Source organism: Equus asinus, chromosome 26 (genome assembly GCF_041296235.1).
Source record: "Equus asinus isolate D_3611 breed Donkey chromosome 26, EquAss-T2T_v2, whole genome shotgun sequence".
Lineage (NCBI taxonomy): Eukaryota > Metazoa > Chordata > Mammalia > Perissodactyla > Equidae > Equus > Equus asinus.
The window spans coordinates 41520810-41664988 of NC_091815.1; the positions used below are offsets into that span (position 1 = coordinate 41520810).

The following is a 144179-nucleotide window of genomic DNA, read 5'->3' on the forward strand; positions in this document are numbered from 1 at the left end:
TGTATGAACCAACTTTGCTTAAAGGAAGTATCTTACATTGTTGTCAGGGTCTCATTGAGACACTTAAAAGAAATGAGAGGTAGGGGCCAGCCCTATGACTGAGTGGTTAAAGTTCTGTGCCCTTTGCTTTAGTGGCCTGGGTTTGCAGGTTCAGATCCCAGGTGCTGACCTACTCCACTCAGCAACCATGCTGTGGATGCATCCCACATACAAAATAGAGGAATATTGGCATAGATGTTAGCTCAGGGCTAATCTGCCTCAAGCATAAAAAGAGGAAGATTGGAGGCTGGTCCTGTGGCTGAGTAGCTAAGTTCGTGCGCTTGACATTGGTGCCCCTGGTGTTCGCCAGTTCGGATCCTGGGCATGGACCTAGCACCACCCATCAAGCCATGCTGAGGCAGCGTCCCACATGGCAAAACTAGGAGGACCTACAACTAGAATATACAACTATGTACTGGGGAGCTTTGGAGAGGAGGAGGAGAAGAAGAAGAAGAAGAAAAGATTGGCAACAGATGTTAGCCCAGGGCCAATCTTTAAAAAAAAAAGGGGGGGAAGATTGGCAATGGATATTAGCTCAGGGTGAATCTTCCTCACCAAAAAAAAAAAAAAAAAAGAAAAAAGAGAAGTTGGTAGCTCATTCTTTTCATAGTGAGCTCCTGGGGGATGAAGACCTTGAGGGTCATGAACTACAACCTGGAGATTTTTTATTTGTTGGAAAAGACACCCGATAGACTTTTTGCAACCCCATTGGAAAGGACCATACTATGTACTTTTAACCAATTCATTGCTGCAGAATCAAAAGGATGGATTCACATTTCTCATTTCAAAAAAAAAAAAAAAAGCCTTCTTCATCTGAGTGGGTTTCAGTTCCTACTTCTGATACTCAACTTCAACTGAGCAATACAAATATTTCCAAGTCAGGATGAGAAGACAGTATCTGTTGTAGAAAGCTGTCCCAAGACTCTGGGTCAGGCCTGTATTCCCAACATTTTATCTCCTCATTTGCACCTTGTAATGCTTAAACGATATACCCATTTTATAATTGTTCTATTTAAGGTTTTCAGAATACTGTCATACTTAAAGAAAGTGATTGATTGGGAACAGAGTGGTCTTGAAGGCCAGGCATTTATTGGGTGGCTTCCAATGGAACTCAGTGGTTATGTGGAACAAACCTCTGTCATTGGCTACCTCCAGGATGGCTAATGAGGCTGCACCCTGGGGTTCCCCTGGATGCCAATGTTCCTCTCCTTAAGGCCAGACGGACTCATTCAGTGTTCTACTGATATGACCAGCTAGAGGCTATATTTGTCCCTTCCTTGGGGCTAGATGTCATATCACATATAGAAGCTCTGACTAAATTTACTTAACAAGCCCTTAATGACAGCCTCCCAAGGTGGTGCATGTGCAGTCATTCAAACTGAATGCTGTATTTTTATACTTGATGAATCTTCCAATGTATCATCTGTGCTAAAGCACATGAAAAAGCAAGCAAATGCCTTAAACGATCCTATACCTAGTTGTGATTTGTTTGATTGGTTCTCTTCAGATGTTGATTCCTTTTTTCGATTAGGATTGCAATTTCTATTACTCTTTGGATTTCTTATATTAGTCATAATATTCAAACTAATTACTATTTCCTTTACTCAGCATTGCAAGACTGCCATACAGGCTACAGTAATGCTTGCTCAGTGACTTGAGATGGTCGATCGATCTTACAACCCTGGACAAATTTTCTTTTTATTTATTTACATTTATTTACTACTTTATTTATTTTACCTGGCACAGAATTTATTTATTTTTATTTTTTATTGAGGTAACATTTGTTTATAATGTTATATAAATTTCAGGTGTACATCATTATATTTTGATTTCTGTGTAGATTACATCATGTTCACCACCCAAAGACTAATTACCATCCATCACCACACACATATGTCTAATCACCCCATTCGCCCTCCCCTCTCTCCCCTTCCCCTCTGGTAACCACCAATCTCCGTCTCTGTGTGTTTGTTGTTTTTATCTTCTATTTATGAGTGAGATCATACAGTATTTGACTTTCTCCATCTGACTTATTTCACTTAGCATAATACCCTCAAGGTCTATCCATGTTGTCACAAATGGCCAGATTTCATAGTTTCTTATGGCTGCATAGTATTCCATTATATATATACCACATCTTCTTTATCCATTTGTCACTTGATGGCCACCTAGGTTACTTCCAAGTCTTGGCTACTGTGAATAATGCCACAATGAATATAGGGGTGCATATATCTTTACACATTCATGTTTTCATGTTCTTTGGATACATACCTAGCAGTGGAATAGCTGGATCCTGTGGTAGTTCTATTCTTAATTTTTTTGAGGAATCTCCATGGTGTTTTCCATAGTGACTGCACCAGTTTGCATGCCCACCAGCAATATATGAGGGTTCCCTTTTCTCTACATCCTCTCCAACACTTGTTATCTCTTGTCTTGTTAATTATAGCCATTCTGATGGACATGACGTGATATCTTATTGTAGTTTTGATTTGCATTTCCCTAATAATTAGTGATGTTGAACATATTTTCATGTGCCTGTTGGCCATCTGTATATCTTCTTTGGAAAAATGTCCGTTCAGATCTTTTACCCATTTTTAAAGTTAGATTGTTTGCTTTCTTGTTGTTGAGTTGTATGAGCTCCTTAAATATTTTGGATATTAACCCCTTATCAGATAGATGGTTTGCAAATATCTTCTAAACAGCTAGGTTGTCTTTTCATTTGTCGATGGTTTCCTTAGTTTGACATAGTCCCATTTGTTTATTTTTTCTATTGTTTCCCTTGCCTGGTCAGACATGGTACTTGAAAATATGCTGCTAAAACAGATGTCAAAGAGTGTACTGCTTACATTTTCTTCTAGATGTTTTATGGTTTCAGGTCTTACATTCAAGTCTTTAATCCATTTTGAGTTAATTTTTGTGTATGGCATAAGATAATGGTCTACTTTCATTCTTTTGCATGTGGCTGTTCAGTTTTCCCATTTATTGAAGAGACTTTCCTTTCTCCATTGTATAGTCTTGGCTCCTTTGTTGAAGATTAGCTGTCCACAGATGTGTGGGCTTATTTCTGGGCTCTCGATTCTGTTCCATTGATCTGTGTGCCTGTTTTTATGCCAGTACCATGCTGTTTTGATTACCATAGCTTTATTGTATATTTTGAAATCAGGGAGTATGATACCTCCAGCTTTGTTCTTTTTTCTAAGGATTGCTTTGGCTATTCAGGGTCTTTGGTTATCCCACATAAATGTTAGGATTCTTTGTTCTATTTCTGTGAAAAATGTCATTGGAACTTTGATAGGGATTGCACTGAATCTGTAGATTGCTTTAGGAAGTATGGACATTTTAACTATGTTAGTTCTTCCGATCCAAGAGCACGGAATATCTTTCCATGTCTTTGTGTCTTTTTCAGTTTCTTTCAACAATGTTTTACAGGTTTCAGTGTACAGGTCTTTCACCTCTTTGGTTAAATTTACCCCTAGGGTATTATGTTAAGTGAAATAAGCCAGATAGAGAAAGACAAACTCTGTATGATTCCACTCATATGTGGGAAATAAACAAACACATGGACAAAGAGAACAGATCAGTGGTTACCAGGGGAAAGGCAGGTGGTGGGTGGGCACAAAGGATGAAGCGGTGTGAAGTGACTCACAAGTAATAACATACAACTGAAATTTCACAAGGTTGTAAACTATCAGAACTTCAATAAAAAAATTTACCCCTAGGTGTTTTATTCTTTTTGTTGCAATTGTAAATGGGATTGTATTAATTTCTCTTTCTGCTACTTCGTTAGTGTATAGAAACGCAACTGATTTTTTTTTTAAAGATTGGCATCTGAACTAACAACTGTTGCCAATCTTCTTTTTTTTCCTTCCCAAAGCCCACCAGTAAATAGTTGTATATTCTTGTTGTGAGTGCCTCTGGTTGCACTATGTGGGACACTGCCTCAGCATGGCCAAATGAGAGGTGCCATGTCTGTGCCCAGGATCCAAACAAACGAAACCCCAGCTGCCCAAGTGGAGCACACGAGCGCTCAGCCATGGGGCCGGACCCACAACTGATTTTTGTGTGTTGATTTTGTATCCTTCAACTTTATGTATTCATTTATTATTTCTAAAGTTTTTTGGTGGATTCTTTAGGGTTTTCTATATATAAAATCATGTCATCTGCAAATAGTGACAATTTCACTTCTTCCTTTCTAATTTGGATCCCTTTTATTTCTTTTTCTTGCCTGATTGCTCTGGCTAGGACTTCCAATACTATGTTAAATAAGAGTGGTGAAAGTGGGCATCCTTGTCAGGTTCCTGTTCTTAGAGGGATAGTTTTCAGCTTTTGTCCACTGAGTATGATATTAGCTGTGAGTTTGTCATATATGGCATTTATTATGTTGAGTTTTAATCATAAATGGATGCTGTATCTTGTCAAATGCTTTCTCTGCATCTATTGAGGTGATCCTGTGGTTTTTATTCTTCTAATGTGGTGTATCACATTGATTTATTTGCAGATATTTAATGTATTGTTTTATTCTATTTGCTAGTATTTTGTTGAGAATTTTTACATCCATGTTCATCAGTGATATTGGCCTGTAATTTTCTTTTGTTGTGCTGTCCTTGTCTGGTTTTGGCATCAGGGTAATGTGGGCTTTGTAGAATGAGTTAGGATGCTTCCCCTCTTCTTCAATTTTTTGGAAGAGTTTGAAAAGAATAGGTATTCAGTCTTCTTTGAATGTTTGGCATAATTCTCCAGGGAAGCCATCTGGTCCTGGACTTGTATTTCTGGGGAGGTTCTTGTTACTGTTTCGATCTCCTTACTAGTGATTGGTCCATTCAAATACTCTATTTCTTCTTGATTCAGTTTTGGAAAGTTGTATGATTCTGAGCATTTATCCATTTCTTCTAGATTATCCAATTTGTTGGTGTATAGCTTTTCATAGTATTCTCTTATAATCTTTTGTATTTCTGAGGTATCCATTGTAATTTCTCCTCTTTCGTTTCTGATTTTATTTATTTGAGCTCTCTCTTTTTTTCTTGGTAATCTAGCTAAAAGTTTGTCAATTTTGTTTATCTTTTCAAAGAACCAGCTCTTAGTTTCATTGACTTTTTCTTTTCTTTTTTTTTTTTAGTCTCTATTTCATTTCTTTCTGCTCTGATTTTTATTATTTTCTTCCTTCTACTGGTCTGGGGCTTTGTTCTTCTTTTTCCAATTCCTTTAGATGCACTGTTAGATTGGTTATTTGTGATTTTTCTCATTTGTTTTACCAGAAATTTCCCTCTTAGGTCTTCTTTTGCTGCATCCCATAAATTTTGGCATGTCATATTTTTATTTTCATTTGTCTCCACGTATTTTTTTATTTCTCCTTTGATTTCTTCATTGACCCAGTAGTGGTTCAGTGGCATTTTGTTTAATCTCCACACATTTGTGGCTCTTCCATTTTTCTTCCTGTAGTAGATTTCTAGTTTCATACTGCTGTGTTCAGAAAAGATGCTTGGTATTATTTCAGCCTAAAGGTTTGTCAATTTTGTTTATCTTTTCAAAGAACCAGCTCTTAGTTTCATTGATTTTCAGATCCCCCGCTCCTCCAGGAAAAGCTTTCTACCTTAAGATTGCTCCCAGCCATCAAGCACTGTGGCTAAAATGTGGCATTTTCCTCTCTAGAAAGGAATTTCTGCCTCTTCTACCTCAGTGAGCATGTCCCTTGTTGTGGGGTTGTTTTTATCCAGTTTTCAGTTGTTTCTCAGGGGTAATTGTTCCAAGAGTAGTTGTAAATTTGTTGTGTCTGTGGGAGGAGGTGAGTTCAGAGTCCTCCTATGCCACCATTTTGACACCCTCAGTTGAATTTTCTTTTCTGGTAAAGACTATGCCTAAGAACTCATTTCAAAACTAACTTGTTTACAATACTGAATTGTCATCATTACTATAACTGTTTTATTTTTGTAAACGATGTAATCATGAGGCATCATGTAAAAGCACATGTACAATGTGCAACAATCTAAAATAAATTGAAAAATTATATAGCTTATGAAATGCTTCCTCTGTTAATATAAATGCTTGTCCAACTATTTGCTCCCAATGTGAATAACTACGCAAACAAATGAGATAAAAGCCTAACAGTGAGGAACACGATGGACCCAGGGCAGGCACCAAGGGACGATATTTTGATTGTCAGTGCTTTTTATTGAAACATCAGAGATCAAAAGGGGGAAAATGAAACAAATGAAATAAACAAAATAAACACATGAAAACAATAGGATATATTAAAGTATATGAGGAAGCCATTTGGGTTAAAAGTAGTTTGTCCTGACCTTGTTATTTGAAAAGGCCTGATGTGGCCTGTTGACCATGGATTGTGCTTCGTCTTTAAACATTTACAATGTCCCAAACATAAGAATGATGCCCTTAAAGATAGGGTTGTAGCTTCCCCCATATTAACATTTCCTTGAAGATAAGCATCTCTTCTTGGAAACTAAGATTTAGTTACCAACCTGCCATGCTCACCTTGTGACAACTGACCTGCTGTATCAGCCAAGCATCTCATGACAGTAGTAAAAGGGACATTCCTATCATATGTGATGTATACTCTTTGTTCCAAGGTGGTAAATAATCACTCTGTACACCCCACTTCTTTGGTGGGCTTCCTTCCTTGTGGGACAAGGCCTCAATGGGCTGTAGTCTTCAAACTTGGCTCATAATAAACTCACCCTAATTTTAATTGATAGATTGGTTATGGCTTATTTGTGTCAACAATACTACTTATGGGTTGTTGTGGTAATTCTGGTGGAGAATTGGCATTCTTTTACAGGCCTCGGCCCCAGGTGATGTTAGCAGAGGAAGGTTGGTCTCCTCAGACACCTGGTAAGAGAGACTCAGAGTGACTTAAGGGTTCTAGATTGTCAGTTTCTTCTGCACCAACCAGATGTCCCCCATTCCAAAATTCAGAATCCCTCTTTATCAATCAATGTCCTATCTTTCACATGAGAAACTGTAATACTGTGTATTCAACTGTAACTTTAATTCAGCAAGCCATGTGTTGAAAGTTTTGGTTTCCAGCAATACGAGCCCTGCAGCTACAGAAATCAGAGTTTCTTTGGGACTTACAACTAGAATATAAAACTATCTACTGGGGCTTTGGGGAGGAAAAAAAGAGAGAGAGGAAGATTGGCAACAGATGTTAGCTCAGGGCAAATCTTTCCCAACCGAAAAAAAAAAAAAAAGAAATCAGAGCTTGGGAGGGGTATCATGGTAATTTTCTGTTTCTTGTACTGGTACTTAAGCTGAGCTTGCTATTTTCTCTTTGTCAGCAAAAATGTGAACTCAAAAGAATCCTTCCCAGACCACGCTCCTTGTACTCACCATCACTGCCTTAATATTCATTGCAGCACCCACTTGGTCTCAAGGCATGTGCTACAGTTGCCCCTTCATCATAATCAATCCCAGGTCATAGATGAATTATGATGCCACTGCATACCATGGGTCACTAGTATCCTACTTCCCATTGGTTAGATGATCAGCACTTCCTTCAAGCCCAAGGGCATGGCCAAACCAATCCCCAAATCCCATCCTTATGGGTTGACCTAATAGGACAACTGCCAGAACCAATTCATGATCAGTTAGAGTCCAATCAGGAGAAAGAGACTCCATAGTCATAATAATAGAGGAAGTTTAATAAAGGAATTATTAACTAAAGGTTTTGTGTGTGTGTGTGTGTGAGGAAGATTGGCCCTGAGTTAACATCTGTTGCCAATCTTCCTCTTTTTACTTGAGGAAGATTGTCACTGAGCTAACATCTGTGCTAATATTCCTCTATTTTATGTGGGATGCTGCCACAGTGTGGCTTGATGAGTGGTGCTAGGTCCATGCCTGGGATCCAAACCCACAAACCCCAGGCTGCCAAAGCATAGAATGTGAACTTAACCACTCTGCCACCAGGCCAGCCCCTAAAACTTTTGAATATTGAGGAATTGCTAGTTATAAGCAAAGACAACTCTGAAAACACTGGAATAACATCTATACATACATGACCTCAAAAATGTTGATTAAAGGAGGAGTGACGTCAGCAACATGGCAGCGTGAGCTCACCAGGGACTCTCTCCCCTCCAAAGTACAACCAAAAAGAGCAACTGAATTCCAACCGAAAAAACAATCCTAATAACAGAAATCATCAGAGACCCACAGCAGCCAAACTACAGAATGTGCAGAGGCTGCAGCCAGCCTCAGAGGAGCTGAAATAGGGTAGAGAGAGCTTCGCTCTCGCCCCTAGAGACTGGGATGCCTGCCGCAGGTGCAGGAAGGAGCTGAGGAGGGGCCATGTGTCGGGGGATCATCCAGGACGCCCACGCCCATGCAGTGGAAACCCTCTAACAGGGGAAAGCTTTCACGTGGGGGAACCCCAGCAAGCCAGGGCCCCAGGAGACCAGAAAGTGAGAGCTGATACAATACGGTCAGCCTGAGTGAAAGTGCCCCTCCTCCTCCAAACCATGCTGCGCCCCGCCATCATGGCTGAAGGCGCAGGGCTCAGAAAACAAGCCTCTCGCCCCCCCATCTAGTGGTGACAGGCTGTAATTGCAGCCGAATAATAGCATCATGCGCAAAAACTGCTCCTCTGCCATCCAGCAATTTATAAAAGCTCCAGTCCAAAAGGAAAACAATAAAAATACAAAAGTAGCTCCTGAGGGCTTGGAAATGGGCAAACTAAGTGAAGAGGAGTTCAAAATAGCTATCCTCAAAATATTCAAGGAGGTAAAGGGAAATATAGAGAAACAAGTCAACGAGTAGTGGAGTTACTTCACAAAAGAGATTGAAATTATAAAGGAAAATCAATTAGAAATACTAGAGATGAAAAATACAATGGGTCAGATAAAACAGAATATGGATTCCCTGAATGCCCGTGTAGACACCATAGAGGAGTAAATTAGCATAATCGAAGATAGACAGGCTGAATGGCTCCAGACAGAGGAAGAAAGAGAACTAAGAATTTAAAAAACTGAAGAAAATCTCAGAGAAATAGCTGACTCAATGAGAAAGTACAACTTAAGAATCATCGGAACACCTGAGGGCATGGAAAAGGAAAATGGCTCAGAAAGTGTGCTCAATCCACATGAAAAGATGCTCATCATCGCTGATCATCAGGGAAATGCAAATCAAAACTACACTGAGATATCACCTTACACCCGTTAGAATGACAAAAATATCTAAAACTAATAGCAACAAATGTTGGAGAGGTTGCGGAGAAAAAGGAACCCTCATACACTGCTGGTGGGAATGCAAACTGGTGCAGCCACTATGGAAAACAGTATGGAGATTCCTCAAAAAACTAAAAATAGAACTACCATATGATCCAGCCATCCCACTACTGGGTATTTATCCAAAGAGCCTGAAGTCAGCAATCCCAAAAGTCCTGTGCACCCCAATGTTTATTGCAGCACTGTTTACAATAGCCAAGACGTGGAAGGAACCTAAGTGCCCATCAACAGACGAATGGATAAAGAAGATGTGGTACATATATACAATGGAATACTACTCAGCTGCAAAACAGAACAGAATCATTCCATTTGCAATAACATGGATGGACCTTGAGAGAATTATGTTAAGTGAAATAAGCCAGCAAGAGAAAGATAATCTGTGTATGACTCCACTCATATGAGGAATTTAAAACTATGGACCAAGAACAGTTTAGTGGATACCAGGGGAAAGGTGGGGTGGGGGGTGGGCACAAAGGGTGAAGTGGTGCACCTACAACATGACTGACAAACATTAATGTGCAATTGAAATTTCACAAGATTGTAACCTATCAATAACTCAATAAAAAAAAAGTGTGCTCAATGAAGTAATAGAACTTCCCAAATCTAGGGATTGGGAGAGAAATGTGTGCAGAGGAAGCTTTCAGATCTCCTAGATTTGTCAATGTAAAAAGACCTACTGCAAGGCACATAGTAGTAAAAATGGCAAAAATGAAGGACAAAGAAAGAATACTCAGGGCAGCAAGGCAGAAGAAAATAACCTACAAAGGAACCCCCATCAGACTTTCAGCAGATTTCTCTACAGAAACCTTACAAGCTAGGAGAGATGGGAGTGACATATTCAAAACCTTAAAGGATAAAAACCTTCAGCCAAGAATACTCTATGCAGCAAAAATATCCTTCAGATATGAGGGAGAAATTAAATCTTTTCCAAACAAACAAAAGCCGAGAGACTTCATAGTCACAAGACCTCCACTACAAGAAATACTCAAGAAGGCTCTCATACCTGAAAAAAGAAGAAAAGGGAGTAAGGGGTCACAAAACACAGAGTAGGGAGACAAATAGATAGAATCTGAATAGGATAGCAAATATTCAACTATAGAATTAGGATAAAGGGAAGGAAATCACAAAAGCAAAGACAATCTTATCACTCTAGCCACAACTCACAACACAAGTTGGAATAAGAGATGAAAATAATAATTTAGGAGGGGAGGAGGAAAGGGACTGAAACAGTCTAGGCTAAGGAAGTAAGACACCACCAGAAAATGGACTATGTTATACACGAGATTCTGAATACAAACTTCAGGGTAACCACTAAACTAAAAAACAGAAGAGAGACACAAAACATAAATAAGGAAAAATCTAAGAAACCCAGCATGAGAAATTGCAGAAGTCAATGGGTAGGCTAAAACACACAGGACGAGAAACAAAGGAAACACAGGAAAACCGGAAAACGAGCAACAGAATGACAGCATTAAGCCCTCATGCATCAATACTCACCCTCAATGTAAACTGATTGAACTCTCCAATAAAAAGACACACAGTGGCAAAATGAATTAAAGAACAAGATCCAATAATTTGTTGCCTCCAGGAAACACACCCCAGCTCCAAAGACAAACACAGTCTCAGAGTGAAGGGGTGGAAGACAATACTCCAAGCTAATAGGAAACAAAAGAAAGCAGGTATCACAATACTTATATCAGACAAAACAGACTTCAAGATAAGGCAGATAAAGAGAGACACAGAGTGCCAATATATAATGATCAAAGGGACACTTCATCAAGAAGAAATAACACTTATAAATATCTATGCACCCAACACAGGAGCACCAAATTTCATGAAGCAACTATTAAGAAACCTAAAAGAAGATATCAAAAATAACACCATAATAGTTGTGGACCTGAACACCCCATTCACATCAATGGACAGATCACCCAGACACAAAATCAACAAGGAAACAGTGGAGCTAAATGAAAAGCTAAAACAGTTGGACTTAATAGACATATATAGAACACTGCATCCAAAAACAGCAGAATACACATTCTTCTCAAGTGTGCATGGAACATTCTGAAGGATAGACCATAGGTTGGGAAACAAGGCAAGCCTCTACAAATTTAAAAAAATTGAAATAATAACAAGCATCTTCTCCAATCATAATGCTGTAAAGCTAGAAATTAATTACAAGAAAAAAGCTGAGAAAGGCACAAGGATGTGGAGACTAAACAATACGCTATTGAACAAGCAATGGATTATTGAAGAAATTAAAGAAGAAATCAAAAAATACCTGGAAACAAATGAAATGATAACATGCCATACGAACTCATATGGGATGCAGCAAAAGCTGTATTTAGAAGAAAATTCATCGCAATTCAGGCACATCTTAACAAACAAGAAAAATCCCAAATCAGCAATCTTAAACTACACCTAACTGAATTAGAGAAAGAAGAACAAACAAAGCCCAAAGTCAGCAGAAGGAGAGAAATAATAAAAATCAGAGCAGAAATAAATGCTACTGAAACGAAAAAGGCAGTAGAAAGGACAAATGAAACAGAGCTGGTTCTTTGACAAGATAAATAAAATTGGGAAACCCCTAGCCAGACTTACAAAGAAAAAAAGGGAGAAAGCTCAAATAAACAAAATCAGAAATGAAAGAGGAGAAATAACAACAGACTCCGCAGAAATACAACGGATTATAAGAGAATACTACGAAAAACTATATGCCAGCAAAATGGATAACCTAGAGGAAATGGATAAATTCTTGGACTCCTACAATCTCCCAAAACTCACTCAAGAAGAAGCAGACAATTTGATCCAACCAATCACAAGGAAAGAGATTGAAACAGCCATCAAAAGCATCCCACAGAATAAAACCCCAGGACCAGATGGCTTTCCTGGGGAATTCTACCAAACTTTCAGAGAGGATTTAATACCTATCCTTTTCAAGCTATTCCAAAAAACTAGGGAGGATAGAACACTTCCTAACACATTCTACGAGGCCAACATCACACTGATACCAAAACCTGACAAGGACAGCACGAAAAAAGAGAACTTCAGGCCAATATCGCTGATGAACATAGATGCAAAAATTCTCAACAGTTAATCTCCATAATATACAAAGAACTCACACAGCTTAACAACAAAAAAAAACAAACAACCCGATCAAAAAATGGGCAGAGGACATGAACAGACATTTCTCGAAAGAAGATATAAGTATGGCCAATAGACACATGAAAAGATGTTCATCATTGCTAATCATCAGGGAAATGCAAATCAAAACTACACTAAGATATCACCTTACACCCATTAGAATGACAAAAATATCTAAAACAAATAGTAACAAATGTTGGAGAGGTTGTGGAGAAAAAGGAACCCTCATACACTGCTGGTGGGAATGCAAACTGGTACAGCCACTATGGAAAACAGTATGGAGATTTCTCAAAAAGTTAAAAATAGAAATACCCTATGACCCAGCCATCCCATGGCTGGGTATCTATCCTAAGAACCTGAAATCAGAAATCCCAAGAGTCCCTTGCACTCCTATGTTCATCACAGCATTATTTACAATAGCCAAGATGTGGAACCAACCTAAATGCCCAGAAACAGATGACTGGATAAAGAAGATATGGTATATATACACAATGGAATACTACTCAGCCATAAAAAAGGACAAAATTGGCCCATTCGCAGCAACATGGATGGACCTCAAGGGTATTATGTTAAGCAAAATAAGCCAGACAAAGATGAACTCTATATGACTCCATTCATAGGTGGAAGTTAACATATTGACAAGGAGATATGATTGGTGGTTACCAGGGAAAAGGGGGGTTGGGGGGAGGGCACAAAGGGGGAAGTGGTGTACCCACAACATGACTAACAATAATGTACATCTGAAATCTCACAAGGTTGGAATCTACCATAATATTAATAAAAAAAATTCTCAACAAAATTTTGGCAACTCAAATACAGCAATTCATCAAAAGGATCTTACATCATGATCAAGTGGGATTTATACCAGGGACACAGGGATGGTTCAACATCTGCAAATCAATCAACGTGATACACCACATCAACAAACTGAGGAATAAAAACCACATGATCATCTCAATAGATGCAGAGAAAGCATTTGACAAGATCCAACAGCCATTTATGATAAAAACTCTGAAGAAAATGGGGATAGAAGGAAACTACCTCAACATAATAAAGGCCATATATGACAAACCCATGGCCAACATCATTCTCAATGGGCAAAAACTGAGCGCCATCCCCCTGAGAACAGGAATGAGACAAGGATGCGCTCTATCACCACTCTTATTTAACATAGTTCTGGAGGTCCCGGCCAGAGCAATCAGGCAAGAAAAAGGAATAAAAGGAATCCAAATCCGGGGGAAGAAGTGAAACTCTCGCTGTTTGCAGACGACATGATCTTATATATAGAAAAACCCGAAGAATCCATTGGAAAACTTTTAGAAGTAATCAACAACTACAGCAAAGTTGCAGGGTATAAAATCAATTTACATAAATCAGTAGCATTTCTATACTCTGATAACAAACTAACAGAAAAAGAACTCAGGAACACAATACCATTCACAATTGCAACAAAAGGAATAAAATACCTCGGGGTGAATTTAACTAAGGAAGTGAAAGACCTATACAATGAAAATTACAAGGCTTTTCTGAAAGAAATGGATGACGACATAAAGAGATGGAAAGACATTCTATGCACATGGATTGGAAGACTAAACATAGTTAAAATGTCCATTGTAGTGCTGGCCCCACGGCCGAGTAGTTAAGTTCGCAGGCTCCATTGCAGGTGGCCCAGTGTTTTGTTGGTTCGAATCCTGGGCGTGGACATGGCACTGCTCATCAAACCACGCTGAGGCAGCGTCCCACATGCCACAACTAGAAGGACCCACAACGAAGAATATACAACTATGTACCGGGGGCTTTGGGGAGAAAAAGGAAAAAATTAAAAATCTTTAAACGAAAACAGTCCATTCTACCTAAAGCAATCTACAGATTCAATGCTATCCCAATCAGAATCCCAATGACATTCTTTACAGAATTAGAACAAAGAATCATAAAATTCATATGGGGCAACAAAAGACCCCAAATTGCTAAAGCAATGCTGAGAAAAAAGAACAAAATAGGAGGTATCACGATCCCTGACTTCAAAACTTACTACAAAGCTACAGTAATCAAAACAGCATGGCACTGGTACAAAAACAGGTGCAAAGATCAATGGAACAGAATTGAATGCCCAGAAATAAAACCACACATCTATGGACAGCTTATCTTCGACAAAGGAGCTGAGGGCATACAATGGAGAAAAGAAAGTCTTTTCAACAAATGGTGCTGGGCAAACTGGAAAGCCACATGTAAAAGAATGAAAATTGACCATTCTTTTTCACCATTCACAAAAATAAACTCAAAATGGATCAAAGACCTAAAGGTGAGACCTGAAACCATAAGGCTTCTAAAAGAAAATGTAAGCAGTACACTCTTTGACATCAGTATTAAAAGGATCTTTTCGGACACCATGTCTTCTCAGACAAGGGAAACAATAGAAAGAATAAACAAATGGGACTTCATCAGACTAAAGGGCTTCTTCAAGGCAAGGGAAAACAGGATTGAAACAGAAAAACAACACACTAACTGGGAAAAAATATTTGCAAGTCATACATCCGACAAAGGCTTAATATCCATAATATATAAAGAACTCACACAACTCAACAACAAAAAATCAAACAACCCGATAAAAAAATGGGCAGGAGACATGAACAGACATTTCTCCAAAGAAGATATATGGATGGCCAATAGGCACATGAAAAGATGTTCATCATCGCTGATCATCAGGGAAATGCAAATCAAAACTACACTAAGATATCACCTTACACCCATTAGAGTGACACAAATGTCTAAAACTAATAGTAACAAATGTTGGAGAGGTTGTGGAGAAAAAGGAACCCTCATACACTGCTGGTGGGAATGCAAACTGGTGCAGCCACTATGGAAAACAGTATGGAGATTACTCAAAAAATTAAAAATAAAACTACCATATGACCCAGCTATCCCACTACTGGGTATCTATCCAGAGAGCTTGAAGTCAGCAATTCCGAAAGTCCGATGCACCCCAATGTTCATTGCAGTGTTATTTACAATTGCTAAGATGTGGAAGCAACCTAAGTGCCCATCAGCAGATGATTGGATAAAGAAGATGTGGTATATATATATATACACAATGGAATACTACTCAGCCGTAAAAAAGAACAAAATCGTCCCATTTGCAACAACATGGATGGACCTTGAGGCAATTATGTTAAGTGAAATTAGCTAGATAGAAAAGGACAATCTCTGTATGACTCCACTCATATGAGGACTTTAAATATGTGCACAAAGAGAACAGATTAGTGGCTACCAGGGGAAAGATGAGGTGGGGGGTGGGCACAAAGGGTGAAGGGTTGCACCTACAACACGACTGACAGACAATAATATACAACTGAAATTCCTCAAGATTGTAACCTATCATTAACTCAATAAAAATTTTTTTAAAAAGTTGTTCTTGACTATCTCAATAGTAAAGTTTAAACAAAATTAAGTTTGGTTTTAAAAACTAAAAAAAAGTTGATTAAAAATTGCTACATAGTGACAAAAACAAATACGAATATTTGCCTAAAGGACTTGCATATTAAAGAAATTCTAGAAATCAATATGAAAAAGACAAAGAATCAAATAGGCAACAAATTTGAGCAGAATCCTCATTAAAGAATGTATATCAGTGGTCATCAGGCCTAGAAAACTTCTTTGCCATGAGTCATTATGAAATTGTAAGTTAAACCTGCCGAGAGAAATCACTACAGATCAACTAGGATGAAACTGGTGAAAAGAATCACAACACAAGCTTAGGCTCAATTTATCTCTGACCTCTTCTCAGACTTCTATATCTTCTGTTAAAAATCATCTGGGGTCTTCACATTTTCACCCTGCAAAGGTGTTTCTCCAGAGCTATTTCTACACTCTCTTTGAATAACTACATGATCATTATTAACAGGTCTCTGTAACTGACATTTCACAACTCTTTTCTGAGATATCATCAATTCATCATGTACAACAGTCCTGGCAATCAGTGCAATAATGATAATCCCTTCCTAGCAAGAAGATGATGGGTGTTCAGATGCCCCCTTTGCACATGTGCTCTGCCTGAGAACGCCGTAGCCACTATCCCATAGAGAATTTATTTTTCAAATTTTTATTTATTTATTTGAGGAAGATAAGCCCTGAGCTAACCGCTGCCAATCCTCCTCTTTTTGCTGAGGAAGACTGGCCCCGAGCTAACATCCGTGCCCATCTTCCTCTATTTTATGTGGGACGCCTACCACAGCATGGCTTGCCAAGTGGTGCCATGTCCGCACCCGGGATCTGAACCGGAGAACCCCGGGCCGCTGAAGGAGAACGTGCACACTTAACCGCTGCACCACCAGGCGGCCCCTGAGAGCAAGTTATTAAATCCTGTTTTAGGGGCGGGCTCCGCGGCGCGGCGGTTAAGTGCGCACCTTCTGCTTCTCAGCGGCCTGGGTTCGCCGGTTCAGATCCCGGGTGCGGACATGGCACCGCTCAGCAAAAGCCATGCTGTGGCAGGCGTCCCACATATAAAGTAGAGGAAGATGAGCAGGATGTTAGCTCAGGGCCAGTCTTCCTCAGCAAAAAGAGGAAGATTGGCAGCGGTTAGCTCAGGGCTAATCTTCAAGAAAAAAAAAAAGTTGCCCTCAGGTTGAAATAGATGTCTGATTCATAAAGGAATTGAACATACCTTCGGATATCGAATAAGAAATATTGAGTAGATAAACAGTGTTGCTGTATGATTTGGACACGATCACTGAGTACAGGCAGGAGAGATGTTCTCTGTGGGAACCAGAGCCAGAGATGAATGCTTTTGACGACATGCATTTGAATAGCAAGAAAATACTACATTCCAGCTAAGAGTAAATGAAGTACGTATCTGAAAGAGAACGTATCCATTTGGATTTGCAGCCTTTGAGAATAATTTAAGTAATATTTTTAGCCTCTGGGGGCGTTCTGAGCTTCAGCGAGTCTAAAATGATGTCTCTATACGCTTAAGTGATGAGTCGCAGATAACACTCCGCAGAAACCTGGGAAACGCCCCTTTAAGTAGTAAGCACTTCCCTTTTTCGTGAAGGCTCAAGTCCTCATTTCCCAGCGCCACTAGCTGTGCCGCCAAACCGTTACTGGCACGGGTCAATGGCTGAGACAGCCGTCCCGCTGTGCAGCTGATGAAACTACACTACCCAGAGAGCAATGCGAAAACGGGGAGGAGTTGAGCCAATGAGAATCCAGGACAGGGGAATTTCCGTGCGTGCGGGTCCGGTGAGGGCGGGGCTTCCGGCATCTTCTTCGTGGCGGTCATTTTGGCTTCTCTGGACTCTGTTCACTGAGGGAGAGGCCCTGTAGCGCTGGGTCGCGACGGAGAAGGCCCTGAAGACGTTGTCCCCGCTGCTCAGAGCGGGTCTGAGGCTTGGCGGCGGCGCGCCCCGGGTGACCCGCACCAGACCGGGAGCTCCGCCCCCGAGGCCGATGGCGGCGGCCGCGCGGAGGGAGCCGGCTCAGGTGAGCGCTCGGCTCCGGCCCGCCCCGCCCGCAGCGCAGCCCGAGCTCCAGCCCTCGGGCGGGCGCTGCTCCCGGGCCTGCAGCCCAGGCCCCGGGGCCGGGCCGGGGAGGCGCTCGTGGGGCCTGTGGCTGCGGGCGGGGGTCCCGGGCGGCGGGGCGCCGGGTCCGCGTTGTGTCCGCAGGGAGCAGTGTGAGGTGGAGTCTCGCCTAGACCGGCAGGGGAGGGGCTGCTCCTTCTGTGCGAGGGCCCCGGGCGGAGGGGACCCCAGGCTCTGTGTCGTGTCCGCAGGCGACAGAGAATGAGACGCAGTTGTGCCCGAGGCGTGTTGCCTTCGTCCTAGGACGCTGGGAGCCAGGCGGGCTGGAACAGGAGGGCCGCTGCCCGGGAGAAGGTTCTGACGGTTTCCAGAAGCCGGTCGAGGGGAGCACAGGGCGTGGACAGACGATGACAGTTGGGCGCAGGGAGGGTGGTCCTGGCACGTGCGGAGCGGGAGGAGCCTGCTCTGAGGACTGAGGCCAGAGGGAGTGCTGTCCTCCGAGGTCACCCGCTCCAGGGCTGGGCGGCGGTGAGAGCGGCGTGAGCCCGTGTTTCCTGGCCGTGGTTACCGGTCTGTCAGAGGACCTCCCTCCTCGCCCAGATTCCCTGGAAGTGCAGCATGGCTTAGGGCTCCTGGTGTGTGGGGCTCATTTCAGGGCCCCCCCGCGTCCTCACCCACCCCACCCACACGGTCTCTCGGATGTTGGTGTCCTGGGACTGTTCTGCCCCTCTTCCAGCCCTCGAGCCTGGGAAACTGGAACAGGCAGCAAGCCCAGGGTTCTAAGTCCAAGTCTAGGGTTCTTTGGAATGGTTCCTGTTGTTGACAACCAGTGGAAAGAGGTGTGGAAGTTCGTCCCAGGCGTGGATCCTAGAGGGTGCACAGGCTTGGAGGGGAGGCTGAACTGGTTCAGGGGCTTGCAGGTATCTTCTCTTTCTCATGGGAACTGGGAGCAGTAGGGCAGGAGTCAGGTGTGGAACAGCTTTGTGAGAAGTTGGGTGTCTCTTCTGGAGGTGTTGGGAGCGATGGGATCTAGGGAGCAGTGAAGGCAGGTGATCTGACCCGGGTCTCATCCTGCTCCCTGTGGCTGCAGCATGGAGAACAGTATGGGTGGGAGGTTGGGGGTAGGAAGATCAGGAGGAGGCTACTGCCATAGTCTGGGTGAGTGTGATGGTAGCTGGACCAGAGTGGTGGTGGTGGATGTGGGAGAATTGATTGGATTCTGGATCAGTGTATTGGGTATAGCTGCCTCAGTTCTCTAATTTTGAGGTTGAGAGAAAGAGAAAGGGAGGAGTCAGGGATAACTTGAAGGTTTTGTTGTAGCAGCTGGAAGGGTGGAAGCTCCCTCAACTGAAATGGGGAAGTCCAACTAAGAGTAATTTTTTTCACTGGGGTTATTAGAAGTTTTATTTGTGGCCTGCTCAGGATGTGAGATGTTTCAGAGACCAGTTTTTGGGCATCTGGAACCTGAGGAGGAGTTCGGGATGGAGACTTCTCCAAAGGGTGATGGAGTGGGTAGACCAGGGAGGAGCTATGGTCACTCTAAGATGGAGGATCCTGGTCAGGATGATAATGGTAATAGTAGGCCAGGAAAAAGAGGGTGACCCCATTGGGCTCCTGGTTGTGGGAGGTGACTGTCACAACACAGGTAGGGAGAGGGTGGGTCGGGGGGCATATGGTTCCACATGTGGCCAAGGCCTTCGAGGAACAAGTGGACATGAGATGGATGCAGAGGCATAGGATTTCAAGTAAGGTGACTCTGAGGCTGAAGCTGGTGCTTATACACTGCTCTACAGCCTCACCAAGATCTTGTTATAAACCTTGGTGTTTCCTGGGTGTTCCAATCAGGCTGACAGATTAACTTAGGGCGACAAGAAATCATCCGTGAGAGTCCCTGGGCATACAGTAGAGGGCCACTGGGGCTGGGCCTTGAATGAGGGTTAGGTGGAGACAGGAAAGCTGACTGGTCAGGGGACATCAAGTGGAGGAGGGTAATGTGTATCTGAAATCTGATGCGGTTCTCAGTAGGTGAGGTTGAAGCAAAGATCAGTCAGAGAGAGAGGCCTTGATAGCAGGACTCAAGGCTGCCTCTGTCAGTGGGGACCATCAAGAGCTGGGTTGGTACTTGATCCTGTTTGAATTTGCCAAGCGTTCTTTGGACCACATGTGCTAAGTGATGAATGGAGAGATCAAGGAGATGACTGTGGTGTAGGGCAGGAGGTGGCCGTAGTTGTGGAAGTGTGGTTGTGAGACAGAGGTGTGGTAGAAAGAGTGATGTCCACGTGGAGAGAGAGTGTGAACTCATGGTCCCAGGGTCCTGGTACTGGCATAAGAGTGAAGGGTGAGCCCATGTTTGGTGGGGTGTAGGAGAAATGAGCGATCTGGGGCCCTCTGGTGGAGTTGCCTGAAAGAGAGTGTTAGGGCTGTACAGGCCAGGCTCAGAGCTTAAATACCATCTACCTGCCCCACTGCCTGTTGTGGTTGAGGACTGACACAGTGGTCAGTAGGATCATGATGAGACAGTGACCATCATTATCACCTGGGCTTGGAAATCTTCCCTGATGTGGGGAAGGGGTGAGGGTAAGCAAGGGATAGATTAGAGAGGTTGTGATATTAGAATCCTGGGAAAGAACGTGATCATGAAACAAACTGTCCCCATCATGCCAGGGTTGTGTGACCTTTGAAACTGTGCATGTGGGAGAGAAGTGTGGGTGAAATAACGATGTGCATGTGAAGAGGTAGGTGATGGCCCCCAGGCCCTTGAATTGGCATCATAAGAGTAAAGGATGATGTTGTGTTTTTTTGTCTTGAAAGGATGACCTGAGAGACTCACAAGTATTGCCTGACAAGACCTGTATCAGGTCATTCACACCCTCCCTGTGGTCAGCATCTCTCCCTCACCTATGTTTGTGACACCCACCACATTGACAAGAGTCAGTGTGGCCTACATGCCAGACCCAGAGCTCAGATACCATCTATCTGCCCATCTGCCTGTTGTTGCTGTGAGAGGACACATTATCAATGGGAATATAGGAGAGAGTGGCCCCCATAGCACTGAGGCCTGGTATCTCCTCTGAGGTGGGGAGTACAGTGAGCAGAGGATGGATGTGGAGGATGGGGGATATGATGAATTTGGAATCCTAGGAGAGAAGCTGATCATGGAATGAACTGTCCCCCTTATGACAGGGTATGAACTTTGAGGATGTGGCCATCAGCTTCTCCCAGGAGGAGTGGAGGCTCCTCGATGAGGCTCAGAGACTCCTGTACTGTGATGTGATGCTGGAGACCTTTGCTCTTGTAGCATCCCTGGGTAAGACCTTTACATCCGTCCTGGTGTCCTGAGGTGATGTCCTGCCTTTCCTTTCTTCCCCAGAGTTAGTTCTGTCTTTCCCATAGGTGGACCGTGGGCTCTGCTGCTTTCCTGCTACTTTCTTGTCATATATGCTGTGGCTCCCAGTGCTGAGCTGTGTGTCATCCCCTGAGCAATGGGCTCCCCAAGCAGCCCTAACACCTGTGGCTTCAAAAAGTGCTGGGAAGGGTCTGGGAGTCAGGAGTCTCACAGTCAGTTTAATGGATCCCTTCTTGCTTGCCCTCTCCCTGGCAGGGTGACCATGTCTGGATCTGTGGCCTCCAGTTTTGCCCCCTTCCTCTAGCTAAGTTTTCTTTGTGATTACCTGTGCCAGGTCATGGTCATTACTGCCATGAACCATGGGCTGTTCTTTTAAGACACTTCTTCTTTTGTTTGTTTTTTTTTTTTTTTGTAGTATTTTCTTTCCTGAATACCATTGTATGGCGAGTGACTCTGGGCCAGTGCTGGCCACTCACCTATGCTGTCTTTCATTAAATCTTGCATCATTCCTGTTCTGAGTATTTGCACAGTGGAGGGTGCAGGGTAAACCCTGGTTGTTTCACATGGTGGACATGACCAGGTGGTCTCAGAGGAAGCCTGGCTCTGGTGAGTGGCAAGTAGGGGTGGACATGACATCAAGTCTATTTTCAGATCATACCAGGAACCTACCACGTGTCCAGTAGTGTTTTTGTTTGTTTAAAAAAGATTTTTTTTTTGAGGAATATTGACCATCTGCTGCTAATCCTCCTCTTTTTACTGAGGAAGATTGGCCCTGAGCTAACATCTGTGCCTATTTTCCTCTATTTTATATGTGGGATGCCTGCCACAGCATGGCTTGATAAGCAGTGCTAGGTCTGCGCCCGGGATCCAAACTGGCGAACCCCTGGCTGCTAAAGTAGCACGTGCGAACTTAACCACTACGCCACCAGGCCGGCCCCTCTAATATTGTGTTGATGCAAGTGCCACTGGCCACACCTCATTTCTACCTGTTCTCCCCATACTTGACACTTTGCTGACTTGTCATTTCATCTGTAACTTTTGGCTCCTGTCTACCTCCACCTTTGTGGCGTGTGTCATCTGTTCCTCTGAAATATTCGCCAACATTTACCTGCACGTGTTTCATGAGGTGTACACATATTTTTAAATAGTCTTTGAATACCATCTACTGAGTTCCAGTTGAGTTTTACTGGGACAGGACTCAACCAGTCTTCCACACAGCATGCCCATGTCACCAGCAGACCAAGTCTTGCTTAAGGCTGTTGGCAGACAAGTGAGGTGGAGACTCTGCTACTCCTCCACATGGTCCACCCCATTTTTGTGTCCTTTGGTGAGGTGGCCCCTATTCTGTGATCTTCAGAGGCCCAGTACAGCCAAGCATCCCCTTTCTCAACCTGCCCCCAAGTCCCTTGTCCTCAGAACAGTCTCTGGACCCAACTTGTGTCCAACACACCTGGGGTTTCCCCCTCCACCAAAGTCAACATGCATTTCCTCAGCATTTTTCTGCTTTCAGGTTGTTGGCATGGAGCAGAAGATGAGGACGCTCCTTCTGAGCAGAATGTATCTGCAGAAGGAGACTTACAAGTCAGAGCTTCCACAACCGGTCCATCCACCCAGAACACCCACTCCTGTGAGATGTGCATCCTAGGCCTGAAAGATATTTTGCATGATGCTGAGCACCAAACAGTACACCCTTTGCAGAAACCATACTTGGGCAGCACATGTGTGAGATGTCTCTGTTTCAGTGGAAATCTTCACCAGCAACAGAGGCAGGACAGTAGAGAGAAGCCCTGGAATAGAGATGTGAACAGGGCCTCGTTTGTGACAAGCTGCAGCTTGTATGTGTCAGGGGAGCCTTTCAGCTGTAGGGAGGTTGGTGAGGACCCTCTGGCCACCTTAAGCCTTCTCCAACACCAGGCCGTTCCCTACAGTGAGACACCACACAGTTACAGTGAGAGTGGGCAGGCCTTTCTCAGTGGAAAAAGTCATGACAAAAGGGGTGAATGTGAAAAAGCTCCCAGCCACAACCATACACTTGTTCAGCATGAGAGTGTCTGCTCTGGAGAACAGCTTTATGAGGGTGGCAAATGTAGGAAAGCCTTCAATTGCAACTACAGATTTGTTCAGCACCAGCAAGTTCCCACTGGACAAAGGCCATATGAGTGTGGTGAATGTGGGAAATTCTTTAGCGAAGTCTCTGACCTTATTAAGCACCGGAGAACTCACACTAGAGAAAAGACTTATGAATGCAGTGAATGTGGAAAAATCTTTATCCACAGATCCAAACTCATTTACCACCAGAGGCAACACACTGGAGGAAAGCATTATGAGTGTGGCGAATGTGGGAAATCCTTTAGCTACAAATCTAACCTCATTGAACACTGGAGAGTTCACACTAGAGAAAGACCTTATGAGTGTATTGAATGTGGGAAGTCCTTTAGACAAAGCTCTAGCCTTTTTCGACACCAGAGAGTTCACACTGGAGAAAGACCTTATGAATGCAATGAATGTGGGAAATCCTTTAGACAGATCTTTAACCTCATTCGACATGGAAGAGTTCACACTGGAGAAATGCCCTATGAGTGTAGTGATTGTGGGAAATCTTTTAGCTGCAAATCTGAACTCATTCAACACCAGAGAATTCACAGTGGTGAAAGGCCTTATAAGTGTAGTGAATGTGCGAAGTCTTTCAGACAGTTCTCTAACCTCATTCGGCACCGGAGTGTTCATACTGGAGAAAGGCCATATGAGTGCAGTGTTTGTGGGAAGTCTTTTAGCCGCAAATTTATCCTCATTCAACATCAGAGAGTTCACACTGGAGAAAGACCTTTTGACTGCAGTGAATGTGGAAAGTGTTTTACCCGCAAATCTGATCTCATTCAACATCAGAGGATTCATACTGGCACAAGACCTTATGAGTGCGGTCAATGTGGGAAATCCTTTAGACAACGCTCTGGCCTTATTCAACACCGCAGAGTTCATTCTGGAGAAAAGCCTTATGGATGTGGGGAATGTGGGAAATCCTTTAGCCAAAGTGCTAGCCTCATTCAACACCAGAGAGTTCACACTGGAGAAAGACCTTATGAATGTAGTGAATGTGGGAAATCCTTTAGTCAAAGCTCTAGCCTCATTCAACACCAGAGAGGTCACACTGGTGAAAGGCCTTATGACTGCAGTGAATGTGGGAAACCCTTTACCCACAAATCTGACCTCATTCAACACCAGAGAGTGCACACTGGAGAAAGACCTTATGAGTGTAGTGTATGTGGCAAATCCTTTAGCCGCAAATCTAACCTCCTTAGACACCGGAGAGTTCACACTGGAGAAAAACTTTAAATGTGCCAGGAATATTTCTTTCTTCACTCTGTAATAATGCTGGAGGAGAGTGTGTGAAAGACATTTTCCTGACTGTAAGCTTCTTTTATCTGAAAATAGACTGTATAAGGTTCCTCATAAGTTTCAGGTATGTGGGAGGCTTTAATGAAATGTAATACACTAACCAACATGCCCAGGGCTATTGCCAGATTTATATCACTGCAGTTTCTGTTGCTAAAGCCATTTCTCCTTTACTCCCTGGCACACCTCAACAGTGTACATCAGTCGGCACCCTGGTGTGGTCAGAGAAGCTGACCTCTCTTGTCCCATTTGCTTGAGGAAATTATGAGCCCTTTGCAGGATCCTCGTTCCTTTCTCTCTGTCTTTAAAGAATAGACCTGACCCAGTTTCAGTCAGGAAGACCCATCCTCAACTTACTAAGAAGGACTACCTTTTTCAAGGACGTGGTTCTCACATCAGGCTTGTGATGAACTCTTCAGGTTCTAATTCATCAACCTAGGAACTGATGACATTGGTCTAGTTTATGTTCTTTTGATAAAGGTCTTTTTTTTTTTTTTTTTGAGGAAGATTAGCCCTGAGCTAACATCTGCTGCCAATCCCCTGAGCTAACATCTGTGCCTGTCTTCCTCTACTTTGTATGTGGGATGCCTACCATAGCATGCCTGTGCTTGCCAAGTGGTGCCATGTCTGCACCTGGGATCCAAACGGGAGAACCCCAGGCCGCTGAAGGAGAACGTGCGCACTTAACTGCTGTGCCACTGGGCCAACCCCAGTAAAGGTCTTTTTGGTTTTGCACCTTTAATAGTTCACTTTGTGGTGTGATTTGAAAGCAGAATTGTGATGTGTTAGCATGTAAGGGTGACCACATTATTTGGGGATCCCAACCTTTTTGTCCTTCAGAAGGGATGGTATGATGACAGAAATAGCTCTTCATCCAATATTGGTCTAATTTGCATTGCTGCCCAAGGCCTTGAAAGAAAGTCTGGAGGGCTTCATGGTCCTAATTTGAGGTTTGGTGCCACAATTTTGTGGGAGGCCAGAGGTCCCCAGGGGGACCTTTGTTATGACAACCTCCTGTGCTTCTGTTAACAACTGGAACACATAGTTCCCAGCATTTTGAGGAGACCTCTTCACCAGGTCCTGCAGAGGAGCCATTTGCCATGATATACAAAATTTTATATGCTAATGTCATTGATTCTAAGATTATAGGGTCTGCTGGAATTGTAATTGGTACAGAAACCCTGGATTAATAAGGAGTGGAGAAGATTGCAGTAAATTAGGGTGGAATGTGTCTCTTCTAAAAGTTCATAGATATTCTGGTACTGTCGCTTGTGTGATCCATGTGTACAGAAATTCTCAGAACCTTTGTAACTATTTCCTATAGCTGAGTTCATTGACAGAGAAAATCATCTAAAGTTTGGTGAATTCCCGTAGCCTCTCTGCTCTGTTCACCTCTTGGCCATTGCTCTACAGGGAAGAAAACAAGGATAGATAGAAGGGTGATCCAGTTTTCCAAGGATGGGTCTTGTGACTCAGCCAGCTTTCTTGTTGATTCAGGTGGCAGCAGTCTTCATTGCTTGCCATTATTTGCTGCCACTGAGGCAAGGCTGCCCCTCCCAAGGTGTGAGGAGAGAGATGGTGAGGTCCATATAGGGTTGCCAACTTTATGTTCTAAGAAAACAGGGACACCTAGGCTTTCATTAGGAACCACTTGAAAGCTTGGTTAAGGTATAATTTGTATGTTTGACAGGCACAAAGTGCACTTATCTAATGTGTACAGTTTGGTAAGCTTTGACATGTATAAAGCTGTGAAACTATTGTCATACTCATAAAAATGAACTTATTTGTCACCCACATATTTACCTTGTGCTTTTATAATCTCTCTGTGCCGGGGTCCCGCCCTGGCTGAGTCCAGGTTCCTGAGGGATGGACGGCGTAGGCGCAATGAGGGGAAAATAAAGGGGACGTGAGACTTGGGTTGGTGTTAGCAAGTCCGACTTTACTGTGCACAAGTGTCATTTATATATTTTTCAGGATTAGTACAGAAATAGTTCTACAAATATTCTCAGAGAGATAAGGAAGTAAAAAACGAGCACAAGAATATTTATTAGCATTCTATTCTATAGAGCATAAGGTTAATGGTAGTCTTATCCACAATTAACTACTGTTTGTTGTCTCTAAGCTAAAAGAGATAGGTACCTAGGCATCTGTTGTAATTCATGGTAAAGTTAAATCAAAGAGAGAAGGTCCAGGCCTCCGGACAGGACAGCAGTCTGTCTGGTTACATCCTGGTGGAGCCATCCCTGCCTCCCTCAGTCATTTACACCATTAGTGTAGATGGTTAATGGGAACAAAAGGCGACTCCAGGGTGTCTTATCCCCAGGGCTATCTGCATTCTCAGCGGACAGTTAAACATCTTTACATTTTTGCGCCCTTTAGGGGGTGAAAGCATTCCTTTGTCTTTTAGATTGTGGAGCTAACAGTCCCTTAAGCACACTGCCGGAGAAAGTATCATTTTGTTAGTAAAGGGCTGAAAAGCTAAGCTAAACTATACATCTTCAAGAATAAAAAACAGAAATAAGTATAGACATAACCTTGATAGAAAGCATGCATATAATTCAGAAAATATCAGGGGTGTCAGCCGGCCATTCTTCACCGAGGGGCATTCTTGCACCCCTCGGCCCTTCTACTCATCAATTGTTATTTATTGCTTTTAGGAGAAAACCTCTATAACATTTTAACAGAAAGCAGAAGGTCAAGAATAATATGTAGATACTTCTTCATCATCCAATTAACAAACTTAGAAGGACGATGCATATATATTTAGACAAAGAACTGGAGGGGGAAGGAAACGTTAACCAGACAGAGGCCATAAACCTAATTCGACATCTTGGCAGGATTCCTTTCTGATTGTCTCAAATGGGACTGTGTGCTCCTCCAATAATTAACTGAAAAATATCTTGAAAGTTACCTGCCGGTGGTCACATTCTCTTACTATATCTAATTTTCCCAGGAGGTAGTGCCTCCCAAGCAGCCACCCAAAGGAGTGAAAACTGGAGGTTAAGAAAGGAAAAGGAATGGAGGGCCATTAGAAGCAGCAAAGGTTTCAGAACTATGTGAGGGGCTGGCCAGTTATTCTTCACCAAGGGGCGACCCTGCACCCCTTGGCGTTAATCGGCTGGACCCTGTCAAACAGCCGATCAAATGATGTAGCCATGGCTCCCAGCATCTCTGCCTTCCCTGGCTTTCCAGGCAATCATTGACTGACTTTCCTTTTCAATAGATTAGTTCATGTTTCTCTGATTTAACATAGGCATCATAAGGTGTATACTTTTTTTTTTTTTTACCAGTTTCCTTCATGCTGCATAATTCTTTGGAGATTCAACAATGATGCTTATGTGAGTAGTTAATTCTTTTATTGCTGTGTAATAGTCTGTTCTACGGATAACCACTTTGTTTACCCATTCATCTGTTTAGGGACCATTGGGTTATTTCCTGGTTTGCAGTATTGCAAATAAAGCTGCTATGAATATTTGCATTCAATTCTTTATATGGATATATGTTTTATTTCTCTAGTGTTAATAAGTCAGACTGTTACAGTGATGGCCAACTTTTAACTTTAAAAAAATATATTTTATTGAGGTCATATTGGCTTATAACATCGTGTAAATTTCACGTGTATATTCTATTTCAGCTCCTGTGTAGACTGAATCATGTTTTCTTCCAAGTCTAGTTTTTATCTGGCACCATACATATGCGCCCCTTTACCCCTTTCACACCCTTCCCACCCCCTTTCTCTCTGGTAAGGACCAATCTGTTTTCCTTATCTGTTTGTTTATCTTCCACATATGAGTGAAATCATGCACATTTGTCTTTCTCTGTCTGACTTATTTTGCTTGACATAGTATCCTTAAGCTCCATCCATTTTGTTCCAAACGGCATGATTTTGTCTTTTTATGGCTGAGTAGTATTCCATTATATATATACCACATCTTCTTTATCTATTCATGAGTCGATGGGCACTCTGGTTGATTCCAAGTCTTAGCTATTGTGAGTAAAGCTGCCATGAACATAGGTGTGCATATATGTTTTCGACTTGGTGTTTTCATGTCCTTTGGATAAATACCCAGCAGTGGAGTAACTGGATCATATAGTATTTCTACTTCTATGTTTTCGAGAACTCTCCATACTGTTTTCTGTAGTGGCTGCAGGACTTTACATTCCCGTCAGTAGTGTATGAGGATTCCCTTTTCTCCACATTGTCTCCATCACTTGTTATTTTTTGTTGTGTCTGGTGTAAGATAATGGTCTATTTTTGTTCTTTTGCCTGTGGCAGTCCAATGTTCCAAGCACCATTCACTGAAGAGACTTTCCTTTCTCCATTGTATGTTCCTGACTCCTTTGTTGAAGATTAGTTGATTTTCTTCGTGACACCTTTTGAATTCTCTGTAAGACTGTAATCTCCTGTGACTTCAAGTTTGACTTCTGGAGAGTTGTTATTTCCTTTCTGTTCTGCTGTGATGCTATAGTTCTTCATGGCCCTTGATCCTCTGGCAGTGCATTTGTGGTATTAACTATCTTTCTTATTTGGGTAAAGCTTTGATTACTTTGGTTGTGAGTTGCTTCTGATTGTATTTGAGAGCCTGCGCTTTCCATCCTCCGCTGCCTCTGCTAGAGGTGTTGTCAGTGCCCTCCTTGTACTGTACCTCTGCAGTTGCTGGTAACTTGCTGCTTATGATGTTGCTGCAGTCTCAGGTGTCACCACCTATTCACCAGGCTGCAAACACTTCTGCTCCTTCTGGGGTTGGCTGGGTCTTATGTTCCCCTGCTGGCTCTCTGTCAGCTCTCCACAGGCTCAGATCCTGCTCCCCTGTGACCATCTGTGCTGCTGCTCTTGGGGTGTCTGGGGGTGCTGGCTGTACTACTATCAGGGCCACTGGGTTCACAGATGTCGCTGTTGCTGTCAGGGTCCCAGGTGGTTGTATGAAGCCCCTGCTGCTAGTAGAATCAACGTCAGAGGTGCTGCCACTGGGGACTGGGTCACTGGTTCTGCTGTGGTCCTGAAGCCTCTGGTTCCACCTGCCACTGCTGAGGAGGTGAGGCAGGGGCTAAGCAGAGAGATGGGTGTTGCTGCTTGCTTTTACAGCCTCTGGTCCTGGCACTAGCTGGTGTGTTTTTATAACTCAGGTCAGGGTGCCCTGTCCCAGCAGGGAAAATCTGAGTTTTGTATAGTCTCCACTGTTGGAAAGGGCCCACCACTGCCGCAGGAAGAGGAGGGGGCTGGGATACTGGCTCTGCTGTGTTCCGAATTCTCAGGGTGTGTGCACACCTGTCTGTGCTGGGTGGTGAAGTCCAGGGCCTATGCCATGCCTCGTGTTTCTACAATAGTGTATGCTCACAGGTGCCCATGATGGAACCCCTGGGGTAGGGACAAGGTCCAAGCAATGCCTGCTGTTTCTGTCTGCACAATGTTTGCTTTTAAAGGCATGTCCTTCAGGTCTGCTACGGGAGGGACAGGGACCAAGCCACACAATGTCTGTCCTTGCAACATCCACTCACAGGTGTGCATACCAGTGTGAGGATCTGTACCCTGGATTGCCATTGCAGGGGAAGGGGGAGGGAGCTGCTCCTCTAATTCCACTGCCTCCTGAGGCCAGTCCACCCACTTTCAGATGTATAGATGCATGCATCTCTTAGGCACCCTGTTTCGCTGTGTAGGGAATCCTCTGTTGGTCATTGGATGTCCGATTGGTTATAACTTAGAGGGCAGAAACAAAGAGAATAACTCACTTTGCCATGATGCTGACATCACCTCCTGTTTAACATTTGAAGAAACGTGAAATTGATTTAAAATGGTTGTTCTCTTTTGCCTTCCCACCAACAGTGTATGAGAATTCCAGTTCCTCCCTGCCAACACGTGATGTGGTCAATCTTGTTTAATTTTAGCCATTGGTATGTGTGTCTGGCAACTCAGTTTGTCTTAAACACCATTTTTGAAAGAATTCATGATGTTGAGTATTTTTCATGCGTTTCTTTGTCCTCTGTTTATCTTTGGTAAAATATCTGCTCATAATCTTTTGCCTGTTTTCTTTTTATGAATTTATTTATTATTTTAATAAATAAAGTGCAACAGCAAAGACATAAGTTGGAATTTCACACATTCATCAATGATGTGAGTGACTTCTTTGCCATATGGAACAGTTGTTTTTGAGTACTGGAAGGAAAGTTCCTTCAGTTTTTTGTCTTATGTACAATTCAAGGCCTAAGTACACCATACAGTTTTTGTTTTTTGGGGTTTTTTTTGTGAGGAAGATTGGCCCTCAGCTTACATCTGTTGCCAGTCTTCCTCTTTTTGCTTGAGGAAGATGGTCCCTGAGTTAACATCTGTGCCAATCTTACTCTATTTTGTATATGGGATGCCACCACAGCATGGCTTGATGAGTGGTGTGTAGGTCTGTGCCTGGGATCTGAACCTGCAAACCCTCGGCCTGCTGAAGCAGAGCACGTGCACTTAACTACTGTGCCACCAAGCCAGCCCCTACACCATACAGTTTTAAGTTTAATCTGCACTGTTAACATATCCTCCACCACTTTCTGAAGTCTAAAACATTCAATAATACATTACGTCAAGCCTAGGTTTTTAGGCTCCATCAGTTTCCCTGGTGTAAATACTCCTGTTGTGGTCACTTTCAACCTAACAAACTGATGTCACTGAGCATGGAATTGGCAAGATATTCCAGTAGTAGACCATTATATTCTCTTTCCAAAGTAGTGATACAGTAGCCACAAATACCCTCCAGAGCATAGATAATAATAAAATAGTAAAATGGTTAGAGTGGCAAGTTTTAAATGTTTTTAAAAAAAACAGTTTCAGCATAATTGACTTAAACTGCACATATTTAAAGTGTACATTTGGATGTTTCCGTACATGTTTGCACCCCTGAAATCAAGTTTCCTCCTGCCCTTTTCACTTCCTCCTTCTCAACACATAAAATTTCTGGCACAAGGACATATTCCACCTTTTGTAATGGCTATTTTCAAATATTTCTATAAAACAAAAAGAATATTATGAAACCCATGAACCCATCCCAATCTTTCATCATCATTATTTCATGGTGGTTCTCGTGTCTATCCCCATACACGTTAGTGGGTTATTTTACCTATAATCCCAGATATGTTCATGCATAACCTCTTCAGAATGCATTTCTAGCCATAAGGACACTTTTATAACTCTGATAACTGGAATACACAAAAATATTTTAAAATATGATAAATATGTTAGTCCTGAATTTTGTTAACTGGATTAGCTGGTTAAGGCAGATTGGTTCCAATCAAGATACAAAATATATTTGGGTGGCTTTTATCAGGTATGTCTTAAGTCTTTTCACCTATATGTACCACTTACCTCTTTTTTTTCACTAAAAAAATTGTTTAAGGTCTTAATGTTTTATGTAATTGATTCAATACTTCTTGTTTAATTTAAAATCCTGAGGTGCCCCTGAATAATCCAGATGTCTAAATCTGTACAGATGTGTATGCACTTTACAGTTCCTGGTACTTAATATAATTAGACTTCTCTAACTTCCATTTGTTCGATAAATAAAACAGCCTTTCAAGGTTATGCATTTAGCAGTTCACAAATTCCAATTTCCCTGCGTTAAAAAAAAAAAATTTAAATCTCAGAAGAGGAAGCCAAAACCCCAAAAGCCTTAATCTGCCTTTCCCAATGTAGACATATGTCAAACCATCATGAAGTACACTTTAAATGTCTTAGAATTTAATTTGTCTTTTGTACCTCAATAAAGCTAGGGGAAAAAAAGACTGAAATCACACCTACCCAGAAAGCCTTAATCTGAACCAACATTGAGAAATAGAGCAAGGGAAGAGGGTCTTTTATTCATCACACAGAGCAAAAATACAGAATATATTAATTTATTTTCCCCTAAAGAGAATATGCTTTGGAGAAATGAAAGATTAATTGTGGGGGTTGCTCTTGAAGAATAATCAGTGTTTCTTATCAATGCCCAGATACTGATATGGGGATCATAGTCCTGGCACACATTAGTTTTTATACCTTCAGCTGTTAACTGTAATTCAGCCTTTTTGGCTTCATTTAAAGGATAAGCATTGTTTTTTCATGATTCTTCTCAGGAACATCAAAGAAAGTACAGGAAGTTCATCTTGATATAGGATGGTTGAAATATTCCCAGTGTCCTGGAACATAGCCTTTTGGAATTTCTGCTAACTCAGCTTCACCAATGAATACATTCACCAGAGGTATGCCAATGCCACTGCAATCCCAGTCAACAAAATATAGAGTTTCACAAAATTCCAAAAAACACTATCACAGAATCCAGAAGATAGGATAAACCGTCCTTTCTTGTGGCCTCCACTGTGTCACATAGGAGCTACAGTCTTCAGAAGGCTGCGGGTGAAGACGTCCCTGAATCTAAGTTGAGTGCCAAGATGGTGGCCACTCTGGCTGCCACAGTGACCAAAGCCCACTGCGATAAACTCATGGCCACCGTGGCTACTAGAGGCAATAAGGAAGCCTCTTACTTCTTATTTGTCTGTTAACGTTGCTAAGCCATTTGTTCATTAGTATTTGCCACATCCTCAGTTTAGCTCATTGAATCTCTGATTCCGTTTAATATGTTCACTTTCCCCCATATTTTCTGTATACTAGATGTCTATGAGGTGGATGCTTAAGGTCTTTTCCAGATGACAATTTTGTGATGGTGACAAACTTGGAAACACAGTGTGTCTGTTGCTTCCACACTACAGACAGCCCTTATGTGCCAGGTGTGCATTAGGGCACTAGGTGTGTGGTGGGACACTGTCACAACCAAAGATGTGTAACACAGCTGTGGAACACAGTGGGACAGGTGTGTGATACATTGGCACAACTTGGGGATTCCTCACATACACCCTAGGGACAAGGGTAACTGGTATGGAATGCTGATGCCCCTTAGCGCAGCCTGGAGCCACGTTTGCATTTAGCACATCCTCAACAAGAGATTTGTGGCACACGTGAACTACACACACTGGCATATGCACAGCACACCAGGGACCTGTGAGGTGGATGGAGGTACTGACACAGCACAGCAGTCTCCATAGAGACTTCTTGGACAGACATGATAGGGACACCCAATGGTCATGTCTGGGCCACACACACAATCACTTAGTCCTCATGGACCAAGTGAGATGAGGCCAGTGCAGCCTGGCATGAAGAGAACACACTTGCACCCCCACCACACTCCTATCACTGCGAGTTTGATGTGCTCATGGTCAGATCAGGGAGCTGGGTGTGCACCTTGGCACAACCTGGGCACTTGGACATGTGAGCAGGGGTTTGACATGAGCAGGAGGGCAAGATGTTGATGAATTTTACAGGAGGGCATCAGCCCACATTTAGCCATTTTCAGGAATGGCTGACTAATTGCAATTCCTTAGGGAGAGGACAAGGGAATGTCCTTGGGGATTAGTAGTCATATCACCAACTAATTGCCCTGAGGAGCTCAAGGGTGGGTTTGGAGGCATTTAACTGTTTAAGAGATGCAATCACCAACTACCCTGCACCAGAACAGGCCCCAGTACAAGAGCAATGCCTGTGACCTTTGCTTTATTTTTAATGCTAAGATCACTCCAGGAGGAGCTTCGGCCTTATTACCATCACCTGCAGTGTATGTGGAAGCATGTTTTCCAAATGAGCCTGTGCAAGGGAATGCTCACCTCTCCCTCTGGAATATTTAGGCCCCATGCCAAATAAAAGGCCCCTGCGTTCCCATGTTCTGGGACAACCACAACTTTGGAAGTGATTGGCATAGCCTCTTCTTTGCTGCAAATAAGTTCTGCTTTGTGTGATGACTACTTCTGGCTGAGAGTCTGATTTTAACTCACCGGGAGGTGAAGTCACTTTTGGTTTGCTAACAGTCATTGGTGTGCAGAAGGGTGAGCATTTTTAACAGTATGAAATAATGAACAATCCAGATCTAGTTTGGGAAAATTGTAGTGGATGATGGCTTAGCAACTTCATCAAGAATAAGAATTAAAAAGTGGAAAGTGGTACATATAGGTTAAAAGACTTGTAGAGCACACCTAATAATTGCCTAAAGGTAAATTTTGCATCTGGATTACAATCAATCTGCATTAAATAATGACTACAACTGACAAGATTCAGCACTTATAACAATTTACCATATTTTAAATATTTTGATTTTATCTGACAAAGTTATTGGAGTTATATAAGAGCCTTTGCATTTAGAAACACATTTTGAAGGGGTTATGTATGAAATGACATGCCTGAGATTACAAATAAAATCAACCACTAAGTGCCTGGGAGAGACAAAACAAGAATGACCAGAAATTGATGGATATTTACAGAGTAATGACTTCCTAACAGTCTTTTCCATTTTCAATAGCCATTACAAAGGTAGCATATGTTGTTATTGTTACCACCCAAGGTGGGGGTCCTCTGCTCGCCGCAAGACGCGCCAATAGTCAGGAGGCAAGGTGGTAGGAGAGAAGGGGTTTCTTTATTACAGTTTGCTAGCAAGTGAGAAGATGGCGGACTCATGTCTGAAAGAACCATCTTACAGAACAAAGACTACAGGCCAGTTATATACGGGACTGGTCTCCAGGTGGGGCAGGTGGCTGGACTCTGTTCCCAGTTCCTGTAGTCTTTTGTTTCACTGGATATGCATCAGAGAATAGAGCAACACCCTGTGCCCTGATCTTTCAATTGTCATTGATGATGGCTATCAGCACAGGCTCTCTGCCCGAAGTCATGACGTTCCTAAGGAACTCAAAAGAACAAAAGTTATCATCTTCAGGCAGCTGGGAGGGGTCACAAAATCTACAGAGCATGTCTGGGCTAGTCAATCAGAGGTCGTTTAAAGATACAATATGGTTTCTTTTCTACAATATGGCTTCCCTTATGTCAACCTTGTGTTGAGCCAGTATCAATACTTGTTACCATGTTATCAATGCTCAGTTTTCTCAGTTGTCTCAAAATGTGTTTTTAAATCAGATTAATTGCAATTAGGATCAAAATGTATTCTGATAGCTTTCAGTAGCTGTGTCTCATAAATCTTAACTTACAGATTCCACTTACCTTTTTCTTTTTTTTTTTTTTTAGGAAGATTAGCCCTGAGCTTACATTCCTTGTAATTTTTCCTGAAAGCTAGGCATGATGTACTGGGTAAAAAGAACTGCTGTAAATAGCCTTTCATTGTGTGGTGTTGAGGCGTGCGGAGAAGGGTAAGTGTTAGCCCTACGATTAGGTCTCAGTCTTTTTTTTTTTTTTTTTTTTTTTTTTTTTTTTGCGTTGTGATGTCCTCTTTAACCTGTGAGGTCTTAGGGGTGTATTTTAAAGTTTCCAAGCTTAGGAAGTTTTGTTTGTTGTTTGAAGCTTTCTTTTATTTAAAAAAAATTTTTTTTTGAGAAACATTAGCCCTGAGCTAACTACTGCCAATCCTCCTCTTTTTGCTGAGGAAGACTGGCCCTGAGCTAAGATTCATGCCCATCTTCCTCTGATTTATACATGGGACACCTACCACAGCTTGGCTCTTGCCAAGCGGTGCCATGTCCACACCCAGGATCCGGGCTGGCGAACCCCGGGCTGCTGAGAAGTGGAACGTGCAAACTTAACCCCTGTGCCACTGGACCGGCCCTAAAAAAATTTTTTATTGCCATATAACACAAGTGTCAGTCTTTAAGTGAGTTTATGCTTCTGCAGTTTGAACTTCATGCATGCCTTTCAGTCCCATCTCCACCTTAGGTGAGACTGGATGGCTAGAGTGGGCTGGAGTTGGATGGGTTTTGTTCCCTTCTTTCATGAATAAGGCTGACTGGAGTTTGGGTACTTCCCTTCCCCCAGGTCACTTGGGCTCTGATAAAACCTGAGCAAGTTAGGCTCTGCTTAAGTAGTTTCTCCTGGGGGCAGACTTGGTACAGAACAGAAGGCTTTGGCATATTTGAAAAAGGTTCCTTTTCCTTTCCCTCTGCTGGAACTATGATTGAGTTTTTCTCTGATAGTCACTGTGAGAAACAGGTCAAACTCTAGGGGATAAAACTCAGTGAAAGTGTGGGGCTCCCCATGATTGGTTCCCCCAGAGTTTTCAGCCCTCAGACTTGTCCTCACTGAGCCTCCAGCAATTTGTCCATTACAGTTCAGGTTTGCCCACCCTGGCTCTGGCTCCTGCCATGGTTTCAATTTGTGGGTTTCTGCTTCAGTAACTTGTGATTCTCTGTATTTGCCTGTCAGTCTCTCCTATCTGGGGACAATGGTTTGCTCTGTGACTGCACTTCTTTTAGGAATCTAAGAGGAGTTATTTATTTTTCCAGGTTGTTCATCTTTTTACTTGTTAGGATGGAGCGGCAACTTCCAACTTCTTACATGCTGGACTGGAAACCAGAAGGACCCTCCTGCCCTTTTTATTTCATCCTTTTCAACAAAGAAAGTTATGATACAGTGACACTGCTGTGGTCTGAATGTTTGTGTTCCCCCCTAATTCACATGTTGAAATCCTTACCCACAAAGGTGATGATATTAAGAGGTGGGGCCTTTTGGAAGTGCTTAAGTCATGAGAGTGGAGCCATCATGAATGATGCCTTATGAAAGAGGCTCCAGAGAGATCCCCAAGCCCTTCCACCATGTTAAGGATGCAACAGGAAGTTAATGACCCTTAAAAATGCCCTGACCTGACCATGCTGGCACCTGAATCTGTGACTTCTGGCCTCGAGTACTGTGAGAAATAAATTTCTTTTGTTTATAAGCTATCCAGTCTGTGGTCTTTTGTTATAGCAGCTCAAACTAAGACAGATACAGTCTATTTTTTGTTACAGCTATTTAAAAATATATGCAAAAATGGAAAACACTGTGTTATGAAGCCAGAGGAAACCTTCCCAGTCTTCCACCATTATTTATCATTTCATAGCTTTCTTGTTTCCTCTGTCATATATACTAGTGGGTTATTTAGTCAGACATGAGATTTAATGCATAGGAATGCATTGAGATTACATGTTTAAAATGTCAGGGCTATTTTGTAACCCAATGGTCATTACACAAAAATATTTTAAATGTAATATATATGTTATCAATGCTCAGTTTTCTCAGTTGTCTCAAAAATGTGTTTTTAAATCAGATTAATTGCAATTAGGATCAAAATGTATTCTGATAGCTTTCAGTAGCTGTGTCTCATAAATCTTAACTTACAGATTCCACTTACCTTTTTCTTTTTTTTTTTTTTAGGAAGATTAGCCCTGAGCTAACATCTGCCGCTAATCCTCCTCTTTTTGCTGAGGAAAACTGGCCCTGAGCTAACATCCGTGCCCGTCTTCCTCTACTTTCTATGTGGGATGCCTACCACAGCATGGCCTGACAAGCGGTGCATAGGTCTGCACTGGCGAAGCCTGGACCACCCAAGCAGAATGTGCAAACTTAACCGCTGCGCCGCCAGCTGGCCCTTCCACTTACCTTTTTAATTCTCATTATTTATTTGTTGAAGTTGCTGCATCATTTGCTCTTTCGAGCTTGTCATATCCTAGTGTCAACATAAATAGTCAATAATAATTCTATACTGGAGAGTTTTATTCAAGCCAAACTGAGGACGATAGCCCAGGAGTGCAAGGGGCCAGCCCGGTGGTGCAGCGGTTAAGTGCGCATGTTCTGCTTTGGCGGCCTGGGGTTCGCCGGTTTGGATCCCAGGTGCGGACATGGCAGTGCTTGGCAAACCATGCTGTGGTAGGTGTCTCACATATAAAATAGAGGAAGATGGGCATGGATGTTAGCTCAGGGCCAGGCTTCCTCAGCAAAAAGAGGAGGATTGGCAGCAGTTAGATCATGGCTAATCTTCCTCAAAAAAAAAAAAAAAAAAGCCCAGGAGTACAGCCTTTGCAAGGGAAGAAAGCACTCTGAAGAAGTGTGGTTTATCGCCCAGTTATATACCATTTCCAAGCAAAGAGATACACATCAAGCATGATGGGGTACATTCTTTCAAGGATTCAAGGAGATATTTTGTTACAGATCAACATGTACAGAGCGAGTCAATGTGGCCATGGCACTGTGGGAAAGGAGGCATTCAGCTTTATCTTTAAAGAGTACTGGTGTCAAATGAAAGGAGGCATGATTTTTTTTTTTTCCTTCAAAGAGTACATTCTTTACTGTGGTGGAATGATTGAGGCAGATGTACAGTGTATGTTTGACAAGCTGTAAGTCAGGCTTCTTTGGTTCACATAAAATTCTGGCCAAATCATGTTCAAACTAGAATGGTTTCCCCATATACTTGAAAATAGAAAGTTTATATCAATAGATCTGGCTTATTAAATCTGTGATACTGTTTAACTAATTGCCCTTTTCCCATAATCCTGTGCCTTAGATATGGATGAAATTAGTGAGATTTGGTCTCAGCAGACAAGTGTGTCATTTTTACTGAGCAAGGGCTCACTGCCTGACATGCATAGAAACCAACACTATGGGACCAGCTTTTGAGAAAAGAAAGAGCTTTATTGTGAGGTCAGCTGGTAAGGACACAGGGAAGGCTCTCTGTCTCCACAATCCAGGGTTCAGGGTGAAATTTATGGAGTTAGGGGCAGAAGCTGATTGGCTAGTCTCAAATCAGTCCATTTATAGTAATGAAGCTGCTGGAAGCCAGATTATCCTTATTCAAAGACTTCTTGCTTTGTAAAAGGCTCCAGTGGCAATATTTCTGAAGATTCTTGGTTCCAGGGTCATCCTGGGGCCATGGGTTCCTGCCTAGCACGTGCACAGTGCCGTTTCTGTTATTGATCAAGGTCTGATTAATCAATAACCTGTTTTAAGGAAGCAAAACTACTGTAAGCTGGTCAATGTTTTATGTGCTGTTTGATCATGGTGACTGTTGGGAAAATAAAAACAACATCTTCTCTCAACCCACAAATCCTCTCCACAAAATTAGCAGACACACAAAACACTTTTATTATTTGCAATGTGTGTGTTTTCCAAGACCAGCAAACAACTCAATTCTGATAGCATTGGATCCTGCAGGTTATAAGGACTCAGTCCCACGAGACTGCACCCCACTTCAGATGCTAATCGCCAGTCCAGGTTATCATCTGTGCTTCTGAAAACTGGCTGTAAATCAGAGATTCTCACAATCTCCTCCTTGTGTTCAATTATTTTGCTAGAGCAGCTCACAGTACGTGCAAACATTTACAGTAGTCGCCCCTGACCTGCAGGTGATATGTCCCGAGACTTCAGTGAATGCCTGAAACCATGGATAGTACAAAATCCTTTATATACTGTGGTTTGTCCTATACATACATCCCTATGATAAAGTTTAATTTATAAACTAGGCACAGTAAGAGATTAACAACAATAACTAATAATAAAATAGAACAATTATAATATACTGTAAAAAAAGTAATGTCAATGTGATCTCTCTCAAATATCTTATTGTACTGTACTCACCCTTCTTGTGATGTGAGATGATACAGTGTCTCCATGATGAGATGAGTGAGGTCAATGACAGGCATTGTGACCCAGAATTAGGCTACTATTGACCTGACAATATGTTAGGAGGATAATCTGCCTCCAGACCGTGATTGAGGCCGAGTAACTGAAACCTCAGAAAGCGAAACCGTGGATAAGGGGGGCTACTGTACGTTTAAGAGGCAGATGAAGAAGTACATAAGGTGAGGTCCAGAAAGGCCCCCAGTGCAGGAGCTTCTGTCCCCATGGAACTGAGGTGTGCCACCCTCCCTGCATGTTTACAGACCTGGAAGCTCCTCACATCTTGTACAAGAATTTTTATAGTGCTTTACTCTCCAGTTCCCCCACTTAATGGAGGTTGTGGTGGAGCTGGAAGTTCCCACCCTCTAATCACTTGGTCTTCCTGATAGCCAGCCCCACCCTAAGGCTATTTAGGGGCCCACCCTACATCACCTCTTTACATAAATTCAAGTATGATCAAAAGGGGGCTTTTCAGGAATGACAAAAAATACTCCTACCACTCAGGAAACTCCAAAGGTTTTAGCAGCTCTGTGCCAGGAACCAGGGATAAACACCAAATATATTTCTTATTATGCCACATTATTGAAAAAATATTAAACCAGAAAGTGATGTACCCCACAAGCAATCTGCTAAGAAATTGCAATCGGGAAAAAAAATCTCACCCCCTTATGCAGACAGGAAAATATAACCCATTATACATGTTTTCAAGATAAATATAATTAGTCCTCGAGTAAGAGGGCTCCTTGGACCACATGTCACACAGAGTTTATCTTAACTTTAGCTGGTAATTGGGGTGACCATCTGTGTTAGCTTATTAGCTTTATTGGGAGGAAAAACAAACTTCTTTTATCTGTATGACAGGAAGTAGTTTCTCAAGTTGGAACAAGGCACCCACCGACGTTAGGCTCCCACCCTCCCATGGGACCCGGGAGATAGACGAGCTGTCTCCCTTGATGTTTGAGTTTCAGAACAATGGCTCAGGATCTTTCCATTTTATAGAGATACTTCCCAGGTGCTTAAGAAAGACATTCTGGGGGCCACCCGGTGGCACAGTGGTTAAGTGCACATGTTCCGCTCCTCAGCAGCCCAGGGTTCGCTGGTTCAGATCCCGGGTGTGGACATGGCACCGCTTGGCACACCACACTGTGGTAGGCGTCCCACATATAAAAAAAAAGTAGAGGAAGATAGGCATGGATGTTAGCTCAGGGCCAGCCTTCCTCAGCGAAAAGAGGAGGATTGGCAGCAGTTAGCTCAGGGTTAATCTTCCTCAAAAAAAAAAAAAAAAAAAGACATTCTGGGTCATGGAGTATTATTTGCACGTTATTATTTGTTAGTCACCATATATATGTGCCCCCTTATGCCTTATGCCCACCCCCGACCCCCTTCCCCTCTGGTAACCACTAATCTGTTCTCTTTGTTGGTGTGTTTGTTTATCTTCCAAATATGAGTGAAATCATACGGGGTTTGTTTGTCTCTGTCTTGCTTATTTTGCTTAAAACAATACCCTCGGGGCTGGCTCTGTGGCTGAGGGGTTAAGTTCGCGCGCTCTGCTGCGATGGCCCAGAGTTCGGATCCTGGGCGTGGACATGGCACCGCTCGTCAGGCCACGTTGAGGCGGTGTCCCACATCCCACAACTAGAAGGACCTGCAACTAAGATATACAACTGAGTACGGGGGGGGGGGGGGGTGGGTGGGTGGGTTGGGGAGATAAAGCAGAAAAACAAAACAAAACAAAACAAACAAAAAAAACCAATACCCTCAGGGTCCATCCATGTTGTCACAAATGGGACGATTTTGTCTTCTTTGATGGCTGAATGGTATTCCATTGTGTATATATATATCTTCTTTATCCATTCATCAGTTGATGGGCAGTTGGGTTGCTTGCACATCTAGGCTATTGTAAATAGTGCTGCAATGAACATACAGGTGCATAAGTCTCTTTGAATTGTTGATTTCAAGTTCTCTGGATAAATACCCAGTAGTGGGATAGCTGGGTCATATGGTATTTCTATATTTAATATTTTGAGAAATCTCCATACTGTTTTCCATAGTGGCTGCACCAGTTTGCATTCCCACCAGCAGTGTATGAGGGTTCTGTTTGCTCCACAACCTCTCCAACATTTGTTATTTTTTGTCTTGGTGATTATAGCCATTCTGACAGGTGTAAGGTGGTATCTAGTGTACTTTTGATTTGCATTTCCCTAGTGATTAGTGATGTTGAACATCTTTTCACGTGCCTCTTGACCATCTGTGTATCTTCTTTGGAAAAATGTTTGTTTATATCCTCTGGCCATTTTGTGATCAGGTTGTTTTGTTGTTGTTGAGTTGTATGAGTTCTTTATCTATTTTGGAGATTAACCCCTTGTGGGATATATGATTTGCAAATAATTTCTCCCAGTTGGTGGGTTGTCTTTTTGTTCTGTTCCTGGTTTCCTTTGCCTTGCAGAAACTCTTTAGGTCTGATGTAGTCTCATTTATTTATTTTTTCCTTTGTTTCCCTTGCTCCAGTAGACATCGTATTCGAAAAGATGCTTCTAAGAGTGATGTCAAAGAGTGGTATATTCTTCTTCTATATATTTTCTTCTCAGAGTTTTATGGTTTCACATCTTACCTTCAAGTCTTTAATCCATTTTGAGTTAATTTTTGTGTATGGCGTAAGGTAATGGTCTCCTTTCATTCTTTTGCATGTGGCTATCCAGTTTTCCCAACACCATTTATTGAAGAGACTTTCCTTTCTCCATTGTATGTTCTTGGCTCCTTTGTAGAAGATTAGCTGTCCGTAGATGTGTGGTTTTATTTCTAGGCTTTCATTTCTGTTCCATTGATCTGTGTGTCTGTTTTTGTACCAGTACCATGCTGTTTTGATTACTATAGCTTTGTAGTATATTTTGAAGTCACGGATTGTGATGCCTCCAGCTTTGTTCTTTTTTCTCAGGATTGCTTTGGCTATTTGGGGTCTTTTGTTGTTCCATATAAATTTTAGGGTTCTGTGTTCTATTTCTGTGAAGAATGTCATTGGATTCTGATTGGGATTGCATTGAATCTGTAGACTGCTTTAGGTAATATGGACATTTTAACTATGTTTATTTTTCCAATCCACGTCCAGAGAATATCTTTCCATTTTTCTATGTCATCATTGCTTTCTTTCATTAATGTCTTATAGATTTCAGTGTATAGGTCTTTCACCTCTTTGGTTAAATTTCTTCCTAGATATTTTATTCTTTTTGTTATAATTGTAAATGGGATTGTGTTATTGAGTTCTCTTTCTCTTAGTTCGTTATTAGAGTATAGAAATGCAACTGATTTTTCTAAGTTGTTTTTGTACCCTGCAACTTTGGTGTAGTTGTTGATTACTTCTAATAATTTTCTGATGGATTCTTTAGGGTTTTCTATATATAGAATCATGTCATCTGCAAGCAGTGAGCGTTTCACTTCTTCCCTGCCAATTTGGATACTTTTTCTTTCTTTTTCTTCCCTAATCACTCTGGCCAAAATCTCCAGCACTACATTGAATAAGAATGACTAGAGTGGGTATCCTTGTCTTGTTTCTGATCTCAGAGGGATGACTTTCAGTTTTTCACCATTGAGTATGATGTTGGCTGTGTGTTTGTCATATATGGCTTTTATTATGTTGAGGTACTTTCCTTCTATATCCATTCTATTGAGCACAGGGATGCATTTTAAAGAGATGAGAAGGTGCTTACACCGTCTCTAAGCTAAATACTCAGACAAAAGGGACGAGGAGAATCTCCCCACTTTCAGCAGGGAAAATTAAGCCTCTTATATTTAATTTGTATTCATGCACCTGGAAACAGTATAATTGACATTCTAGCAACTGATAGGTCTACCTAAGGAGGTATCCTTTGTGAGCACGTCTTTCAAAGAGGCGGTCTTAGAGTCTAAATTGCATTTGGAAGCCTCATTATAACAAGTATAGAAAGAGGACCATTGGTTAAACAAAATTTTACTTCCTTTTTGTCCTGTAAGTAAACTGTACTGCAGGGTCCACTTAGGGGAGCCCGGCATCAGGTAATTTATGAGGAGCTGAAAACTTCCTTGCTGGTGAATCTGTGCAAACCCTGTCCCTCTTTTTTCTATTTGTAGCCCTCCTCTCCTTTCTTTTTCCCTCTCTCTAGTATTCTGAACTGGCTGAAATAACTCAATGTCCCTTGAGTTTGCAGCTTCCTGGTAGAGGAGACACATTTCTAGAAAATGGACGTTCAACCTGGTTGTGTTCAAATCTCTGACGTTGTCAAGGACTTCCCAAATCCAAGGTGGGAAAAGAAAAGTTTCTTAAATCACTCATTCTTGTCCTCTGTACACACAGTCCAAGGATCAGTCTATCTTTTGATTGAGCCAAAGGATGCAAAAACATGGTTGGAAAAATTCTAGTAGGCTTGACTTGAAAAATACTTGAAGGTTAACCAAACTTTAAGGGTTAAAAACAAAACAACTAAAATTTTTTAAACTTTTGAAAAGGACACTCGTTGATAATGTAAGAAAAAAATTAATGTAGCATAAAGATAAATATTAACCTTCTAATGCTTTACAATGGGTTGGGGCTTTACATTGCTAAATATAATCATGCTGAAGGCTATTTTTCAAGAAAAATTTGCTAAACTGATTTTGAATAATGGCCTTGATTTATAGGTTCCTAGATAAGAAGAAACAGGAGACACACAAAATTTTTGCCTACTTTCAAGTCTTTAAACATTTGGTTTATGTACATACTGTTTATAAAATATACTTTTGAAAGTTTATAACTTATCTCTATCAAGATGACTTTTTGAACAATAGACTTATTTAATAATATAATTTAAAAATGGAACTACATTTTCTTGCTGATTTTACCACCATGTAAAAAATGTTATCACAGTATTGTAGTTTATATAAAACCAGGATTTAATTTCTGGTTAAAAATGATTTCAAATTTATAAATTGCATACATCGGGTTCATGGGTCAGCTAAGTTAATATTTCCCCAAATGACTATATACACTCAGTTCAGCATCTTGATGTGAATTATCCTCCATTCCATCTCTGCTCTTTATCTCAGCTTCCTGATTGCTCACCCCCTTCCCAGTACCAGCCCTTCTCACACATTTTTCTCTCTTTATAATGCTCTTCCCAGCACTCAACACTTAGTAAAACACTGAAGAATATTCATTCTAGACATAAAAAGATATATTCTCAGGGAATTTTCCAGAGCCTTCAGACTAGATCAAGTCCACTGGTTGTATTTTCTCATATTCATCCAAACTTGACCTTCTAGCATTTACAGTAATTTAAATTTTGTAATAATTTGTATAGATGTATGCTTATAGAATATGTACTGGCTAAACTATCTTTTTTGGTTAACTAAATTTACGATGCCACCAATTATGAAAGAGACCCTTATAGAAAGTGTCTTCATGATAGTTTTGTATGATGAGGGAATCAGTCACACAGTCTCTTCTTACTTTCAAACTGCTTACATTCCCAGGGAAGTCGGGTAATTTTTCCTACCTCATTTGTCTCACTCAACTAAAGTACTAGGGCTAGGATCAGTCCTGTGCAAGCAGTAAAATCTACTTCACAGCTGCTGCATAGCCAGCAACAATATGTGATGATATGCAGTATATGGTGTCTCCCAATCCCAGAGTTGTCAGAATGAAGAGAAATGTGTGTCCTACTATCACTGAAATATGTCACAACCTCTGGGAGGGCTGGGCTACTGGGTCCATCCAAGTTATTACACCACTGAATTCCCTAAGAGTCCCTGCTCCATAGTGGAGGCTTAGCCTTCCGTAATGGATAAATGGACTTATGAATATTTTTCAGAGAACACAAACCACCAGAACTTGTGACAAATTTAGAGGAAACTACCTTTCCCCCCAGCAGGGAAAATAGAGCTTGTGATACCGAACCTGAAGTGAGTTCACTCACATGTTGTACAGCAAGCCAATCTCTGACACAAGGCATAGTGGAAGAAAGTAGGAATTTTATTATTGCACAGTGCTGAGCAAGGAGAGAGGGCAGCTAACGCTGAAATCCCAAACAACTCACCGAAAAGGTAAAAGGAAGAGTTTTTGCTTGGGGATTCAGGTAGGGGAGGGGGAGCATATGGCCTTGCTGGTCAGCAGCTTTCCCACCAGCCTGTATCTCTTTGCAGGGAGGAGATAATGAGTCTAAGTGCTTGTCCTTGGCTGTGTCTGTCTCCATGGAGGACAGTGGATTCTGGAGCTGGGAAGCCAGGGAGTAAGCAGGGAATAAGCGCTTTGGTTTTAACCCCATATATGCTGGGTTTAATGTAGGGAAACTAACATCAGGGTCGGTATCACTTGGAGACAGAGTTGTTATTACTGATGAGCATGAAGGAGTAAAAGTGAGGGAAAATGTTTCCACAAGAGCAATGGTGTGTATCAGCCAGAACCGATAGCTGCGTATGAAGAACCCAGATGGAAGGAAGCAAGGAGAAAGTGAGAAAGGTGCCCACCAGGATCAGGATGGTTTGGGGAGCTCTGGTCTCAGGGGAGAGTCTGGGGCTGTACAGGATGCTGTGAATATACTATACTTGCCTCTTGTGCCTGTAGAGGATGCTTGCCATGGAGCTGCTAGCCCAGCCCATGAGGCCCAAACACAACATAGATGAAGTGGAGCATGAAAACATACAGTGGAGTTACAATTGTGCCAGAAACAAACTGGAGCAGTACCCAAGATTCATTGTGTCAGTAATGTTTCTGTTGTGACTAGGGCCAGTCACTCTCATGGGAATCATGATGTATATAAGCAAATGCACAAGCCAACTTAGTAAAGAGGAGAGACCAATGTACTTTGTGGCTCTGTGTTTAAGCTCCACCCAACTAGTATTATTGGGGCTGATTGTGATTGCCTGGAAGCAACTCAGGAGGTAGACGGTATACAGGTAGAAGACAAGTTTACATCACTGTCATCTAGGAACTGTTTCAAACTAAATGCTACTATTGTCTCAGGAATTCCTCTGGAGATAATAGCCAAGGAATTGGCTAAAGTCAGATGCTTCAGAATCAGGTCTTTGGGCATCACACCCTTTCCAGTGAACACAGGGAAGATATAATGAAACAAATGAGGAAATGCTCAGCGTTCCCGCTCCAGTCTAGGAGAAGAATGCAATCTCCATTGTCAAGTTCCTGGGCATCATTCTGTCTCCATCTAAGGGAAGATTAATTTATTAAGGTTCAACAGACCCTGGAGAGAAAAATACGTATGTGTTAACTTTTATCAAGGTGGCTTCAGTCCAGTGTTCATCTCTTCATCATATTTATGAATGTTTCCCACAAATAAATATCTTCTATAAGCTTGCTCTTTATATTAATGGATATCTTCTATTAAGCTCTGTAGTTCATATTACATACATTAAGTGAAACTTACTTAATGGTTGAGATATTTAAATATCCTCAATTTTTAAAAATTCTGCCTATTGACTCAAATGTTTCTGTCATATATTTAAAGCACTGTTGATTGTTGTGCTTATTTGTCTCCTTTTATTTTTTTGAAAGTTTTATTTTAAGGCCTAATTTCACTTAGGAATAGAGATGCAGATATCCAAAATATGATATGAACAAACTGATTTCAACATTTCTTTAATGATCCCTCTATAAAAAATGTTCTTATAGAATGCAAGAATTGTTCCATATCAAGATGGTGAAGCAGCAGACTCATTTCCATTAAAGTCAGAAACAAGATTACAATGGTTACTAGAAAAGCTACTGTTCAAAAATTTTATCATGTAATCAATTCTGTAGGAAACTTAAAATAGAGCAAAATGTTGGTGAATAATAACTTATCACTGTTTTTCATATCTAGTTATATAATATGCCTGTTAAAGTCAATTAAATGAATCCCAATTAGAATTAATGTAAAAATTTAATATCTTCCCTGATACAAGCTCAAGGTATAAAAAATGATGTGCTGTAATCTCAGCACATTAATTTAATTTTTTAAGTTTCAAGGAGTGAAAATCAAATGAGGCAACTTGAAAAAATTATTCTAGAATGAAAAAAGAATATTAAATAAATGAAGAGATATACCCTATTATTGGATGTGAAATCTCATGATTGCAAAGAATTCAATGTTTTCCAAATTATTCTTTAAAATAAATGAAATTCTAATTCCCAAAGGAATTACCAAAAAAAAAAAAAAAAAGATCATCAGCTTCCGAAGTTCACACAGACTAGAACTCAAAAATTAACAAAAGGCATTGGAGAAAATAATTGGAAATCATATATCTGATAAAGGGTTAATATCCAGAATATGTAAAGAACTCCAAAACTCAACAACAACAACAACAAAATAACATGATTTAAAAAGGGGCAATGGACTTGAATAGATATTTCTCCAAAGACAAACACATGGGCAACAAACACATGAAAACATGCTCAACATCACTAATCATCAGGTAAATGCAGATAAAAGCCCAAATAAGATATCACTTCATACCCATTAGGATGACTACTTACAAAAGACCCTAAAATATAACAACTTTTAGCAAGGATGTAGAAAAATTGGAACTTTTGTTTACTCTTAGTGGGAATGTAAAATGGGGCAGCTTCTATGGAACACAGTATGGAAATTCATTAAAAATATTAGAAATAAATATTAGAAATAAAATTATGATATGATCCAGCAAATCCACTTCTTGGTACATATTAAAAAGAATCGAAAGCAGAAGAAATATATGTATGCCTATGTTTATAGCAGGATTATTAACAATAGCCAAAAGGTGGAAGCAACACAAGGTAACCATTGATGGATGAATGGATATACACACAGAGTGGTATATCCATACTATGGAATATTATTCAGCCTTAAAATGGAAGGAATTTGTGACACATGCTACAACAGGGGTGAACCTTGAGGATATTATGCTAAGTGAAATATGCCAGTCACAAAAAGACAAATATTGTATGATTCCATCTGTATGAGCTATCTAGAGTAGTCAAACACATAGAAACAGAAAGTAGAATGGTGGTTTGCCAGGGGCTGGAGGGAGGGGAAAATGGAAAGTTGTTGTTTAATGAGTACAGAGTTTCAGTTTTGCAAGACGAAAAAGTTTTGGACATTGGTTGCACAACAATGTGAATATACTTAACGCTACTGAAGTTAAAAATGGTAAATTTTATATGTTATATGTATTTTCCACAATTAAAAAAGTTAAGGGAGTCTTAGTTAAAAAATGAGGGGTTCTTGTCCTGTTGTGACAATATAAAGCTACAATAATGATAGTCAATCAATAATGATGCAGGCTTAGGCACACAGATTAATAGGACAAAGTTGAGAGTCACTAATGAGAAACTTGTATTTCTATCTGTAGGAAGAGAATGGTGTTACCCATTCGACAGAGTATAACATGGTAAGATTTGGTGGGTTGAGGTCCATTTGGTGACAGCAGTGACTGATATGAGCCTGTCCTTATGCTCTAAATGAGAGCTGTGGAAACCCTGGACCAAGAGAATGGCGGTGGGAATGGAGAAAGCCAAACACATTCTCGTCTATTTCTCAGAAGTGGGTGGACAGCTCTCCACAACGCAAGTAACTTCTGTGTGTTCTTGCACATGGCAAGTAAATTGGGATCTCTACACCAACCTAAGGAGTTTTGTAGTGAAAGAAGAAATGGAATGAGGCCAAATGTCTGTCTTGTCTCAAACTAGCTGGACTCTCAAGACAGAATGCCATTGTCATAGGGTTTTTGGAGGGGGGAAACAGTGTAGGTTTTGATTCTTAGCCCTCACATTTCCTTTAAGCTCTTTAATTTCTAAATCTGTGACCACCTTATATCTCTACCATTTGTAAAACAATTGAATTACCTGATAGCACGCATCAGTCCATTCCCTCTCTGTAATCCAGTCACTGAGACACAAAAATATAATTTAATTTGTTCCCAAAGAACAGAAATTTGTGAGCAGGAGGAATAGAAAAAGAAATAGAAAGGTAGTTCAAGAAACAGGATGATGTTAGATGAAAGCTGCCTAAATTAGAAAAAACATTTTAGGAAAGCATTTGAATTTTGAAACTGATAAAGTTGTTTGTTACTTTTGCTATGTAAAATTATTCAATCTCTTCCATAAATGCTTATTTCCTTAACTTAAGAGGAAAGCTATTTCCTCTTCATGCAGGTCACAGAATTTTTTTCTGTGAAGGCACACTGCTGACTGCCTAATCATGTCCTGCTCTCCCAGTTAGAGAATCATTAACCATATTCCAGATGCCATGATGACATTTGGCATCTCTGCCTGAATTGGGAGCTTCCTGTGTACTGTGTTATCTATTATCCCCTGCGAGGCCGCATATATTCTCCCTGACTCTGCAATGTGAAGAGACAACATGAGGTTTTCAGAAGGAAGATGAAACAGCAGATAAAAGACAGAAATACAATCTGTAATCACACTATAAAGATTAGGCTTCATAACTATATCAAAATTCAAACAACTTTATCCTTGAGGATTCCACTAAATAATATAAGAAACAGAGACATACAGTATGTCTGACAGCCAGGACCTTGTCCTGAACTCAAAAAGGAACATTTTCTCATCATTTCACTGTGAATAAATCTACCTGAAGAAGATTTCAAGTCTAGGAAGATACTCCAGATGGCTCATCATTCTCCTTTGTGGAAATTTAACACAGAGTCAATACACACATTTAATAATCTGTGACAAGATATGACCATGCATTAGGGAAACAGTGAGCAAATACATTGCAAAGCAAGAGAGAGTGACCTACAGACAGAGTGGAGAGAAGGGGGTGGGGGAGAGGGGCAGAGAGAGAGAATGAATCATGTTAGAAATCAAAGATAAAAAATATCAGGAAGTGGCACAATTCTGGAAAATTAGAGTATTAGAGTTGTAGATGTAACCTGAATATAGAAAGCACTAACTTATGAATCATCCCTTTTAACAAAAATCGTGTTTTAAATCAACAACTTCCTCAAGCTATAGAGAATTGAAAAGCAATTCATCAGAACGAATGGAGAGGGGAGCTATAAAGAGAGAAACTAAAATCTAGATTGAAGAAAATCCAGATTTTGAGACAGATGGGACAGTATGATGTCTTCAACAATGAGAATTCAGAACTGACGTAACTGCAGGTCAGGAATTGAACACAATGCTCATTTTCCAACAAAATTGAAATGAGATGGACTTGAGGATAATCAAAATAGAATTCTAATAATGGTTTATTTTTCTAAGCCAACAAACTTAGTCTCTGAGCTCTGATGTCAAGAAAGTTGACAAAAGCAGATAGATTCACAAAGAGAAGAAAATATTTTCAGAAACAGCAGTTTCAGGCATGGCATGGCAGTGCTGTGCTCCATGTTGGGTGTATTTCTCTGAATCCCAGTCTCTGTTGGGCTCTAAGCCTGACGCTCCCCCTCCCATGTTACTTTCCCTTCAAGACAACATCTGAGGTTCTACTGCAAGACAGAACAGACAGCAGGGCCACACATTTGGGGTCTGAATGTACGTGACTAGGACCCTCCTGCACCTTCCTTCTAGAATCTTGTGTTTATGTCCTAAAACTCTCCTTAGATTCAGAGGACATCAGGGACGATAATTAGTTAAGGAGCAGCTTTCTCCATTTGGATTTCAATCTGGATTTTAATGGTTCTGGCTATTGTGAGGAGTTCAGACTGAGCAGTGGAGATTTCCCCTGACACTCCACAATCTAAAGGAGGAGAATGCAGATTGACCCAAAACTTTTTCTCAAGTGACTAACTGAAGGAAATTTTCATTATAACCCTATTTCTCACACTGATTCTCACCCAGACAGAGTCCAAAGGGAAAGAAGAGCCACTCACACTCATTATGTACATACCATGTCTCCATGCATGGACATTTTCCCATTTCATTATGTAAAATCTGTTTCTAAAAAGTGTGAGGATCCATATTTTTTTTTAGAAGATTTTATCTCATTTAATTACTTAAAAGATTTTTGGAAGAAGGGATGTAAATATTCATTTTTGTGCATATAATTTTAAGGCTACTAATGATACCCGCCCTGATATCAGTTTCCCTACATTAAACCCAGCATATTTGGGGTTAAAACCAAAACACTCATTCCCTGCTTACTCCCTGGCTTCCCAGCTCCAGAATCCACTGTCCTCCATGGAGACAGACACAGCCAAGGACAAGCACTTGGACTCATTATCTCCTCCCTGCAAAGAGAAACATGCTGGTGGGAAAGCTGCTGACCAGCAAGGTCACAGGCTCCCTCCTCTCTGCAAGTAGTCTCAAGGCCAAAGACAGGCTGGTGGGAAAGCTCCGACCAGCAAGGCCATATGCTCCCCCTCCCCTACCTGAAACCCCAAATAAAAACCCTTCCTTTTAGCTTTTGGGGAGTTTAGGATTTCAGCGTTAGCTGCCCTTTCTCCTTGCTCAGTGCTGTGCGATGATAAAATTCCTACTTTTTTCCACTACGCCCAGTGTCAGAGATTGGCTTGCTGCACAACAGGTGAGCGAACTCACTTCAGGGTCAATATCACTAACTTTTAGTCAAGAGAAAGGGGAAGGGAAGAGAATAAAGAAAGAAGAAATAGGAGGAGAATTCAGACTTAAAAAGGGATGTGATCAAGGAGAGTCTCTGGCAGCCTGTGGAAGTAATTGGGTTTGTACAGGGTCGGGTGAGGTAGATACAGCACACTCTGCATCACACAGGAAATACTCCTGACTTCATGTGAAAGGCTTTTTAGGGTCTCACTTCCAAAACCAGCAACAGAGTAGCCTTCCCATATCTCATCTATTCCTCAAGTTTCTGATTACCCCATGTCTTGGTAAAAAGGAGAGGATATCCACCTCTGATACCACGATGGTGAGCCTGTGGTGACAAGGTGAGTCTGTCATGTGATCTCGATGAGGCACGGAGCCTTGAGTGATGGTTTTATTACTCCCTTATCCCCTTCCTACCAGACCAATGATTTCCAAGTCATCTATGAATGCGTGACAGCATCTGCATAGAGGATTAAGAATAACTTAAACACTATTGCCCCGACTAATTGTCATTAAAAACAAGTTCAAAGTATATGACAATATCCAAAGAAGCAATTAGGAGTATGTGGGAGAGAAACTTTTCTGCAAGTCCTTCAAGTGCTCAGGATATCATGGAGAGGGGAGCAGAAAGCATGGAAATGATGACTAAGAGTAGAAGCCATTTGTGAGGGTCTGTCTGGATTTGGGTCAACCCATAGGGCTTTCTCCAGCACCTAATTCCCTGAGAGACTTCATAACTCTGAGGAACGTCAGTATTAAGGGGCACAGAAGAGGGGAATCCATAGATCATTTGTGTCTACCTTTATTCAAGCAATATTTTCTAAAAGATTCATTCATGTTTTGTGCGTAGTTGTAGTTTATTCATTTTCATGCTGTGGGGAGTTTCATTGTATGCATACACCACAATTTACACATCCATTCAACAGCTGATGGACAGCTGGTGGGTGGTTTCCTATTTGGCACTTTTATGAACAAGGGTGCTTTGGCCTTTCTCGTAAGTGTATCCTGGTGCACACATGCGTTCTTTCTAAGGTATAGATCTAAGAGTAGGATCACTGGGTTACGGGGCATTTGTTTCTCTACATAATGCCAAACAGTTTTCCAAAATGCTTATAACAATTTACACTCTCAGCAGCAATATGTGAGAGTTTCCATTAATCTCTATCCTTGTTAGCTCTTGAAAATGCCAACATTTTTAATTACTGACAATTTTGGATACGTGTAAATTTAACTCATGCATTTTCCTGAAGCAGGATGAAGTTGGGTAACTTCCTTATAAATTTTGGCCATTCAAAATATTTTCGTTAGGTGATCTGTCACATACCTGCTCATTTTTCTCTATGTGCCTGTTTCTCTTAATGATTTGTGGAATGTGTGTGTGTGTTAGCGCATTGTGTTCTAAATAACAGTATTGGTCAATTTTATATTTAGTAAATATTTCCCCTATATCTGTAGTAATTTTTCCACATGAAGGAAAGTTGTAATTCCTTTTTATGTTGGCATTTTATGAATGTTTTAGTTTGAAATAATTTCAGGCTTATAGAAAAAGTACAAATTAGTACATAGAGTTCCCTTATAGTTTCCCCCAGATTCTCCAAATATATGTGTGTGTTTTCTGTGCTGTTTAAGTCAGATATGTCACATTAATAGTTTAGTGTACATTTCCTAAAACCAAGGATATTATATTGTGTAAGCACAGTACAATGATCATAACCAGGGCATTAACATTCATAAAGTACCGTTATCTAATCTACAGACCTTATTCAGATTTTTCCAATAGTGTGACTTATGGCATAAGAAAACAAAATATTCTAGTTCAGGAGCCAAACTAGGATGGCATATTGCATTTAGCTATCTTGTCCCTTTAGACTAGATAGAAATCTAAACCTCACTGTATGGTCAAAGATACTATAATAAAATAAGATTATAGACTACAACAAACCAAAACAACAATAAGAAAAAACCAGATGTACTGCAGCTAAAGGATCAAGTGATAGTTTCTGTAATATGGAAAGAGCTCTCATAAATCACTCAGTAGAAAAACAAGGAAGGCAACTGCATCAGACACGTCAAAAAACTCAACTTTCATGGAAAAGAAACGTAGGGAACATTACCTAGTTTAGCGAAACATGTAAATAAAAATTGAACTAATAATGAGGTACCTGAATGACAAAAGTGTTATCAAGCATTTATTGAACAGAATGTGGGGAAAGGTACTCGTGCTTTGGTGGTGTTACAGTTCTTTAAAAAACAATGTCTCAGGGGCTGGCCCTGTGGCAGAGTGGTTAAGTTCGTGCTCTCTGCTTCAGCGGCCCAGGGTTTCGCCGGTTCGGATCCTGGGCACGGACATGGCACTGTTCGTCAGGCCACACTGAGGCGGCATCCCACATGCCACAATTAGAAGGACCCACAACTAGGATTAACAACTATGTACTGGGGGGATTTGGGGTGAAAAAGCAGCGAAAAAAAAAGAAGAAGAAGAAGATTGGCAACAGTTGTTAGCTCAGGTGCCAATCTTTAAAAAAAGCTTAAAAAATAAAAAAAAAATAAAAGAACCCTACTGACTTATACTACTCCTCACCACCTCTCTGCCAGACCCTCATCTTAAAAAAGAAATCATATCAATATAATAAAATCCATGAGATATAACTGTACGTGAAGAGAAAAGAGAATTTAGGCAGAAATAAGACAGGGAGAAATTGAAGGGGCATTTCAGGAAAGACCAACAGGGACACAGCATTTCTCTGTAACTGTTAGAACAAACTCTTCCTTCTTTGGGAGACTTTCCTAGGAAGCAAGGAGAGAGGGTTTGGCTGCAGTTTAGAAAAATGCTATAGATTTTGGCACAATTAAAATTGAGTCAGCAGCTTAGAAAGTTGAGGTTGGTGACTATGAAATTTACTGGCCCCTGGAAAAACATTTTAAGACTGACAGTGAGCTCCAGGCTATTTCCTCTACCGAGCTGCAGATGATGTTACTCTCACTAAAGCCATATTTGCCCCCTTTTACGTATTCATTTAACTCACTTAAGTTCTTTACTATCCCCATTATATATCCCTGTTATCCCCTATTCCACATGCTCCACTCGCCCTACACTGTGCAATTCATCCCCAGGTGCCATATAGCACCCTAGATTCCTCCTCTTCTAGAGTGCTTATTAGACCATTGTGCTGGTTTTCTTTCTTTATGTCTCCCCCACTAAAACTGTAAGCTGCTGTGTGGCAGGAGATCTGCCTAAGACATGACTTAGTTGACCCTAGTGTCCAGCACATTTCCTGACAATGGGACTTGAGGAAAATGTGGCGACTATTAGGAAGAATATTTGACAGTTGACGGTCAAATTATGCTTTAAAAAATAAATATTCTTTTATTATATAAATTGAGGGATATTTGCTTCTCAAAAACTAAATTTTACTTAAACATGAACTTTTAACAATTATTATCAATAATGAATCTATTCTACCAAAGGCTTTTTTGTTTATTTGTTTCATAACATTTTTTTTTTTACACTTAAAAGCAAGACTTTTATTTTCCCACTGAATCATTTTGGAAGGAGAAGAAAAGAACAAAGAAAAAGAAATCTCTCATCTTCCCACTACAGCAGTGAGAATCAGAGCTAATATTACTGATGAGTATATTCTTTCTCCTTGAAGATGTTTGCATATACTCATAATATACACATTTTATCTTGCATAAAAAATAGATGTGATCATACCATATAGATTATTTATACTTGGGGAAACTACTCTTTTCTCTTTTTTTTTTTATTGTGGTAAAACATACATAACAAAATTTACCTTAACAGTTTTAAAATGTACAGTTCAGTGGAGTTAAGTACATTCACACTGTTGTGCAACTATCACCACCATCCATCTCCAGAACTTTCTCATCAGTACAAATGGAAACTCTGTAAGATTAAACAATAATTCCCCATTTCCCTCCTCCTCTCAGACACTGGTAACCTCTATCATTCCTTCTGTTTCTCTGAATTTGACTATTCCAAGTACCTCATATAAGTGGAGTCCTACAGTATTTGTCCTTTTATGTCTGGCTTATTTCACTTAGCCTGTCTTCACAGTTCACCCATTTTATTGAATGTAATAATAAGAAGAACTTTTCATATATTGAGGTAAATGGGGAAACCATTCTAGTTTAAATGTAATTTGACATAAAACTTGTTTTTCCCAGAGTAGCGTGACTTATGGCCCACCAAACATGCATTGTACATCTGCTTCATTTTCCCCAAGGAAACAATGCGCCCTTTAAAGATTAAGGATGTAGTGTCTCCCTTTTTCTGATGCCAATACCAGTACTTCTTTGAAGATAAGCTCTTCTTACCAGAGAACTAAGGTCAAGTTGACCTGCTGTGAATGTGCTAAACTGCAGCAAAACATCTCCTTGTGACTTTGGAAAAAAATTATATTCCTGTCATGATTGATGTATGTTCTTTGTTCTGAAATGCTGTCAACCACGCTTCTCCAGAGGCTTTCTTCCCTGCAGAAGGGAGTGCTTCTGGGTTAGTCCTCACTTTAGGCTCAATAAATATCCCTCTTTCTTATCTATAGATTGGTTATTGATTATTTGCAATGACACATGTATCAGAATTTCCTTCCTTTTTAAGGCTGAACAATATTCCATTGTATGTATACACCACATTGTGTTTATCCCTTCATCGCTTGGTGGACACTTGGGTTGTTTTCACTTTTTTTTTTTTCAAATTTTTTGTGAGTTAATGGTAAGTTACAATCTTGTGAAATTTCAGTTGTACATTAATGTTTGTCATTCGTGATGTAGGTGCACCCCTTCACCCTTTGTGCCCACCCCCCACCCCACCTTTCCCCTGGTAGCCACGAATCTCTTCTCTTTGCCTACATTTTTAAATTCCTCATATGAGTGGAGTCATACAGAGATTGTCCTTCTCTATCTGGCTTATTTCACTTAACATAATTCCCTCAAGGTCCATCCATTTGTTGCAAATGGGCCGATTTTGTTCTTTTTTACAGCTGAGTAGTATTCCATTGTATATATATACCACATCTTCTTTATCCAATCATCTGTTGATGGGCACTTAGGTTGCTTGCACGTCTTTGCTATTGTAAATAATGCTGCAATGAACATTGGGGTGCATGGGACTTTTAGAATTGCTCACTTCAAGTTCTTTGGATAGATACTCAGTAGTGGGATAGATGGGTCATATGGTAGTTCTATTTTTAATTTTTTGAGGAATCTCCATACTGTTTTCCATAGTGGCTGCACCAGTTTGCATTCCCACCAGCAGTGTATGAGGGGTCCTTTTTCTCCACAACCTCTCCAACATTTGTTACTATTAGTTTTAGATATTTTTGTCATTCTAATGGGTGTAAGGTGATATCTTAGTGTAGTTTTGATTTGCATTTCCCTGATGATCAGTGATGATGAACATCTTTTCATGTGCCTATTGGCCATCTGTATATCTTCTTTGGAGAAATGTCTGTTCATGTCTCCTGCCCATTTTTTTATCGGGTTGTTTGATTTTTTGTTGTTGAGTTGTGTGAGTTCTTTATATATTATGGATATTAAGCCTTTGTCGGATGTATGACTTGCAAATATTTTTTCCCAGTTAGTGTGTTGTTTTTTTTGTTTCAATCCTGTTTTCCCTTGCCTTGAAGAAGCTCTTTAGTCTGATGAAGTCCCACTTATTCTTTCTATTGTTTCCCTTGTCTGAGAAGACATGGTGTCTGAAAAGATCCTTTTAATACTGATGTCAAAGAGTGTACTTCCTATATTTTCTTCTAGAAGGCTTATGGTTTCAGGTCTCAGCTTTAGGTCTTTGATCCATTTTGAGTTTATTTTGGTGAATGGTGAGAAAGAATGGTCAATATTCATTCTTTTACATGTGGCTTTCCAGTTTTCCCAGAACCATTTGTTGAAAAGACTTTCTTTTCTCCATTGTAGGCCCTCAGCTCCTTTGTCAAAGATTAGCTGTCCACAGATGTGTGGTTTTATTTCTGGCCTTTCAATTCTGTTCCATTGATCTTTGCACCTGTTTTTGTACCTGTACCATGCTGTTTTGATTACTGTAGTTTGTAGTTTGAAGTCAGGGATTGTGATGCCTCCTGTTTTGCTCTTTTTTCTCAGGATTGCTTTAGCAATTTGGGGTCTTTTGTTGCCCCGTATGAATTTTAGGATTCTTTGTTCTAATTCTGTAAAGAATGTCCTTGGGATTCTGATTGGGACAGCATTGAATCTGTAGATTGCTTTAGGTAGAACAGACATTTTAACTGTGTTTATTCTTCCAATCCATGTACATGGAATGTCTTTCCATCTCTTTATGTTGTCATCTATTTCTTTCAGAAAAGCCTTATAATTTTCATTGTATAGGTCTTTCACTTCCTTAGTTAAATTCACCCCAAGGTATTTTATTCTTTTTGTTGCAATTGTGAATGGTATTGTGTTCTTGAGTTCTTTTTCTGTTAGCTCGTTATTAGAGTATAGACATGCTACTGATTTATGCAAATTTATTTTATACCCTGCAACTTTGCTGTAGTTGTTGATTACTTCTAAAAGTTTTCCAATGGATTCTTTGGGTTTTTCTATATGTAAGATCATGTCATCTGCAAACAACGAGAGTTTCACTTCTTCCCTCCCTATTTGGATTCCTTTTATTTCTTTTTCTTGCCTGATTGCTCTGGCCAGGAACTCCAGTACCATGTTAAATAAGAGTAGTGATAGAGGGCATCCTTGTCTCGTTCCTGTTTTCAGTTTTTGCCCATTGAGAATGATGTTGGCTGTGGGCTTGTCATATATGGCCTTTATTATGTTGAGGTAGTTTCCTTCTATCCCCATTTTGTTCAGAGTTTTTATCATAAATGGCTGTTGGATCTTGTCAAATTCTTTCTCTGCATCTATTGTGATGATCATGTGGTTTTTATTCCTCAGTTTGTTGATGTGGTGTATCACGATTGATTTGCGGATGTTGAACCATCCCTGTGGCCCTGGTATGAATCTCACTTGATCATGATGTATGATTCTTTTGATGAATTGCTGTATTTGGGTTGCCAAAATTTTGTTGAGAATTTTTGCATCTATGTTCTTCAGCGCTATTGGCCTGTAGTTCTCTTTTTTCATGCTGTCCTTGTCAGGTTTTGGTATCAGTGTGATGTTGGCCTCGTAGAATGCGTTAGGAAGTGTTCCATCTTCCCTAATTTTTTGGAATAGCTTGAAAAGGATAGGCATTAAATCCTCTCTGAAAGTTTGGTAGAATTCCCCAGGAAAGCCATCTGGTCCTGGGGTTTTATTCTGTGGGATGCTTTTGATGGCTGTTTCAATCTCTTTCCTTGTGATTGATCTGTTCAAATTGTCTGCTTCTTCTTGAGTGAGCTTTGGGAGATTGCAGGAGTCCAAGAATTTATCCATTTCCTCTAGGTTATCCATTTTGCTGGCATATAGTTTTTCGTAGTATTCTCTTATAATCCATTGTATTTCTGCAGAGTCTGTTGTTATTTCTCCTCTTTCATTTCTGATTTTGTTTATTTGAGCTTTCTCCCTTTTTTTCTTTGTAAGTCTGGCTAGGGGTTTCCCAATTTTATTTATCTTGTCAAAGAACCAGCTCTGTTTCATTGGTCCTTTCTACTGCCTTTTTCGTTTCAGTAGCATTTATTTCTGCTCTGATTTTTATTATTTCTCTCCTTCTGCTGTCTTTGGGCTTTGTTTGGTCTTCTTTCTCTAATTCAGTTAGGTGTAGTTTAAGATTGCTGATTTGGGATTTTTCTTGTTTGTTAAGATGTGTCTGTATTGCGATGAATTTTCATCTTAATACAGCTTTTGCTGTATCCCACATGAGTTGGTATGGCATGTTATCATTTCATTTGTTTCCAGGTATTTTTTGATTTCTTCTTTCTTTAATAATCCATTGCTTGTTCAATAGTGTATTGTTTAGTCTCCACATCCTTGTGCCTCTCTCAGCTTTTTTCTTGTAATTGATTTGTAGCCTTACAGCATTATGATCAGAAAAGATGTGTTATTTCAATTTTTTTATATTTGTAGAGGCCTGCCTTGTTTCCCAACATATAGTCTATCCTTGAGAATGTTCCATGCACGCTTGAGAAGAATGTGTATTATGCTGTTTTTGGATGAAGTGTTCTATATATGTCTATTAAGTCCAATTGTTTTAGCTTTTCTTTTAGCTCCACTGTTTCCTTGTTGATTTTCTGTCTGGATGATCTGTCCATTGATGTGAGTGGGGTGTTGAGGTCCCCTACTATTATTGTGTTGTTTTAAACATCTTCCTTTAGGTCTGTTAATAGTTGCTTTATGAACTTTGGTGCTCCTGTGTTGGCTGCATAGATATTTATAAGCATTATTTCTTCTTGACGAAGTGTCCCTTTGATCATTATATATTGTTCCTCTTTGTGTCTCTTTACCTGCCTTATTTTGAAATCCGTTTTGTCTGATACTAGTATTGCGACACCTGCTTTCTTTTGTCTGCTATTAGCTTAAAGTATTGTCTTCCACCCCTTCACTCTGAGCCTATGTTTGTCCTTGGGGCTGAGGTGTGTTTCCTGGAGGCAACAGATTGTTGGATCTTGTTCTTTAATCCATTTTGCCACTCTGTCTTTTTATTGGAGAGTTCAATCAGTTTACATTGACAGTGATTATTGATGCATGCGGGCTTAATGCTGTCATTCTGTTGCTCGTTATCTGGTTTTCCTGCATTACCTTTGTTTCTCGTCCTGTGTGTTTTAGCCTACCCATTGACTTCTGCAATTTCTTATGCTGGGTTTCTTAGATTTTTTCCTTATTTACGTTTCGTGTCTCTGTTCTGTTTTTCAGTTTAGTGGCTACCCTGAACTTTATATTTAGAATCTCGTGTATAATATAGTCCATTTTCTGGTGGCCTCTCATTTACTTGGCCTAGACTGATTTAGTCCCTCTCCTCTTCCCCTCCTAAATTATTATTTTCATCTCTTATTCCAATTCGTGTTATGAGTTTGCGGTTAGAGTGATAAGATTGTCTTTGTTTTGGTGGTTTCCTTCCCTTTATCCTAATGCTATGGTTGAATATTTGCTATCCTATTCTGGTTCTATGTATTTGTCTCCCTACTCTGTGGTTTGTGACCCCTTTCTCCCTTTTTCTGTTTTTTCAGGTATGACAGCCTTCTTGAGGATTTCTTGTAGTGGAGGACTTTTGGTTACAAATTCCCTTAATTTTTGTTTGTCTGAAAAAGATTTAATTTCTCCCTCATATCTGAAGGATATTTTTGCTGGATAGAGTATTCTTAGCTGAAGATTTTTATCTTTTAAAGTTTTGAATATGTCACTCCATTCTCTCCTAGCTTGTAAGGTTTCTGTAGAGAAATCTGCTGAAAGTCTGATGGGGGTTCCTTTTTGCCATTTTTACTACTATATGCCTTGCAGTAGGTCTTTTTACATTGACAAATCTAGGAGATCTGAAAGCTTCCTGCACACACATTTCTTCCTCAATCCCTAGATTGGGGAAGTTCTCTCCTATAATTTCATTAAGCACACTTTCTGCTCCATTTTTCTTTTCCATGCCCTCAGGGGTTCCGATAACTCTTAAATTGGATTTCCTCATTGAATCCGCTATTTCTCTGAGATTTTCTTCATTCTTTTTAATTCTTAGTTCTCTTTCTTCCTCTGTCTGGAGCCATTCAGCCTGTCTATCTTCGATTATGCTAATTTTCTCCTCTATGTTGTCTACACGGGCATTCAGGGAATCCGTATTCTGTTTTATCTAATCCATTGTATTTTTCATCTCTAGTGTTTCTGATTGATTCTTCTTTATGGTTTTAATCTCTTTTGTGAAGTAATTCCAGAACTCGTTGACTTGTTTCTCTATATTTCCTTTTACCTCATTGAGTCTTTTGATGATAGCTATTCTGAACTCATTTTCACTTAGTTTACCTATTTCCAAGTTATCAGGACTTAATTCTTTATTTTTATTGTTTTCCTTCTGGTCTGGAGCTTTTATAAATTGCTGAACGGTAGAGGAGCAGTTTTTGCACATGGTGGTAGAATTAGGTTGCAGTTACAGCCTGTCGCCACTAGATGGGGGGGGGGGGTCGAGAGCCGTGTGTTCTAAGCCCTGAGCCTTCAGCCAAGATGGCAGCACCCAGCGCTGGTTGGAGAAGGAGGGGCACTTTCTTTTGCACGCCGACCTGGATTCTGATCAGCTCTTGCTCTCTGGTTTCCCAGGGCCCTGGCTTGATGGGGTCCCCGCATGCGAAGGCTTTCCCGTTAGCGGATTTCTGCTGCATGGGCAGTGGAAGTCCTGGATGATCCCGCAGCCGCGCAGCCCCTCCCCTGCTCCTTCCCTCACCCACCGCAGCAATCCCAGTCTCTAGGGGAGGGAGTGAAGTTCTCTCTTACCCTGTTCCAGCTCCTCTGAGGGGGGCTCCAGCCTCTCTGCCCTCTGTCGTTTTGCTGCTGTGGGTCTCTGATGATATCTGTATTATTGGAGTTGCTGGTTGAAATTCACTTGTTCCGTTTTGGTTGTAGTTTGGAGGGGACAGAGTCCTGGGTCTGCTCACTCTGCCATTTTGCTGATGTCACCTCCGTGCACCATCCAACTTTTTTGCTTTTGATTTTAGATAATTTCCATCATTTATAAAAATAAAGAATAATATGATGAACCTCCAAATTGAGTCACCAGGTCCCACATTAGTGACTCTTGTCCAGTCCAGTCTCCTGTGTTCACCACACCCTGCCCCAGCAGCAAATGTGTCACAGCAAACCCCAGACATCTGGTCTCACTTTATCTGTAAAGTCTCAGTATGAATTTTAAAAACAGGGGTTCTTTTTTTACCCATGACCAGGATACCACAAGCACACCTCAAAGATTACTATAATTCCTTACTATCCAGTCAGTGTTCACATCTTCCCAACCAGCTCACCAACCGGAAGCTCAGGTTTCTCGTTGAGTATCTGGGTGTGGGGTGAAGACCTTGACTGATGACAGACCACATGGGAGGGACAGGAGTGCAGTTTCTGCTGTGACAGATTTGGGGTGCATGTAGCTAGCCCACAGGAGGTATAGCTCTGTGTGGACCGAGAGGGAAGATTGGGAGACACTCTTCAAAGGCCCACACCTCAGAGAGGCCATCTCAGAGGAGAGAAAGAGGAGAGGGGTTGAGCTAAGGCCAGTGCTTAGGCGCAGCCAGGGAGGCATGGACTGTCTCTCCCAACAGGGGCCACTCCATACCCCCACCCCATACACATGCTTCTTACAACAAGACATTGACACTCCTTCCCTGAGAGGGCTTCATGTGCCCCCAGAACTTGGGTGGCTCCATGACTGACTTGGCCCAGAGAGTATGGCTGTGTCCCTGCCAACCTCTGAGGCTGGGTCCAAGGTGAGTCAGCCTACACTAGCCCTCAGAAACCCGAGCCACCACTCCAAATGTCCATCACCCATGGACATAGCTGGCATGCAGCGGGCCTCACAGAGACAGGAGCCCAGGGTTTATGTGACCCCAGCCATTCCTGCCAAGCCCTGCCTATTTGCAGACCTGGGCACATAATCCATGAGGCTTCCTGTAGAGGGCCAGATGGCGAGTATTTTCGACTTGGGGACAATCTGCCATTGTCTTGAAAAGCCTATTGGATCTGTAAATGAATGGGTGTGGCTCTGTTCCAGTTTGTGACTCTATGTTAAACCTCTCACTTTTTTGCAGGGTGGGGGTAACTCATTTCGTGGCACTGGAAAACCAGATGGCTGGAAGAGGGTAAAGCCACAGATGCCAAGGAAGAGGCTGGTCAAGTTAGAGAGAAGACCCCCATGAAAGGAAGAACTGACCAATAGGACTTCATCTAAATGAGAAACTTGCACTCTGCAAAAGACACTGTTCAGAGAAGAAAAAGGAAAGCTACAGAGGGGGAGAAAATATTTGAAAATCATATATCTGCTAAAGGACTCATAAAGAATAAGAATAAAAAACTCTTCAGACTCAATAATAAAACAAATGACCCAATAAAAGATGGGCATGAGATCTGAACAGACACTTCAACAAAGACGATGAATATATAGATATATATGCATATATGTTAAGTGTGTGTGTGTGTCTGTGTATATATATATATACACACAGCAGAAAAATACATGAAAAAGTGCTTAATGTTAAAACCACCATGAGCTGCCACAACATGCCTATTAGAAAGGCCAAGATCCAGAACACCGACATCACTAAATCCCAGCAAGGATTTGGAGCAACAGGAACTCCCATTCACAGCTGGTGGGAAGTCAAAATGGTGCAGTTACCTTGGAGGGCAGTTTACCGGTTTCTTACAAAGCTAAACATGGGTTCACCATATGACCAAAAAGTGCTCACAGATATCTACCCAATTATTTGAAAATTTATGCCCATGTAAAACCTGCATGCAACATTCCCTGCACTATTCATGATCGCTAAAAACTGGAAGCAACCAAGATGTTACATGCCACAGAAAAGAATAAACTGTGGTAATCTATAAGATGAAATACAATTCAGTCATCAAAAGGATGAGTTATGGATTCACTGAACAGTGTGGATGAATCTTGGATACATTTCACTAAGTGAAAGAAGCCAGATCCACACATGATTCCATTCACAGAACATCCTGGAAAAGGCAAAGCCATGGGGAGAAGAATCTTTGGTTTCCAGGGGCAGATGGAGTGGGGAGTGCCTGGCTGTGTTACAGGCTTTTAATTAATACCAGCCTTGATATCAGTTCCCCTACAGTGAACCCAGCATGCATGGGGTTAAAACTGAAAACTCTCATCTCTTTCCCTGCTTCTTCAGTTACTCATAGGTAAATATGTTTCTTTAACCTCTGACTCCCTGAGCTTCACAACCAAATAGGAGTTACAAATTGTTAAAGCCCAGGTGGCCTCACACTAAAGCTTTGGCTGATCACAGGTCCTTGAAGTTTATTACAGGTAAACTGATGTCCAGAGAATATCAAGAAACTGAAGCTTCTCAGGCCCCAACTCCTCAGTTTCCTGGCAGCAGAATCCACCATCCACCAAGGAAGCAACCAAGGACATCCACCTGCAGATTCCCTTACTACCCCCCACCCCGGCCCCTCAGCCCTGCAAACAGCCTCACAAGGCCAAAAGCAGGCCGGTGAGAAAATGCTGACTAACAAGGTCACAGGCTCCCCTCTCCCTACAAGCAGCCACATTCCTTGCAAACTTTTAAAAACCCCTTACCTACGTCCTAATGGGGAGCCAGCGGTTCCTAAGGTGTTAGACAACTGGTACTCCCTTTGCCTGGAAAAGAAAGTACTTAAACTGTTTTTTTTCCTTTTCACCCAAAACTCTGTTCTCGTTATTTGGATTGGTGCCGAGTTCATAGACCGAACATTCAGTAACAGCTGCAAAGGGGAACTTTCAGGATGAAGAAGCTGCCCCTTTCAGAGCTGGAGGGGTGGATGTGGCGGCTCTACATGTTTGTGAAAACCCAATGTAGGCAAATGAAAAAGAGGGAAAGAAAACAACAACTCATCAAACAGTACAGCTGAGATATTTGCATTTCTTTGTAGACTTTGAGCAAAGTATTTTTAAACACCGAGGTGCCCTGGAAACTTCACTGCTTATTTCACTGATTTCTTAATCACATCTGTGCCGTCAAACAAAATGGAACTCACATCAGCAAAACAAACTCGCCTTCTGTCACCCCCTTCCTAGGCAACAAGCCTTGTTCCACGTGCTCTTGGCCTATTCCATGTACAGCACCGTGAGCATCCTGGCCGCCCAGGTGTGGTGTCCCGCGGGGTCCTTGCCTCTTAAGAGTATCCGTGATCAAACAGGACACACTAGTTGGGACTCCAGCTCACACTGTCACAGAGAAGCAGTGATGGTTGCTCTCTACCCTCAACCTGAGAGAGGGCTGGGTGCAGACTTCCCTTTTCAGACTCAGAAACGGCTCCACCCTGGGGGCTGTCCCAGGCCCCCCAGGCTCATCGGGGCTGCTGGACACTCGTCTCAGTAGAAACGTGTTCCAGGTTCACGCAGGGCCTCAGCATCACTGCTGTCATCACGCTTGAGTGTGGATCCTGAAGATGCCAAATAACTAATCAGAGACTCAGCAGGGATGAAGCTTCCCATGAACCCAAACTCCATAAGAGTGCCGAGGACAGTGAAGTGGTTTCTGAGGTGGCTGCTCCCCTTTCCGCCTGCTCTTTCCAGAACATTCCCTCGAGGAACACCAGCTGAGATGACTCCACGGGCTGCCTACAGTAGGGTCCGGCCCCCGGGCCTGCACTGGTAGCAGAGGCTCCAGACCTCACTGGTCCTCGTCACGCTGGCATGCAAACTGAGGCGCCTATCCCTCGTCTGAGAAAGGGGGCCCAGGACACGCCAGAGCTCAGGCCTGGGGCTGCGTGGTGCTGGCACCTGACGTGGTGCAGCAGCTCTCCCGGCCCAGTGCATCTTGGTGGCCCCACCGCATCCTCACCTCCGCCCTCGGGGCCCTGGGAGCCTGGGCTGGGCAGGAGTCTGTTCAGGAGCTTGTTGAAAGCTGAGATGCAAGTGCAGGGGGCGCCTCTGAATGTGTCCTTCCAGGTGTGTCTGGTTCACGTAGAAGGCAGGCTGCTGCCAGGGCATGAGCAAGCTCGTGGCCATGCTGCTCATGTTTCTGAGTGAGGAGGATGCCTTCTGGACACTGGCCCAACTGATGACAAACCAGAGGCACGCCATGCACTGTAGGTGGCCACAGTGGACCGCTAGATGAGCACTAGAGCCCAGGATAGCCTCCCTGCAGAGCTCCCCCAGCAGCAAGGAGGCCTGGGACCCCCACTCAGTCCACGTGCCAATCAGAGAAAGGTACTGCCTCCCCAAACAGCCCTCTGGGTCCTGTAGCCATAGCCCTCGACCCCGTCCTCATCCAGACGATTCTTCCATCCCTGCTGGTCCTTCTGCCTCACATCTGGCTGCCTGCCCAGCTGCCTCTGGGCCCACAGCCAGATGAAAGCGTCTCCCCCTGCCCTGTCTCCCCAGCCTGACTCCAGAGCCCAGGAGATGGCCGTGCACACCCCATCACCCACCCGCAGGCTGGACTCCCTGCCCTTCAGGGCTGGGACCTCTAGGTCCCTGTGGTGACGAGAGTGGGGATAAGGACGTGGGAGGGCGCTGGGGCCGGGATGTCTACCTGACCTTCCGCAAGGGGACCAGCCAGGCTGGGCCTCCGTGAGGGGGTCCTCTGTCCGAGGCCACCCTGAGCCTCAAAGGCAATCCTGCTCTCTGGGAAGTGTGTGTCCAGCCAGGGCTCCGGAAGGCATGGGCACACAGTGTGGTCACTGCAAGGCGGGGGAGGCTTTGGGTTCAGGAGGGCACCTACCAGTGCCCAACCCCACCCCACTGTGAGCAGGCTCCGATTGGCTGGGGGCCTGAGGGCTTCTCAGGCTTCATTCTAGGTTCCCGAAACTGTCGAGATTCCAGGCGCATCACGAGCACGTTCTCAGCAAACACTGCCAGAAACTAAAGCATCGCGTGGTGAGCAGAAGCGGCCCCACCTCCTCCCCCAGGCGCTGTCTCCTTGGCTGAGGGGCCAGGGGAGGTGGGCCGAGCCCTCCTGTGGCTGGAGAGTTTGGACTCATTTTCCTTGTTCTGGTGGGGCCAGGGCGAGCAGGGTCTGGGTGGGGCTACAGGAACTGCATCCACTCAGCCCCTGGGAGTGGCTGCAAAGGCCCCCGCAATAGGGAGGTTTGCACCCACTGGGGGGGCCCTGAGCAGCCTCTGCCCTTCCATTAGGACAAGGAGCAGATGACCTCTGGGATTCCCGTGACCAAGTGGTTCCTTCAGTGCTTCATTGACTGGGTGAGGCTGCCGGGGGAGACCCTGTCCCGAGATGCTCCCAGCCCCCGGCGCCCGGGGAGGGCAGAGCTCAGCCCCAGCCAGGCCCTGCCCGAGGGGCAGCCGGGGCCAGGCTCCACCTGGGGAAGCCCAGGGCCCTCCTTGAGGAGGACCATGCACCTCCAGGCCCAGGAGACGAGCTGCTTCCACCTTGGGTCCTGGAGGAAGTTGGGTCAGCCCGGGGTGTAGATGAACCCTTGGCCAGCTTTGTGGCCCATGACTCCCTCCTCTCAGGTGTTTTCCCACCGGATGGGGGCGGTCTCTGTTATCTCCCAGGTTAGCGGTCATGGGGTCCAGGCCCTTAGGACCCTGAGTGGCCTGGTGGCGAGCACCTTCATCCAGCAGCCATAGCCCCATCGGGATGAGTTCACCCAGATGAGGAGCTGCGGGACCTTGTCTGATGCAGGCCCAGAGGCAAATGGGGGTTCCTGCCCGGTGCCGAGACCCCCAGTGGGCCCGGCTCAGGCTGCCCCTCCCATGCCAGCTGTCTCCACAAATCCTCCTTCTCGCTCACCCTGAACCTCTGAGATGCCTACATCCTGGAAGGTGAGTGCGCGCTCACGGCCTCGGCATACACTGTCCTCAAGGTGCACAGAAGTAGATGAGCCTGTGTGAGCCTGAGTGTGCCCAAGGGGGCGGTGGCCCACTGCTCTGGCCTGAGCTGGGCAGGGCACCCTCCACAGAAGCAGCAGCAAGGGGTGGGCTCTGTGCTGCCCAGGCCTCCCCCTGCCAAGGCACTGCTTGTGGCCCTTCTGGGCCCAGTGGGACCACCAGCTGAGGCGCCACGCAGAACCCAGCAGCCACCCTCACAACATGCCATGGGGGGCAGGGTGGGGGCCTGAGCCTTCCCAGTGGGCCCCCCGGACTGACACACACTCATGCACCTAGAACGGCTCCTGGCGCTGCCCCTGGAAGGCCTGCAGGAGTTTCTGCAAAACAGGCTGGCCCAGCCCTGGGGGATGACGTGGTGCTGAAGCACCTCTACGATCACTGGCTGAGCTACAAAGGATGAAGTGCGACCTGCCCCCTCACCAGGTGGGCTCAAGTGCATGGTCCCCTTGCGACTCCCCCTCTTGGGCCAGTGAATAGTGGGGGGAGCCTCCAGGGCCTTCCTCCCCGCCCACTCCTCTTCCAAATCCTCTGCTCTAAGAAGCTTCGGCAAACCAGGCCAGGGCTGGGGGTCAGGGCAGACGCTGCAGACACTGGGATCAGCAGCCTGGAGGGTTGTTCTCAGGGTCAGGCCAGGGCGGACACGTGGAGCCACGAGGACCCCATGGGGCCCCACCCTGCCTGGGCCAAACAGCCTGGTAGAGATGCTAACCCAGTCTGCTCACTTTCAGAGAAACCGGAAGACTTCCCCACAATGCCCCTGGGCCAGAAGTGAGTGTCCCCAGTGCCCAGGCCTCTCCTTGCCTCTCCCAGCATTGGGACCCTCCCCAAAGAGGACAGGCTGGCCATCCAGGAACCACTTGCTCAGCATGAGCAGCCTGGACCTGAGCCCAGCCAGGCTGTCCCCAAGGCTGAAGAGCAGCAGGATGAGGGGGCCTCCGTAGGGCCCATGGCTGCCTGTCTCTCTGGGGGCCCTGGAGGCTCTGGATCTGGCCTGCATGAGGCCACGGCAGTGGCGTTCCTTCCCAAACCTCCCAGTGAACCATGAGGCTGCCAGCAGGTGGCCCCAGACACCAGTTTCGCGCTGCACGCTGGGTCTCTTTCACTTCAACACCTGCCTGTGCCACCCCTGGCATGTACGATGTGCTCGGCCCTGCAACCCCCCTGAGGCCCCAGCAACAGGTCCCACCCAGCCCCCTGAAGACATGCCATGGGGCCTAGGATGCCCCACCTGGCCTGTGGCCCCTGCAGCCAACATCCCTCTCAGGACACTGACTGGCATGGCTGGGATGGAGCCCTACCATGTCCCCACCACCCCTGACCTGCGTGTCCACAGGAAAGCTGGACGCTTGGGATCCTCTGGAGGAGAAGGTGACAGAGAGGGCAGTGGCCCTGAAGCCCTGGCCAGCCAGCAGCATGCAGTGCTCTTCATGCTGGCCTCCCTAGAGGACAGTGCCCCCCTCGCACGGCACAAGTCCCTGACCCAAGGGACCTGGCCTGGCCTGAATCCCAGGCCCTGGGACGGGAGAAGTCCCAGGAAGGCCCGGTTGTGTGGCCTTGGCCAATCCCGGATTCTGGCCCAAAGCAGGGCAAGCCCTCTTGGAGCAGTATGTGGCCAACTGGGGCCTGGGCATGCCCCCCAAGGCCTTGTCAGTGACTTAAGACAGGTCTGGGAGCAAAAGGCCACCCCAGGAAGGGGGAGGCAGGGGCAGCTGGGCCAGCCCACCCTCACACAAGGTGGCAGGGACAGCCAGACGCCAGAGCCCTGAGCAGCCACCTGGCATGATGGGGCAGAACCCTGAGGCCAAGCTGATGGGGCTGGCGCCCTCCTTAGAGCACTGACAGCCACTGCTCCAGGTAGGCAGGAGGACAGCTATGCTGGTGGGTGTGGGGCTAGGGGCCCAGGTCCCTCACTCTGCAGTCATGGGCAACTGTCTTTCAGGATCCCCAAAATTCAGGAAATGTGACCCCACCCAGAGTCAGAAGGAGGCTCCAGGGTGGCGGACGCCCACCCCCAATCTGGTTTCCACATTCCCTAAGAGGCCTCCCTCGCAGGGGAAGGCACACGCACTTGACCTCCATTTCCTTCTTGCTGATTAAAGATCAATAAAGTGTTTTTGTGTTAAAATGCAAGACTGGCCTGTTCTTGCAGCGCCCAGAGCTTCTCCAGGAAGTGCTGGATGCCTCAGGAGGCTGAGGGCGGTGAGATCTGGGCCACTTGACCAGCCTCTGTCAGCTGTCCCCACAGAGGGGCCACTGGACTGACGAAGCGGAAGTTCCTGCCCTGCCTGTTGCAAGGCCACACACACTGCAGCCTCCCAACCTTGGCCCGGTGCCAGAGTCAAGACCAACAAATAATTTCCTACGATTCAACCTGTGCCCACCAAGCAGGACAGGGCTGGAGGAGGGTGACAGCTGGGGTCCAGTGGGGTCACTTCAAGACTGTGCAAAGCGTCCTGGAGATCTTGGGTCACTCTCTCCACCTGGGGCTGGCTGGGCTCAGGCAGCACTTCCTTCCTTCCTCTGTCTGCACCTCCTCCTTACATCCGCACCTCCACGCCCTGCGTCTGTGCACAAGGACCAGCACAGCTGTCAGAGTGGAGACAGTGGTGTCACCATCAGGAGAGCAGCACCTGCAGCTCATGCGGCCCCGCCGCCCTCGCCCATCCAGGGGCTCAGCTCATGCACTTGGTGCTGCCCCATCTCACGTACCAGCATGTAGAAGGTGACCTCCACGCCCTGGGAAGGAGGGACCAGCTCAGTGGGGACTACCTGCGGGCCCTGCCATGGGCTCAAGCAGAATCCAGCCTCTTCCCCACTCTGCACCCCCACATACAAGGAGCCAGGCCCTGCTAGTAGTAGGCCCCAGGGCCACCTCCATCAGACAGGACTTGTTCCTCAGCCCCTCCCCTACAGGGCAGGGCAGCCCCCAGCTCCGGCTCCGAGCTTGATCACCCTACATCCAGCTCCTGGCTGAGTTACTACCCTGTCCCCAACAGCCCACAAAGGGGTAAGGGACAACAGGGGCCCACAGGGTACTCTGGGGGCAGGGGGGCCACGTCTCCAGGGTCATTGCTCTGGCCTGGCTCAGGGTAGCTCTCTCCAGGGACCTCCACCTTTCCCTGTGTCAGCCTACACCCCGGCCCTGGCCTCCCTCGCTGCCTTGCTGTTCACGGAGACTTAGAGAGCATGGGGCCGCTGGGTCCTGGAGCTGGAGCCAGAGCTGCTGCCCTGTGTGGAGGGGGAGATGGCAGTGAGCACTGTTCCCCAGCTGGGGCAGGTGTGATGGGTCCCTGGTGAGCTGTGGGGTGGGAAGCTGGCTCACCTGGCACATCTTGGCCGACATCTTGACGTAGGGGATGCCATAGCTGTGGGCTAGGTCTTGTGCCCACTGAGACTCCACAGCGCATGTGGCCAGGTCACACTTGCTCCCTACCGCACCATGGGCACCATGCCCACCTCCATTCATGCTCAATTAATTTGCATAAGTCTCATTTACAACTGATGAACACACCAAGGGAGGTCACTGTGCTGTCCTTTTGACTTCTGTCTGCAATTGAGCCCTTTTGTGAGTTGTCTGATATTTTTTAAGTAAGCAGTATTGTTTACGCAATCAGAAAAAAAATCGATTTTGGGCCGGCCCCATGGCGTAGTGAAGTTCGGCATGCTCTGCTTCAGTGGCCCGGGTTCATGGGTTTGGATCCTGGGCGCAGACTACACCACTCATCAGCCATGCTGTGATGGTGATCTACATAGAGGAAGATGCAAAATAGAGGAAGATGGGCAATAGATGTTAGCTCAGAGGGAATCTTCCTCAGCAAAAGTATTTAAAAAGTTAAATTAAATTTTAAAAAAATCTATTTTCATTTTGCCACACAAATAATATGCAGACTTCCACCTAAAATGTCCATCCTTCCCTCTGAGAACTCTCATCTTCATTCTTCCCTTGAGACTGAGAAGCTTCCTGTTGTGGATCCTGAGGAGGATGGGTCCTTGGCCTGGGCCACTCCTCACTCTTGGGAAAAGGCACAGCAGTCTGTTAAAATCCTGTTCCATGTTTGGCCTGAGAGAGATCAGATTGTCTAAGCTCTGGAAGAATCCATTTTGGCATTCTATCTGATCCAATGGAGTAAACCAAACTCGGACCCGTGTTGACGTGGCCACAGTGCTTCCTGCAGGCAGGAATATCCTGTTTGCATCAGAGTCGGTCGCTCTATTCTCCCAACACCAGACAGAGCCTGGCTTTGCTCACTGTTCTGTGGTTTGGATGGTGCGGATGGACTCACAAGGCCGGCTGTGGCTAAGGCCGTCTGCATAGCGCTGTTCTCAAGCTGTCCTCACCGAGAAGGACTCGACTCAGCTGCAACCTCAGAGGAAGCCCAGCTCCACAAAGTGTTGGCCAATAATAGATTTGATTCAAAGACAGAGGAGAGGGTCAGGGCACGCACTGCCTTGCAGAACACAACGTAGACATCTCTGTGTGAACCGATGACCCCAGACGTCATTCCTGGTTGCCAGCTGCCCTGTTTGCCCTAAAGATTGTTTAAAAAACAAAATTCAACCTATTAAATTTAAAGATGGCTTTGTTCAACGATTCATGAATTGGGCAGCATTCCATCTAGCGAATAGAAAGCTCTGAAGAGCTGTAGAAAACAGGAGACTTATAGGAAAGTGTAGATTATCTCATCTTTCTGGGGGATGGCAGGGTTCTAGGGGTCTATCAGGTGGATTACCTCACTAGTGCTAACCAGCAAATTCCAGGCTGATGGGTAAGACTACATCCCTGGGAGAGGCTGAAAGTGCAACTAAGTGAGGTATTAAGTCTTAGTTTGCTGACATGGGGCTTAGCACAATGACTCCATTTGGGGCCTGTTGTCTCTTTTTTAACAATTTCTACCTTTTGATCAAACCCTCAGTCTCAATGAGAGTCGTAATAAAAAATTAAGACCCTCATGCCACTCCTAGCCACGGCTCTGTAGTTTTCACTGATTCTGTGTGGTATTCACAGATGATGATGTTTTTTACTGAATCCCTGTGGTGCTCACAGGTCACAACTTAAGGCACATAATTTTTTAATCAGTCATTTCCTTTTCTGGGGTTTCAGTCTTAAGGAGATCACTTGCTTAGTGGTTATCAGCTGTGAACAAGCATTTAAAACTTTTGAGAGAATAACAGCACACAGGGAAGACTACTATGATTATTATCAGCAGGATGAAAATGTCTGGAGTGCACTCAGAGCCTTGGTCCCCAAGACCCAAGCCAATCAAACTCAAATAAGCCAAAGACTCCACTGAAGGAGTCACTTTTTTAAGCCAAGTGGTTTGCTCAGTGACCTTATGTAACTGAGCTTCATCCTCCCCAGAAATGTCAATCCAGGTACAGCAGGTGGTGTTGGCCACAGCACAGACACTTGCTTACTCAGCTACAAGATAATCAAAGGCTACCCTATTATCAAGAGCAACTTTGGCCAGAGTGGCTAAGGATTTTTGTTGGGCAGCTATTCCTTTAACAGTGGATTCTGCAATATTTTCAAGAGTTAAGCAGAGGTTCCTGATCACAGCCTCATTTACATTTAATCCTAACCAGGGAAGTAGGGCCCTGCCAAAGGAAGCAAATCCTGCATAGTGAACACCTCCTGGTGGGTCCTTTCTAACTCAAAGATATAAATTCAGGGGACTTGACCAGTAAGCTATCTCAGTTTGTTTGTGAACAGTTAAGGGCACAGTTAGATAACCTAAGAGGCATTGCTGGTCATGCACCAGCCATGTAGGCAATCATAGGCCCGAGGAGAATGATGACCACCAGAGACAAAGATAAATCCTGACAGGACACAAACCACTCCCATTAAGGTGGCATGCTAATGGATTCATTCACAGGGACTGTTGCATTTGCCTGTTCACGCCAGCAGTCAGTTAGGTTTTCGTGTAGCCTGAAATAAAAAGTTGTTCTAAATCCCAGAGGTTACTCCCCTTAACAATGGCCTGGGAGATAAAAATGATTGTGCTGTCTCTCCAGGCCAGTGCCAGAGTAATGAAAGGAAAAAGAAGAAAGAGTTTCATGTTTAGTTAAAGTATGAAGTCTTGATCTGCCATCTTGGGAGGAAGCAGTCTACCTCTATGTCAGCTACTTCTCTTCTCAGTCAATTTGATGTGGAGGTCCTCCAGCGTTTGTACAGGATCAGATGTCAGGTGGAGCCTTCTTCAGTGGTGACATGTATAACCAAGGTTCAAGTCCCTGAAGTTTGGCTGCCATCTGGGTAGTGAGGAGGACCTGGTATAAACCCTTCCAAGAAGATTCAAGGGCAGTCTTTGTTCTTAGTGATTACAAATCAGAAGGGTGGAAGAAAATTGCAAACGTTATTTTGGAGAGTCATAGCCAGATAACTGAGAAAACTAGAATAATTCAGGATCCAGTCCAGTTTACAGATATATAACAAAACCTCAAAGACAATTCACAAGACTAGAATCTAATAACTACAAAGGTGCAACATAATTTTTCTCTCTATAATCATCCTTTCTTTTTACCAAAGATAATCACAGTAAAACTAATTTGTACTAAAATTGGCCTGATCATTTAACCAATGTTTCCAATTGTGTACTGTTACAAAGAGAACAGGTTCTTACTGAACTTACGCAAATAACAGACTATAGCTCCATGAAAAGAATACTCAAGAGTTTCTGAATTCTGGAAGGATCAGATAGGGAGAAAAAGCAGATGTTTTCATCTTTGTTTACAAAGGTATATTTTACCAAATTGCAGTAAGTCATAGATACCTTAAGAGAAAAGGTAGTTTCCTCAAATCTGGAAAAATGAAACATTAAAGAACCAGCAGTGTTTCAAACAGGTCATAAAAATTATAATCATCTTCGTCAGTTCACTCAGTCCCATGTAATTCACACTCGTTCTGTTCGAATTATTTTTTCTATCAGTTCTGGAAATTCCTACCGAGTTCAGTTTTATGATCTTAAAGTGATCAGACCCTTGTATCTGTTAAAAGTCCATTCTATGAATCTCCTTGAAGATGAAGCACCTTTTGCAGGCACACTTTTACAAAAGCATCAGACTGAAACAATATCTGTTTGTACAAAGACTTAAAAAATGCTCATTGTTAAAGATCTGATGAGAGTTCATTTGGTTTGCAAATTTGGTTATTTTTATAACATAAAACATTTTAAGATAATAACTAGAATGATGACTGATAACATTATACCAGGACATATAAGACTTGAGAAATTTCACACAATTTCCAGAACACTTTTTACACACACCTATACAAATACAACATAAAGAAGACTTAGTATTACTTCTTATTCCCAGTGTTTCCCATGTCATTTAACATATCAAATTAGCCTAATTAGTTTAATATTTCTCTTTTTATAAGAAGAGAGAACAAATCTTTTGAGATGTTCCAAGGGCCTTCTAGAAAACCCCAAAGTTTATCAGTTCCAGGTCAAAAAGACTTCTTTTAGAATTTAATTTTGGGAAGTTTGTCAGAAATATCAGAAGGTTTGGACACTAGACTCAAAAGGATCAGAGATCATTATGAAACAATATTTAATTATCTATTACATCAAAGTGACAATAAAAGGCAAACAGAAGGTTACACAGTTGTGAGCAAAACTTTTCTCTTTGAATATTAAGAAGACTCAGTTTTCCTATATAATCAAAGACCAGATGAGAGAGATAAAATGAAGCACATTAAATTATTTTGATAAAACACAAAACCTTAGTTTTATAGGCCGATTACTTTAAATGTAATGAAAAACCTTTTACAATCTCCTATCAGGAGCAGACCAATAATCCAAGAAACTGTTGTACTTTTATCAGAAATAAAAACAATTTGAATTTCACACCTGCTTACTTTTGATATTAAAATTCATTTAACTTAAACTTATTTTAATCTTAGTTTGACAACACTATAATATTTTTCCCCAGATTCCTTTTCCACAAATTTTCTAGAACTTTCTTTTTTACATTCAGATTGTCCTACTTTTCCTCTTTCCCATTTGGGGAAAAATAGCCTCATTTTAGGACAAACTTACTCTCTTTTCCTTCAACTAAAAATGAATTTCCATTCCTTGTACATTCTCTTACTGAAAACACACATCTCACTTTCCTTGTATATAGAGATGTTTCCCTTATTACTTTTAGTAGCTTTAATTACATATATGAGAATGTTTAGCCCTTAAAAACCTTATTTTTTTGTGAAAATAAAGAATTAAACAATTGTGAAGTATATTAGCATTCTCTGCCTTGGCCAGTTTATATAAATACATTTATAATTTCTAGGAACATAGACTTTCTCATAGTAAATTTCTCAGTGGCAGCAGAAAATGTATCTACTAACACACCAAAATTATTTAATTCCTCTGTAAAAGGAAACAAAAAAGTGGATAAACGTATGTTCTGTAATTAATGTTTAGTATTTTATTTTATTTGCAAATGATCTGGATATTCAATGAATTTAACTTAATTCACCATTTAACTTAATCTAGCAAAACGTTAAGGTTTCAGGTTACCAAAAAGATTGGGGGGAACTATTTAAAAAGTTCACCTAGGGTCAGCCCTGGTGGCCTAGTGGTTAAGTTTGGCGCACTCCACTTCAGCAGCCTGGGTTCAGTTCCTGGGCATGGACCTTTACCACTCATCTATCAGTGGCCATGCTGTGATGGGAGCTCACATCAAAAACAGAAGAAGACTGGCAAGAGATGTTAGCTCAGGGCAAATCTCCCTCAGCAAAAAAAAAAAAAAAGTTCACCTAAAACCTTTTTATCCTATTTACATCTATTTAATTTCTTTGTTCTTAACAATTATGTTCAGAGTACCCACAAAAAGTTCATGAGACATTAGACACCATCAGTAATCATTCTAAGTTATTTGTCTGGCTGACAAATTTTGTAAGAGATGACAGGAGCTCAACTGACTAATAAACCCAGGTAGAATAAAAGTTGTATGTCTGTGTTACATTTAATGTTAAAACTGTAAAGACATGTCTCTTTTCATTAAACCAATAAACTTAAATTAACTTTAATGCTAAGTATTTTCTTAGATCACATGAACCTGAAATTCATAAGTTTCTATTTTATTTCTGAGAATTCAATTATATTAGCACTTAATTTTTTTAATGCCAATTAAATAGAGCTCTTTTACAAATTAATCTTAGCAATACCATCCAAAGGTAGAAAATGCCACACAGCTACAACATACACACATATATATACAGACACACGTGAACATACAACAAATGCAAACAGACCTCATAGCTTCTAGTCTAAAATTTTAATTATGAAATGAATATGATAATGCAAAACTCACTAGATTATAAAAGAATGGTTAGGATAAGTTATGTTTACCAATATTTGTGGAGAAGACCCTTAAGAGTCTTCATTCACTCAAGTTCCAAATGACTTTTCCCCCTTTTTGTTCACCTTCTGATAAAAATTACCTCCTTGAAGTTGCTATTTGAAAGAGGTAACCTAGATAAGAGTTAATGTTTATACTTCAAAGGCACAGACAAAGAATGTAAGTTCCTCTAAGGACCTTTATTTCTAGGGCCGGAATATTTAAAACCCTTTTGAGATAAAGAGGCAAGGTTAGTTGCTTATCAAAAGACTGATACATCCATCCACCTATGGCAGAATGTTTTTCTTTCCCTCTAGGTACATTAAGTTTAAGGGAGAAGGCCTAAAAAAAAGTTCCTATCAGACTCAGAATATGAGCTTCCAATTTGGCCAAATTTCTGATCATAGAGTTATTAAATCCTTTCAAATATTTTGTCAGCTTTCATCCAAGACAAACAGTAACTATTTCTGGCACTATTAAACTATCCCATGGACCCAAAAGGTATCCTCAAAGAGGCTGCAAAAGATATTATCTTCATAAAATCTAGAGTTGCTCTCAAAGATAGCCAAAAACTAAGAACTGACAACCTGCATGTCCTAGGCAGGCAGAAAGCCAAGCCAAGTTCTTAGGATGCAAAACAAGACAAGCAAGAAGGCAACACCTATCCCCTGGGAGAGAAAAGATCAATAACCAATGGGTCTGGATTTGGAAAACAAGGGACAACATGAATTTTATTTTCCTCTCTTGACTGCGCACTACAGACAGAGATCGGGAAAGCTGACTCTGGTAAGAATTCTCACCCTTGGCTGGCTTGTGTCAGTTTTCCCAGGATCCCATCTGTAGGCTCCAGGACCTACCAGCATTTGGAAAAGTTTCATTTATTTTAACTTTAGTTTCTCTTGGCTGTTTAAAGGAATAGTATAGCAGTTTACCAGACAATCCCTCAGAGTTTCCTCAACTCTGGGAGGGGCCTATACGGGGACCCTCCTTTGAAGGTAGATATAGGGGTACGTGAGTTGATAGTAAAAAGATTTGCAAAGGGCCTTTGAGGGCAATCTCTTTTCCAGTGGCCCAGTTAATTAAAACCGAGACATCAATCCGTGGGCCAATGTTTTGATAACGAAGAACTAGGAGGTTGTAATAGGGGAGAAATAGGTGTTGTTTAGATACCTTTGTTTTTTTAATTTTTCATTAGCCTTTCCAACAAATCTTTCAATGAAGCTGTTTTTGGAATAGTGAAGCCTTTTGGAAGCTTTTGCATACAAATTAAAATAGGTATCCTATTCTGTTTGCATAATTCAGGAACCCTTACTTTCAAGTGTACTCCTTAAATGAACGATCTTATCTAATTGAAATATTCCCCATAACAGCTATTGTAACTCCAGGTGATTTTAGTATGAGTTTGCCATTTTCCTAAGTATTTATAGCTTCCAGGACCCTAGTTCTTAAGCAGGTAGTAGCCTGCTCAACTCTGTGGAGTTTAAGGATCCCATTTTACTATTATTTGTTTATTTATTTAGCTAAGCCTGTGTCTCTCTTGGAGCTAAAGTAATACCTGAAGGAGATGTTCTGCTGGGGTGGAGATTCTGTGGTGTCTTATAGTGTACCTCACTGCATTGAAATTTTCTTGAGGTTGGCGAGTGACCTAGTGCCAACTGATTCTGTAACCAACTTATCCTGACAGGGACTCTCTTGGTTTGGTGGCAAGTGCTCTAACAACTTTGAAGTGCTCAACCTACGCCCATCAATTTTTGTGGCTTTTTCACTTCTGAAGTTTCCATTAGCAATAGCTTTATCTCACATGTACATTAACAGAAACCAACAGTAACTGAAGAAACGGGAGTGTACGCACCAGTAAGAACCAAAGAACTAGGGACTGGGGAAAGGAGTAGACCAAAAGACCTCATCAAATGGGGGCTGTGAACCGATTCCAGACAAATGGAGAACTGCAGCTGCCACGAGCAGACTAAACTCCCTGCAATTCCCAATATGGAATCTGGAGACAGAATCAAGGGCTGGGGTTTAGATGTCACTGCACACTGGCCAATAGAAGGCCATGTGTGCACTACCAGCAATTCCCATGGAAGTTGGGACTGGGGAAAAGGGATAAACCAGCAAACCCCCAAAATGGGGACTGCAGACTGGGGTCTCCACATAAATGGGGAACTGCAAACTGCCACTAACAGTCCCCATGTGGTTCTTGGTACTGAATCAAGGGCTGGGGTTTTCCACTCAAATACCTGAAAATTGTGGACTGGAAAAGCCAATTAGATTGGGAGCTAGATGCAAAGAGAGCAGAGCTCAGAACTGAGAGGAACTTATTCACTGCCTTCAGAAACAGCAAGAAAGACAGTGAACTCAAAGGGATCGCAGGATACCATGCCTGTGTTTCTCGTTGTCCCTGAATGCCATCAGAGAAGTTCACTTTGGAACCCAAAGTTTCCACCAAATCTGTTAAAAAACAAAATTCAACTGAGTAAATTTGAAGACCTAATTAGCTTTATTCAGTGATTCAAGAATTGGGCAGTTTCCCATCTAGCAAATAGAAAGGAGCTCTGAAGAGCCACAGAAAAGGAAAGCTTTTTACAAGCAGAAAGAATGGAAAATGAAGTTACTAGCAAAGAGCACCTTCTTTCAGACAAGGTCTCCTTCCTAAGGGGGACGGAAGGAGACTATCAGGGTGGATTACTAGTGTTGACCATATAATTTTGGATTAACTACTTTTTTTTTCTTTTTAGAGACTGGCCCCTAGGTAACATCTGTTGCCAATCTTTTCTTTTGTTCTTCCTCTCCTCAAAGCCCCTCAGGACATAACTGTATATTCTAGTTTTAAGTCCTTCTGGTTCTGCTATGTGGGATGCAACCTCAGCATGGCCTGATGAGTGGTGCTAGGTCTGTGCTCAGGATCTGAACTGGTGGAACCCTGGGCCGCCAAAGTGGAGCATGCGAACTTAACTGCTCAGCCACAGGGCAGCCCCTGGATTAACTACTTAAAGATTACGTTCCTGTGAAAGGCTAAAGCTGCAATTGGTTAGGTACTAAGTTTTGGTTTGCTGATGCATTGTTGAGCATGAGTCCATTTTAGGCCTGTGTCTCTTTTTTAACAGGTTCAAAGCCCCCAAATAAAGACTTTTTTCCTCTCTTTTTTTTTTAAGGTTGGCACCTGAGCTAACAACTGTTACCAATCTTTGTTTTTTAATCCTTTCTTCTCAAAGACTCCCAGTACATAGTTGTATATTCTAGTTGTGAGTGCCTCTGCTTGTGCTATGTGGGATGCTGCCTCAGCATGGCTTGACGAGCGGTGCCATGTCCACGCCGAGGACCCACACCAGCGAAACCCTGGGCCACCAAAGCAGAGCATGTGAACTTAACCACTCAGCCACAGGGCCGGCCCCAAGACATTCTTATTAGTAAGTTTCCAGGGGCTGAAAGGTGACATCCCAAGAACCAAGGGCAAAGGCCAGACGTTTCTTTGGGTAAGGTTAATTTTTCCAGTGTATTTATTTCTTTTGAGGGAGATTAGCCCTGAGCTAACATCCGTGCCCATCTTCCTCTACTTTCTAAGTGGGACGCCTACCATAGTGTGGCTTGCCAAGCGGTGCCATGGCCACACCCAGGATCCGAACTGGTGAACCCCAGGCCGCCAAAGTGGAACGTGCAAACTTAACAGCTGCGACATTGGGCTGGCCCCCTAGCTAATTCTTTATTAAACAGATGGTTGTGTTTTTCATAGACAGAGGGAAGATGAGCAGAAGAAATGACATGGAGAATGTGGCAGGCTTGCTTTGGGAGAGTGCTTATTGGACAACTGAATGATGAAGTCCAGCTGACAGGTGGATGTGCTAGGCTACAAATACGGTTTAGTCAAAACTATGAACACAATTTGGAAGTTCTCAACACAGAACACTGTATACTACACAGGTAATGAGCAGCAGTGATGATACAAATTACCAAACACTTCCTCATTACCCCTGTGAAGGGGTGGGAACCTCTGGTCTGATTTACTGGAAAAAATGGTGTGGACACAGAGTATGGGGTAGCCCTGTGTGCTATAACAGAATGTTTGGTTTTCATCCCCATTCAAGGAACAGAGCTCCTCAAGTCCTTGGAATTTTCTAAGGGACAGGAGTGTCTTCTGTCATTCATAAAGAAACACCTTAGAATTTATGCTAATGAGATGATTTAGGGTGGGGGGGGGGGTCTCTAAATAGCCTCATGATGGGTCTGATCACCAGAAAGACCAAAAGATTAGGGTCAGAACTTTCAGCCCCACTCATCAACCTCTGGGAAGAAGAAGGAGAGAGGTGCAGCATATTAAGCTCTATAAAAACACTTGAACACGATTTGATGAACTTCCACATTGGTGAGCACCTGCCGAGAGGTGGGGTACCCCAGTTCCATGGGGACAGACGCTCCTAACAGGATCCTTCCACACCTCACCTTCTGTATCCCTTTGATACAAGAAAAAGATGAGAATGAGGCCAGAGTCAACAAGATGGTTACCATGACCACCTCAAGGCTAAACTGTGGGCAGAAATAGAAAATTATATTTTAACTTGGACTGTCACCAGATGGCTAGAGAACAATGCAGTAGTTTTTCCCTGCAGTTAAGACATTTAGAAAGCCCCAGGAACAAGATAACCATATCAATTTGCAGGTTGAGGTATACTTCCTCAGTTGGCAAAGCTTTTAATAAAGCCTCTCTTTTCTTTAAAACTTTATCTTTGCCTTGTAAAGCTGCTCATTTGGGCTAACATTTCTGGTGATGAAGATGGGATGTGATACTGCCACCTGATCTCCTCATGGAAGTTGACTGGACACTACATGCCGGCACAGCCCGGAGTAACCTTGACTGCTCTTCTGCATCTCCCATGGCCTCAGGAGGACAATCAAGGTAAGGCTCCTTCACATCCTTAACCTCCCATGCTTTGGTAGAGGTCTAGAGGCTCTTTGAGGGGAGACCCTCAATTTCAGGTTTAAGGTTCAGCTGGCTCAAAAGGGAGGTTTCTCCACATAGAGAGGGTTCTCCATTCAGGATGGACACTTCTTTTTCTAAAGATTGTTCTAAAGAAGCTGCAAATGGCCAGCGGCCTGTCACCACTCCTGCAGCTTTTCTGTACAAAAATTATGTACCAAACACTTGCAAGTTCCTTATCACCTGTATCCAGATCACTAGAGATGATCTAAAATTACACTGGCTACAATGGGACCCTTTGCTATTTCCAAATTGGTTTATTTGTGCAGTTAGAAAAGAGATGTCACACCTCTCAAATACTATGGGAAGCATATTTTAATTTTTTGAGTCTTATAAATAAGATGAATAATCCTTTACTGCCTCTTCAAAATAATTAAATAAAAAACCATACCAGATTGGAGAGTGTCAGCTGCACCAGTGACTGTGCTAGCCAAACAAACCCAAATCTGCTGCTCCTCTCTCTTCTCTCGCTGAGCTCCCTATTTCAACTCCCCTGAAATTCCTGATATAAAATGAAGCAAGTGCAAATGGATAGACTTTGAGGTAATCTGAAATTATAATGGCCATTCTGGGGAACCTTTGTTTCAGGCAAGTCCACCTTACGGGTCACCTTAAAAGAGAGGATTCAAAACCTCTCACAATGAAATGCATTCTTTGCTCAATATGCAGAAGCTTCTACAAGACAAAATGACTTCAAAAACAGCTCTAAAAAGGATCCTTATGGCAAAAAGAAAGAATCTTTAGTAAAAATCTTTCACCACCTGAGCAGGTCCATCAGTTCATAAAATGAATCAGTGAGAAAATGTCAGAACACTTACAGTAATAAATGTAAATTAATTCTATGCAAACTGTCTACACTGATGCTGAGAGAATGCAGGCAAATCAGCAGAAGCCTCTTTGAAAGATAAGCAGTGGAATTCTCATCAGAGCTTTCTCTTAATATGGAAGGATTTACTGTAACTTCTTGTTTTTCAAACTATGATCAAAGACCATTGATAAATTATGAATAACATTTATTTAAATAGAAAACATTGTTAAGTGGATAATATATATCTTCGAAAATTTTATCTATAATACACAGATAAGATTATAAAATTTATATATTTAAATAAAAGAAAATAACTTCACAAAATACAAAATGGAATGCATGTATGGCATATACTAAAAACAGGAAATACATGTCAGTTTGTTAAATTTTTACTTCAGTCACTTATATGATCTTATATACATATATATATAAAAACATATATATATATAAGTATATGCTAGAGTATAATAATACAGTACATTTCTTGCTATGGAATGATCCAATATGTTTGAAAGCCACTGCTCTTACACCACAGTAAACTGAGCAACAGAAGGGTCTATGCAGCCAGATGGAAAGGCCAACACAAGGACAACCACCCTCTCTGTCCTGTTCACAAACAATGATGTATACACACAATGATAACTCCTCAAGGCCAAGCTGTAATCACTCTCTGATAGGCTCAAACTCTGTTGCCATGTCTTTTCAGATTTACAGCCAGACAATCAATCTTTACTTAAAAGAACTTCCCCCATTTCTTATAACTACTTGCAGAGCTGAACATTCTGAAGGTGGCTTCCCAGATATTTATAGCTCTGCCATCAGTTTAGAAGTTGTTCCATCCTTCAAATCTTTATTCTGCCTACCCAACCTAGAGCAACCCGCTTCAGCAATAATGTGGGGATCTTGTTGCCTCTGCCTAATCTATCATTCCTGGTTCGGCAAAGCAACGTCAGGATGAACCTACGGACACAAATGAATCTCATACTGTATATTCCAAAAACCGTATGGTTTATCTTAACTATATTACATAGAAGGAGTTAATATTCACTTAATCTAATGCATAGGCACTTACACTATCCTCTAGGAGTAAAATCTGTACTTATTTTCTAACAACTGCCTTCATCATTCCTTTTCTAGATAAACTTTCTAACTTTTGAAATTGAGAAAACGACTGTATATGAAAAGTAGACAATGGATATGTTTTCAATAAGAAGAAATAAACAATGGAAATATTTTTGTTTGTTTTGTTAAGAAAGATAAATTTGTCCTCAAGCACTAGGAAAAGAAAAAGGAAAGAAGGCATGCGAGAAATTCTTAATGTAAAAAGCAAGTGACCGAAGGTTTGTGGAAGTAAAACCCTGAGTAAAGAGTTTGCTGCATGGTCAAATTGGCTAAGATTAAAATGAATTCAATTAGGTAACTTTTAATATCAAAAGCAAGCTGATACAAAAAATTAAAATTTGGCTTTCTTAAAAGGCTAATTTACTTCAACTTTTAGCCTGCTCTTACTAAAGACATTATGAAAGGTCCTTCTTTACCTTTGAGTAAGTCTACCTAAAAGACAGAAAATCTATATTTTGTTAAAATTATTTCCTATACTTAAAAAGCCTGAGATCTATTAGTGTTTTATTTTAAAATAACAGTTTAACTCTCGTTTGTCTTTGACATCTTCTCTTGTCACCTTGATTGAATGGATAACTAAGCAATGTTTCCTATTTGACCAAATGTTTTAAATAAACTCTTTTGATATTTCTGACAAACTTCCCCCAAGGTTCAAATCCTGAGTAAAGTCTTTCTTTTGACTTAAAAACAAACTTTGGGAATTTCCAATGGGGCATGGGACTTCTCAAAGAATTTGTTCTCTCTTTCTATAAAGAGGGACATACTAAACTAATTAGACTTATTTGGTATGTTAAACTACATGAGAAGCATTATCAAATAAGAAATGACAATAAGCCTTCTTTGGGTTATGTCTCTGTAAGTATATAAGTATTCCAGAAATTATGTGAAATTCCTAGAAATCTAATATGTCTTGGTATGAAATGTTGCCTGTCATCAAAATTGAGGCTCACACTAAATATCTGGAAAGTGCACTTAGCCAAATTTCATGCAAACGCAGCCATAACATAATCTATAAAGGTTATGACACATGTGGATGAAACCCATTCTGCTTCTTTTATAAAAAAAGAAAAAATTTGACCTCATTGCCAGACTTTTGCCATCCTGATGTCCTTGTAACACTGCATCAGACTGCTCCTGAATCAGAAAATTAAGATGAGTGAACAGTAGCTATAAATTAAACATTCAGGGCTGTGGGAAAACCAAGATGGCCACTTGTTTTTTTCTTGGATCCCTGGCAAAACCCCATTTTTTCATTTTTACATTCCTTCACCCACCAGAGTAAATTAAGAAAAAACTATTTCTGTCCCCAGAGGCCTCAGAACTACTCCCTCAGGGTTGTTTGAGCACATGCAGCTGGATTTCATTCAAATGTTACCTAGTATGTGTTACCATTATGTTCCTGTTATTGTATGTATGTTAAAGCCCTCCCTTGCCAGAAAGCTGATAACCTCACTATGGCAAAGAAATTACTAGAAGATGTTTTTCCCACTTGGGGTATACCTTCTAGTCTCCAGTGAGCGAGGCAACTCATGTCACTGGGCAAATCATACAAACATTAATGAAAACCTTTTAAACTTCTTGGACTTTTAAAACTTCTTGGTTCCTATCATAACCATAAGCCAAAGCTGAGAAATCTAATGGAATAAACTGGATTCAAGCAGAAGAAATATTAAATTATATGGAACTACAAGAACTGAGGAAGATGCTCTAATATTTTATTTTTCCAGATTTAAGAACTCTTTTCTCTTAAGCTAACTATGACTTATAGCTATTTGTGAGCAGAAGTGAAGCATTTGTCTTTTTCTCCCTACCTGATCCCTCCAGAATTTGGAAGCTGTAGATAAGTGAGTATTCTTATTTTCTTGGCAATACAGTTGTTTGTGCTAAGTTCAATAAGACTCTGTTCTCCCCAAGGCAGTGAAACAACTGGAAACATTATTACCAAGGCTTTGACTGGAATTTCATATTTGCTAAAACATGTATAGACTCTGATATGACCAAACGGTTTTAAGGAACGAGGAGTGACTTTATGGAACACATAAAGCCACTTGAAAATATTGGCCTGATACTGTGTTTACAGAGTGCCCAGCAACCTTACCAGGTGAGAAAAGAAGGTCACTTCCTTGGCAGGTACAAGAACCCCAGAATAACGTAGGGACATCGAGAAGAGAAGAATTCACTCAAACCTGCAGGTATTGAAGGTGGAGTCTGACAAGTCCTTGGCTTAGCTTTCCTGGCCTCGAGAAGCCTTTAAAGTTCAATCTGAGATTCCTCATAAAAATTTTCACCAAAGCAGATTTAAAGGAGCCCATGATTGTTACTCTTGCTGTACTTATGTAAATAATTGGGCCGAGTTTATTAAAACTAGACTTATTTTGCAAACCAATGAATCTTAATTTGGCTATCTTTGGTTAAAAAAAGAGGGTGATTTTAGAGAAAAAAATTATGTTTCAATAGAAACTACAGTACACACTTGTGGATATTAGATTCTAGTTCCGTTAATTGTCTTTGAGGTTTTTGTTTTCTATCTGTAAACTCAACTGGATCCTGAATTCTTCAAGTTTCTTCAAATATCTGGTACAAATCTTCAAACTACTATTTTCGATTGTGTCCATCCTTTTCACTTTCAATCATTAAGAACTGAAACCACTCCTTTTCTTGAAGCCCTGCAAACTGAAGGTGGATAACTTGATACAAACTTATGAGAGAGCACCGCAACAGCTCATGTTTAGACAATCTTCATGCCTCTTGCTGTATAAGCCACTCAAAAGGTTTACCTGAACAGCCAATGACACCATCAGAGACATTTCAAACTGCAAAAGATGATTCGACCCTGACATCTAGAAATCATCTTGACTGGCTATCCCTTGAGCTCAGAAAGTGGTTTATAATTTGCTCCAACCATTAACCTTGTTTCTCTAGACATGCTTCTACTTACTTACCTGGTCACTTGCTTACACAATATAAGCCTAACCTTGGGAGATCCTTCCTATGTCCTAGAGATGATTCAAAAGACCCAGAGGGAACTTACATTAAGGAACTAGACACTGTCAGATGTTCCTCCGCGCCACATTTGTCATGGAGACTGGGTCCCATTAAAATCCTGGAAGCACAAGCACCCAGAACATCAACTTCATCCCCACTTGATGGGACCATACAAGAAACACCACAGGAATGAGAACTATGCTATAGAAGAATTATCACAACTGGGATCACTCAAACCTTGACTGGCTTCATACTCAGTCTAGACTGACTTCTCCAAATGGACAAGTGAACCTCTGACAGACCACAAGTTGATGTTCAGAAAATGATCTCCTAAAGGCAAGTAATAAACGATTCCCAGGTTCTTACCTTACTTGTTGGACTATTAGACAGTAGGCTATTTGGCTACATTAGATTTCACTTGAGTTTCCAGGCCCTAACCTCGAATGGTTTACAGGACTCATGCCCTGGATTTCCCAAAGATTGAGGTCCATTACAGAAGGGATACTAAAATTTGGGCTATTTTGCTACTATCCACAGTTGTCTATATACCTATAAAATATAGATTTAAGTGTTGTTCTAAAGAAATTGATCAGAGTACTAAAATATTAGTCATGTAAAGCATACCTTGCTCTCCCCAGCTGGCATCCAAAAACATTTTAAAATAAAAGTACAACAATTTCACTCCTCTGACCTGGTCTTTGCTCTTTTATAGCAGGAAGTTGCTAGAGTGGTCTTAGGCACCATTCCCCAAGACTGAGGAAGGATCATAAGACAGTGTGGATTGAAATGAAAATGAAGAAGCTAAAATTTTCCCTTCATTAGGGTGAAACCCTGCCTCTTACCCACAAGGCTGATGTGGGAAACTAACCAAAGTTTCTGAGCTTGTTTTACAGAACAGGAAGACTGCTGAGAGAGCGACTTGCTGACAGCCCCCCCCCCACCCCCCCACCCACCCCACCCCCACCTTACTAAATAGTGCAGCGGTGTCTGGATGCTACCTCACTGCTGGCAACCCACATGATGCTGGCTCAGGCCACCACCTACATTCAGCGCATGCCACCCTCTGGAGCCTCCTATGTGGGACTAGATGGAACCCAAGCAGCCGAGAGGGTACTTAGGCATCAAACAACCTTAACACTCCCTGAATTGATCAAAAGTGGTGACCTGGCAAACCTATGATCAAGAGGAGGAAATAATAAAAGAGAGATAAAAACAGGGCCAGAGTGGACATGATGGTTACCATGACCACCTCAAGGCTGAACTATGGGCAGAAATAGAAAATTACATTTTAACCTTGATTGTCACCAGATGGCTAGAAAACAATGCAGTTTTTTCCTGCAGTTAGGACACTGAGAAAGCCCTGAGCATGAGCTAACTATAGCTGGAAATGGTGACCAATCAGAACTGGATTCAGCTGTAACCTTGCCTACTCTGCACTTTTTGCCTTTAAAAATCAGTCACCCCCAAACCAGGGGAAAGCCCAGCTATTAACTTGCAGGTTGAGATGTACTTCCCCAGTTTGCAAACCTTTTAATAAAGACTCTGCTTTCTTTAAAACTTATCTTTGCCTAATAAAGCTACTCATTTTGGTTAACATCTTTTCAGCTGGCTGTTCATCTATATTCTTTATAATGAACTGGTAAACATGTTTCTCAGTTCTGCAAGCCACTATAACAAATTAATTGAACAAAAGGAGGGAGTTGTAGGAACCACCAATCTATAGCTAGTCAATGAGAAGCACAAATAACCACCTGGACTTGCCATTAGTATCCAAAGTAGGGGCAGTCTGATCAAACTGAGCCCTTAACCTGTGGGATCTAATGCTATCTCCAGGTAGACAGTGTCAGAATTGAGTTAATTCCTTAGTGTTGTTGAAAAACACACATATTGTGAATAATAAAAGTGTTTTGTCTCTACTACATTTGTGGAGACGATTTGAGGGTTGGGACATTTTATTTCCCCAATAGTCACCATGACACCTGTCTGCTGACACCAAACCGCAATCACCTATCTCATCCATACCTAGTGTACAAGATTATGGAAGAGGGTGATAAGTTTAACGGTATCAGAGATTCAATAAGCCACATCTAGGACGTGACAAATTCTAATAAGCTTATGAATCATCAACTTCAACAAATAAATAATAATAATTAAAAAGACAAGTTGAAACTATAGATTGAAACTTGAAACACAGCTACTGACCACCATCAGGATACACTTCAATCCTAATTACAATTAATCTGATTTAAAAACCAGACACATTTTTCAGAAAACTGAGCATTGATAATTTATATTTAAAATATTTTTGTGTGATAGTTATTGGAGTTACAAAGTAGCCCTTACATTTTAAACATGTATTCTCAATGCATTCTTATGCACTGAATTATCATGTCCGATTAAACAACCCACTAGTATATGTGAGAGTAGATGAAACAAGAAGGGCCATGAAATGATGAATAATGGTAGACGACTAGGGAAGGGTTCATGTGGCTTCATAATACAGTGTTTTCCATTTTTGTACACATGTGAAAAGAGCCATGACAAAAGACAGACTTAACTATCTTAGTCAGTCTGGGGTGCTATAACAAAAGACCACAGACTGGGTGGCTTAGAAATTGAGAAATTTATTTCTCACAGTACTGCAGGCTGCAAGTCACAGATCAGGGTGCCAGCATGGTCAGGTCAGCCTTCTTTGGGGTCACTGACTTCTTGTTGAGTCCTCAACATGGTGGAAGGGCTTGGGTATCTCTCTGGAGCCTCTGTTATAAGGCATGGATCCCATTCATGAGGGTTCCACTCTCATTACTTAAGCACTTCCAAAAGGCCCCACCTCCTAACATCATCACCTTTGTGGGTGAGGATTTCAACATGTGAATTTGGGGGGAACACATTCGGACCACAGCAGTGTCACTGTATCATAACTTTATTTGCTAAGAATGAAATAAAAAAGGGCAGGAGGGTACTTCTGGTTTCCAGTCCAACATGTAAGAAGCTGGAAGTTGCCGATCCATCCTAACAAGTAAAAAGATGAACAATCTGGAAAAATAAATAACTTCTCTTAGATTCCTAAAAGAAGTGCAGTCACAGGGCAAACCACTGTTCCTAGACTGGAGAGACCAACAGGCAAATACAGAGAATCACAACTTACTGAAGAAGAAACCCACAAATGGAAACCATGGCAGGAGCCAGAGCCAGGGTGGACAAACCTGAACTGTAATGGACAAATTGCTGGAGGCTCAGTGAGGACAAGTCTGAGGGCTGAAAACTCTGGGGGAACCAGTCACAGTGAGAGCCCAACACTTTCTCTGAGTTTTACTCCCTAGAGTTCTACCTGGTTGTCACAGTGACTACTGGAGAAAAACCCTGTTGTGCTTTCAGCAGGGGGAAAGAAAAAGGAACCTTCTTCAAGTATGCCAAAGCCTTCTGTTCTGTACAAAGTCTGCCCCCAGGAGAAACTAAGCAGACCCTAACTTCCTCAGGTTTTATCAGAGCCTGAGTGACCTGGGACAAGGGAAATATCCAAACTCACGTCAGATCTACTTTATAAAAGACAGAGGAGAAAAAAAACCCAACCAACTCTAGCCCCCTCTAACCATGCAGTCCCATCTAAGGCTGAGTGGGGACTGAAAGACACATGTGAAGTACACAGACCAGAAGCACAAACTCACCAAAAGACTGACATCTGTTATATGTCAACTAAAAAGGTTAAAAATTAAAGAAAATGAAACTTTATACTACAAACAAACTTCCTAAGCTTGGAAATATACTCCTAAAGAACTCATAGGTTAAACAGAAAACGACAGTTCAAAAAACACGAAAAACAAAAAACTGAGACCCAATCATAAGACAATCTAGCACTTTCCCTCTCCCCACACTTTAACACCACATAATGAAAGAATTATCTACAGCAGTTCCTTTTATCCAGTACATCATGCCTAACTACCAAGAAAAAATAAGGCATAATAAAACTTAAAAAAAAACAAAAACAAAAAACGAAGATACAGAGCAAGCGTCAGAACCAAGCCAGGGCCAGGAGTTTAAAATAATTGTGAATGACATGCCAAGGACGCTACTGGATAAACACAACACACAAGAACAAATGGGCAATATAAACAGAGAAGAAAATTCTACAACACACCCAAAAGAAATGCTAGGGATCAAAAACTGTAACAGAAAGGAAGAATGCTTTCGATGGGCTTCTCAGTAGACTGGACACAGCTAAGAAAAGACTCTGACTTGACGATATCTCAACAGAAACCTCCAAACTGAAAAAAAACAAAGACTGAAAAACAAAACAGCCACCCAAGAACTGTGGGACAACTACAAATGCTATAAATTATGAGTAACAGGAAGAACTGAAGAAAGAGATAAAAGAACAGAAGAAATTAAATCAATAACTAACAGCCTTCCAAACCAGAACGCACTAGACTCCAATGGGTTCACTAGTTTATTCTAATAAACATTTAAGAAAGAAATTATACCAGTTCTTTACAATCTCTTTCAGAGGACCGAAGGAGAGGGAATAATTTCCTAACAGGTTCTAAGAAATCAGCATCGCCCTAATACTCACACAAACCAAACAAAGTAAAGGTCACTTCAGACCAATATCTGTCATAAACATACATGCAAAAATCCTCACCAGCAAGATACCACTTCACACCTATTAGAATGGCCAAGCTCTGGAAAAATGACAGCACCAAATGCCAGTGAGGAAGGGGAACAACAGGAACTCTTACTCATCACTGGGGAGAATAGTACAGGCACTTTGGAAGATACTTCAGCAGTTTCTTACAAAACTAAACATGCTCTTACCATACAATCCAGCAACTGTGTTCCTTGGTATTTACCCAAAGGAGCTGAAAACGTGCCCACACAAAAGCCTGCACACAACTGTTTACAGCAGCTTTAGTCATAATTGCTAAAACTTGAAAGCAACCAAGAGCTCGTCTTCAGGTGAATGGATATATGGTGGTACATTCAGACAACAGAATATTATTCAGTTCTAAAAGAAATGTGCCATCAAGCCATGAAAAGACATGGAGGAACCTTAAGTGCATATCACTAAGTGAAAACAGCCAATCTGAAAAGGCTACATACTGTATGATTCCAACCATATGGCATTCTATAGAGACAGTAAAAAGATCGGTAGTTCCCAAGTAACACAGGGGCAAGGGAGAGATGAACAGGCAGAATACAGAGGGATTTTAAGGCAGTGAAACTACTCAATGAGATATAATGGTGGATACATTTCATTATAAATTTGTTCAAACTTAGAATGTACACCAGCAAGAGAGAACCCCAATATGAACTACGGACTCTGGGTGACAACAATGTGTCAATGTAGGTTCATCAACTCTAACAAATGTATTACTCTGCTGGGGGATGTGATAATGGAGGAGGCCATGCATGTGTGAGGACAGGAGGTATATGGGAAATCTCTACCTTCATCTTAATTTTGCTCTGAACCTAAAACTGTGCTAAAAAAAGGAAGTGCTTACATTTTAAAAATTAAAAATGTAAATATGAAACAAAGCAAAACAAACAAAACACTGGACAGAGAGTTAGGAAGCCTGGGTGTTACTTCCAATCCTGATACTAACTAGTTGTGGAAGTCACTTCCCCTCCCTGGGTCCTGATTGACTTCCCTGTGAAAGAAGGCTAAGGGACCTCATGACATCTAAGGTTTTTTCCTATTCTAACTTGTTTGGTTAATATTGTTTTTCTTTTTTTGTTTTGCTAGTGGTGAGGAAGATTGGCCCTGAGCTAATATCTGTGGCCAATCTTCCTCTATTTTGTATGTGGGACACCACCACAGCATAGCTTGATGAGAGGTGTGTAGGTTCACACCTGGGATCTGAACTGGCAAACCCCAGGCTGCTGAAGCAGAGCGCAAGGACTTAACCACTACGCCACCAGGCCAGTCATAACTGTTTCTTTCAATTTACACCTACCAATGGCCCTCAGAACCTTTGTAGGATATTGTATATCATATCAAATAAAATGGAATAATATGGCTACACATACACACACAAACAAGTATTTTCTATTAAAATCAAGAGTAAAAAAGATTACGAAGTGGTAAGTGTTGCATATTTGTTTTTTAAACTGCTTAATTCAGACATGACTGATTTAAACTGCTCATACTTAAAATATACATTTTGATGTTTACACGCTTGAAGTATTGAAACTAAAAGTTTCCTTCTGCCCTTTTAAATTTATCCTTCTCACCATATGAAGTAACTCATAATAGGACATGTTCCACCCTTTGTAATGGCTATTTTCAAACATATCAAAAATGGAAAAGCTTTAGGAAATCATTATTTTGTCAATATTTATCCATTTACGGTTGTTCTTGTTTCATCTCTCCCTACACACTAGTGGTTGATCTTATTTATAATCCCAGACATCATGTCATTCCACACATAATGCCTTCAAAATGTTTCTACAATGTAAAGGCTCTTATACAACTTCAATAACTTTGTCACATAGTCAAAATATTTAAAACTATGATAAATTGTTGTAAGTGCTGAATTTTGTCAGTTGTAGTCCTTAAAGCAGATTGACTGCAATCTGAATGCAAAATTTATCCTTAGGCAATTATTACATGTGTCCAGCAAATCTTTTAACCTATATGTACCATTGACCACTTTTTAATTCTTCAGTTCATGAAGCTGGTAACCATTTCTCCACTAGAATTTGCCACAATCCAGATTTGGCTTGTTGATTCCTCATCCTGTTTGACACACCCACCATGCCACAATATTTCTATACTAGCTATGCTAAACATCTTGAAACATCAGAGAAACGCAATTAAAGCCACAGTGAGATACTGCTACACATCCACTAAAAGGGCCAAAATTTTAAGAGTAACAGTAGCTACTTAGCAAAAATATGGAAGAACTGGAACTCTCATATACTGCTGACAAGAACACAAAAGGGAACAATCATTTTAGATGACAATTTGGTGTTTCTTAAGTTATACATTCACCTACACTCTGACTCAGGTACTGCACTTAAGATATTAACATGAGAAAGGAACCATATCAATATCCAATTTCTGCAGAGTTTTATCTGCAATAGCCCAAACTGGAAACAATTAAAACTACCCATACATAAAGAGATACATTGATAGAAAATTCTTTTCAACTACAAAATAAGAATGAACTACTCATATAAGCACTAGTGATGAATTTCAAAATAAATGTCACATGAGGGTACCCAAGGGAAAAAAAAAGACTAAACACTTTATGATTTCAGTCATATAAAATTCTAGAAAATGCAAACTAATCTATTGTAATGAAAAGCAAATCAGTCGCTGCCTGGAGAACAGACTGAAGGTCACAAGGTAAATATGGGGGTGATGGAAAGGTTTATCATCATGACTGTATGATGGTTTCATGGGTTTATATGAATGTCAAAAATTATCAAATGGCACAGGTTAAATATGAATAGTATACTTCATATCATTTATCTTACTAAAACTTTAACAATATGGTTCAAATTAAAAGTCTGGATTTCCTTTAGAAAATCAGGTTTGGTAACCATCCTGACTCCATTGTCTCTCTCCTCATGAGAGAAGCACTTGCCTCAGTAGCAGCAAAAATAGTTGAGCCACGAAGTCTGTTTCACCTCATTCAACAGGAATACTGGCTGGGTCATAAGACCACATGCAGGACTAAGAGATCTCCCTTCTCTCGTCCCTTGTTTTCCTGCCTCTGAGGCAATGGCCTTAACTGAACAGCCCAGAGAGCCCACAGGAATCCACAAAACCTTTAGAGTATTTTCTCTGACAAGGCCCTCACTGACACAAGATACACAGTTCTGGAGATCCTGAGAATTTCTCTAGCTGCTTATCCTTCACAGCCATACTGACTAAACATTGTGGACGACCTTTAAAGAGAGACACTATTCTGTGACAGTCTCCTGCACTATTAATCCAGTGTTTCTGTAACAGTTCTCATTCCCCTGGCCCTTATAGTCTCAAAAACAGTGATGTTACCCTACAGATTTCAGGAACTCTGAACCCACAAAATATCACGGCATCCGAGTTACAAATTAGGACCACAGAACCCTGCAGTCTTTCCTTGAAGGCTTTGAGCAACAATGCAAACGAGGCTAGAGAGGCATTTTCTGCCATCACACTGTCCCCCCTAGGCACACAAAGTTTGGGATTCCAACCAAAGCTGTTCATCCCTTCACTTTAGCAAACCCAGTTAATTTCAAACCATCCCATACAGTAAACAGAACTCCCAAGATTAAAGGTGGCTGAAACAATAAGACCTTTATTATCAGACAAACAAGAGCAATGGGAGGCAGACTATTCTCAGGTTGGTTATTTGGAAACTAGAAAATTCCATCACTAGAGTCTCATGAGACCAATAATATCCTGAAAAATGTAGTCCATCTTTCCAAATCACCAACAGAGTCCTCTAGGCCAAAAGTGGGTAAGGTCTACGCCCTAACTCAGCAGAGGAGAAAAAAATTGGGCAAAGTATAAATGCTCAGGCTACTCACGAATTGTCCCGCAAAGGGGGGAGAACACTTGTCTTTATGTCCCTGAAGACCCTGAGAAGGATGAATGTTGCCCACTGTGGGCACCTACCAGGTGGAAGAGGTAAAACGGCCTCTGCTACAGAAGTGGTAGTGACATAAATCTGGCAATGGCCCTGGTCAGGTTAAAAAGTGCAATGCAGCTCCCACATACCTGGAATTTACGTGGACGTTTGGATAGATGAGGGTTCAATACAGGTAAACGGCACCTTCCTAAGGGCCCTCCTTCAGTGCTGTTGCACTGAACAAGGAAATAGTATATACCCGTACATTTATGGTAGTTCTCTCACTTGAAACTTGTGGCATCCAATGAGGCAAGTCCTTCAGCTGAAAGCTTTTTTACATTCACTGCACTTATGAGGCTTTTCTCCACTGTGAAGTCTCTGGGGTGTAATGAAGTTAGACTTGGCTTAAACGATTTCCCACATTTGCCACACTCATTAGGGCCTTTGTCCAATGTGAAGTTATAGTGTTTAGGAGCCTGGTATTGTAGCTAAATTCCCCACATTCAAATACTCATAAAGCCTTTCTCCAGTTTGAACACTCTAGTGATTACTGAAATTGGAGCTGTGGCTAAACAATTTCCCAGATTCACTGCATTCATCAGGCCTTTATCCAGCATGAACTCTTCGATGTTTAATGAGACCAGAGCTGTCGCTAAAAGATTTCCCACATTCACTGCACTCATAAGGCCTTTCTCCAGTGTGAACTCTCCTGTGTTTAATAAGGCTGGAGCTTTGAGTAAACGATTTCCCACATTGACTGCACTCATAGGGCCTTGATCCAGTGTGAACTCTCTGGTGTTTTAAGAGACTGGAGCTGTAAGTAAAGAACTTCCCACATTCACTGCATTCATAAGGCCTTTCTCCAGTGTGAACTCTCCGATGCTGAAGAAGCGCAGAGCTTTGGCTAAATGATTTCCCACATTCACTGCATTTATAAGGCCTTTCTCCACTATGAACCCTACGGTGCTCAATGAGGCTGGAGTTTTGAGTAAAGGATTTTCCACATTCACTGCACTCATAGGGCCTTGATCCAGAGTGAACTCTCTGGTGTTTAATGAGACTGGAGTGGTAGGTAAAGAATTTCCCACACTCACTACACTCATAAGGCCTTTCTCCAGTGTGAACACTCTGGTGTTGAAGGAGTGCAGAGCTTTCACTAAAGGTTTTCCCACATTCACTACACTCATATGGCCTTTCTCCAGTGTGAATTCTCCTGTGTTTAATGAGGTTGGATTTGTTGCTAAATGATTTTCCACATTCATCACACTCGTGAGGCCTTGCTCCTGTATGAACTCTCCGGTGTTGACTGAGGCTAGAGCTTTGCCTAAAGGATTTCCCACACTCCCCACACTCATAAGGCCTTTCCCCAGTGTGAACTCTCCAATGGTCACTGAAGCTGTAGCTCGTGCTAAAAGATTTCCCACATTCGCTGCACATGTAGTTTTTTTCTCTAGTGAGGACTCTCTGGTGCTGAACAAGTGTGTGTTTGCAATCAAAGTCTTTTGTGCATTCTCCAGAGGTGTACTGAGTGTTTCCCTTATGAAAGGCTGCCCCACATTCAGTTCTCCTATTTGACTTTTCCCTGGTGTGTGTGGCCTGACACTGGAGAAATCCTGAGCTAGCCACGATGTCCCTCACAACCTCCTCACAGGAAAAGGGCTTCCCTGACACACAGAATTTGTAGTCCTTCACAAATGAGGCTCTGCCCATGTTGCTTCTGAAGCACTTCTCTCCAGTGTGCTGCTTCTGGGGCTGAAGTTTTGCACTGAAATACAACTGTTTCTCACATGCCCCCATCCTGTACAGCTTCTGCCAACAATGTGTTTCCTGGTGCTCAGTCAAGTGGAAAATGTCTCTCAATTCCGGGCCACACATTTCACAAGGCTGGGCATTCTGGGGAGACACACCTGCCTTGGGAGTCCTGATCTGTGACACTCCTTGTACAGAAATGCTCTGCTCAGCTGGTGTCTCCTCATCTTCTGCTCCATGCCAACAATCTGAAAGAAAGAAAGGCTGGTAAAGTGACTGGTGACTTTGGTGGGAAGGGGCAGTTACTGCCCAAGTGTGTGTCTAACAAACCCAGGAACCAGTCCACAGGATTGTTTGCAAGATCAGGGAGTTGCTTCAGGTTGAAGATGGGGCTGCTCAGCAGTACTGGGCTATAAAGAGGACAAAATGGGAGAGGCCTCATGAGCTGAAGGACACAACCATCAGCATGGCATCAGAGAGGACAGACAGGGTCTACAATTCATTCCTCTGCAAACAACTTTTCAAAGGAAGTTGTCTGCTGGTGACACATGAACACTGCGTAGAAGGGCAAAACCCAAGAAAACACAACTATAACAGAGCAGTTGGTGCTCAAGGACTGTGTAAAGATATGTGCACACCTCATGACACAATACATAATGGCAAATGTGGAAAGCACTGCAGATAGAGTGGTGAGAATAATGGATGAGACATGGAGTCCAGAGATGTGAGATTAACTCCAGGCCGGAAGTAAGACGAAGTGACAGGCAACACAAATAACAAATGGGCAAAGTGTCAAGAAAGGGGAAGGAAAGACAGAAATGGAGTGTGGCCACTGGCAATGGCATCAAAATACTAGTCAAACAGAATGTTTCTGTCTGAGGTGAATACATGTCCTCTTCCAGGGCTACTCTGCAGGGCCAGGCTCCTTCTGAGCCATTTTGCTGTGGGCTGGATTCATGTACATCCTGAGAACCACCGTGAGCTCCCCAACCCAACCCCACTCCCTCAATGAGCAAACACACGGCACCCTGATGACACAAGTATAGAGGGAAAGACAGGACAGACGAACAGCCAGCACTAGTCCAGAACAACTCAGCACATGACAGCCCGAAAGAAAGAAAACTAAGCATTATTCAGAGAACTTCGGAAGAGGGTCTTGCAAGAACAGCCCAGGGTCCATGTGAGTAGTGAATATGTCAGTGATGGCAATTCCTGGTAGAGGCAGGCATGAGGAAATGTCAGCTTGGGGAAGGAAGTAGACCTGGGATGCAGAGGTGCCTTGCATCTGGACAAAGTGACCCAGTCAGGGAGAAGGCAAGTAAGGTGGGATCCTTTAGGGTGACTACAAGATTCCTGTCCCTCCATCCTTCCCTGCAACTTAGCAGGGAAGCTTGTGTTGGGCCTGTTCATGGAAGGAGAGGGCAGTGTGCACACCTCAGGCTTACTAACCAAGCACTTACCCAGGAAAGTGAGGGACAAAGCAGTGCCCATGGTCCTGTGTGAGGAAAGAGCTCCCCTGGGGAAAGAAGAAGGGCAGAACATAGGTCAGGGCACAAGGGTGAGTGTGAGGGCCTTACCCAGGGAGGTTATCAGTGCCAAGTTCTTCAGCATCACATCCTGGTACAGGCATCTCTGAGCCTCATCAAGGAGACTCCACTCCTCCCAGGAGAAGTACACGGCCACATCTTCAAAGGTCACACTGCCCTGGCATGGAGACAGATGAAACCATAAACAGTCCCTCTCCCAAGAACCCACAAGCCCTTCCCCATCCATCTATTCCACGCCCACCCACCTCCCAATCTCCCCATCTCAGAGGAGAAACCAGGTGCTAGTGCCATGGGTGCTACTGCTTGTCTCCTCACGGGCTCACTCATCACAGGGTCCAGCCACCAGCAAGAAGAGGCAGACAGATTGTCTGACTTGTGGCAGGTGGATGTCTAACTTGTGGACCTGGCATGAAGGGATCTACCCAATCATGCCAGGCTATTCTGCTGGTGTGGCCAAGGTCATGTAACTCTCAATAACAAAGCCCTGGGGTCATGAGGCATACTTCTTCTCCAAGTACACATAATTCTTGAGACAGCCACACGCCTATGGTCACAACCACCTCACTGTCCCACACCACTGGGATTGCCTTGGCCTTTCCACATGTTACTTATGTTTTAATCATCTCCTCTTCACCTCACTGCTGAGGGTGGCATTCCCATCTTAGGATTATGGGGATGGCCAAACACATGACACCTGACCTGAACAGAAGAGATGGACAGCAGTTTATTAATCACATGTATTCACAGCCTGGGAGAGGACAGCACACCCCACACAGGGTCACGTGGGGGCTGCACTCTGAAAGACTAAAGAATCAGAAGCTGTAGGAGGCAAGCTTTATAGGATCAAGAGAGTGGAGTACCTCCTGATTCCTGTGAGAGGATGTGATTGGCTTCTTTTCATAACTCCCTGGGATGGCAGGAACTGAAACCCATACAGAGGACTAACCAGGAACTGCACCTGGTCCCTCTGATGAAAAAGTTGTTTGACGAGGAGACAGCAGCAGCAGCAGCAGCAGCAGCAGCAGAGTGGGGAGAGGACCATGTACCCTGGCCATTTCAGGCTCTCCAGCTTTCACCAGATGTCAAGGCAGCACATGATATTGGGCCCTAATCTGAGGACTCACACTACAACTGGGTGACAGAATCCAGAGTATGCTTGGAAAATTCCAACAGGATCCAGTACTACCCTAGACCTACCATGCTTTCCGCTAGTGGTGGCCACCCAAATTCCTTCTGGGAAGGCCTCCCTGCCTGGCTCCGTTCTCTCCCTTGGACTTAACCACACAGAACCATACATGGATCTCTGATACCCATGGTCCTCTTCTGCTCCTGTGCTGCACTTATGTCCCCTCAGCAGTCACAACCTTCCTCTGTCCACCTAAGCCTCATTCAATGCCAAGCCTCACTGGTGGCCAACCCCAGGCCTGGTGACTCTCACAGGTGACCATACCTGCAGGTCACAGATGACTTTATTCTCCAGGCTGATTGCACTACCCAGCCCACCAAAGTTCTCACAAAATTCTGGTGGAGTTCAGAGTGGTGAATAAGCACCAGCTCAGGCCTGAGTGTCATCTTGCCTTAATTACTCCTAAGCTTCTGCATCCACCTCATGTTCACTCTTCCATTGGAAACCTTGGCCACCTGCCAGACTATCCTGTCCCTGACACTCTCCCTTCATGGCCACTTACCTCCCTTACCTCTGTTTGTGAAGTCCAGTGCCATCACCTAGGTACCCAAGCGAGTGATCCAGTCGTGAGTCCCTAACCTCTCCCTATTCCTGGCACCCTAATAGCTTTACCATCGTAACCAGAAGACTGCTCCTCCTAAATGTGATCCACTGCTCACTCACCTTGGTCCACATGGCAGCCATGACATTTTAGAAGTCTCCATTCTCAAACTCTCCTCAGATTTCCAGACCTGTGTGTTTAGCTGGTCACTTAATGACTCCACTTAGTGCTCTGTGAAACATCTCAGAAACTCCTGACAGCTACCCTGAATATCACTCCTACTACCAACTTCCTCATGTCAACTGATGGAGCTTCCTTTCCCACAGCTGCTAAGAAAAACCCTAGGAACATCCCTGAACCCTGTTTCACTCCCTCACCGTTCACATCAGAAGACACAGTTGTCACTTTTTAAAACACACATCCAGACTCCAATCACATCTCCTAGACCACGACTTCTGGTTCATTAACCCTCACCTGGATCTACCGCAGTAGACTCCACCCCGATCTTCCTCTTCCCTATAGTCCTGTTATAGCCAGACGGAGCCTATGGAGACCTCAGCCTTTATCACCTCCCTCCTCTGATCCAAACACCTCATTACCGCCAGAAAAAATAGCCTGCTTCTCAGGCAGTCATTGCGAGCTGACTCCCGTCCCCACTTGAAAGGAAAGAGCCCTGTAGTTTCCTTAACACTACCAGATGAGTGTTAACTCAGGTACATGCACACCCTGCTCCCACTTTCTGGGGTAACCCTCCACACCTGTTCACACTGGTTGCCAGAAATGGGAAGACCTCCGTAACTCCTGGCACGGGTTTGGGGTTTCTCCAGGGTCTCCACTCAAGACGGAGCACGGGAATGGCACTTAAGTCCCGGGACACAACAATCCAGGGACATGCGTTTGAGGGTCAGGGCCGCGAGGAAAAGGGACGCCCTCCACCTGGCTGTGTTGGTTCCACAAGCGCTTCTGCAGCCACGAAAAACGTGGGAAAGGCAGACCTCAGAATACCGCGTCCACGCGGGCTTCCAACGGCTCAGGCCTCCCCGGACCCTGCCCTGGCCCTGAAACCCAGGCCGCGGCCGGCCGTTTAACCTCCCTCAGCGTGGGCCCCCCCAACCAGGTGTCCCTCCGCCGGGACCCTCGCCCGCAGCCCGGCCCCCGCCCGCAGCCACAGGCCCCACGAGCGCCTCCCCGGCCCGGCCCCGGGGCCTGGGCTGCAGGTCCGGGAGCAGCGCCCGCCCGAGGGCTGGAGCTCGGGTTGCGCTGGGGGCGGAGCGGGTCGGAGCCGAGCGCTCACCTGAGCCAGCTCCCTCCGCGCGGCCGCCGCCATCAGCCTCGGGGGCGGAGCGGCGCCGGGAGCGGCGGGAGACGAGGCGCCGGGCGCGGCGCTCCCTGGCTCGGGCCTGGCGCGGGGCCCCGGGCGGCGTCGCCAAGCCTCAGAGCCGCCTGCGCCGCGGGGACGGCGCCTCCTCCCGCGCCTCCTCGTCGTCCCCTCCGCCGTGAGCGGGCACTTCGGCGCCTCTTAGCCGCTGAACAAAACCATGAGTAGCTAACATGGCCGCTTTGAGGGAGGCCGGAAGCCCCGCCCCAACGTTATGGGCCACACGCGGGACCTCCGTTCTAAGCTCTCATTGGTTAGCGACGCTGCCGCTCGACTGCGGGCATTCTGGGTAATGTAGTCCCCACACATCCACGGACTTGGAGTAACAGACTTCTTTCCCCTTTTCCCGCCGCTGGGAGGGGCGTTGGGAAACGGCATTGCCACCTCTTTGAAAGGATCCTAATGTTTGTGCAGAATGCTCTCTGCAGCTCGTTATCCAACTGTTTGGTGACGTTATTTCACACTCTGTGAAGCTCAGCATACGCCCAGAGGCTAAAAATATTATTTCAGATGCTTCCAAAGGCTACAAACCCAAATAAAGACATAATTCCATACAGTCATACAGATTCCAGATGTGTCCACTGTTAGTGGAACATTATCTTATGGACATTGTCTTATTTCAGCTCCACTGAATGCACTCTGAAGCATTAAAGTCAGTTTGTCAGTTTATGTATGTTTGGTCAGAGAGAACCCCAGACTGTGCCGTGTCAAGAAAGATAGAGGAAGGATGTTGGGCCACCCTGAAGCAGGAGTGCACACAGAGATCTGAGAAAGAGTCTCTCCTTTACTGAACTTTAGGCAGCCTCCCCTAACCTTTTTTTGACTAGGCCCAGTTCTTGGTGCTCGTCCCCTGGAGCAAGACTCCTGCTAAGTTGGTTTAGTGAGAATCTCCCATCCTCAGCATCTGATCGCCACTGATACCTCATCAGATTTCCTCATCCATCAGCATCACACAGGTACTATCTAATCACACTGACCTCCTTCAGCAAGAACCTTTTAGGTCAGTTTAGGATGAGTTTCCCTGCTGTCTTAGTAATTTTCCATGCACTCGCCCCCACCCTCCTTAGCTATAAATCCCAACTGTTAAAAAAAGTTTGGAGTTGAGTCCAATATCTCTCCCTTACTGTGAAACCCCGTTGTCTCTACACCTATCATAATGGTCCTGAGTAAAAGTCTGCCTTAGTGGGAGGTTTTTCATTGCTTTTTTTTTTTTAAGATTGTCACCTGAGCTAACATCCATGCCCAGGGTCTGAACCGGTGAAACCCCGGGCCAGGGAAGCGGAGCACATGAACTTAACCACTTGGCCACGGGGCTCCCCATGCCTTACTGTTTAACAAGTGTCTTAATAATTTTTCTTTAGCAGATCTGTCTGTGGTTACCAAAGAAAACCTCTCTCCTATCTGTATAATCAATTCTGTCCCATTCATTGAGCAAAACTTTGATCCATTTAATATCTCTTATTTGATATCCTGACATACATTCAGTTCCTTTTAGGAGTCTAACATCAGCCTCAAAAAGAGAACAAAGAGAAAAATGTTATTTTGGTACAGTACGACAGTGGCACTGCTCAAAGTTGGAGCAGGTATGCAATGGATGCTCTCAATCTGGAGATACTGGGAGTATCTTAAATTCATGATTTCATTGCTGAGAAGTGATTATCATTTCTCTTGGGATGCAGGAACTGTTTTGCATGAAGAATTTATGTTATCTCAGAAAAACATTGTCAAATGCAAATTACAGAAAGCTACTAGCAATGTCTATGTAGTGATTCAAAGGTGGTGACAGAAATAGCTCTGGTGAAACATCAGTGGAAGGTGAAAAAAAGTAAGACCTCCGAGAAGTTGTAGCAGTGATGTCTGTGAAGACAGAGAATTAAGTTGAGAACATGACTAGAAGGGTCTCTCAAAGTTTTGTCTCCCAAATGAGATTCTTCTTCATTCTTGAAAAATTTGTGCAATACCAACATGGAAGGAGAGTTAAAGGGGACATTTAGCGTAGCCAGAATTGTAAAAATATACAGGGGAGCTGAGATGTCGTGTTTGTTCCCTGGTCTCACTAATGATCAATGAGCAAATATTTGGTTTTAGGACTTACTGTGGGTGTATGGGAGACATTGGGTCATATGAGAGACAAAGACCCCTGCACCCATGGGACTTACCCGGTATTCATGGAAGAAAGACCGGAAACAGAAAAGAATGAATACTCAGGTCTACAGTAGGTTAGAATGTGGCAGACAGAGTGGAAGAAGAGGGCGAGAGTCCTGAGAGGGGAGTAGGGAATGTAACATTATACCGCACAGTAAGGGGGCTCCCTAATAAGAGGAGAAAACTCTTGAAGTTGGTGAGGGATGAACGACGTGGGTATTTTTGCAATAAGTTCTGGGCAGAAGAAGCAGGTGACTGGGTTAGTCAGTGGGTAGAGCCTTCACAGGTCTCCTCAGCAGTGGAGAGCCTGGGCCACTAGCCCAGTCAGCCATTCCTCTGCTTTGCTCACTGCAGACACGCTCAGGGCATTTGGGTGAGAAACCTTAGCTCTGCCTCTCAGAGCCTGCGAATCTCCCCTGTGGTGGACTGGGGCCTGAGCCCAGGCAGCCTCACCTGTCCTAGAACCCTGATTTTCAGAGTTTGAGCCCTGGATCTTCACCATCGGTGTCACCTGATGACTCAGGAGAAATGCACATTCTCAATCCTGAACCCAGACGTCTGTGGATCAGGCCCAAGAATCTGTGTTTTAACAAGCTTCCAAGAGATTGTGATACATGTTTAGTAAATTTCCATTCTTCTGCTGTGTATTCTGTGGAAACATGTACTTGCATTTCTTGCAATTAGCCGTTCTGTCTAAATCAGTACAATTGGGGCCGGCCCAGTGGCATAATGGTTAAGTTCGCACACTCTGCTTCAGCGGCCAGGGTTCAATGGTTCGGATCCTGGGCGCAGACCTACGCACCGCCTGTCAAGCCATCCCTAACAGAACTGGGAGAACTTATAACTAGGATATACAACTATGTACAGGGGCTTTGAGGAGAAAATCAAAAGAGGAAGATTGGCAACAGATATTAGCTCAGGGCCAATCTTCCTCACAAAAAAAAGAAGCAGCAGCAAAATATCTTAAAAATAAATAAATAAATCTGTAGGATTTTTTTCTTTTTCTGCTTTATCTCCTCCCCCCCGCCCCCCGCCCCGTACACAGTTGTATATCTTAGTTGCACTAGTCCTTCTAGTTGTAGGATGTGGGACGCTGCCTCAACATGGCCTGACAAGCAGTGTCATGTCCCCGCCCAGGATCCGAACCCTGGGCCACCGCAGCGGAGTGCGCGAACTTAACCACTCGGCCATGGAGCTGGTCCCTCTGTAGGATTTTTAAACTGAAGTTGGAAAAGAAAACTGGATCAGGATATTTGTTTTCCTAATACAAAAAAAGTATAAAATGTTTTCTATTATTTATTAAAGGAGTCCTATACTAAATAAAATTATAAAATAAATTGTGAGAAGTCTCAGATAATTAAACCTCCTAGAGAAAAACAAAGTTTGCAGTATAATATACTTTTAGAGTTGCTTTTGCACATGGATTGCTCTGTGTGTGTGTGTCTATACATTAAAATGTGTTCCTCTAAAAGCTGTTTTTCTCAGTCTGAAGTGATGGCGGTCTTATGGAACTCAGGCCTTAACCTGTGGGATCTGACGTGATCTCCAGTTGAGTTAATTGCTTGCTGGTGTTGAAAAACCAGTTAGACCCTGACAGAGGGAGCCTTTTGGCCATCCATGTGCGAAGAGCCCCCCAGCTTTCATTCACTTCCCAATCAGACTAGTTTCTTGGTCAACTAGCTGGCAAGGTTCATGAGGGAGAACATCAGAGGATTCACTAATTTATTTCATATAAAAAAATGTGTTTCTAGCATTTCCTGTGTGCCCAATTCAGTTCAAGTTTTACAGATATTAATCTATTTAAATACGTGCAATAACACTACAAGGTAAGTATTATTATAATAATCCCAAATGAACATATGAAGAAAACGAGGCCAAGAGAGTTTCACTAAGGGGCCCCGTGTCTCAACCCTAGTAAGTGTCAGCATGAGGAAGGAGTTGCACGCTGCCTCTGAGTCCAGGAGCTCCATCCCTGTGCCACACTGCCATGGGATGCTGATCCCTAATATAAAAACCAGAACCAATATTTTGGGGGTGTTCCCACATCCAGGGCTCCAGAAGGTTCTGAGCCCAGGCATATTGATGAAGAGGAGGAGGAGGAGAAGGAGGAGAAGCATGATGATATTAACAACAGCAGTGATGGAAGCAGGGATCATAATCAGTAACCCACACACAAGCAGGGAGGAACAGACTGTGTGTTCTGTGCCCTGTTCATATATTAACTAATTTACCCTCACAATAGCCCTGTAAAGTAGACAAAATAATACCCATTATACCAAAGAGGAAACAGGCACACCAAGGTTCAGAAACTCACCCAGGGCCAGACAGCTCACAAACAGCAGAGCTGGGATTCACTGCCATGTGGTTGGGCTCTGGAGCCCCACACTAATGGAAACAGCTCACAGGCACTGTGTGGGGTCAGTGTCGGTGAGGAGGAGGTGATCTGCAGTATCTAATCCTGAGATAAGAGAGCTTTAGGAGGGAGTGACTTGGTGATTCCCAGATGAATATGACAAACTGCTAAAAAGTTTAAAAATAGAAAACCCACACTGTACTTTGGTCCAATAAAGACATTTCACATTTATTCTCGCCAACATTTCACAAAAGCAAGGACATCTTTCATCAAAGAAAGCAGAGAATGGTGTCTCAAAAAAAGGGCACATCTAAATTGAATAAATCAAGCCTATTGAGGGACTCGCCGCATGGCTCCTCTGTGCCTCCCTTTGCAAGGATGGATGTCAGGAAGACTAAGGGTGGGAGCATGGGTAGCGCCCCCCAGACTGACATGTGGTCAGTGCTCAGGGGATGTCAGCTGTGACCATTGGCTTTTCCTTAAGTTGACCCACTTTTTATTATTCTTACACAGTTTTATTCTAAAGGAGAATCTTGTATTTCTCTGGTAGATGGCAAAGTCAATTTCATTTGCCACAAATAGAAGGTTACCATCAAACCACAACAATGAGATCCAAATAATGATGTTAACTCTGGCGAGCTCACGCAGCCTGCTCAGGGCTGTGAGCTGGAGGCTGCTCCCTTGGTTGAAAAGGGAAATTAGCCACAGTGAGGAGGCATGAAAGACTCAGCACTGAAGTGAGAAATTCTGTTAATAATCAGGAGGGAAAGAGAAGGGAAAAGGATCAGCTTTCTCAGCATGTCCACCCATGGCATTTGATGACATCCCTGTGCACCCTCTAAAATCATCTGTACCAATGGAGGATTGTGGCCCAGGCCACAGGAAACATGTGAGGATCTTGTAGACACCAGGGGCCTTTTTACCAAGATTGTGTTGTTCAGGAAGATCCCTGAGGGGCACTGATGACAAATGTGACCTGGTGGTCTGCCTGACTCACTGTCTCTTCTGAGAACAGCCCATCACCCATGGCCCTGCCAACTGGGCTGTGGAGACACTTGACCCAGCCTGGCTGAGCTAGTCAGCTCCCCTTCTGTGGAATCTGAAATAAGGACCTCAGACTGAGGCCCCAGTGTTCTGGGCGCTGGGGTGAGGGTTTGTGTTTCGGTATTTTGAATATATCATTTCATGCTCTCGTAGACTGTAAGGTTTCTGCTGGGAAATTCACTAAAAGCCTGATTGGAGTTCCTTTGTAGGTTATTCTCTTCTGCCTTGCTGCCTTTAATGTTTTTTCTTTGTCATTGACTTTTGCCAGTTTTAATAGTATATGGCTTGGAGAAGGTCCTTTTGCGTTGATATAATTAGGAGTTCTGTTGGCTTCATGTAATTGTAAGTCCAGTTTCTTCCCCAGATTTAGGAAGTTCTCAGCTATTATTTCTTTGAACAAGCTCTCTGCTCCTTTCTCCCTCACTTCTCCCTCTTGAATACTTATAATTCTTATGTTACTTTTCCTAATTGAGCCAGACATTTCTCAAAGAATTCCTCCATTTTTAGAAAAATTTGGTTCTCTCTCCTCCACCTGAAGCATTTCTATCCTCTAAATCACTAGTTCTGTCCTCCATAGCATCAGCTCTATTTTTTATGGATTCTAGATTATTTTTTATGTCATTGTCTTCTTCATATCCAGAACTTCTGTTTTGGGGGAGTTTTTTCTTTTAGAGTTTCAATCTCTTTGGTGAAGTACCCCTTATGTTCATCAATTTTATTCTTGAGCTCATTGAACTATCTTTCTGAGTTTTCTTGTAACTCATTGAGTTTCTTTATGACAACTATTTTGAATTCTCTGTCATTTATGTGAATTCAGGATTGGTTTCTGGAGCCCTGTTATATTCCTTCTGCTCTGAAGTATTAATGTAGTTCTTCATGATGTTTGATGAATTGATCCTTTGCCAGCACATTTGTGATAGTATCAGGTCACAAATTCCACCTGCCACCACTGGGGATGTGGGCAGAAGCTGTGTTTTCGGATCCTGCCCCCTCTGCTGGAAGTTGTTCAAGTAGGGTTGCTCTGCATTTGCCTAGGCTGGCCACAGCTGCTCTGCAGGTGGCACTCATGTGTGCAGGGCCTCTATGCTGGGCTTGCGGGTCAGGCACCATAGGCAGGGCCTCTGTGCTTGGCAGGGGACCAGCTTAGCTGCTGCAGGCTATGTAGAGGCTGAGCCGCCACTTGATGGTTCCTGTGGGCTGCCATGCTCTGTGGGTTGGGGTACCTTCTGAGTGGGCAGGGTGCCTTCTTGCCTGCGCTACACTAAGGGTGTAGGGCACCCATGCGGGGGCTGAGCCACCACTCTGTGGATCCCTCTGGCTACTGTGCTCTGCAGACAGGGGCACCTTCTGAGCGGGCAGGGCACCTTCTTGCCTGCACTGTGCTAGGGTGGAGGGGAGCCACCGCCACTCAGTGTAGAGCATTTCCACAGGCAAGGCCACTATGGCATGTTGGGCCCTCCCATGGGCCAGAGCCTCAAAGTGTTTTCCAGTCATGCTGTCCTCACCTCCTCTTACAGTTGTGGGAATCTGCTGTGTGGGGATCCATGAACTGGTATGCTGCCACTGGGGAGGGAGAAGGGTACACTTACTTAGTTTTACTGCCTCTCAGGGGTCCAGTCCACCTACCTTTAGATGTGTAGCTCCATGGATCTCTCAGAAGTCTTGTTGTCTTTGCAGGGAATCCTCTGCTAATTAATGAATGTCCATTTAGTTGTAACTTAAAGAGGTGAGACTGAGGGAAAAACTCACTCCACCATGATGCTGATGTCACTCCCTCCCTAAATTCAGCCTCTTGAATCCAAAACTTTCTCTGCTGTGTGACCTTGGGGAAGACATTTCATTTCTCTGATCCCGGATTTTCCCAGAAATGCAGTAATAGTTCTCACTTCACCAGGTTGTTGTCAGAATTAAAGATCAAACACTCAAAAAGCAAATCCTGGGGTGCCTGGTTCATGGAGGTGTTCCTAGTGTTTATGCAACTGTTAATGGTCCTCCAACAACCCTCAAGGTAGCCCATATCGTATTTCCATCTCAATCAGCTGCTCGAGGTTTGAGGGTCAGGCAGCTCTGGCAAGTCATTCAGTCTACCCAGCAGAGGTGGGACTGAACCCAGGTCCCTCTGGTCAGGATGCATTGTAACCCCACACTCCTCCATCACCACAGTGAACCCACAGTCAGCAGGACATGAAGTATTTCCCACTGCTATTGCTGTTATAAGCATTTCAGCCTCCTCCCGCCTTAAAGACCCCCTGTTCCCTCTCTACTGTCTCCCCAGGTTGGAAGAAGGCCCCTTACTCAGGTTACTTATGGCCCCCCAGGGCACTCTGCAGTCATGCCCCCCCTCCTCTTATGCTGATGGCCCCCACTCATCTGGTCACAGGGAGCTAACACTAATGAGCTCTCCTGAGGATGATCTCATTTTAACAGCCCCCAAAACACTCAGGATGCAGGAACTATTATTTCCACTTCTCAAAGGAGGGATCTACAGCTCAAAGAGGGTGAGGGACTTCCACGAGGGCCCACAGCTGCCAAACGGCTGAGTTGGAAGGGTTTAGCCTACACTGCACTGGGTCCTTTGCCTTGTTCCCTCCTGTGCTCCCCCACTGGAACTGCTGAGGACTCTGGGCCGGGACTCCCAGCCACCTGACTACCCAGATGGCCCATAAGTAACCACACCCCCACATCTCCACTTGCGGCTCTCCGAGCCCTCCCCCATGGTATGCAACATCTTCCACAAAATTCCTTCCCTTCTGCAATGTGGGAAACCTTCTATAGGAGGACGGTCATCAGTGTCACTTCAGAAGCACCCCGCCCCTTTGCCATCATAGGCAATGATTCCTCCCCATGGTCCTGTAGGTCTTTCTCCTAAATATGACTTCTGGGTATCCCCTCCTTTCTGTGCCCCCATACTGAGATGTCACCTAGTTATCACTGTTACCATTATGGAGGTTGGAAGAGTCCTTGAAGGAGTGAGGGTGGCCACTGAGGTCTCTCACATCCTGACGGGGGTGAGAGGGGTGGGGGGGGGGCTGTGAGGGAGACTCTTGCAGCCTCCTCACCATTGTTGGTAAACTGCAAATAGTCAAAACAATGGCTGTTAATCCCCCAGAACAGTTGCTGGGGAAACTGGCTGAAAGTTCCCCCCATCCCCCGCCCACCCCTGCCCCAGCCCCCACCCCCACCCCCCTGTAAAATCTGTAAATCTCCCACCTCCTGCCCCGTATGACTGAGGGTCTGGAGCCTTCTTGGTGGGCATTTCTGTGTAGACTTCTCAGCTCCGGCTGGTTTCCTCCCACCATCTAAGAATCTTCAAATCTTAGTCTCCAAGGTTGTGCCACGGGGTGCACCTGACTCCTGCTGTGACCTCCACCGGCACCTCATCAAATCTGCAGAGATGGGAGTTAGGTTGTTTTTTCCAAGCCAGACTATCTCCACCTGTATCTTCCTCATCACACTCTGTGCATGTAGACTGTGTGATTCTGTGTGTCTTTGGGGCATCCCTATGACGTGCTTGTCTCACTAGTCTCCAGTCTCCATGGAGCATTTGTACATTTGTGTTGCTATGGCTGTGGCAGGTCAGCACCTCCTTCCTATCCCATAGGTCCCTGGTGTGTTTTGCATATTTGTTGCATACGTTTTATGTCTGTCGTATATCTTTTCTGTTGTGATGTTGTATTTGTGTTTCCAGGCTGTTTTCTAGAGTGTCAGCATCCCACACCTGTCACATAGTGTCCCCAGGGTGTGTGTGGAGAGCCCCCAGGTTGTGCTGGGCTGTGTCAGTAGAAAGCACTTGTCACACAGAGTTCCCAAGATATTCATGTCTGTAGGCTGTACTGCAGTATCACACCTGTCACACACCTGCGTCATAGGGTGCTTGACATGATTGTGTATTTCCAGGCTGCACCATGGTGTGCTAGCCTAAAATGTCACATTGCATGTGCCTCTAGGTGTGTCAACATTACACACCTGTCCACTGGCACCAGCCCTCCAATCATCCATCCCACCAATATCCAGTTTGCAGGAGATGTGGTGGGGGGCTTGGCATCTTAAAACAGCATCAGAGAGATGCGAAAAACCAAATCTAGAATGTGGGAAATTCTTATGAACAAATGACCCACAGCTTCAACAAATAAATTATAAGAATAAAAAAGAGGAACGAAGTGCCATGTATAGGTTAAAGAGTGACATACAAGCCATCCCTACCACAAGCCGTGTGGGTACATGATGGATACTGATTGCAGTGAAGCTGCCTTAAAGAACAAACACATTTGAGACAACTGAGAAAAGAAAACGCCGATAGCAAATTTTATGATATTTGGAATATTTTAATTTTATGTGATCAAGTAATTAAAGTTCTAAAGTGCTTACGTTTTGAAACTTTATTCTGAAGTAGGTCAGTGATATTTGGAATTCTGCATAAAATGACCAGGTATTGTGTGTGTGTGTGTGTATTGGAACACAACTCAGTAATATAAAAAGCAAATGACCGATAGATGCCTAAACATGGATGAATCACAAGGAAATTATGAGCAAAGGCAGCCATCGAAAGCAACTATAAACTGTATAGTCCATTTATGTGAAGTTCTAGCACAAACGATATGAATGAACAATTGTATAAATTAGAACAGTGCCCACCTGGAACGGTAGGTGCAAAGGGACATGAAGGAATGTGTTTGGGGTGATGAAAATGTTTCATCTCATGACTGGGATGTTTTGGGTTTAGATACTAAGGGACACAACACTCCTGCAAATAATCATTATTAAATATTTTAATGGACTCCTTTTTCAAATATAAGTAAATATCTTAAAGAGAAAAGTGGATTCACTGCTGCAACAGATAAGTCAGCTCCACTTGGAATAACAGATGTCAACCACAAAGATAAGTCCAGTGACCTTCTTGATTCCACCCTGAGAGCGAGCCCTCTCCTCTCCAGCACATGAGCAGAAACTCCAAAAACAGATCTGAACCTCACCTCAGTTGAGTTGGACAGGGTTCTGAGTGGGAACCCACCTTTGTGTAATTAAACTCTGCATACAGTCCCTGAGATCACAGTCACATGGAGGCCAGGCACGCGTACTATCTGTGATTTCATTTTTTTTCTTTCCTTTTTTTGTGAGGAAGATTAGCCCTGAGCTAACATCCATTGCCGATCTCCTCTTTTTGCTTGAGGAAGATTGTCACTGAGGTAACATCTGTGCCAATCTTCTTCCATTTTCTGTGGGATGCTGCCACAGCATAGCTTGATGAGTGGTGCTGTGTCTGCACGGGGGATCTGAACCAGCGAACCCCAGGTGGCTGAAGTGGAGCGCATGAACTTAACCGCTACACAACTGGGTCGGCCCCCTATCTGTGATTTCAGTACCTGCACAATGCCTGACAGAGTCGTACAAGCAGCCAGTATGTCGAGGAGAGCTGTCAATGTGAGTTTAACTTGCAAAATCCAAGCATACTGGTTAAGCAGAGGATTGATAGAGAAATTAATTTGGACACTAACCGGAGCTAGCACAAACCTCTCAGGCTGAGAGCTCAGTCCCACAAGACTGCCCCCCACTTCAGATGCCAATCACAAATAGTAGGTCCCCAGGTTACCACAACTTCTGTCTGACTAGCCTCCAAATTAGAGGTTCCTATGACCACCTTCCTCAGATGTGATCATCTACTAGGACAGCTAGAACTCAGGAAAACATTCAAGTTGAACAGCTTATTATATAATAAATGATGTAAAAGATGCAGATAAACTGCCAGATGAAGAAATTCATAGGGTGCGGTCTGGAAGGGTCCTGAGCTCAGGAGCTCCTGTCCCTGTGGAGCTGGGTGTGCCATCCTCCTGGCATGTGGATGTGTTTATCAAGCTCTCCAAACTCCCTACTTATGAAGGCGTGATTGATCATTCACTCAATCTCCAGCCCCTCTCCCCTTGGAGGATGGGGGAGTGGGGCTGAAAGTTCCAAGCTTCTAATTATGGTTTGGTCTTTCTCATAACCAGCCCTCACCCTGGAGCTATCCAGGAGCCCACCAAGAGTCGCCTCATTAAAACAAAAGACACTCCTTTCACACAGGAAATTCCAAAGGATTTAGGAGCTCTGTGCCAGGAACCAGGGGGCAGAGATCAATACCTATATTTTATTATTTTACAACCCACCTCCCAGAGGTCTTTCCAAAGAAAAGTTTCCCCTTGTACCAAGAAGTATGTGCAAGAATATTCACAACAGCATAACATCTGGAGACAGCTCAGGAAAGAAGATTGGTAAATGGGCTTCTCCACACAGTGGGGCATTATCCACAGCCCTAGTTCTCCCTTCTGTGGATGCAATGAGAGAATCAGACAAATGTCACAATTTACCCTGCAGAATGCCCACTTCCATGATACAAGCCATTTTTACATGGCACCTTCTAGTTTCTCAGTGAGACTGAGCCCAAATTTCCTATTGGAAAGCAGCTCACACTTGCAAATGTCTTCCCAACAACAGCACGGTTACTTCTGCCTCAGCACTGCACGGAACCCTTTCTTTTTCTCCAAACTGCCTTTCAAACTAGTTCTGCAGATAAGCGCTCCTGTCCCCCATACTTTTCATCTCTGGGAGAAATGCATGGAAAACATTTGACTTTTTTGGTACATGTTAATAAAATAGCATTCTGCAACTTTCAGTCACCAGTCATATTCAGGTCCAATTTAGCTATTAATATTTCCAAAGAATTAAAGATATGGTTATAGCATTTAAAATATAAATGTTCCCTTTAATCAGCTAAGGCCTATTTCTGGGTTTCCGCCTCTGCTCCCCACTTTTTAGGTGCTGTGGCTGCACTAGAGAGAAAGGGTGTGGACAGAGGACGGGCGGCAGGCAGGGAAAGCCTCCCCGGACCACTGTGAGCTGGGGTTTGTGTCCTGGGGTTGGACATTCCTGGATTGTAAGGCATAAACACCAACATTACACATTCATTCATTTATTCAACAGATATTTATTGGTCGTTTGAAATGTGTCAGCCACTTTCCTAAGCACCTGAGATACTTTAGTAAACAAAACTGAGAAATTCCCTGCCCTCATTTAGCTTACACTTTAGTGGAGTGAGACAATAAATGGAAAATATAATCGGAAAATTATAAGATGTGTTCTAAATAGAGAAGTACTAGGAAATACCTGTACAGATTCGTATACATTACATTGGGGCTGTACCCAAGGGAGCATCTGGTGTGGAGGGAACACTTTTTTTTTTTTTTAAAGATTTTATTTTTTTCCTTTTTCTCCCCAAAGCCCCCCGGTACATAGTTGTGTATTCTTCGTTGTGGGTTCTTCTAGCTGTGGCATGTGGGACGCTGCCTCAGCGTGGTCTGATGAGCAGTGCCATGTCTGCGCCCAGGATTCAAACTAACGAAACACTGGGCCGCCTGCAGCGGAGCGCGCGAACTTAACCACTCGGCCACGGGGCCAGCCCCCTAGAGGGAACACTTTTGAAGGCAATTTTCTGGTGAGTCCTCAGGTGGCGGTGGTAGGTGGATGACTGGCGGTAGCTTCTCTGGCAAAGGGAACACACATAGGGCTTCTCCCCTGTGTGGATTCTCTCATGAGCCCGAAGGTTGGTTTTGTGGCTGAAGGACATTTCACATGTGCTGCACTTGAAAGGTTTCTCTCCTGTGTGAATCTTCTGATGCACGCGTAGGTCTGATGCCTGGAAGAAGCCTTTGTCACACTGGCCACAAATAAATGTCCTCTCATTATTGTGTCTTCTTTGATGGGCTTTTAACCGAGACAGATACCTAAAGATCCTGGGACACTTCTCACATTTGTATGATTTGGGGGCTCCCTGGGATCTTTCTTGGTGTCCCCCACATGCTGAGTTTCCCTCAATGCTCTGGTGGGTAGGAACACGCTCAGGCGTAACCTGGTTTGGCCGGGAGAGAAACCCTGGTCCCACCTCTATAAGGACATCTTGATAAGGGGGTCCTTTCAGGGACTCTTCCTGGGACCTGCAGCTGCCTAGACCTGCTCTTCTGGAGCTGAGTGGATTCTCCAAAGGAACACCTCCCTCTCCAGGCCCAGGACGGTTCTCTCCCTGGATGATGAGTAGGGAAGGTGTTTGATTGCCTTGACTAGTCATACTGTCATTTACTTGACAAGTTTTCAAAGATATGTTGCCACCATTTTCTTTGTCTTCATCTCCTGTGAAAATAAAGAAGTGATTCAGTGAAGTCGTACCCAAGAAGGGGTCCACACAGAACATCCCTCTAGTATCTGGGCTCCCCTCACTCACCTTGTTCTGTTTCCAGAGAATGATCTTTGGGAGTCTGGAAAGGGGTCCCCATGTTCTCTCCAGTTTGGGTTCCTGTTGACAACTGTTTCCTGAGGTGAACTATGACTTCTCTTAAGGGCATATTCTCAGAAAAGAGAGCTTCCTGCCCCTGCATGCAGACGTGGACCTGTAAACAAAGTCTGTTCACTGTTGTGTATAGATCTGTTGAATGACAGAAAACCTCCCCTTGTCAAGCTTTCCCAAGATTCCTCTATTGCCTGCCCCATACCTGCTGTCCTGCCCTTGTCTTTCCTAGCCTTAAATTTCATGTAATTTCTTGTTAGTGTGTCTTCCTCAATGAAAAAAGACAAATATTAAGGCTTTCTGAGGGAAGCACCAGCTCGTGTTAAGGCATTTCTCCTCATCCTTGAGGTTTCTGCTCAATTGCCAATTTCTTAGTGAGCCCTCCTATCACCTCACCAGCTAAAATAACTTAAATCAATTAATATATTGGCTTCTATATGTCCCACTGAAGAAATGCCTATAAAAACTTCTACTCTCGTTCTTGCTTACTTAGGATGGTAAAGACTTCCTTTGGTGAGGACTAATAACTGTGTCTACAATAACTCTTCTTTTGCTACTTCCAGGCAACTTCAACTGACTGTATACTTGTTCCTTACACCCCTCTGCCCCTCACCCCAGAGGTCAGAACCCTCTACTCACTAAGCCAGGTGGCTTCATGCCATCATCAGTCAGATCTTCCATGAATTTCTCCAGGTTTCTGCCACTTGATTCCCATTTCTCTTTCAACATGGACCTGTCACTGCAGTAGCCATTGATCATAAATTGCTCCAGGACCAAACGAGAAATCATTTCATCCTTGCTGTGTTTTTCTGGCTGTAGCCAGGAGTGAAATAACTTATAGAGTCTTTGCAGTTCCTGCCTTGCACATGAATTCTTGCCATTTTGAAATAAGCTGTGTTGAGTGCTCGGGAACTTGGAGATCCTCTCCCCATCCTGGACAGCAGGTACTTGACGGGGATTAAACTCATGATTTTCTGACCCAGGATCATTCCTGGATGGTTCACCTTGAAATGAGATTCTGAGATCTAAAGCCATTCTTAAAACAATTCTCGGAGAGACACAACTTCAGGGATTCAGTCTCTGATGACTTGTTTCTCTGGGAATCTGTTTCAACAACTAGTGGATGCTTAAAAACTGCAAGCTACAAATAGAAGAGATATATAATTAATTACAGCCCTGGCATAATTAAAAACAAAATTTCAGCTTCAGATGAGTTTATGGGTGAATTCTAACAAACATTTAAGAAAGAAAGAATTCTGATCTTGCAAACTCTCTCAGAGCATTAAAAAAAAGTGTGAAGACTCCCCTTCTAGCTAATGAGTTCAGCAGCTCCCTGATAACAAAATCTTACAAGTACATTAAAGAAAGGAACACTACTGGTCAATATCTCTCACAAATGTGGGCATAAAAATCAAAAGCAAAATATTTGAAAATCAAATCTAGTCCCATATAAGGAGAACAATATATTACAAACAAGTGTGGTTTACTATCTAAATAGTTAAATTGGGTTAAAATTTAAAAATCAATGTAACTTACCACATCAGTAGAACATAGAAAAACACAATACAATTATCTCCATAGATGCATTAAAAATGTTTAATAAAAGTCAGTGCTCATTACTGAAAAAGAGATTTAGTAAACCAGGAACAAAGAGAACTTCCTTGATGTCAAAAAGTACACAAAATACAGCAAAAATTATCCTTAAAACTTTCCCCCCTTGAAATTGATCGATGGATGACCACTGTCAACTATGTTCAATATTGGATGCTCCCTAACCAGTAAAAGATGGTAAGAAAATATATCGAATATCATTATTTATATCTGTCTTGATTTGGTTTGCAGGAAAATCTCAAATATTCTACAAATATTCGACTAAGCGAATTTTTGCAAGATGCCTGATACAAGGCCAATATACCAAAATCAGTTGGATTATGTAATAACACAAGCAGCTGAAAATTAAAACAAAAAATACTTTACCACTTATATTACCATTAAACCTCAAATATCTAAGAAAAAATCCAGTGAAAATGTGCAAGCCCTCTACCCAAATATACAGTATTAATAAATATTCTATATATAAAGGATAGCCATGTTTATGGATTAGAAGACTCAGTATTATGGAAAATGTCATCTCTCCCCAAGTTGCTTTATAGATTCAATGTTATCTCAATGAAAATCCAATAAGTTTGTGTGCACATGTACATATGCAAAAATTTGCAAGCTAATTCTAAAATTATATAGACATAAAAGGGCTACAAATAGCCGAGACAATTCTGAAGAAGAATAATTTTTCAGGATTTACATAATCGGAAGACAAATGGATTAGGAGACTACACTGATCATGGTACAAGGGTAGATAAATAAAGCAACAGATTGAATATTGTCCTCATATGGATTGACATCTATGCAGTCACTTGCTTTCTGGAAAACTTGACACTGAAGTGCATATGCAGAGGGAAAAGACTTTTTTTCAATAACTGGTGCTAGGTCAACTGAATATCCATAAAAGGAAAAATTAATCCTGACCCCTACCTTACAGTGTTTACAAAAATTAGTTCTAGATTGATTTAAAAAACAAAAAAACTCTGAAATATGAAACAATAAATCTTCTAGAAGACTACATGGAAGAATATATTTAAGAACTTGTGGTAGGAGAAGATATCTTCAATACGACACGGAAAGTACTCAGCAAAAGGAAGAGACTCATATCCTGGACTGCGTTAAAATGAGAACTTCTGTTCATCAAGTAAAATCATTCATACATTAAAAAGACGAAGCACAGTATAGGAGAAGATAATTCCAATACATATACAAAACACAGAATGAGTTTACAATGAAGTCCTTCAAATCAATTAAACTGAAGACTGCTCAAGAGAAAAATGGTCAAAAGTACTTGTCAAAAGCAGATCTTAATGAATAATAAAATGGAAAGTGGTACAACCTCATTAATCATCCCAGAAACACAAAATAAAACTACGGTATCATGCTACAAAATACCTACCAGAATGACTAAAATCAAGTAGCCTGAATGATAGCGTAGACGAGAGCACCTGGAACTCCCAGTCACCACTGGTGAGTACTCACTATCTACTAGATCTGTATTTATACATTCTGGAGGCTCATCCATTTTACTCTTTGGCATATACTCAACAGAGAAATGTACTCATGTCCATCAAAGACACATACAAGAATGTTTATGTCATCATAATTCATAATATTGCCATCTGTAAACACCTAAATGTCCAAAATTAAATGGAATAGATTACAATTAATTTATATAGAGGCATATTTGACAGCAATTGAAAATGAATGAACTGCTTCACGCAACAACATGGATGAACAACAAATCATAATGCTGACTGAAATAATACAGACACCAAACAATACATTGTTTATTCCCATTTATGTTAATTGAAAAGCATACAAAATTATCAATATCATTTAGAATGTTGGTTACTTTTGGAGACAACAGTAGCTAGTGAGATAGGTACGTACATGGAGGCCTCCAGAGGAGGACTCCATCTCAGTTTGCCTGGGACTAAGGAGAGTTCCGGGATGCTGTACTTCCGGTTTTAGCTGGCAACAATCTACCCCTCGGTCTTGGAGGTCACAGGAGTGTTTCTCTGTAAAAATCCACCAAGCTATATACTTTCACTTTTTTATTTTCTGTATGGGCATTACATTTCAATAAAAATGTTCAGCTTTAAATACTAAATACGGCCTTAAATTGTAATTGGACACGATGTAATTGAATGAAGGTAGTGATCTGGTTCTTTCAGTTCTTTCACTTCTTTCAGTTATTATTAAAAAAACCGAAATCTTAGAAAAAGTTGAGAACAAAAGGAATGAAATAGAAGAGAGAGGCCGGAATTTGTGCAAATGATCTCGTCCTGTGTTGGAAACTCCTCCATCAGATGCAACATCTGTATAGCCTCCCCCAGCTACACCCACTGGGTCGGTCCAATGATACATTCCTTAACTTTCCTTTTACTTTCATCTTTACTGTCTTTTTTCCATCAACAGTTACCCTTCTTGTGAAAAACATTTGTCCTTGCTTCACTGCTTTTATCAATGTCACAGTTTTGTGTTGATCTGTTTCTAATGCCTGTCCAGTGGAAATGAAGTTGAATTTGCATTGCTCAGTATCCATTTCTGACTGCAAATCATGCTACCTGGGCAACCAGAGGCACGCCACTAGGGATGCAGGATGGATAAAAGATTTAATCCTTTTTCTATATCATCGCTCTATTTTTGCGTCCTTTTCCCAATTTCCATATAGTTAACATTTCAAAGATTTGTGGGTTTTTTTCAAAGCAAATTTCATGCTACAAATCGGAAAATGTGGGTGTGTGGTGGGATTGAGACGTGGGCACACAAAGACCTCATTTATTTCCTATAGTTGGCATCATTCATTTCATACTTTGTGTCAACCTTACCTGGCTGTCTGATCAGACTAGCCACCCTGATCTCATCAATTAATGAGGCAAAGACGATTCCAGAAAAACCCCATAGGAGAAAACTGAACACAGTTCTTGTCTTTCCCTAATCTATTCACCACAAAGCTTCCAGTCAATCTTTATCAAATGCTAATCTGCTCAGGTCACACCCCACCTCACTCCCTTCCCTGGCTCCCTCTTGCCCCGGGGGAAAAGTACCAAGTCCTTCCTGGTCCCAAGGGGCCTTGCCTGGGCCTGCTCTCACCCCTCCACACCCATCTTAGGTGTTGTGGCTGGTTCTCCATGTCCAGGTACACTGGCCTCCCCCAGGACCTCTCCTTTCTCTAGGTCTCCCTACGAGTTCTCTTTCAGGACCACCCAAGGCACACACAGACCACACACTCACATTTGTAGATATGCACTCAATCCCATGGCTGTGGAGCACTACTATGACCAAGACCTTGAAATTCAACACCGGACTGCTATATTAAAAGTTCTCATCACAAGAAGAAAATATTTTGTAACTATATATTGTGATGGATGTTGACAGACTTATTGTGGTGATCATTTGGCAATATATACAAATATCGAATCATTATGTTGTATACCTGAAACTAATATTATATCTCAATAAAAAACAAAAGGAAACAAAAACATCCAGACTTGCGAGGTCCTTAATCTGGAGTCTAGCATTCACGAGCTGTGTGATCCCAGGCACATTACCCATCAGGTCCCCATCTGTGTCGTGAGGACTCTGATCTCTAATGACACCACCTCCCAAAGGTGTCATGGGAGCTAAAAGAGTGGATATATATGAAGCACAGGGAGCATTTACTGGCACATGCTAAGCAAGCACTCAGTAAAAGTCTGCTAAATAACTGACATTCATCCTTTAAATTTTAGCACTACTCTCACCTCAACTGGCCATTGACCAACAGTCGCACAAGAGCAATAAAAATGAATTACCAGAAACATAAAACTAATAAGATGACAAAGCCATACAAAAAGTCTTTCCCAGGAGAAGTCTTCTTCAATCAGGCCAGGTTTTGCACAGCTAGAGCAGCTGTCACGACAGACCATCTCCCGTGCCTGAGAGACCCCCACTTCTTTGCACCTAGGAATTTTCTCCCCATAGCTATGCCTACATGCACATGCATGCACACTTGCAAACACAAAATTGGAAATTTTCCCTGTAAGTTCTGGAAACTCACCTCCTTGAATGAACGTCAAACCAGGTAATCCTGGGCTGAAGGCTGAACTGCTGTGTGACTGGCTTTCTGCACTGGCTTCATCTGATTGCCTTCCCCAGGCTCCTCCTTTTATAGGGTTAGGGATCAGTGATGCATTTAAAGACATGATTGGATAAAGTTTTCCCGTTGATGTAATCACTGTTGGAAACTTCATCCAGCTCTCCAATCCAATACGTACACTACTATATAACAGCCCTGGGCCTGGGACAGTTGGCCATAATCAAACACACTAATATTTCTGCAGTGAAATGTAACAATATTCACACTGAGTGGGAATAAAAACAGAACCAAACCATTTTTACCCATCCACTGCCCAGCCCCCATCATCCTTCTCCCATAGTATGAGGTCAGCTCCTGACTGGCCTCCCCTCCTCCCTCCAGTCTTTTCTATTGTCAAAGCAGCCTCATAGGGACCCTGTTATAACCATCTGACCATATCTTTCCTCTCCAGAAGCTCCCAGTGTCTCCCAGGGTCACTCTGCCAGAGCTCAAACTGCCTCTGATGAAGGATCTCTCCACTCCCCAGTCTGTTATGGACTCACAATTTCACAAAATGCAATAAAAATGAATTACCAGAAATGTGAAATTAACAAGAAAACAAAGCCATACAAAGTGCAAGGTCTTTTATGTCATCAGATTCACTGGACATAAAATGTGTGTCAGCTTGTCCTAGAGTTCATAGGCTTACTCTGTTTCTGTGCTTACCTCGCCACAAACAGGAGAGAGTGTGGAGAATGGCAGTGTCCTCAGACCACACTCTGAACATCACGGACGTAGCACAGAAACCAGCTTCCCGACAGTGCCCTGGAGACCCTGGTGACCTGGCTCCGTGGCCTGTCAGCTCCAGCCTCACTGGCCCGTGTGGTTCCCGGAACCCAGCAGCTTCACTTCCATCTTGAGCTTTTATCCCCTCTTCTCTCTGCCTCTGGGAGAGGAGCCCACAGCTCTCCTCACACTCTCCAGGTCTTCGTTCAAACATCTCCTTCTCAGAGAGAGCTGTCCTGGACATGTTTTCTAAAGCTGCAGCCTACTCTCCCCAACTCCCACCCCGATCAGTCTCTATTCACCCTCTCTGCTTTATTTTTCTCCACAGCACAGATTTCCATAAGGAAAACTCTATATTCCCCTTATTTGTCTTGTTTATTGTCTGTCACCCTCTATAGAATTTAACCACCTCACACAGAGGAATTTTCTTCTGTTCTGTTTCTTGCTGCATCCTCAGCAGTTGACAGAGAGCTTGGCACTTGGCAGGTTCTGCTCAGTATGTGTACTGTGAAGTGACTATTCCAGGTGTGAGAGGGTATGGCCTAAACTGATGTGGCAGCTGCAGGGAGGGCAGAATCAGATGAACCACAGAAGGATTTATGCAATAGGAACTTTAAGACAGCTTTGGGGTCTGGAAGAGATGGTGATCCTGCAAGGGCTGCTGATTACACCCCAAAATCACCCTAGAGAAGTTAGAAGTTAGAGGGAGACACATATGACAGCAACTAGTGGAGTTCTGTCCCCAAACCCAGGGGAGATCTAGGCCATCCCAGACTTGTCTGGGTGAGGAAAGCTGCTGTGAGGAAGAGTTAGAGAAAAGTGGTTTCATTTCACCCTACACGGTCTCGGGGCAGCCGTTACCTTCCTGTACCACCTTCAGTCTGTGGTGCTGGAATAGACAGTAATACCAAGTCAAGAAGATTTGAAGAGAAATCGGGCTGGTCAGCCGCCCCTGGGCTGTCACACCATCCCCTCTCATCCCACAGACCTTTGGAATGACAGCTCAGGAGACACCTCCACTCTGGCCAAATTAAGATGAAAACTGATGAGCCTGGTCGCCTAGTGTGGTGGGAGCTAGGTCCCCTTCCCTGCCCCCCTCCCTCATTTCATGCTCATTGCATCTGCCAGGGCACCTGCCTGACCTTGGCTTTTCTTCCACACACACAACACAGAGCAACTCATACATCCAGAGAAAAGTAATTAGGTGTGAGAGAAGGACAGCAACCTCACAAGAGTCACAGTGCACAATACACGCCATCTGGAACATAAGGTGGAAGAGAAGTACAAAGAAATGAAGATGATCAAGGAGATGAGGAAGAAAAAAGCCATAGGAACAAGAAGATATGCTAAAAAAATTGGGGAAATATTGGTCATGGAAAGAGTTTGTAAAGAAAGGACTGAATAGAATAAATAAGAGGATGGAAATATTTAAAGAATTAATTTGTGAGTGAGATGATCAGATTGGAGATGCCATCTAAAAGGCAAAGGACACAAGAAGGACATAGCATAAAAAAGTGAAGGTTGTAATCAACCTGTGGGAAGGGATCTTTCTCTGCTTGATGCCTCTGAAACAGTGGCTAACATGTACTGCTCTTAAATACAAAAAGAAAACGGAAGGAGAGGTGCCAAGATCTGGACACAAGTAGTCCCAAAAAGAGGGGGAAAATCTGTGATGACTCAGCAGGAGACACATGGGTGGGGGTTCCTGGGCCTCAGTCAGGCATGGCCACTAGATCTCGCAGCTGCTGGACTGGGAAGCATGTGGGAGGAGAGGGCAGGAGAAGCCCAGGGATGAGGCAGGAAGACACAGGTGTGGGTGCTTCAGGGGACATGAAGAAGGCAGCACAAGTGACCGTTGCTGGGGACACCATGAGGATGTTACCCTCTGTATGGTGGCTGATAGGAGTGGCAAAGAGAGACCAGAACGTAAGAAGGCAGGAGTCCTAACCCAGAAATGGTGCAGCTCATTTCAAGTGAGGGGGTGGGGCGGGGTCTGGGACAGAACAGGCGGGAAAAGGAGATTGATACTTTGGTGGAGAAGACACTGGTGTGAATTGAAAAGCTCTCTGCCACCTTCAGTGGCCCTCAGTCTTTAGCCATTTAGCACAGTTCAGAGGAGAGGAGCCAACCTTCACCAGGGCCAGATGCGGGCTTTATATTGTTTTCTTGTTAGACTTTAATGTCCAATCTTACGAGGAGGGCTTTTGGTCTCTAGGCAGTTGTTGATCTAGATTATGCACACAACCATATTTATTATAATGCTTTTGAGATCAATGTGGTTTTTTTCTCTCGTGTCAGTTGTAGACAATGATAACAAAATGGTGTAAGATATGTCAAGGTTTCTAAAATGGAGCTGGGAGGTCATTAGGGAAGTGGGGCTTAAGCACATCCCTGCCCATATTGAATGTGTCCTTTGGACGGTGCTTCACTGCTGTCATCCTGACCTTCTTCCAAGAAATATGCTTACTCTCATGGATAAGAAATTTCTGCCTTAGAGGTGGCCTTAGTAACCAATCATGTACAGAAAAGTAACAGTTATTGCCGGCAGCAATCACAGAGCTTGCAGAACAACTTGTGTAATTTCTCACTTTTTGTCTTTATAAACTCTTGGCTCTTTTGTTCTTGCGACAAGTTTTGGGTTTCTACCTCAATCCATGTCTCTCGAATTGCAATTCTAATTGCCCAAATAAGTATCTGCTGTTTGAATTGTAGTGAATTGTTCCTCAGTCAACACAGTAATTCATTCCTTTATATTGATGAGGACTATTCCATCTAAAAATATAACATAATTTCTTACCCATTCATCTGTGGATGGATGTTTTCAGCTTTGAAGAATAAAGTTGCTGGGAACATGCAAATACAAGTATTTTTGTGAACACAGGTTTCTATCTTTCTTGTGATTATACTTAGGAATAAGATTGCGTCAAATGATAAGCGGATGATTAACTTTACTGTCAGTGTTTTCTACATTTATTTTAGTATTTTACATTCCAACCAGCAATGTATGAGAATTCCAGTTTTTTTTGTATCTTCAACAGCTAGGTATTGTCAACCTTTTAGCGTTTCCCATTGAAATGAGTGTGTAGTGGTATCTTGCTGTGGTTTTCGTTTGTATTTCCTTAAATATTAGTAATGTTGAACTTATTTTGTTGTACTTATTTACCATTTATGTATCATCTTTAGTGAAATGTGTGTTCAAATATTTTGCCTATTTTTTTAACATTTATTAAGATTATGATAGTTTACAACCTTGTGAAATTTCAGTTGTATATTATTGTTAGTCCTGTTGTAGGTGCACCACTTCACCCTTTGTGCCCTCCCCCACCCCCTTTCCCCTGGTAACCACCAATCAGTTCTGTTTGTCTATATGTTTAACTCCCACCTAACTTTTTGAGAAATCTCCATACTGTTTTCCATAGTGGCCGCACCAATTTGCATTCCCAACAGTGTATGAGGGGAATCCTTTTTCTCCACAACCTCTCCAACATTTGTCACTTTTTGTTTCGGTTATTTTTGCCATTCTAACAGGTGTAAGGTGATATCTTAGTATAGTTTTGATTTGTATTTCCCTCATGATCAGCGATGATGAGCATCTTTTCATGTGCCTATTGGCCATCTGTATATCTTCTTTGGAGAAATGTCTGTTCATGTTCCCCACCCATTTTTTGATCGGGTTGTTTGATTTTTTGTTGTTGAGTTGTGTGAGTTCTTTATATATTATGGAGATTAACCCTTTGTCAGATATATAACTTGTAAATATTTTTTCCCAACTAGTGGATTGTTTTTTTGTTTCAATCTTGTTTTCCCTTGCCTTGAAGAAGCTTTTTAGTCTGACGAAGTCCCATTTGTTTATTCTTTCTATTGTTTCCCTCATCTGAGGAGATATGGTGTTCGAAAAGATTCTTTTGATACTAATGTCAAAGAGTGTACTGCCTATATTTTCTTCTAGAAGACTTATTGTTTCAGGTCTAATCTTTAGGTCTTTGATCCATTTTGAGTTTATTTTTGTGAATGGTGAAAAAGAATGGTCAATTTTCATTCTTTTACATGTGGCTGTCCAGTTTTCCCAGCACCATTCGTTGAAAAGACCTTCTTTTCTCCATTGTAGGCCCTCAGCTCCTTTGTCGAAGATGAGCTGTCCATAGATGTGTGGTTTTGTTTCTGGGCTTTCAATTCTGTTCCATTGATCTGTGCACCTGTTTTTTTTACCAGTACCATGCTGTTTTGATTACTGTAGCTTCATAGTGTGCTTTGAAGTCAGGGATTGTGATGCTTGCAGCTTTGTTCTTTTTTCTCAGGATTGCTTTAGCAATTCGGGGTCTTTTGTTGCCCCATATGAATTTTAGGATTCTTTGTTCTATTTCTGTAAAGAATGTCATTGGGATTCTGATTGGGATAGCATTGAATCTGTAGATTGCTTTAGGTAGTATGGACATTTTAGCTATGTTTATTCTTCCAATCCATGTGCATGGAATGTCTTTCCATCCCTTTATGTCATCATCAACTTCTTTCAGGAAAGTCTTGTAGTTTTCATTGTATAGGTCTTTCACTTCCTTGGTTAAATTTACCCCAAGGTATTTTATTCTTTTTGTTGTGATTGTGAATGGGATTGAGTTCTTGAGTTCTTTTTCTGTTAGTTCATTTTTAGAGTATAGAAATGCTACTGATTTATATATGTTGATTTTATACCCTGCAACTTTGCTGTAGTTGTTGATTATTTCCAATAGTTTTCCAATGGATTCTTTGGGATTTTCTATATATAAGATCATGTCATCTGCAAACAGCAAGAGTTTCACTTCTTCATTGACTATTTGGATTCCTTTTATTTCTTTTTCCTGCCAAATTGCTCTGGCCAAAACCTCCAGTACTATGTTGAATAAGAGTGGTGAGAGTGGACACCCTTGTCTTGTTCCTGTTCTCAGAGAGATGGCTTTCAGTTTTTACCCATTGAGTATGATGTTGGCTGTGGGTTTGTCATATATGGCCTTTCTTATGTTGAGGTACTTTCCTTCTATACCCATTTTATTGAGGGTTTTTTATCATAAATGGATGTTGGGTCTTGTAGAATGCTTTCTCTGCATCTATTGAGATGATCATGTGGTTTTTGTTTTTCATTTTGTTAAGGTAGTGTATCATGATTGACTTGCAGATGTTGAACCATCCCTGTGTCCCTGGTATAAATCCCAATTGATCATGGTGTATAATCTTTTTAATGTATTGTTGTACTCGGTTTGCCAAGGTTTTGTTGAGGATTTTTGCGTCTATGTTCATCAGTGATATTGGCCTGTAGTTTTCCTTCTTTGTATTGTCCTTGTCTGGTTTTGGGATCAGGGTGATGTTCGCTTCATAGAATGTGTTAGGGAGTGCTCCATCTTCCTTAATTTTCTGGAATAGTTTGAGAAGGATAGGTATTAAATCTTCTTTGAATGTTTTGTGGAATTCTCCAGAGAAGCTGTCTGGTCCTGGACTTTTATTTTTGCGGAGGTTTTTGATTACTATTTCAATTTCTTTACTTGTGATTGGTCTTCTCAGATTCTCTATTTCTTCCTGCTTCAGTTTTGGGAGGTTGTAAGAGTCTAAGAATTTATCCATTTCTTCTAGGTTGTCCAATTTGTTGGCATATAGTTTTTCATAGTATTCCCTTATGATCTTTTGTATTTCTGTGGTATCCATTGTGATTTCTCCTCTCTCATTTCTAATTTTATTTTTTGAGTCTTTTCTCTTTTTTCTTAGTGAGTCTGGCTAAGGGTTTGTCAATTTTGTTTATTTTTTCAAAGAACCAAGTCTTTGTCTCGTTGATCCTTTCTACTGTCTTTTTTGTTTCAATATCGTTTATTTATGCTCTAATTTTTATTATTTCCCTTCTTCTACTGACTTTGGGCTTTGTGTGGTCTTCTTTTTCTAATTCTGTTAGGTGTTGTTTGAGATTGCTTATCTGAGATTTTTCTTGTTTATTGAGGTGAGCCTGTATTGCAATGAATTTCCCTCTTGGGATCACTTTTGCTGCATCCCAAATGAGTTGGTATGGGGTGTTTTCATTTTCATTTGTCTCCAGATAATATTTGATTTCTTCTTTAATTTCTTCAATAATCCATTGTTTGTTCAGTAGCATGTTGTTTAGTCTCCACATTTTTGCCCCTTTCCCAGCTTTATTCTTGTAGTTGATTTCTAGTTTTGTAGCATTATGATTGGAAAAGATGCTTGATATTATTTCAACCCTCTTGAATTTGTTGAGGCTTGCTTTGTTTCCCAAGATATGGTCTATCCTTGAGAATGTTCCATGCGCACTTGAGAAGAATATGTGACCTGCTGTTTTTGGATGGAGTGTTCTATATATATCTATTAAGTCCATCTGGTCTAGTTTTTCATTTAATTCTACAATTTCCTTGTTGACTTTCTGTCTGGATTATTTATCCATTGGTGTTAATGGGGTGTCGAGGTCCTCTACTATTATTGTATTGTTGTTGATGTCTCCTTTCAGTTTTGTTAATAGTTGCTTTACATATTTTTGTGCTCCTGTGTTGGGTGCATATATATTTATAACTGTTATGTCCTCTTGGTGGAGTGTTCCTTTTATCATTATGAACTGTCCCCCCTTTGTCTCTCTTTATCTGTTTTGAAGTCTACTTTGGTATAAGTATGGTGACACCTGCTTTCTTATGTTCATTATTAGCTTGGAGTATCATCTTCCATCCCTTCACTCTGAGTCTGTGTTTGTCTTTGGGGCTGAGGTGTGTTTCCTGTAGGCAGTATATTGTTGGGTCTTATTCTTTAATCCATTGTGCCACTCTTTTGATTGAAGAGTTCAATCCATTTACATTTAGAGTGATTATTGAAATGTGGGGGCCCAACACTGCCATTTTATTGCTTGTTTTCCGGTTCTCTTGCATTTCCTTTGTTTCTCGTCCCATGATTTTTGGACTACCAATTCAGGTCGGTAGATTCCAATATTGGCTTTCTTCTTAATTGTAATTTGTGTCTTTATTCTTATTATTTGTTTAGTGGTTATCATGCGGTTTGTACAAAACATCTCATAGAGGAGATAGTCTATTTTCTGATAGCCTCATTTCCTTAGATTAAGCTGTTCCATCCATTTCCTCTTCCCCTTCTAGGTAGTTATTGTCAGATTTTTTTCGCTCCTTCTTGTGTTGTGAGTTTGTGGTTAAAATGACAAGATTATATTTATTCTTGGTGTTTCCCTTCCTTTTATCTTTAATGTTATACTTAGTCTTTGCTAACCTGTTCTGATGGAAAGCTGCAACTTTATGATTTTGTCTTTCTACTTATCTCCTTTGCTCTGGGTTTTGTAACCCCTTTCCTTTTTTTGATTTTTCAGGTATGAGGGTCTTCCTGAGCATTTCTTGCAGTAGAGGTCTTGTGGCAATGAAATCTCTTAACTTTTGTTTATCTGGGAAAGTTTTTATTTTTCCATCATATTTGAAGGATATATTCACTGGGTAGAGTATTCTTGGCTGCAAGTTTTTGTCCTTCAGAGTTTTGAATATATCATTCCACTCTCTTCTAGACTGTGAGGTATCTGCTGAGGAATCTGCTGACAGCCTTATGGGGGTTCCTTTGTAGATTATTTTCTTCTGCCTTGCTGCCCTTAGTATTTCCTCTTTGTCATTGACTTTTGCAGGCTTCACTACTATGTGCCTTGGGGTTGGTCTTTTATATTGATAAAGTTTGGAGATCTATTAGCTTCTGTCACATGGAGTTCCATCTCTCTCCCCAGGTTTGGGAAATTCTCAGCCATTATTTCTTTGAACAGGCTTTCTGCCCCCTTCTCCTGCTCTCCTTCCTCTGGGATACCTATAATTCTTATATTGCATTTCCTAATTGAGTCAGATATTTCTCGGAGAATTTCTTCATTTCTTTTTAGTCTTAGTTCTCTCTCCTCCTCTATCTGCAGCATTTCTATATTCCTATCCTCCAAATTGCTAATTCTGTCTTCCATATCATCGACCCTACTGTTCAGAGAGTCCAGATTTTTCTTAATCTCCTCCATTGTGTTCTTCATCTCCAACATTTCTGATTGGTTCTTCTTTATAGTATCAACCTCTTTTGTGACAAAGCTCCTGAACTCGTTGAGCTGTCTATCTGTATTCTCTTTTAACTCATGAGTTTTTTAATGATGGCTATTTTGAATTCGTTGTCATTTAGGTTATAGATTTCAGTGTCTTTGGGGTTGTCTTCTGGGTACTTGTCGTTTTCCTTTTGTTCTGGAGATTTAATATATTTTTTCATACTGCTTGATGGCATGGATTTGTGCCTCCACATAGAGATAGAGTTTAATTACTGCTTCCACTTGCTTCTACTCGGGGGTGGGGGGGGAGCAGCTGTGTAATCTGCACCGACAAGGATCCCTGTCAGCTGTTGCTGACCAGACCTGAGCCCCTCCTTGTGGTCACAGTGGCCCTGTGGGGTCTCTCATCAGCTGTGGGGACAATCACAAGGGGGCTTCAGGTTGTTGGTGCCTACTGTCATAGACCACCTAGACCTGCTCCCTCCTTAGAGTCTGCAGCAGTGTTGTGGACTTTCACAGTGGCCAGGAGTAGGTTCACCTAGACTCGCAGTTCTGCCACCATCAGAGCCCACAAGATCGCACTTGTCCAATATGGGCCACAGTAGAGCTATGGGTATCTACTGCAGTCTGTGGTTAGCTCATCCAGCTGTGCTACTTCTGCCTCAGGGCCTTCCAGCCTTGTGATTGCTGGGCAGGGCCTCTCCACTAATGCTGTGCAGAGGCTTTCCCTGTGGCTGCTGTGGGACTGTGGATTTTCCCCCTGGACCATGGAGCAGGTTCGCTGGGGCTCTAACTTGCTACCACCCAGTCACATAGGCTCTCTGGGTCTCCCTTGCCCGCTCTGGGCCACAGCAGGAGTTTGTGAGTCCGAGGTGGCTGGTGGGTTGCAGCGCCACCCGGGTTCCTCCTGCCCCGGGGCCTCCCAGCGTTCTGAATGCTGGGAAGGGCCTCTCCACTAATGCCGAGTAGGGGCTTTCCCTGTGGCTGCTGTGGGGCAGTCGATTTTCCCACTGGGCTAAGGAGCAATCACGGGGGGCTTAGGTAGGGCTGTAGTCACCTGTTTCCACCATCACTCTGCCGATGCACCCACATGCCCGTCCTTGGGGCCGTGGCAATGCTATGAGCATGTCAGCTGGTAGAAAGTCACTTGCAGGTACTAGGCCGTCTGGGGGTCAGAGAGTTTTCACCTATCTCCACCTCCTCCTGGGGGGAAGCCCATCCACCTTCCTATGGATAGCAGCACAGTTCTCTCAGGCAACCTGAGATGCTGTGTGGATATCCTTTGTTGATCAATGAATGTCCAATTAGTTGTAGTTCGAAGGGGGAGAGACAAAGAAAATTGCACACTCTGCCATGTTGCTGATGTCACCTTCCTATTTTGCCTATTTTTTAATGGTATTATCTTATCACGTATTATAGATACTCATCATTTATCAGATAGAGGTTTTGCAAATATTCTTTTCGTAGGCTGTAGCTAGAGTTTTCACTTCCTTCACAGTATCTTTTGAACTGTAAGAAATTTTAATTTTAATAAAATCTAGTTTATCATATTTTTCTTTTATGGTTTGTGTTTGGTTTTTTCCTGTGTAAGAAGTCTGGGCTAATGCAAGGACAAAAAGCATTCCTCCTAGGTTATCTTCAAGGTGGTATCTATTTTTATCTCTAAGGTCCATGATCCATTCTGAGTTACTTTGTGAATGTTTTGAGGGAAGAGTTGAGGGTATTTTTATGCATGAGGATATCACATTTTTTTCAGAATGACTTGTTGAAAATACTATCACCTTTGAATCACTTGGGTAGCTAAATTGAAAATAAATTAATGATCCACAGGTGGGTCTAGCTCTGGACTCTGCTATTGATCTGTTGTCCATCCTTTCACCAGCACCACACTCTCACTACTATAGCTTCATAGTAAGTTCTGAAATCAGATCTTTAAGGTCCAAATTTGTTCTATTTTAAAGAAAATGTTTTGACTATTACAGGTCTTTTGTATTTCCATAAATATTTTATTTATTTTTTTTGAAGTGAACATAACCTCAAGATTTTATTGTCTTCATAATAAAACAAAAAATGAAGCTTAGAACCAGATCCCTCATCCCTTTCTCTTTTCATCTCCTCCAAGTTCACTTGCCAGTGGGGGTGGTGAGGGCTGGGAACTAAGTGCGTGGGCTCTGGGGACAGATTGGGATCTAACTCGTCTGAGCTCTGCCCTTTACCAACTGGCTGACCTTGGTCATATCCATTCTCCCCAGGCCTCAGGATTCATGTCTGTAAAAGTGGGAGATTGGACATTAAACTGTATGCTCAGAAGGGACAGCAGACAGTAAATAAGAGACAATATTATGCAGTCCACTGAAGACCCCATCCAGGTGCAAAGGTGAAGAAAACTTCTCAGCAAAGAGGAAAGTGTGTACCAAGATCCCCCAGGCAAGGGAGAGCTGGCTTGTAGGTGGAATGGAGTGAAGGCTGGCATGGCTGGAGGGGAGAGCGGTGGTTGTAGGAGGGGCTGATGCACAGGGCTTTGTAGGCTATGATGAGAAATTTGGATTTTATTCTAACTGCTCTTGGAAGTTGTAGGAAGGATTTAGCAAGATAGACACATGATCTTTTTTTTTTTAATGTCTTATTTTGAAATAATTATAGACTCACAGGACGTTGCAAATACAGTACAGAGAACCTTTCATTTAGCTTCCCCTATAGTAACATCATACATAACTTTAATATCAAAACCAGGAATTTGACATTGGTTCAATCCTCAGGCCTTTTCCACAATTCACCATTTTACATGTAATCATGTGTGTGTGTGTACAATTGTATCACATGTATGGATTCATGTAACCACCATCACAATCAAGATACAGAACTTTTTTTGGACAGAGGCCCAAAAGATTATATTTAGCCCCCAGATGCACATAGTACAAGTCAAACTAAGAGAAGTCTGAGGTGGAGGAATATATGCCTGCAGAAGTGAGGGGTATTTGGGGAAATAAAAGCAGTTGTCCTCAGGGGCTAAAATCTTGGACTTAGCATTTGGCATGAGAAACCAAGAATTAATATGTTGCCAGTAAGCATTTTGGTCAGGACATTATATGACCATCCTGAACAGTTGGAGTTGGTATTTTAAAGGGAAGGCCAAGAGAACAATCGAGGTTTAGGTTTGGAAATGGAGTCAGCCAAATACCTCAATAGAGTATGGGTGGTGCAATGGCCAAGGGTTCTTTAAGATCAGTTGATTAGGCGGCCACATGGGCAGGCAGTTGAAAAGGAGCCTTATGGCACATCCAACTGTAAAAAATTTTGCTGGTAAGATGGGAACAAAATTATGGTGCCAACTAGCGCTTGGCTATGGCAGTGGTGTTTAAGAGGCCATTTAAGTATGGGTGTCAGTGAGCCAAAATTTAGCCAGAAGACTGTTGCATTGCCAGCTGGGGTGTGCCCATGGCCTACGGTGTCCCAGGCCCAGGCTATTACCTACTCAAGGTAAGTATAGCCTGGCTGTGAGAAACCAGAAGTCTGAGCAATAGCATTTGTTCTGTGTGAGTGTTGTAATCTGAGGCACCAAGGGCCCACTAAACACATAGACAGAGTGTGGACTGGGTGACCTTCCCATTTCAGGTCTATGTGGATGGAGGGATCCTGTGTTCCTTAGTGGGAGATCCTATTGGATGAGTCAGGTTTTAATAGTTCTTGGCCCCTCTAGTATTCACACTGTTGTTGGTGTGGGTCCTGGAGCCAAGATGTCTACTTTCTAAGCGAGATTATTATGGACATTAGAAATTAAGCATCCTGGGGCTGGCCCCATGGCTGAGTGGTTAAGTTCAGCGGTCTGCTTTGGCCACCTAGGATTTCACCAGTTCGGATCCTGGGCATGGCCCTAGCACCATTCATCAAGCTATGCTGAGGTGGTGTCCCACATAGCAGAACCAGAAGGACCTACAACTAGGATGTGCAACTATGTATTGGGGGGCTTTGGGGAAAAGAGAAAGAAAAAAAAAAACGTTGGCAACAGATGTTAGCCCAGGGCCAATCTTTAAAAAAAGAAAAAGAAATTAAGCATCCTTTACAGCCAGTAATATTTGGGAAACCTTATGGCTTAGGCTGGGAAAATCAATATTTATCATGGTGCCAGATAACTTTGGCAGATAGCCAAAGGGGCATTTGATGGTGAGAGATTCATTACTCAGAAGAACTCAAGCCTCACATGGCTTCCATACCAATCAAGATGGGGACAAGATCAGAAAGGACAGATGAAAGAGGAGGAGGAACGAGGAGGAATGCCTAGTTCAATATGATCTTTGCAGACCCTGGTACATGAAGTGTCACCACAGAGGGCAAGGAAAGGTCACTGTTTTCAGCACATTTTGATATGGAGTAGAGGGCCCCAAGGTCCGGGAATTTAGTATAATGAGTTCCAGAGGTAGGAGGGAGACCCATTGATAAGATCATACTTTATTGTGTACTTTCTGTAAGGTTTGTTTAGGTAAGCCACATGGCTTTCTGTAAGACCAGCCTGGGACTGATAGGGAAGGTGAAACATCTATTGAACGCCTTGTTCTAAAGTGAGAGCTTCATTCAATGTTGCTAATGTGTGGAACTCTGAATGGAATGAGGAGTGTTTCTTTGAGGCTCTATGTGGTAGCTTCAGCAGGGGCATGTCTAGGGGGTTGACAAATAAGATGTCTGGGTAGGTTTCCACCACTGTCAAGTCATAGCAAGTGGCACTGGCAGAGGAGGGCAGAGGCCTGATAAAGTCAATTTCCAATGACTATGGTAGTAGGATCTTCCTGGGATGGCATCCCTCCATTGTATTGCCAATGACAGATGTTCCTACATAGAGTCCTTTGACTTGTCACCATCTTGGCCATGGCAGAGGAGTGGAGAAGTCCTTTCTGTTCAGCTCAAGCTTCAAGGGCAGAGGGTCTTCTGTGACTGATGTTTCATGTGTCCTTTGGGCCAAAGATAGAGGAATGAGATCTGGAGGGTCATTTGATGAAGTTTTCACTAGAGATTTTGAAATTTATTCTAATCTATCAACTTGGGAATTAAATTGCGCCTTCACAGTCCAAACCTTGGTGTGGGCGAAGACATAGGTGACCTTAAGTAGTATCCTTGGGGCAAAATTCTTCACCCCAAGGGGGCAGTCTTGAATGAGAAATGATTGTTGCCATTGGCTGCACCGAAAACCAGAATCGACAATGGCACAGGAGTCAGTGAAAAAGTGTAATTGGGGTTGTTGTTGGCCATAGCATCCTCCAATGCTAAGATGACCGCCTGGAGTTAGGCCACTTGTGCTGACCCTTAGGTCTCAGCCTTTGTCAGGGATGTCCTTTTTAAAGAAGGAAAAGCAGCAGCCTTCCAGAGATCTCCATCATGTGTACTCATGGCATTACTGTCAATAAAGTAGGTATTCTCCCTTTGCTGTTCACTTAGTTGATCCCAAGGGTATCCCCAGGTAGTTAAGGGTCCAGGAGAGGGCTACCCTCCTTCAACACCATGGCATCTGGCAAGAGATGGAGGCCAAGGGAGGCTACCTCTTCTTGCAGGTGGAATACACCAGAGAATCCAGGTTTGGCCCTCTCCTGTATCAAGGCCTTGGTGGTCATGCTGAGCTTCTGAGGTGTTGCTTTCATGGCCCAGGAAATAATGGGTACCTGGGTGCAGAGTGTCACAGGTTCAGGTCCTGGGAAAGCCAGCAGTTCTTGCTCTAAGGGCATGTAACATGAAGTCAAAATAGGCAGCTTTTTGCAATACAGAAGCCCATAGACAACTTATTGCCATCTTGGGTGGTCCAGAGACTCTAGGAAGCATAGAAGGTGGTCACCAGAGCTTCCACCATGGAGTCACCAGGAGGCACTAAAAGAAGTGCCTATTGTATAGCTGTCTAAATTGAGCATAGGGCCTTCTTTTGTAAAGGTCCCAAAGAGGGCCAATTTGTGGGTGAGCGCATAAATAAGCCTGACAAAATTAGAAATTGCCCTTTAACTACGTCAGGAATAGAGTGGTCCTTAGGCACGCTAGGTGAACCTAAGAATTTCACTGAGGTGGCATGACCCTGAAGCTTAGGTGGGAAATAGCCCACCTGCTCTAAGTGCAATGATGAGTGTTTCCATGTCCTGTGTGAGTGTCTAGTGAATCCCCTCGCAGGAGGATGTCATCACTGTAGTGCCATATTTGGGTGCCTGGGGACAGCTGGATCCAACTAAGGTCTTGCCAGTAGAGGTTGTGTGTCATGGCTGAACTTTTGTGGTATCCCATGGACAACTGAGTGAAGGTGTATTGTGTTTCTTCGAAGGTGAATAACTGAATTCACCTTTGAAGGTGAAAATGATTGAGAGGCTGTTGAAATAGGCACTGAAGAGAGCATTTACAACAGCAAAGTATTTGCCAGTGAAGATCGAATGGCCTCATTCATTTCAATGATGTGAGGTTACAGGAGCCTTAATAGATGGCATCACGATAGCAGTAATCCACCATGAGATGCCATGCCCCCTGCGATTCTTAAATATCTATTGTGGTGACTCAGAAGTAAACAAAATTGGCTGCTTCTCACTTCAAGTTAATGAACCTAGCTAACTTGTATGTTAAATCTACGTTTTAATATGTCTTCAAAATGATTTCTGTACCTTTTCTAGTTTATTTTCTCTTAATTGATTAAATTATTTTCCTACTAGGAATTTTGCTGACAAATTCCTTTCATTTACATTTCATGTTGAAATTTACCTGGAAATTTTCATTCAAGTGCATGAGGATAAATTTAACGCCAACCCTCTCAGCCCCTGCTGGATGTCTACGGACAGCTGTGTGACTAGCTGGTGAGACCTGCACTTTGAGATCCAGCCCTAAATCTGTGGCAAGGAGACAGTAGGTGGCTATTTTCTTCTCCAAAACATTAGCGCTAATTGTACGTTTTATTACAGAACATACCAAATAAAGGCAACTGAAATAGATATTTCAACAAATTCTAATTTACATGCAGTGGGAAACTTTATAAATTAGGGGCTAAGAACTGCTCCTCCGTCAAACATGGGTGAATGAAAACGTCTAGAGTTGTAACATTTTAAACTATAAATATGCTCCCTTGGAATGTTTTCAAATTTATTGAAATGTTCCATTTTTTTTTTCTGGTGAGGAAGATTAGCCCTGAGCTAACATGTGTGCCCATCTTTCTCTATTTTTTGTACGTGAGACACCACCACAGCATGGCTTGATAAGCAGTGCACAGATCTGCACCTGTCAACCCTGAGCCGCCAAAGCAGAGCACACAAACTTAACCACTACACTACTGGGCCAGCCCCTCCAATCACTTTATAGAACCCCAAACTGTGAATGTTGGATTGCTTATGACTTTTCTGTCAAGAACAAAGATACAAACTTCCAGAGAGTTCATAATGAAAACAGGCTTTGACTCCAAAACAAAATGTTGGGAAACTGCATCTCAACTGTTAATTTAATTCACATTCTTTCTGATGCTTTGTGAGACAAATATCTTAAAAGTTTAATTTGCTTCAAGAACTGCATGTATGTCAACTTACTTGCTTTTTATTTCTCGAACAATTGAAGTATTCAACTGAATTACTGCCAATTTACAGAATATCTTTTGTCCTCAATGAAATTTTTGGCCTCAGGGGTTTAAGTGTGTATCAAAACATCAAAATACATCTTACATTTATGTGCAGTTTACATATTAATTTTACCGATTACATAAATATTAAAAACTTGTCACTTCCTAATCATTTTACTATGTTTTGTTATCACCTCCATGTTGTCGAGGTTATTTGCAGCCATTGAATCATTATGGTAGAAACAGAATGACATGCCTCTGGCAAGTCTTCCCAAGTCTGTGTTCAGTGACATCATGTAACTGGCCATGTGGGAGTATTTACACCAGGGAAATTGGAAAACACTAAAGCAGAACCAAGATTTAACTAATTATATTATTGGAAGTCTAAACTTGAGAATATGTGAATAATGCAGATTATACTTAAAAGTGTATGTGGTCATAATACAAAAAAGAGGAACAAAAATGAGTTTATTTGTTAATAAAAAGGGAAAAAGCCACAATTCATATTAAAAAATAGGTAAAAGATATGAACAGACATTCTACTGAAGATACACAGATGGCAAATTAACACATGAAAAAATGCTCAATATGATGAATCGTTAGGGAAATGCAACTAATACTAGTTGCTTATTAAAAGGCTAATTTCAAATGACTGAGCATACCAAGTATTTCCAAGGATGTGGGATAACTGGAAGACACACATACCCCGGTGGGTATGCAAAAGTGAACAACCATTCTAGATAACAGTTTAGATGTTTATTAATAACTTAAACATTCACCTATTCTATGACTCAGGCATTTTACTTTGGGTTACTAACACAAGAGAAGTGAAACATACATACACAAAGAGTATCATAGACAAATGTTTCAGCAGCTCCATTTTCAACAGTCAAAACTGGAAGTAACCCAAATGCCCATAAACAGATGAATGGACAAACAAATGGAATATCCATGGCAAGATACTACTCACGATAAAAAGAATGAACTACTCAAATAAGCATCATTGAAGAATCTCAAAATAATTAAGAACCATGAATGAAATGAGAAAAAAATAAACACTTTATGAATCAAATCATATAAAATTCTAGAAAATACAAATTCATCTATTATAAATAAAGGTAAATCAATGGTTGCTTAGAGGCCTGGGGATGGCAAGGACAGATTATAAATATCATGAGGTAAATTAGGGGTGATGGACATGTTCATTATCATGATTAGGATGAGGTTTCATGGGCTTATATATGTATGTCAAAATTAAATTGTACACTTCAAATAGGTGCAGTATATTGCATGTCAACTATACCTGAAAAAAGCTTTATAAAATGGTTCAAAAGAAAAACGTAGATCTCATACTCTTTTCAGAAAATCAGGCTTGGCAATCCTATATTGACTCTCTTTCCTGATGACCTTGGAGGAGCAGCCTTGCCTTACTGGTAGCAAATATCGATGAACAACGAAGTTTGTTTCCACCTGGGTCAACAGGAATGCTGGCTAGGTCACAGAGCCACATCACTGGACTAAGGGATCTCACTTCAATCTATGCTTGTTTTCCTGCCTGTGTAGCAATGGCCTTCTGGTGAATACCCCAGAAAGGCTAAGGGGATCCACAAAACCAGTAGCTTTATTTTCTCTGACAATGATCTCAACTACAAAACATACACATGCCTGGAGGTCCTGAGAATTTCTGTGCACACTGATCCTTCACAGTCACAGTCACTGGGGTATTTGTTGATGTAATTTTAGAAGGGGCACATTCCATTTAATTCAGTCTCCTTCACTCCAGTGTTAGTATACCAGTTATGGTTCCCCCAGGGCCCTGTAGTCTTACAATGACCCTAGCCTAGTGAATTCTGGGTATGAGGACACATGGCTCCTTGCAGGATCTTGGGCAGAGATTCTTGTGAGAGATTCCCCTAGACACGCTGAGCATTATGTGATGGCCATCATAAACAAGAAAAGCAATTCATACTGTTCCAAGAAGCATTGGAGGTTGTCACAAACTTCCTTACTCCTCAGGGTATTCTCTGAGCTCACAAAAAATCCTGACACCCAGTCCACAAATTAGGACTACAAAGCCCTAGAGTCTTTCCTAGGAGATCTTGAGAAATAATGTAAATAAGGCCAAAATTGAAAAGAGAGGTATATGGGGCCGGCCCCGTGGCCAAGTGAAGTTTGCGCACTCTGCTTCGGCGGCTCAGGGTTTTGCCAGTTCAAATCCTGGGCACAGAGATGGCACTGCTCATCAGGCCATGCTGAGGCAGCGTCCCACATGCCACAACCAGAAGGAGCCACAACTAAAAATATACACCTATGTACCAGGGGGCTTTGGGGAGAAAAAGGAAAAAAATAAAAAATCTTTAAAACAAAAAAAAAAAGAAAAGAGAGGTATATTCTTCCATCATACTGTTGTCTCTGAGACACACAAAGCACTGGACCCCCACAAAAGCTGTTCACTACTTAATGCTGGCCGAGCCCAAGTGTTCAAATCACCTCACACAGGGAACAGAACCCCAAGATGAAAGGTGGCTTAAACAATGCCTTTATTATTGCAAAAAACAAAGCAGTAAGTCAGGCAACACCCAGGTTGGTGACTTAGAGGTTGGGAAAACCCAAGAGAAGTGTCACATGAAACAGACATGTTCTTGAAAATATAAACTCCAACAAGTCACCAGCAGAATTCAGCATTTCCTCCAACAAATTAGGAGGGGATAGAGGCCAGCTTCCCCGAACATACTGGTGTGGTACCCAATGCACACTGTGTGGACCTGCCAGGTGGCAGAGGTGGAATGAATTCTGTCACAGAAACTGGCAGTGACATAAATCTGGCAAGGGCCCTGGGCAGGTTAGAAAATCTAACACAGCTCTTTAAAGATTCCCACATAACTGGAACTTAAGGAGAATCTGCCCGCTGTGGATTTTCAGATGTACTGGCTTTAATTAAGGTAAATGGCACCCTCCTAAGTTCTCTCTTCCAGTGTAATTATACTAAAAGGAAATTGCACGTCCTCTACATCTAAGGCTTTTCTCCAGCATGAAGTCTCTGGTGTTGAATGAGGTCAGATTTGCAGCTATAGGATTTCCCACATTCACTGCATTCATAGGGCCTTTTTCCAGTGTGAACTCTCTGGTGTTGAATGAGGCTGGAGCTTTGGCTAAAGGATTTTCCACATTCCCGACACTCATAAGGCCTTTCACCAGTGTGAACTCTCAGGTGTTTAACAAGGTTAGATTTGCAGCTAAAAGATTTCCCACATTCACTGCACTCAATAGGTCTTTCTCCAGTGTGAACTCTCCAGTGGTTCTTGAGGTTAGAGCTATGGCTAAAAGATTTGCCACATTCTTCACACTCATAAGGCCTTTCTCCCGTATGGACTTTCCGATGTGAACTGAAGCTAGAGCTTTGCTTAAAGGATTTCCCACATTTACTGCACTCATAAGGTCTTTCTCCAGTATGTAGTCTCCTGTGGTGAATGAGGCTGGAGCTTCGACTAAAGGATTTCCCACATTCATTGCAATGATGAGGCCTTTCGCCAGTGTGAACTCTCCGGTGGTAAATGAGGCTAAAGTTTTGGCTAAAGGATTTTCCACATTCGCTGCACTCATAAGGCCTTTCTCCAGTGTGAACTCTCTGATGTTGAATGAGGTTGGACCTTTGGCTAAATGATTTTCCACATTCCCTGCATGCATAAGGCTTTTCTCCAGTGTGAACTTTCCTATGGCTATTGAGGCTGTAGCTTTGGCTAAAAGATTTCCCACATTCACTACACTCATAAGGCCTTTCTCCAGTGTGAACTCTCCGATGTATAATGAAGCTGGAGTAGTAAGTAAAGAATTTTCCACATTCACTGCACTCATACGGTCTTTCCCCACTGTGAACTTTCTGGTGCTGAATGAGGTTACATCTTCGGGTACAGGCTTTTCCACATTTGCCGCACTCATAAAGCCCGTCTCCAGCAAGGACTCTCTGGTCCTGAACAAGTGTGTCCGTGCAGCTGAAGGCTGTCTTGCATTCTCCCCAGTTGTGATGACTTTTTCCACTGCGAAACACAGCCTCACACTCACTATTATTTGGCTTCTCCCCAGTGTGAGTGAGATACTGACGGATAAATTCCATGCTGGCTAAAAAGTCCTTCCCAATCTCCTCACATGTAAGGGACTTCCCTGATGCAGGGACTGTGCAGTCCTTCATAAACGAGGCTCTGTCCACATAACTTCTGAAGGGTTTCTCTATAATGTGCTGCCCCTGTTGAAGGTTGGCAGTGAGATAGAATTGTTTCTGACATGTGTATGTTTCCTGCCCAAGATATGTTCCCTGGTGCTCAGCCAAGGGCAAAACGTCTCTCAAGATCAGGCCACCCATCTCAAAGGGCTGGGACTTCTGGGGAGATGAACCTGCCCTAAGAGTCCCGACCTGTGACTCTCCTTGTACAGAAAGGCTCTGTTCAGAAGGTGCATCTCCATCTTCCACTACACAACAACCTGAAAGCAAAGAAGTGACAGTGAAGTACACATTGAATCTATTGGGAGGGGGCAAAACCATCACAAATGCACATGTGATACATTCAGGAACCAGTCCATGGGACTGCTTTCAGTAAAAGGGAGCTGAGGTCTGACTGAGGAAGCAGCTGTTATGCACTACTAGGGCCCCTAAGGTCACAGGACTGGACAGGCCTATCAGGCACAGGACACAAGGCAAGGGCAAGGCCCAGAGTGAAAGGCACATTATTCTTCTGTCAATGGCTTTTAGCAGCATTACGTGTGCTGGTGCCATGTGATGCTGTGCAGAAGTCTATGTCAAGCCCCAGGAAATCCTGACTGGCACAAAGTAACTGGTGTTCAAGGATTATTAAAACACATGGGCACAATTCAGGACACAACACTGTTGGAAAGTACTGTGGAGGAAGCAGTGTGAGAGTGAGAATAAGCAGTCCAGACAATGCGGATTACCCTGAGCTGGAGTCTGAATAAAAATGACTAGTAGAAAGGACAAGTTGGCACAGTGTCAAGAATGGAGAAGGAAGGTAGAAGTGAGATGTGGCCACTGGCAATGGCATCAAAACAC

At 42.7% G+C, this 144179-nt stretch overlaps 4 protein-coding genes across 22 annotated transcripts in view; 1 reads left to right on the forward strand and 3 right to left on the reverse strand.

Annotated features, from left to right (window-relative positions):
* Positions 1–17653: 17653 nt before the first annotated feature.
* Positions 17654–71624, forward strand: LOC106846657 (zinc finger protein 551-like). Of its 15 annotated transcripts, XM_044759186.2 has the most exons (6): positions 17654–17891; positions 21113–21236; positions 22786–24735; positions 27959–28006; positions 35746–35867; positions 36954–38442. In XM_044759186.2, the coding sequence occupies exons 1-3, from the start codon at positions 17859–17861 to the stop codon at positions 24606–24608; spliced, it is 1980 nt and encodes a 659-aa protein (XP_044615121.1). In that variant the 5' UTR covers positions 17654–17858; the 3' UTR covers positions 24609–24735; positions 27959–28006; positions 35746–35867; positions 36954–38442. The 15 variants fall into 15 exon arrangements, 5 of the variants coding, with proteins under 5 accessions (XP_044615121.1, XP_070354791.1, XP_014721072.1 ...); XM_070498690.1 differs by having other exon boundaries at positions 22786–28006; XM_014865586.3 differs by lacking the exon at positions 27959–28006 and having other exon boundaries at positions 36954–38441.
* A 22360-nt stretch (positions 71625–93984) lies between these two features.
* Positions 93985–103431, reverse strand: LOC106846667 (zinc finger protein 154-like). 3 transcript variants are annotated; one of them, XM_070498695.1, is made up of 4 exons: positions 103140–103423; positions 102604–102808; positions 100149–100275; positions 93985–98819 (listed from the first exon to the last, which is right to left on the reverse strand). In XM_070498695.1, the coding sequence occupies exons 3-4, from the start codon at positions 100180–100182 to the stop codon at positions 97429–97431; spliced, it is 1425 nt and encodes a 474-aa protein (XP_070354796.1). In that variant the 5' UTR covers positions 100183–100275; positions 102604–102808; positions 103140–103423; the 3' UTR covers positions 93985–97428. The 3 variants fall into 3 exon arrangements, with proteins under 3 accessions (XP_070354796.1, XP_044615128.1, XP_070354795.1); XM_044759193.2 differs by lacking the exon at positions 102604–102808 and having other exon boundaries at positions 103140–103431; XM_070498694.1 differs by lacking the exon at positions 102604–102808 and having other exon boundaries at positions 100149–100270.
* Positions 103432–116173: 12742 nt separating this feature from the next.
* On the reverse strand, positions 116174–118114 carry LOC123281109 (zinc finger and SCAN domain-containing protein 4-like). The gene is made up of 3 exons (XM_044759194.2): positions 117719–118114; positions 117017–117182; positions 116174–116925 (listed from the first exon to the last, which is right to left on the reverse strand). The coding sequence occupies exons 1-3, from the start codon at positions 118112–118114 to the stop codon at positions 116174–116176; spliced, it is 1314 nt and encodes a 437-aa protein (XP_044615129.1).
* Positions 118115–139566: 21452 nt separating this feature from the next.
* Positions 139567–144179, reverse strand: part of ZNF211 (zinc finger protein 211) — a 17862-nt gene continuing 13249 nt past the window's right edge. For all 3 annotated transcript variants that reach the window (XM_070498693.1, XM_044759191.2, XM_044759188.2), the window contains one exon: positions 139567–143596. In XM_070498693.1, coding sequence (XP_070354794.1) covers positions 142131–143596 — 1466 coding nt within the window. In that variant the 3' untranslated portion in view covers positions 139567–142130. The remainder of the gene's footprint in view (positions 143597–144179) is intronic.

Bases quoted from the DNA above. Each gene is read 5' to 3' on its own strand.
- LOC106846667 (XM_044759193.2), bottom strand. From the start codon at position 103,172: ATGGCGGCGGCCGCGCGGAGGGAGCTGGCTCAG. The intron at 100,276-103,139 runs GTGAGCGCTCGG...TCTCCATGCCAG, and splicing joins CGCGGAGGGAGCTGGCTCAG to GGCAGTGTGACCTTTGAAGA. The intron at 98,820-100,148 runs GTAAGGCCCTCA...TCTTTCTTTCAG, and splicing joins GGCACTGATAACCTCCCTGG to ATTGTTGGCATGGAGCAGAA.
- LOC106846657 (XM_070498690.1), top strand. From the start codon at position 17,859: ATGGCGGCGGCCGCGCGGAGGGAGCCGGCTCAG. The intron at 17,892-21,112 runs GTGAGCGCTCGG...CCCTTATGACAG, and splicing joins CGCGGAGGGAGCCGGCTCAG to GGTATGAACTTTGAGGATGT. The intron at 21,237-22,785 runs GTAAGACCTTTA...TTCTGCTTTCAG, and splicing joins TGCTCTTGTAGCATCCCTGG to GTTGTTGGCATGGAGCAGAA.
- LOC123281109 (XM_044759194.2), bottom strand. From the start codon at position 118,114: ATGGCTTTAGATCTCAGAATCTCATTTCAAGGTGAACCATCCAGGAAT. The intron at 117,183-117,718 runs GTGAGTAGAGGG...CTTTGTTTACAG, and splicing joins GCATGAAGCCACCTGGCTTA to GTCCACGTCTGCATGCAGGG. The intron at 116,926-117,016 runs GTGAGTGAGGGG...TTATTTTCACAG, and splicing joins TTCTCTGGAAACAGAACAAG to GAGATGAAGACAAAGAAAAT.